Source organism: Pyrus communis, chromosome 16 (genome assembly GCF_041283825.1).
Source record: "Pyrus communis isolate YQ-2024b chromosome 16, ASM4128382v1, whole genome shotgun sequence".
NCBI lineage: Eukaryota > Viridiplantae > Streptophyta > Magnoliopsida > Rosales > Rosaceae > Pyrus > Pyrus communis.
Genome location: NC_142580.1, coordinates 6,782,339 through 6,924,655, shown reverse-complemented (window position 1 = coordinate 6,924,655; position 142,317 = coordinate 6,782,339). Strand labels below are relative to the sequence as shown.

Below are 142,317 nucleotides of genomic sequence, written 5' to 3'. Positions count from 1 at the left end.
TCATGCTTCATGGTGAATGTTTCATGCAATCATTACTGAAAAAATATTGAAATTGAAACCATGTTTTATAGATTACTTGGATTGCTTGATGAATATTGTGAACGACTTTGTAGTAAACAAGCATTCAATTCCTTAACTCAGTGTCAAGAGCGTGTTTAACAATGCGTTGTGGCCTAAATTTAACTGAAGGAGAGAGAGGGGTGGAGCTGCATAAAGACAAAGGCTTAGGAATTATTGTGATGATATTTATCCGTACCTTGTGCCTTTTTTAAGAAAAATAATGGGGTTACTTGCCCTACAAGTAATACAAAGTTGTGCCTTTTTTTTTTTGGTAATTAATTCTTGAATTGTTTCTCACTAACATTAGTAGTTGTTGAGACTATAAATACTCAAGTAATGATTTCTGTTGTGAAATTGGTGTGAATGCCCACATAAAGAAAACAACAACATATGGCTAAGGATGGAAAGTGGAAGAATAGAAGTTAAAATTATATTGCTTAAATAGTAGAAGTTTGGTTTTTATTGTTTTGGTGTATAAGCCTTTTACATGAATTAAAAGAGACGTATACTTATATCGTATGGGTAATACAAAAAGATGAAAAACAAAAAGTAATAATCATGTTTTCCTCATTTGTCCATCTCTACGTTCATTTCTCTTATCTGATACTAGTGAAGAAAATAAACAGAATAATATATGGCTCCCGTTTCACTTCAATCTTCAACAACTCTGATAATATATATAGGTACGCATCATCTAATAATAACATGTTTTTAAATGCTCAAGGTAATCATTATCTTGAATTGGTCAAAGCTCCAAAAGACTTCAAAATAAAACTGTCGAACACTCTAATGCTTTAGCACATTCAATCACATATATTAAACATTAGCCCGTTCTATCAACTATATTTTTCTTCAAGTAAGGCATATATATATTATATGGCCCCTTATAACCAAATATATCTCGGGATACTAAACCTAGTTAGAAACTAATTTTTTTTTGTTTTAGTTTTACATATATTAAAATAAACGGTTAAATTGGTACTCGTTTATAACCACGGGCAATACCCATAACCATAACCTTCAAATTTAAATGAACGGATAACCACGGTTACCCATAACCAATAGGTATTTGCCCATCCCTAATCCTTGTTCATGACTTCCATTTTCATAGCAATAAACATTCGTGAAAACCCTTCATCCGTTACAAGACCTTATATGATATGGAAAGAAAGTAGATCCACGTGTTGGGCTTTAATTTGGGTCGAAACGGTAGGCCCAATTGGTTTTTATATAATTAATGGGCCTTTTCTAACAAAAAAATTGGGGCTTAAAATCGGATATATCAAGAAAAAAAAAATTTTAAATTAAACTTTTTTGCTGGCTATGGGGTTCGAACCCATGCGCACTTATGTGCAGAAGATCTTAAGTCTTCCCCCTTAACCTCTCGGGCAAACCAGCCGATGGTTTGTTTTGTGCGCTTCTAAATATATCATTATCTTATTTTTGTGATTTTTGTTTTTCTACATGGTTGTGTAGTAGTTTTCATGCATTGAACGTGGAGAGTACCAACACTTTGAAGATCACATGTAATGTATGACCCACCAATACAACCCCATAAATACAAGTTAGTTCCATGTCTTATCTAATCTAATTCACACAACCAAATGATCAAAAGAAAAAAGAACAATACTAGGTCTTCGTTAGTGACATATATAGATAATATACGAAGTAATAGTGCAACATATATTCTCTTGTTTGTAAGCCTTAAGAAGAGTCATTTTACGTGTTTAGCAGATGAAAACTCGAGTTTTAAAAATGCTATAGCATTTGTTAAATTATTGTTGGTTCATGTCATTGAATCATAATATGAAATCCTAGACGGCTAAAACCAAGTAAATATGTTCTCCTAGAAGTACATGAAAGAGGATTTGGTGCATTTTATTTAGACCTTGATAAAATCTTGTAGGAAATTTCAACATAATCAAAGAGAAACGAGTGTCCCGCACTAATTACATATCAAAAGTATCTTCTAATAGAGGATCAACAATTATATCAGGTGTTTATTCAATCCAGACTAAATCTTCCTCAACTATTTATTGAATCAATTTTTGATGAAGTAGCTCGAAAGTACAGCATGGGAAGAAACAATATTATCCAACACCATGGACCAAATTAATTAAAGAAGCAATATTATCCAACACCATGGACCAAATTAATGAATGTGAGTATTCATTTCTTATGCATGCATGTTCAGAGTTCAAGCCCGAAGATAGTCACATTTTTTAATTAATTTGTACTAAAATAATTAATTGCAAAAATGGAAGTTCAAAACAAAAAGAAAGTGACCGAACGTGATCAACCCGAGACAGCCAAAAATATGGTTTTAGTTAGGACCACCACCAATGATGATGTACTACAGATATGCACCGTTGTGATGATTAATTATAATTCGGCTCTTCGTTATTGTAACCTGCATGTCATGCTTTTCAAGTGGCATTTGCCGACAGGCGACGTACATTTTCTCACTTTTAGTTTTGCCTTTTACCTCTCAGGTAAAACAACCTCATTTTTTTTCAAAGTTACACAAGTTGCTCGAAATGCTATTTCAACAATAGCAACAATTCTATCTCATTAGGTAGGGTTAGTCATATGAATTTTAAAAAGTTATTGTATTCGATTTTTAAGTTAATTTTTTCGTTAATTTTAAGTACTATGTGTATTTTCTTAAATTTGTTTCCAAGTCTTTATAGTTCTTCATTTACCCTTGTACTGAGCCTTTGTTTTTATTGTGTACCACTTCACAACAACAAGAAAAAAAAAACACTTAGGTATATTGTTTCAACGTTGGAAATTTTCTTCGAACTTCTTCAAATTGTTTTAAACATTGAAATTGTTTTGTTTCAATGATATTATAATCACATTTTTTTTCCGACCAAATTGGTGGCGAAGCCACGACAGTCCATTCTTTCGGGGCTAGAAGCTTAGAAAGACTCACAGAGACATTTCATTCTTCCATAACCATCATCATATAATTCTCCAGTGTCAAGAATTAATAAGGAATTCTCTATTCAACTTTTTAAGGGAAAAAATTTACACGTTTTTTTTCTTTATGAGCACCATTATTTATTTAAGTTTGTTAGTTTTTTTTTTTTTTTTTTTTTTTTTTTTTTTGTAAATTTGTTCAATGAAAATGATGTTCATCTGTTATTTTCCTTTCTTAAGTGTTGTTTGTTATCATTAGCAATGGTTTCAGGCTTCCAATTTCGGTCATAGCTCAGCAGTTTTTGGTCCCACAATTTGATCTTTCTAAATCTCCCCCATATCCTTTGGTCCAATTTGCCTCAGCCTTGTGCATGATTTGACTATTATTTCAATCATTCCTCGAGTATTTTACTCCATTTTTTGTTCTTTATATGATTTAATTATTACTACGGTATTAAGCACCCTACCAAAATACTCTACATTCTTGTTTGTTTGGTCACAAGTTTGATATTCTTGTTATTATTGGACAATTTTATAGTACCTTATGGTACGTTAAGTATGGGGTATCCATTTTCTATTTTAATAAAGATCACCAATAAGAAAATATCAACAAATGGCAAATAAATCCTAGCTTAATTGCTACATTGAATTTCTGTGGTATGACTGTCATGTTGTCAGTTATTTGTTTGTATTAAAACAAGACGGATATTTTATTATATTCTGTTAGTATTAGTTTACGTATATTATGATATGCGCAGACTCTGTCGCCAATGTTAATTTATATATGAAGGATGTAGGCTATAATAGTAGTAAATAATATGTGTGATGTTTAATAAGAGTGAATTGCGTGGCATGTACGTGATGGTCACGTTGAAAAACTATATATTTTTGGATAATCCCTATAAAAATGACTCCTTAAACCTCTTAAACATATATGGCGTGGCTATAATATGCCTCGTGATATCGTAAGTTCTGGATTTATAATCGTATAATCTATCTTTTTTTTTATAGCAATTAGAATGTTCAAACCTAACTGTTTATATTTTAGACAAAGCATGTATGTATGTGTATGATTATATAGCTTCATTAATTATTTAGTTGATCTTTTAAGTGAATACATGCAATTATACAAGAAATGTGAAAACAAAGGGTTTTGAGAACTCTAAAGTACTAGTCATGGCATGCTTATTTTATATATGTAACCGTGTATTTACTAATTAGCTAACTCAATAAAATCTTTTATTAGCTACTCCAAAAAAGCATTATCTAGTTTGGTAATCCAAATATGTGTTTCATCAATAATAATGTATAGGGGTCTCCCAGTTCATTGACTCTGACGTTGGATCTGCATTCAATTCGACAATAAAAGCATGCACATGCAATCGTTTCAAATCCAAACATGATAAAATTGTCTATAAATACATATTTAATATAAGCGAACACTAAAGAGATTCTATTAAAAGTGAGACTCTTTTTGAATTCTCTGTCACTTCACAGTTTCATAGCAATTCTCATGTCAACGTTATGTACTGTGAAGTCTACTTTTAAGTTATTTGGTTTTCTTTGTCAAAAGTTATAAATACTACCACACATGCTCTTAGATTGTCTCTAGTTTTTACAACTCAAGTATGGGTTCATCTTGTTGGATATTATGTCCGAAGGCTTTGGTTGAAGACAATTTGTCATCACAAAAGGTTGATCATTCATATACATTCCATGCATAAACATGAGTTCCTTCTGTCTAGTCTTGTTGTTTAGTCAGCAAGCCACTGTTGTCCAATTGTTTGGACATGCTTTTTAAGTCAGCCCATATGGGCTTTCTGATAGCTTTGTTCTAGGTTGAAATCTCAACCTTAGATTTGCTCAGATTGAGCTCTACATTGACAAATGTCTTTTGTCTTTGTTTGGACAGAAAATATGGCAGTTCGCATGTTAAAACCCTAGCTGCCTTCCTTGTCTCTTTGGCTAGAACATTTTACAATCTTCAAAAAGTGAGTTTGAGCTTTGTGCCTTCTCGTCTAGTTGCCCAGCCACAAAATTGTTCTTATGTATTTAACCTCAAGATCATTGTGCATCTAGGTTGCATTAGTTCTTTAGTTTTGTGTTGTGTTCTTGATCTAGTTTGTGAATTGATTCTCTCAATTAGATCAAGTTTAGATTATAGTCGATTCTTCCTTCAAATGTTGGATTGGAGAATCTGACTGGTTTTTAATCCGTCATTATCATATCATTTGCATTAATCGAGTTGGTTGTCGGTGCCACAAGGTGATGAGCTCAGGAGGAGCTACCACTTCATGAAGACTGAAGGAGTTCATCTCATGTAAGGTAAGGTTGCACAAAGGTAAAGCTACTCCATAGATAGGGATATAGGAGTTGAGCTTGTATGGTCTTTGTATGAACTTTTGTGTTACACTAGTGGATTGGACTCAGCAGTGAGTCCCTGGTTTTTTTTAACCCAGAGGTGATTTTTCTGGCCAAAAATATCTTGTGTTGATTATTGTGTTTTTGGGTATTATACTTCAATAATTGTATATGATATGCTATCACCATAACCTGCCCTTGCAACTAAGTTAATCAGCGTTTGAATATGTACTGTAGTAGATCAAAGTTAGCTGGGATCTTTGCAGTAATTCAAGTCCTTGAATTGATTGTTTCCGCTATTGTTAATCTAATCATTTCATCTTAGTTGACTGATGTTGCTGACTAGTCAGACCAGCACACATACATAATTTTGAAGTGCAGGTTAATCCACTTGGTATCAATTTCATGTACATTATGTAAAAAATGAGCCATGAAGATTTCTACTTTTGAAAGAGTTCTCTTAGCATTTTCGCTTAATATAAAGCCATAATTTTGGCTTTACACATTCAGGAATCATGCATGCATGGATGAAGCCACCTTGAGCCCCAAGGGGGCGGATGCCCCCACTCAAAAAAAATTCCCCATAGTAATCTTACGTGATAGAGCCTTTTTGGCTATGAATTTTTTAACTCTCAATTGAGAAATTAGGTTATAGATCAATAGATGCATAATAACATGGTTATTTTCATAGAGAGAAATATTTGATAGTATTGGTAATTAAGAAAATACGTTAAGTGATATTATAATGAAATAATTTATAAATATTTTGTTTAATAAATTCTTAAGCTTTTTAAATTTATAACTTTATTGTTTAAGGGCCCCTCCATTCATATTGATAGATTTTATCTCAAAAATCAAACCATGCGACCAGCATTGACATAAGCAGAATAGCAAGAATGTCTAGCAATTGTCGCTACGTGTAACTCGCATAAACCATTGAGATACACCTGTTAGTACTTCTTTAGACTTCGTCGGTCCTAATAAACAATCTCATCCAGTGTTGAAATTTCTCGAGGTTGTTTTACCAAAAAAAATAAACAGAAAAAAAAATTTCTCGAGGTGGTTGATATTTTCGTATGACTATCAAAAAAGCTAGAAAAAAAAAATATAAAAGTGAAGTTTAAACGTCATATTATACTGAAAAACGTTCTTAGAGCATCTTCAAAGGAGATGTCAAATTGTTCAAATTAACAATAACGATAACGAAAGACAGCATTAATGTTTTCTAACCAAGAAGCCAAATCTGATGTGGCATGACATGGATCGACATCTCTCCCCCTTGCTGCCAAATTTGACAGCACCTTCAGATTTTTTTTAATTAATTATTAAATACTTTTTATTAATTTTTATTAGTTTAAAACATTATCCTTTTGTTTCTTTTCATTTCCAATGCAAAGAAAGTACATGAATTATTATTTTATGTTTAAAATTTGACATATTGGTTGGAGAGCAAAAGTTTAAAAGATGTCAAAGTGCCATGTAAGCCTTCAAATTTAAAATTTAAGTTTAAAATTTGATATCTCATTTGGAGATGATCTTAAATTTCAATTAATATTAATAGATTTTATTTATATTTATGACTTATCAATTAAATATCTACAAAATACCATATTATATTCTATAAAGTTTATTTAATATTTTTACGTTTTGTCCAAATTTCCATCCTCTCCGTCCTAGAAAAAAAAAAAACATGACAGTAAATGTGTGCAATGCACGTGAATCATAGGATCAGAGTTAGGAAATACATTTGGACAAGAATCATCCACTTTCGATGTCTTTCCGTGCCCTCCTATTTATATGGTCACGGTTAAGCCACGTCAATATTTTATATTACTATTTATTTTTGTCTTATTATATTTATAAAAAATAATATAAAATATTAACGTGATTTAACCGTGATAACATAAAACAAAAAGGGCATGGAAAGGAGGGCAGACAATCATTGTCCAATACTTTTAACCTTTTTAATCATTTACTGGGGAATGACAACAGACCAATCCGTGAATTACGGATTTACCACAGGAGCAAACAGCGTGGAGGGACTGACAAAATTGGTGGTGAAGAGCACTACCACGTGGACATATGCTCAGCTCACATTTTAATAATAACACTTGGATTTGAGGATTTCTGTTCCCGGACTCCGGCTTGGAGAGACGAGACATCCGCTGCCAATGGAATCAGTTCGAATCTGACGAAACTACCCTTCCAAAACAAGAAAAGTATATTAATTAGCAGATTATTATATTTAGAAAATATTGTAACAATAATCTCACAACTTTAACACAATTAGAGCATTTGTCCTTCAACTAAAAATCCATGACAATTAGTCCCTTAACTCATAAAAACGTGTAGTTATGATCATTTTTATTAACTCTGTTAAAACTTTCATTAAAATGAGTCTCGTGCCACACATCCTAGGTCAGAATCAAGAGGCAAATATGGAAACTAAATGAAAAAAATTGAAAAATGGTCACTCAACTTTAACCCAATTGGAGCAATGATCCATCAACTTTAACCCAATTGTAGCAATGATTATTCTAATACGGCTCGTTTTGACGAAAGTTTTGATGGAGTTGAAGAAAATGACCATAGCCGCACGTTTTGAAGAGTTAAGAGACCATTGGTCATAGATTTTCAGTTGAGGGACAATTGCTCAAAATTTTGATTAAAGCTAAGGGACCTTTGTTACAATTTTCTCTTATATTTAAGGAGACATTTACTAACGCTTTAAAAATTTTATTTTGCACTCCTAGTGTACTCTTATTTCTAATTATAGAAAATTTTGAATGCAAATGAGATTTTTGATGGGTCAATAACAATTTTCTAAAAATGAAAATATAATATATAAATTTAAATCAAATACACGTTGAGTAAAAAGAATAAATATGTAATATAACACGAATTTCTAATTAGATTTCAATTTTCTTCAAGAATTAAAGTAAAACACCTATTTCATTGCTATAAAGTAAAAAGCATTCTCCAAACTCGAAGCCTCATTGACGAAAGAAATTAGAAGTTTGAATAATCCATCGCCTGAAGTATAGAAAGAAAAAATTAGCACTTGCATTTGACAACACAAAATTTCATTTTGAGCTCTTTATCTCAAAGCTGTGCCCGTTCTGTTTGTTTGCACTAGTTGATGCATGCGTCTTCGCTAAATCTTAATGTTATCCATGTCACCCGATGTATTATTGGTCTAAAAAAATTAGGTATTGCATGTGTAGGTATATATTTGGTTGAATTGAAGTATTGGATATGATTAAGCATTAGATTAGATTAGAGTATAAAGTGTAACTAACTTTGATTACGAATATATGCCTAATAATCTAGATTAACAAAGTGCAACTAACTTTGATTACGAATATATGCATAATAATCTCGAAACTGGAATGTCACAGAAATGCATTAGAGAAGTAGGAGCCAATAGTTCCAACTCGGCGTGGCATCAATGACTCAAGTCGCTCCGTTTTCTATTTGCCACCAATATTTTCAACTGACCAGGCAATTTGGTCATTCCCCGCACATTTATTTATGACAGATCCGCAAACCAACAAACAAGGAGGTCGGCCCTGTCGGCCGGTGAACCAGGGAGGCAATGCCGCAAATTGGTAACATTAAAAGCTTATATATTAATATAAAGTTCACACAAATATTTTAGGCTCGCTTGAAAGTACTTTTAAAATGATTAAAAATGTTTTTTAACGAAAATAATTTTGATTGTTAAAAGCACTTAAAGTATTTCGTGCAAAAAACATAAGTTATGTGTTTCTTGCCCGAAACACATTTTTTTGTTTTTCCAAAATTTCATTTGCTTTTTTACTAACAATTGATTCAATAAACAATTTCACAAAAAACACTTTCAACTATTTTAAAAGAACCTATAAACGAGATGTTAACCTCTTACGCATTTTCTTATTTCAAGCATAATTAAATTGAATAAACTAAATAGTTTATAACATCTTCCACTAGGTTGGACAATTTTTTGCAAGAACCACTAACCTGACACGAAATAACAACCCATTAACGAGTCAGTTTTTTTGCAAGAAACACTTACCTGACACAAAATAAAACTTATTAATGAGTTGATTTGTTATCGGATTACCATTAAGAACTTAGTAAAATATTTTTGCCAAATTTGGATATTAGAGACAATTTTTTGGACCCGTTAATGTGCTACGATATTACACAACCTGTTTACAAAATAAAATCGTTGTCGTGTCACCTATTAAAATTTCGATAAGATAAATTTTTGACATAACACAACACATTAAGATAAAATTTATGACACAAAAAAATATATGAACACAACAAACACGACTTGTTTACTATGCCGATCTCTCGCTCTGCAAATCTCCACTTATCTTACTTTTCCCCCTAATAAAACTCCAATTAATTTTTCAAGCAATTTCTAATTAATTCTTATTTTAAAGTAAATATCTAGTTTCTTATAGTATTGGGGAATACCATATTACCCCAGCTCAGAATAACCAAAAAAATCCAAGGAATTCGCTCCTCTATTTTTGAATCTTACAGACCTAATCTGTAATGAAATGGGAATGCACATATCGTCGACGAAACCCTAATTTCCCATTCGGTTGCTGCAATTTTCCCAAATGCTCGTTTATGAAACCTCCATAGTTCCTCTCCGCTTTGTTTTTCCGGTACTCAGCTCCCTCCCACAGACCCTAGCTGCTCGAAAAGATTTCCAATTTTTCGATTTTGTCAGCGGCATTGAGCTGTAAATTCCCAATTTGGTATCCTAAATCCCGCCTTTTGGGTGCTTCTGTTCCGCATCTGAATCGTAAGCAATTGGCGCGTTGTGGTTGTAAACTCTTCAAATTTAGTGCAGGAGCTTCTATAATTGCGGGGTTCTCCTCCATTTCTCATCTCTCTCTCTCTGCGCGCCCAAGTTTGGAGTATTGGGATTGGCCATGGTTGTTTCTGAGAAGGTCGTTCTTCGATTCATTTCTTTATTCGGGGTCTGAAAAGAAATGGAATTTTTGGAGAAATTGGTGAAATGTCCCAATAGAATTGTGTGTTTTTACTAATCCACGTTCTTTTCTGAGATTCTGTGTCTTTTTCCATTGGATGAAACGTCCAAATCAGTTCCTTTTTTCTTTTGTTTTTGTTCTTCAGAGGAAGATTTATTGTCTGAACCAACTGTGAATTTTTATTTGGCTATTTGATTCTTTTTTTTTTTTTTTTTGTTTTTTTTTTCCGGGGTGTGTTGATTTTCGAATGCTCTGTTTGGTTTCCGAGAAAATAAGTGTTTCGAATACGGGTTATGATTGGATTTTCTGTGGAATCATTGGAAACATGGATGTTATATTTATGTGCTTATTTTTGTTTATGCTTAATCCCCAGTTTACAAAGAAACCCAACAGTGCACAAACTATTTAGTCTATATGCATATTAGTTGTAGCGATTCAATATATTTCTGTTTTAAGGCTCTAGATGTTTAATTGTGAGGCTTCCTTTATGCCTTGGCTAATTCTGGTTTACCATCTTTTTTAACAATGCAGATGTTTAAAGTTGCACCATAGTTTTGCAAGTGAGTTTGAATCATGGATATTACTGAGGTTGAAGAAAGCTTATTTGCCGCCAGCGATGCCAAGGTATGAATGAAATATGGGCAGCAATCAATACAATTATGTTTGCTAACAAACTAGAATTGTATGTTTGCATATTATTTTTGAAGTTGTCTCTTTTTGGATAACTGCCACCATGGGTCCTCTGAATGTCACCTTTTGATTTTGTCTTATGGTCTATCATCGTAGATCATTGGTTGACTGTCTTTGTTTTCTTCTGCAGTTGCACGGAGAGTTGTGCAAGGCACTCTCTGCAATTTATTGCAAAATAATGTCAATATTTCCTTCTTTGGAAGCAGCGCGACCTAGGAGCAAGTCTGGTATCCAAGCTTTATGTTCATTGCATGTAGCACTTGAAAAATCTAAGAATGTTCTTCAGCATTGCGCAGAATGTAGTAAACTTTACTTGGTAGGTATTCCCTCAATTTTGTATTTGTAGTTTATGCAGTTATTGCCACTCGAACATGTCGACTAAACAATTATTTTCCCTCTTCTACTATAGAGGAATAGATTTCTCTTTTGGTGTTTAAATTTGTTTCATTTGTGGTGAGGTTGTGTGTAAATTGTGTTCTTTGTATAATGGCCAAATTGTTTTTATCATTCAGGCTATAACTGGGGATTCTGTGCTCTCAAAATTTGAAAGGGCAAGATGTGCTCTCATGGATAGTCTTAGACGTGTTGAAGACATTGTTCCACAATCTATTGGTTGTCAGGTAATTATCCTTTAAGGCCCTTTTGCAGTATCTTTTCCTGGTTGGTGGAAATTGCATTCCTTGGTCATGATGTTTTCTGTACATCACTTAGATGCGTTCTTAACACAGTTTATTGTTGAACTTGTTTCAGATTGAAGACATTGTTAGTGAACTTGAGGGTACTGTGTTCTCACTTGATCCCTTAGAGAAGCAAGTCGGTGATGAAATAATTGCGCTACTCCAGCAAGGGAAAAAGTTTGACAACTGTAATGACAATAATGAGCTGGAATCTTTTCATCAGGCTGCTACCAAACTTGGTATTACCTCTTCCAGGGCAGCTCTTACTGAGAGAAGAGCTTTAAAGAAAATCATCCAAAGAGCCCGTGCTGAGGAAGATAAGCGGAAAGAGTCAATTGTAGCTTATATATTACATCTTATGCGAAAATACTCTAAGCTGTTTAGAAGTGAAATCTCAGATGACAATGATTCACAAGGTTCTGCACCTTGTTCTCCCACTGTACAGGGTTCTATTGAGGATGCTGGGCCCGGTGGCAATGGTCAAGCATTTGATCGACAAATGTCAAATTTTAGTTCTTTTAACTTCAAAAGTTCTTTTAGTTCCAAGCCAAACAATCGGAAATCAGGTCAGATACCTCTTCCACCTGAAGAATTGAGGTGTCCGATATCGTTGCAACTTATGTATGATCCGGTCATCATCGCTTCTGGTCAGACATATGAAAGGATTTGCATTGAGAAATGGTTCAGTGATGGGCACAATACATGCCCAAAGACTCAACAGAAGCTGTCTCATCTTTCTTTAACCCCCAATTATTGTGTAAAAGGTCTCATTGCTAATTGGTGTGAACAGAATGCAATTTCTGTTCCAGATGGTCCCCCAGAGTCTCTGGACCTCAACTATTGGAGGCTTGCATTTGTGTGTGAGTCCACTGATTCAAAATGTATGGGTAGTATAGGCTCTTGCAAGTTGAAGGGTGTCAAGGTGGTTCCTTTAGAGGAGAGTCATACTATAAAGGAGGATGTTGGAAATGAAACAGAAGATGTGTCTCCATTAGAGGAAGAGTCTGAGCTTGATGTTTTCGAAAGTTATCAGGATCTTTTAACTGCCTTGAATGAAGAGGAAGACTTCAGGAAGAGGTGCAAGGTAGTGGAGCAAATAAGGCTCTTGCTGAAGAATGATGAGGAAGCCAGAATGTATATGGGTGCTAATGGATTTGTTGAAGCACTTCTACATTTTCTGAGCTCAGCTTTGCGTGAAGCAAGTTCTTTGGCTCAGGAAAGTGGAGCCATGGCTCTCTTCAATCTTGCTGTTAACAATAACAGGTATAGCTTAATGATTACAGATTTTAGAAGAATCAAATGTGATGACTGTTTTTTGATAATATTTTATCCATTTCAAAATGAAAACTTCAGAGGTCTATTAAGCAGCAATGTGTGGCGTCTTTAATAATAAAAACGTGCCTGGGAAAGGGTGAATTGTGTAATTGTATACAATGTGCTAATATTTCCTTGAGTCATAGGTGTAGAGAATGATGCATTGGCTTTGAACTCTTATTCCTTGGACTAGTATTCTTCATAACATCCTTCACCAGACACAATTAGTTTTCTTTCTTTCATATAATCTTCTGTTGGCTGAATATGGTTATAGATTCATATAGTAGCTGAATGCTTCTTTTATTGCGTTGAGCGTAGCAACTGGCTTGAAGGATTTAAATACAATCAGTTTAATGGGTAGTTTTTTATTTATTGGCAGTAGTGAGAAGATTTAAGTCAGGGTTATGCAGTGTCTGCGTAGATTTCTTCGTGGAAGAGCGGAAAATTGTAGATTTGTCCCTGCAGTAATGGGTGCTTGGACTTTTTATTGAGATCGGGGACATATTGGATGACTTAGATGTTGATTCTTCATTTATCACTTGGAATGTGTTGAATAGTCTGCGTCTTCTGTGCCACATTTCTGAGTAACATGTCACAATTTTTGGTTCTCTTTTAGGTTTGTCTAAACCTTGGAAACTTAAGAATAATTTCTATTTCGTTGATTTTTCTTTTCCAGAAACAAGGAAACGATGTTAGCATCAGGGGTAATTTCGTTGCTGGAGGAAATGATCTCCAATCCCAGTTCTCAAGGACCTGCGACAGCCCTCTATCTGAATCTCTCCTGCCTTGAAGAAGCCAAGCCTCTTATTGGAACAAGCCCGGCTGTCTCTTTCTTAACCCAGCTCCTTCGAGCAGATGTTGAAACCCAATGCAAACTTGATGCCCTCCACGCCCTGTACAATCTATCGGGTGTCCAGTCAAATATACCGAAACTTATTTCAGCTGGTATTATCAGTGGTCTCCAATCCCTTCTTGCGGACTCTGGTGACCAAATGTGGACAGAAAAATGTATAGCTGTTTTGATAAACTTGGGATCAAGTAGTTCTGCCAGAGATGAAATGATGTCGAATTCGAGTCTTATCAGTGCCCTAGCAACAATTTTGGAGGCTGAACAACCCATTGAGCAGGAGCAAGCTGTCTCATGTCTGTATATGTTGTGTAACGGGAGCGAGAAATGCAGTCAGATGGTCCTCAAGGAAGGGGTGATTCCGGCATTGGTGTCTATGTCCGTCAATGGCACATCAAGAGGAAAAGAGAAGGCTCAGAAGCTGTTAATGCTGTTCCGTGAGCAGAGACAAAGAGACCAAGCACCTCCTGAGCCGGAGGTGCATCTGTCGGTCGAAAATCGCGACAAGCCCATGTCTGTTCCGGAACCAAAGCCGCTATGCAAATCCTTCTCAAGAAGAAAGATGAGCAAACCATTTAGGTTTTTGTGGAAGAGCAAAAGCTATTCTGTTTACCAGTGTTGACTCCCACGGTGCTGTAAATTTCAGTGTTGTATCGTCGTTTTATTCTTTTTGTTTTATTACTTTTGAAAGAGCGGAATGTACAGGCCCCTTGTAATTTATGGATTTTGTTTCGAATTTACCTTTGAGGTAGGAAATATGTCTTATGAATATGATTAATTCAAGTGGCAAACTCCCGCATATTCTTGTTAATTTTTTGTCATTGATTTTTTTTAACTCATTCGATTCGACGGTTAGAGATTAAGAGTGTATGAGAGGGTGTGTGAATAACACCACTCTTTTTTATTGCACACTATAAAGCAAGATTGCTCGCTAATTGAACTCAGAATTTGGCCTTGCACCGGTTAAATAACAATTACAATAATGCTATTCTTATCATGTAATTATACCGTAATTATATATTAGGTGACATCTGATATGGTTGTCTACGTCATTTCAATTAATAAGAACTTTTATTCAATTAAAATCAGTTTAAAAAACCAATAATTAAAAAAAAAACTGCTTGAATTATGACTGGAGTTTACGAGGAGTTTGGTTCCACGACTCCTCTGGGTTTTACGAGGAGTCTCTTCACAACCACAATCGAAATCAACTTGGTTTTTTTAAAGGGGATTTTAACGAAAAGTTCACGGTACTGTTGATTTTAACGAAAAATCATATTTTTACACTAAAAAGTCAATCCTGATACTATTCACTTAATCTTTTATTTTATCCTTATCATTAAAACTTAAAATTTTCAAGCTCTTTTCGTTATTTTTTTTTTTTTTTTTTTTTTTTAATGATGGAAAATTTCATGTGTAATTTTCCAGCCGCCGGCACCTCTGAAATTCGGCAACAAAACTCTCAGAATTGGTCCGAAAGTTGTGACTTACTACAATCTCTAACATAACAAAATTCCACTTTGTTTCAAATTTTATATTACAACAAACCCAATTGTTCTTTGAATCTCGGGAACAATTTGACCGAATGTAAGCATCATATTTTAGAACTTGGGTAATGATTGCAGAAGCTAATTAAAGTAAAGTTATGGTCTTTAAAGTGAAAGATTCATGATTTTTGTGCACAAAACAATTTCAGTAGATGCACTGCAAATAACAAAATTCTCGCACATAGTAATCGAGGACGTAGAAATTAATTTGAAATAGCTTAATTCTTTCTAGCTAAATAACACCATGCAATTAAATGAACAAAAACATGTCACTTAAAAGGGTATCCAACATGTCATTTTACGATAAATAATATAGAGTAGCTTGGGAGGGTCAAGATTAATTGACTATAAGGGAAATAATATAATCTTTATAAATACATATAAAGTCAATTAATTTTTTAATATAAAAAAACACTTAACATTTTCACACACTAATTTACGTGATTGGAAACATATACTTATTTATTAAGTACTTTTAAACGATTGTAATTTCTTTTAGAAAAAAATATCTAAAAGAAAAATTAAAGTTTAATATCTGAAAGAAAAGTCAAAGTTTTACCCGATGTCGGACAAAACTCCACCGTCCGTATGACAAATAATTGTCTGTACCCCTCACAGGCCATCAAGTGGCAACTGGGCAAGTACAAAGACACAGCATCCACTTGTTCAATAATATATATGCAAATTGATCACCCTTGTCTCTTGGATCGGTCAGTTGGCACCTGTACATATCTCCATTTCACAAGAAAAGAAACGCAACTTGTACTATATTTCGATGTACAACAGGTACTGAAATAATAGAGCATTAATATATTTTCTTTATTTATTTTTAATCAGCTGTCTAATCTCTCATACCATGCGTCAGAATATAATAGAAAAACTCAAAATAAAATGTGTCCTCATATTCATTATCCTATTCCTAAAACGTGTCTACGTGACTGATACTGTCATTTTTTTTTTTTTGAACACCAGTTACCATATCATAAAAGGCCTACAGAGAGGCAAACATACATACAATAAACAGGCAGTGACAATGGGTAAACCACAAAGACCCCTCCACCAAGTAGAGGTGTCACCCCTAGCACCACCAAAACAAATTAATGAGGACAAGGTAGTCCGTCATTATTCAATACAAAGACCAACGAAGATGGGGGCCTAACGACCCAAACGACATCACTCATCTCCGTAAAACCACCCGATGCAATCTTGTGAGCCACGCCATTTGCAGAATGGGGCACCCAAGACCATCGGCAATCAAAGAACTTCCCCCCCAGTTGTTTAACCCGAGCCAGCACCGGGAATGCCTCCCAACTACCCCTAGACAGCGAACTAGATAAACAATTAATCGCTTCAAGGGAGTCCGACTCAAGAATTACATACCTTACTCCCAACTCGTCACCAAGTTGGCACCCGTACAGCAACGCATAAGCCTCCGCTGCAGCAGCAGAAGGAGCAGATATAGCATACCGCGCTGCAGCCACGAATTTTCTCTCCATGTCCCGCGCAATCACTCCAACAAATCCCATCTTTGAGGCCTTGGACCAACTAGCATCCACATTAATCTTCACAAAAGGAGAGGCCAGAGCACACCACCGCGCCACCTGGGTACCCCTCATCCCGTCACCCCCTCCCCTAACCCCAACCATTGCCTTAGCACCAAAAAACGAGCTCATAGCCGCAGAAACATCAGCCAAGACTTTTAAAGGGTTAACAGACATCCCTTTGAAAACAAAATCACAACGAGCTTTCCAAATACACCAACAGGTAAAAACAATATAAGATTGTCTCCACATTGTATTTCCAAAGTTGCATAAAGTCGGAGAGAATACCTTCTGAATCCAGTCCAGCCAAGACGGGAGAGAAAGACGATCCAATTTATACCCCAAAGCCCCACCAAACCAAATTGGCTCAACCCAAGAGCAAGCAAGGAAAATGTGCTCAATGGTTTCATCATGGCAGCAGCAAATAGGACAGGTAGAGTTCAGAGAGGACCGTCGTCGGTACAAGGCTTCCCGAGTAGGAAGACAATTATGCATCGTAAGCCACAAGAAATGTCGCAACTTGGGGGGCACCTCCAGCTTCCAAATCCCCTTCCAAAACGCCTTGGGAACCCCACGAACAGAAGGCCGACGCTTGTCCCTCCTAGCCAGTGATCTACCTTGCAGCCATCTATAACCCGACTTGACCGAATAAGTACCGTTCTTACTCAAATCCCAGATAAGCCTATCATTACGACTTAGATCCCCCAAAGGCGTCTCCTCAATAGCCTGCAAAGCCTCCCCCGATATGAAAGGCTGTAAAAAGCTAAGATTCCACCTCCCCGACTCCGGACAAATAAGCGCATTGACCCTTAAACTGGGAGTAACCGCAACCTGGCCAACCGGCACCGGATGTCCAAGGGGCAAGGATGGAAGCCACCTATCCTGCCACACCCTCACCTCCTGACCACCCAAAATCTGCCAATGGGAACCCTCCTTAATCACGTCCCTACCACAGATGAGGCTGCTCCATGCCCAAGAAGCCCGACCACCTTTCTTCGCATCCCATATCGAGCAATGGGGAAAATACCGGGCTTTCATCACCCTAGCCCACAGCGAGTCCGGTTCCGTGATTAAACGCCAACATTGTTTAGCAAGCAGAGCATCATTAAATTCCATAAAGTTTCTGAAGCCTAAACCACCCAAGTCTTTTGGCAAACCCAAAACCTCCTTTGAGACCCAATGAATCTTTTGGGCTCCCTCCTTGCAACCCCACCAAAATCCAGCCACTAACGCATCCAATTCCTGACAAACGACGGCGGGGAATTTGAAAATGCACATTGGGTACGCCGGAATAGCTTGGATAACAGCCTTAATTAAAACCTCTTTACCGGCACGGGATAGAGTACTTTGTTTCCACCCTTGAAGCTTTTCCATTACTCTTCCTTTCACATAAGCAAGACCACGCTTTTTCGACCGGCCCCAAATAGCAGGGACCCCCAAATAAGTCCTCGGATTGCTAACCACCGTCATACCAAGGGCATTCCCCATCTGATCCGCGTTCACTTTCGGAACATTTGCCCCAAAGAAAACACTGGATTTCTCCAAATTAACCTTCTGCCCAGATGCCACACAAAATTTGTCTAGCATGTGTTTCAATTTCCTGCAGTTTTTCACATCTGCCCGCAGAAACAGAAGGGTATCATCCGCAAAGAAGAGGTGAGAAATTACGGGTCCGGATCCACCAATCTTAACACCCTCCAACCTACCTTGGTCCACAGCACCCTGAATCAGTTTGGAAAGCACTTCCCCCACCAAAATAAATAAATAAGGAGAAAGAGGATCCCCCTGACGGAGACCCCGCGAGGGAGCAAAAGACTCTCCAACCGGACTATAGAGTCCCATCCTTGCACTTTACGCAAACACCCACGGGGAGAGAGAGAGAGAGAGAGAGAGAGAGAGAGAGAGAGAGAGAGAGAGATGGATTTCTATTGTATGGGACTATGTCTTCTCTTTTTCTTCTGGATATCAATCCAATCTTTCAATTCATTAGCAAAAAGAAGCAAATGCAATCGCAATTCCACAAGGCCTGTTCTTCCACCGGGGCCAAAGCCATTTCCCATCATTGGAAATCTCTTAGAGCTTGGAAACAAACCCCATCTCTCTCTCACTAAGCTCTCCCAAATCTATGGCCGCGTAATCACTTTGCAACTCGGCCAAGTAACAACCGTGGTCGTTTCTTCATCAACCGCGGCGAAAGAAGTTCTACGAACGCACGACCAATTCTTATGCAATCGAACGGTCCCCAGTGCTGTTCGAGCCTGCGACATGGGAGAGCACAACTTGGCCTGGATACCGGCTTCAGCCAAATGGAGAAGCCTCCGAAAAATATGCAACTCCCAATTGTTCGCAGTAAAAGTTCTCGACGCAAGCAAAGCCAACCGGCACAAAAAAGTCCAGGAGCTCATAGCTGATGTCAATGCAAGTAAGGTAAACGGCAAGGCAGTAGAGATTGGCAGGGCTGCTTTTAGTACGACACTGAATTTGTTATCGCGTACGATATTCTCTATGGATTTAGCAGATCCGAGGAGTGAGACAACTAAAGAGTTTAAGGAGACTGTGTGGGGTTTGTTGGAGGAGGCTGGGAAGCCAAACTTGGGGGACTACTTTCCTGTGCTTGGAAAACTTGACCCCCAAGGCATTCAGCGGCGGATGACTAATCACTTCCTCAAGATGGAACGACTCATCGACCAAATCATTGCGCAAAGGTTGGAATCGAGGAAAGCTCATGATTATGTCACAAGGGATGACATGTTGGATACCCTTTTAAGCATCAGTGAAGTGAATTGTGAGGAAATGGACAAGAACAAAATGGAACACCTGTTTCTGGTTAGTCCCCCTCCCAAGCTACTCTGTATTATTTACCGTAAAATGTTCTCTACTAGTGTAGTTTCTTTCATTTATTCAACATCACAACAATATTTTCGTTCATCAGAACCATCTAATCTCACAAAATAGCTAGCTAGCATGCGCTACTAAGTATTCCAAGCCAACCCTCACTGACTAACGAGTGTCACTAGACCAAATGGTTATTGACGTTCATTATGACTAGTGGCATGTAAATTACGCTAGTGACCATTTGTTTTTGGTTGTTCATTACAATGGTGTGTTGCTATAACTTGTGAAAATATAGGTTATATTTGCTGCGGGCACAGATACAACTTCATCTACACTGGAATGGGCAATGGCTGAGCTACTACGCAACCCGAAAAAACTATCGAAAGCTCAAGAAGAGCTGGATCAAGTCATTGGCAAAGGAAAACTAGTTGAAGAATCAGGCATTGCTGGACTCCCTTACTTACAAGCAATAATCAAAGAAACCTTCCGGTTGCACCCACCAGCGCCGTTACTACTTCCTCGGAAGGCCGAAGAAGACGTGGAGATCTGCGGGTACAGAGTACCAAAGGGTGCACAAGTGTTTGTCAATGCATGGGCCATAGGCAGAGACCCTAGCATTTGGGACAGTCCCAACTCATTTGAGCCGGAGAGGTTCTTGGGGTCGGAAATTGATGTTTTAGGCCGGAACCTCGAGCTTATTCCTTTTGGTGGCGGGAGGAGAATATGTCCCGGGCAGCCGTTGGCAATGCGGATGTTACACTTGATGCTGGGGTCACTTATTAACTCATTTGATTGGAAGCTTGAAGATGGAGTTGTACCTGAGACCATGGACATGGAGGAGAAGTTTGGGCTCACCTTACAGATGGCTCAACCTCTAAGAGTTGTTCCCAACTAAAAGATTAATATTGTTGAAACTTATGTATTACGAATGAGATGTTTTATATTTGTATTTAGATATAAGCCCTACGTCGGGTAAGAGTAAGAGTGGGGAGGTTTAAGTTATATAATTGAAACGTGTGGGATCCTACAAATAATTACCTGGATGGACTCAATGAGCGATCAAGAAGGCTCATGGCCTAGGTTAGTGACCTCCATTGCACACTAGGACCGATGCCTACATCATAATTGGTTCGTTGTTTTCTAATATATTATATTCAGTGAGATGGATGTGAAAGGTAAACTAAGTGTGTGGCTATCACTCCCATGTTTAAACCTAAATGATGTAAAACCAAGTTTTGAATGTCCTAATTATGTCAAACAGATTTGAGTGCTACACCAAATGTTTAACCTAACGAAAGATGTAAAACTGATCAAATGTCCTAATAACATAACGACATTGGATTGTAATGTGAGAAAATTGAGGCATTCTTAATTCTTCTCATCTCATTTGTTTCTAACATAGGTTTGTTAATAATGTGATTCGAACTCGCCTGGCGAAAATCAAATCTAAGATCTCTAACTTACAAGTGAAGAAGAATATCACTACACCGTAATACTAAGTAGCTTTAACATGTGTTCATTAAAGTCATAAAAATATGATTTCTTTGGACCTAAACCAAAAACATAGAAGTCTCTATTTTTGTTTTTTTGGGCTCCGGATAGCTCTATTTTCATAGTAAATAAAAAGTGAAAGAGGTTCAAGTACATATAAAGTCACTTGGTTTTTTTGATGTCGGAAAACACTTAACATTCTCACACACCAATTGACGTGACTGGAAATACATGCTCGTTTGACAAGTACTTTTAAACGATTGAAAGTAATTTTTGAGAAAATATCTGAAAGAAAAATCGAAGTTTAATAACTGGAAGACAAGTTGTTTTACCCTAAATATCAATAGAACGTGGCTTCTCTACCCTCCTACTTCTCATACACTCCCATCCCCTTATATTTGTGTGGTCACGGTTAAGTCACATCAATATTTTATATTACTATTGCTTTTTGTCTTATTATCTTTATAAAAAAATCAATATAAAATATTGACGTGGCTTAACAGTAATTGCACAAAATAAAAGAGAATGAGAGTGTATAAGAAGTGGAAGGGCATGGAAGCTGGGTCCATATAAATATCCCGGAGTCTGACAACACTCCACCAATAGTTGTATATACCCCTCGCGGGCCATCAAGTGTTCTCTTCATTACAGTTGGCGCCACCTGAGGCAATAACTCCCACGTTTCGAACACGGTAGAAGGTGAGTCCAAAGATTCAGCATCCACTTGCTCAATAATATATGCAAATTGATCACTGCAATTACGATAAAATGGGTGGCCCTTTGCCTCTTGGATTGGTCAGTTGGCACTTGTCCATATCTCCATTTCACAAGAAAGCGTCAAGATATTTTCTTTGAAACAATAGGGCGTCAAGATATTTTTTTTTAAATAAAAAAACGTCGAGATATTTTCTTTCTTTCTTTAATCAACTGTCTAAACTTTGATGCATACCATGCATCAGAATCTTTTATATTTCTCAGAATTTTTTTTTACAAAGCCGGTTGTAATGAGAGAGGGAAAAGTCTTTTCAAGGCAATGGCTGACTGATTATCACAAAAACAATTGAGGTGGACTTGGCAAGATTGCACTAACATCTTTCAATATAAGCCTTATCCAAGCCATATCTGCAGCAGCATGTGCAAGAGCTTCTGGAGATGGAAGTTTGCTTCTTGGATTGCCAGGAAATAGGGTTATCTCCTAGATACACTACATACCCTGTGATAGATCTCCTTGTAGTGACATCGGCAACCCAGTATGAGTCACTATAACCGCTGAGATGTAATCCAGAACCAGAAGTTATTGAAATTTGATGTATATTTACTTGATGTAAACAATTACAAGATGAAACATATATATAGGGAAGAAAAAGAACATAAGCCTAATTTTGCCTAACTTACCTAACTTGCTTGACTAACCTAACTTGCCTAACTTTGAACAAGAAAATTGACTAGCCTACCATTATTCCAACATGTTTATTTCAAGCATTTTAACACTCCCCCTCAAGTTGGAGTGTGAATGTCGATGACACCCAACTTGCTAATTAAGACCTCAAATTGTGCCGAGCTTAGTGGTTTGGTGAACAAGTCTGCAGGTTGATTCGAGGTCCGTATGTAAGCTGTTTGCACCATTCCCATTTGAATCTTCTCACGTATTAAGTGACAGTCTATCTCTATATGCTTCGTTCGTTCATGAAACACTGGGTTCGAAGCAATGTGCATGGCAGCTTGATTATCACAAAACATTGTGACTGGTTGTGCATGATTTACTTGCAAGTCCTTCAAAATGTTTCTTAGCCATATAACTTCACAACAAGTAGTAGCCATAGAACGGTATTCTGCCTCTGCACTGGAACGAGATATTGTGTTTTGTTTCTTCGTTTTCCAAGATATCGGTGCTTGTCCAAGGAAGATACAATAACCGGTTATTGACCTTCTAGTGTCTTTACATCGAGCCCAATCAGCATCACAAAAGGCTTGTAGTTGTAGTGAACCTGTAGAAGGCAAAAGAATTCCCTGTCCAGGAGATTGTTTGATGTACCTGAGAACCTTATGCACCGCTTCAAGGTGTGGTTGTCGTGGCTTGTCCATGAATTGGCTCAACATATTAACCACATAAGTCAGGTCAGGTCGCGTGATGGTTAAGTAAATCAGCCTCCCTACGAGTCGCCTGTATGAAGAATGATCATGTAGGAGCGTTCCATCAGTTTGTGTAAGGGACAGGTTTGGTTCCATTGGTAATCGTGAGGGCTTCGCACTAAGGAACCCAGCATCTTCTAGTATTTCCAACGCATATTTGCGTTGGCACAAGGCAATCCCTTGTTTAGATCTTGCAACTTCTATCCCCAAAAAGTATTTGAGTTTTCCCAAATCCTTTAGTTTAAAATGTTGGGAAAGGAAGAGTTTAGTCTCTTCAATTTCTCTCAAATTGTTACCTGCAAGTATCACGTCATCAACATACATAAGTAATGCCATGAAACTGCCTTGACGGTTTCGGACGAACAATGAGTAATCTGAGCATGATTGATGAAAGCCAGCAGTCTTGAGAGCACTAGACAGCTTGATAAACCATTGTCTCGAGGCCTGTTTTAAACCATAAATGGATTTGTGTAATTTGCATACTCGTGTCTCCCCCTTTCGTCCGAACCCAGGAGGCAGGGACATATAAACCTCCTCGTATAAGTCACCATGCAAGAATGCGTTGTTCACATCAAGTTGATGAAGATGCCAGCCTCGTATGGAGGCAATACTCAGGAGGACGCGGACGGTGGTGAGCTTGGCAAATGGAGCAAAAGTTTCCCGATAATCAAGCCCCTCAATTTGACTGTAGCCTTTAGCAACGAGACGAGCTTTGTAGCGTTCAACACTGCCGTCAGGTTTAAGCTTCACCTTATAGATCCATTTGCAACCGATGGGATGTTTGTGAGGTGGTAAGGGCACAAGAGTCCAAGTGCGATTGTCATGAAGGGCAACAATCTCTTTTTGCATGGCGTCACGCCATTTTGGATCCTGAACAGCCTGCGAAAAAATGGTGGGTTCTTTGATAATGGTGAGGGTGGTGAGAAAGGTTTTGTGAGTGGGGGATACATGGTCATAAGATAAATAATGAGATATGGGGTGAGATGTACCTGATGACTGGACCATGCTTGTGGAAGATGTGGGAGCAACACGGGAAGGGAGGGCCACCTCAACATGAAAGTCCTGCAAAAATGTGGAAGTTTTGGTCGGTCGAGTGCTACGACGGAGTGGAGGTGGTTGGTCTGGTGATGGAGTGGTTGGAGGTGGTGAAGAGTGTAGAGTATGTGTAGGGTATGTGGAGGTGGGGAAGAGTGGTGAAAGTGTTGATAAGGTATCTGGTGGTGGAGTTGTAGTAGGTAAAGGAGATGAGGGTGGTGTGATGTCGGTAAGTGTGGGAGAGGTGGTGTTTATGTCTTCGGGTGCAAGGCTTGAGTGCGACTCAATGGGAGAGGTCAAGTCAAACGTGATGGATGAGGGTGTAATGTTTGATGGAGACGGGGCAGCGGAAGTGGTATGATTTTGGAATGGAAAATGATTTTCAAAAAAAACAACATCCCTAGAAACAAAAGTCTTATTGTGTTTTATATCAAACAATTTATAACCCTTTTGACCATAAGGATACCCAAGAAAAATGCATTGGATTGCACGGGGGTCGAATTTAGAGGGCCTTTGGGCGTGTGTAGAAGCAAAACATAAACTACCAAAAACCTTTAAATGTGAATAGTTAGGTGCTTTGTGAAACAGTTTTTCGTAAGGTGTTTTACCTTGGAGAAGTGGAGTGGGTGTTCTATTGATGAGGTAAGCTGAGGTTAAGATTGCATCCCCCCAAAAACGTTTTGGCAAACAAGCTTGAAAGAGCAAAGCCCGAGCAACATTGAGCAAATGTCGGTGTTTACGTTCGGCAACACCATTTTGTTGTGGTGTGTTGACACAACTAGATTGATGTATGATGCCTTTGAGAGCATAAAATTGCTCAAGCTTAAACTCAGGGCCATTGTCACTTCGTATGATTTGAACTCTGGTATTGAATTGAGTCTCAATCATTTGAATGAATCCCACTAAAATGTCTTTTGTGTCAGATTTATGTTTCATCAAATAAACCCAAGTGCTTCTAGTGTAGTCATCTACGATGGTAAGGAAATACTTGGCACCTGAAATAGAAGCAACTTGATAACCACCCCAAATATCAATATGCAATAATTCAAAACATGATTTGGTAGAAATAGAGCTCAAAGGAAAGGGTGATCTTGTTTGTTTGGCCAATGGGCAAATTAAACATTTTTCCAAATCACAAGCCTTATTGTTAAATAAAGGTAATAACGAAGTGGCTTTATGAGATGGGTGTCCTAGGCGTTGGTGCCAAAGCTTTGGTGAGACGGTTTGAATATTGTTGCATGTTCCTTTCTTTGATGGGTCGAGGTAGTAAAGTCCATCCCTTTCAGTTCCTGTCCCAATCATCTTCCCCGAGCGAAGGTCCTGAATGACACAAAATTGGGTGAAGAAAATGGTGACATATAAGGAATCATAGGCTAGTTTACTGATAGATATTAAATTCAACCTAAAGAACGGCACACATAGGACATTTTCAAGGATAAGATTATGAGAGAAAACAACTTGTCCAATGTGAGTGACTTTGGTAATGGAACCATCTGGCAGTTCAACTGTATGATTTTCAACAGTTCGTGAGTGTGTAAGGAGACTAGGACTGCAAACTATGTGATCCGTGGCACCACTGTCCAGGATCCAAATACTTTTGGTTCCTTTACATGAAAAGAGAAGGCTTTACCTGAAATTTCTTCATGACTAGGAGGATTACTGACTTGATTGGCAAATGATGATTTGTTCTTGTTCAACATCTGAAGGATTTGCTTGCAGTCCTCCTGAGAGAACGGGAAATTAGGCACTGTCTCTTGCTTGTTACTTTGTGAAACTTGATTGCCCTTTGAAGAAAAGAGACGATTGGATTCGGTCTCTGTGGTTGCTTTCCGTTTTCGACAGAAATCGAAGGTGTGGCCTTTCCATCCGCAAAAAGTGCACTTGAGATGTGCACGACAATTTTTGGTGATGTGATTGGTTTTATTGCACTTTGCACATCGCATCTCCTTGTCTTCAGGTGTAGGTTCTCGCGACAGATTCTTCACTGCAAAGACAGCAGTTTCTAGTTGTGTGCTTTTCCCATTGGAAACCTCTGCCTGGCGTTCATGTCGAAGGACCAATGCATATGCCTTGTTCACCGTAGGCAGTGGTTCGAGAAGAAGAGTATTGCTTCGAACCGTAGCATACGATTCGTTCAGTCCCATAAGGAACTTCATGGTTTTCTGAGTTTCAACATATAAGTTCATCTCATTCTTTGTTCCACAACTGCATGCTAGAATGGAACACAAAGTATCACGTTCATCCCATAAACTTTTAAGTTTAGTGAAGTAAGAACTTACACTCATATTGCTTTGGACGCAATCATGGATCTCGTTCTCAACATGGAACAGCTGAACTATATTCACATGTGAGAACCTCTCCTGCAGATCGGTCCACATTTGTCGAGCATCCTTGTAGTTGATGACACTCCCTGAAATCTCCTTTGACATGGAGCCTAGTAGCCATGTCTTGACCAAGTTGTTGCCGCGATTCCATTGCTGCAGCTCCTCAAACTTATCCTCACTTGGTTTGTTGATCGTCCCATCAACAAAACCAAGTTTGTTCTTGACCGTTAAGGCCATACTCATGGATTGAACCCATGTGTTGTAGTTGTCTTCCACCAATGGTTGTGGTACGAGGATTGCACCAGGTTGATCCGAGTGGTGGAGATAGAGCGGGTGGTTAGGACTTTCCCATTTTGAATGAGAGGCCATGCCTAGAACGGTTGACCTCGTGGCTGCTTTCGAGCTGTAAGTGAGAGGTTTCAGATCACAGCTCTGATACCATATTGAAATTTGATGTATATTTACTTGATGTAAACAATTACAAGATGAAACATATATATAGGGAAGAAAAAGAACATAAGCCTAATTTTGCCTAACTTACCTAACTTGCTTGACTAACCTAACTTGCCTAACTTTGAACAAGAAAATTGACTAGCCTACCATTATTCCAACATGTTTATTTCAAGCATTTTAACAGAAGTAAAAGTTAAACCACACTTTATAGTACCCTGCAAAAATCTGAGGATCCTCTTTACCAAACCAAGATGAACATCAGTGGGTGTGTTCATGAATTGACAGACATTGTTGACAACAAAAACAATATTTGGACGTGTGAAAGTTAGGTATTGTAAGGCCCCAACAAGGCTCCTGTATAGAGTTGGTTCTGGTAACTCTCCTTCATCAACAAGAATAGAATGATGAGGTTTACAAGGAGTATTACAAGGTTTGCAATTATCCATGGCTGCTTTATGAAACAAATCTTTGACATACTTCTCTTGATTCACAAATATATCCCCATTAGACTTGTATTGAATTTGCAGACCCAAGAAGTATGTGAGTTGGCCCATGTACTTGAGATCAAACACTTCACCAATATTATTAATCACAGATTGAACAATGGTTGTACTAGATCCTGTGATGATAATATCATCTACATAAAGGAGTAAAATAATCACATCTTGATCCACTTCTTTCACAAAAAACTAGAATTGGAGAGAGAAGCCTTGAAACCAATAACTGACAGATAACTTATGAATTTGGCATTCCAAGCTCTTGGTACTTGCTTAAGGCCATATAGTGACTTAACAAGTTTACAAACATGTGTAGGTTAAGTGGAATCAATGAAGCCTTGAGGTTGTTTGATATAGACTTCCTCATGTAACTCACCATGTAAAAATGCATTTTTAACATCAAGTTGTCTAAGAGACCACTTGTGTGTTGCTGCCAAAGCCAAAATCATTCGAATAGTAGTGTGTCTAACTACATGACTAAATGTCTCCGTGTAATCCGTACCTTTTTCTTGACTAAACCCTTGGGCTACTAATCTAGCTTTATGTCTAGAAATAGTACCATTAGGGTTTCTTTTCAATTTATATACCCATTTACATCCTATGACATTTTTATTGGGAGGTGACTGTACAAGGATCCATGTACCTTGGGTTTGAAGAGCATCGTACTCTTCTTGCATAGCCTTCTGCCATTGAGGGAGTTCAGCATCTACTTTATATGTAGAAGGCTCTGAAGAATCCTTAATATCTGCAAGAAAAGTGAACCCTCCAGAGAATTGGTCACTATCATGGGTTATTAAAGATTGAACTTCAGGAAAAATGGCTGCAAGGGCCGCATAATCTTTCCTCGTAATAGCACCAATTCTCAGTCTGGTTTGAATACCATGTGGAACATCAGTGGACAAGAAATCATGAGATCGAGATGAATTAAGTGGAGGCAATACAACCTATAATTGTTGAGGGGATAGGACATGCAACACTGAAGAAGGGTGGGAAAGAGTAGCATTTGAACTGGAAGATGGAGCCGCTATAATATAATCCTGTACCAAATTATGTGAACTAGGAGAATGTGATGAACTGCTCTTGGATGAAGAAACTTGGGAAGCATGATTAAGCGGGTCATCATGAGACTGAATACCAGATTTAGATGAGACTATTTGGTGAAGAAGCTGTAGACAAATGAACCACAACTGGTCGTGTAGAATAACTAGGATATGAACCAACTTCTGAACATTGAGACCTAGAAGTAGACCTCAAAGCAGCAAAAGGAAAACAGTTTTCATCATGAATCACATGCCTAGACATTAGCAATCTTTCTGTGGCAATATTGTAACAAATAACACCTTTGTATCCAAAAGTAAACCCCAAAAACACACACTGGCTAGTTCTTGATTGAAGTTGGTGATCATTATAGGGCCTAAGATAGGGATATATGGCTGAACCAAATACTTTCAAAGAAGATATATCACGTTTCGTATGAAAAAGCCTCTCAAAAGGTGAATCCATCCTAAGAATCTTAGTAGGCATCCTATTGATTAAAAATACTGCATGTGCAACAACATGATACCAAAACTTATGTGGTAAAGAGGCAGCTGACAACATAGTTAATGCGGTCTCCGCAACATGTCTATGTTTCCTTTCCACTAATCCATTTTGCTGTGGTGTGTAAGGACAAGAAACATATGTACTATACCATTGGTTGCAAGATAATCCATAAATTTATTGTTCAAAAATTCACCACCACCATTAGACTGCAAAACTTTAATTTGTGTATTAAACTGATTGACAACATAGGCAGAAAACCTTACAAATGCAGCAAAAACTTCTGATTTATTCATTAAGGGGAAAATCCATACAAATCTGGTAGCTTCGTCAACAAAAGACATGTAGTATCTGAATCCTCAAGTGATACAACCGGTGAAGGACCCCAAACATCACTATGAATTTTGTGAAAGGGTACATCAACCCTGTCTATCTTTTCAGGAAATGAAAGTCTACTCATCTTCCCACTAAGACAATGTCTGCAAGTGTGAGTATTTACATCACTAGTACTAGGCATATTAGAATTTCTAAGCATAGCTGCTAAAATCTCATTAGATGGATGCCCCAATCTGAGATGCCACAATGAGGATTTAACAGCCTTTCCCAATAGAGCAGTGGTAGAAAAACACCTTGATTGAGCAACTTTGGAAACATGTGTATAGGTATTCTAAATAGCTCATCATTGTTACTCTTTCCTTGATAAAGAACCACCCCTGTTGCCTTCTCCTGCACAAATTGAAGATCATCACAGATGAACCAACTATTATTGTCCTTGCATAGTTGCTTCACAGAGAGTAGATTAACTTGTAACATCGGAACATGCAAAATATTTTTAAGATGCAGAGTATGAGAATTATTATGTAATGTGCCAATGCCAATATGTTTGAAAAGCAAACCTTCACCATTGCCAACCATAATCCTTTTATCTCCATCATAAGGCACCGTTGCATTCAAGATAGTGACATCGGGACTCGTATGATGTGAGGCTTATGTGTCAACTATCCATGAATGACCACCAGAAGAGGGTTGTGCAGCCAAAGCATTCATTGATGAGGACATAATGTTGCCTTGAAAACCAGAGAAATCATTAGAAGGTTGACCTTGATGAATAAAGGCTGCAGGAGATGGATAACCTGGAGGAGTACTTGGAGTATTGAATAGAGGACCTTGATAACCAAAACTTCCAGGTAAAGTAGCTTGTGATGGAGTAGAAGAAAATGGCAGTGGCATGGAAAAATCTTGAGAAGCATAATTGGCATGAAGTGATGGAGGAGGTGGAGCACCTTGATAGGCATAGTTACCCCTATGTCTGCAATCAAGAGCTATATGACCCCTCTTGCCACAAATTTGACATTCCTGAGATGCTTGATTGTTATCACTCCTGTATAAAAAAGTGACTGCAGTATGACCCTTCCTTGAACAAATTTGGCACTCTAAAATAACCTCTTGTCTAGTTGAAGTGTTACCAGACCAAACATTGGAAGATTTAGGACCATTAAACTTGGACTTATATCCACCATTACCTTTTCCTCTGTAGGTATTGTTCCCATATAATCTATTTCCTTGATTTCCCATATGATTCCTAGATGACTAAAAACCATTGAACTGATTAGGAGATGGCTGGTTAAAACCACCATTAGAATTGCCTAAAGCAGCGAATCCGTAACCAAAATTATGTGGAATAGGAGACGAAACAGAACTAGATGCATTGATTGTTATGTGGCTCTGATACCATATGAACACCAAAGAATCAAAATCAAACCTGAAGAGGAAGAAACTTCATGAAGACGAAAACCCAAGCTTTTATATTTCTCAGAAATTGTTTTTACAAAGTCGGTTGTAATGAGAGAGGGAAAAGTCTTTTATACTATACTCTGTTAAAATCAACCCTCACAATAAGCACTTGCTGATGTGGCAATTGCTTAGGTGTCTTACATATCCAATACTTTTAATACGACACTGAATTTGTTATCGCATACGATGTTCTCTAAGCGAAATCCGAGGAGTGAGACAGCTAAAGAATTTAAGGAGATTGTGTGGGGTTTGATGGAGGAGGCCGGGAAGCCAAATTTGGGGGACTACTTTCCTGTGCTTGCAAAACTTGACCCCCAAGGCATTCAACGGCGGATGATTAATCACCTCCTCAAGATGGAACAACTCTTCGACCAAATCATTGCACAAAGGTTGGAATCGAGGAAAGCTCATGATTATGTCGAAAGGGATGACATGTTGGCTACCCTTTTAAGCATCAGTGAAGTGAGTTGTGAGGAAATGGACAAGAACAAAATGGAACACCTGTTTCTGGTTAGTTTGTGTAGAAAAAAAGACCACAAACGTCCGTGTGGATGATTTCTAAAGTTTCTTTGCTTCTTGTTGAACCTTTCTTTCTACTACTTGTCATTTTTCCCTTAGCATAATCCACACAGAACTCAAAATCATTGAAAAATTATTGGAGGCAAAATATCATTTTTGACAAATAACTTCATCCATTGTTTTGACATATGACCTAGCCTTTGTAAAATATGTTGAAGCCAATATTATTTATAGTAAAATAAAAAACTCAACAAAACTAACTTTGAAACGGAATCAACTTCCTTCTCATGGAAGGCACATAGACAATATTTTTTAATTCTAAACAAAATCCAAATCCTAACTTTAGCCTAACACTTCTTAAAGCTTTGATTTCAACTCTTCTTCCATTGCAAACTGAAACTTTGACTTCATCCTTATTTGATGTTCTCCTTGTTATGAAGTTCTGCAATAAATTCGTAACATGAATAGAAAAGCTAGAGTCAAGCCACCATTTAATGCTAGGTATATCAATTAAATTAGACTCAAAACAAGCAAAAAAGTTTTTACCTTTCTTCATGTGGCAAGCCAAACCTTATACAAAAATAACGTTTGAGAATCGATGGCTTGTTAGGTTTGGTGTTTCTTTTAGGAGAGGGAACCCTTTTGGTAGAATTCTTTCTAGTAGCATCGGTGGTTAAGGGTGTATGTGCCTCGGTGGTACTTCGTACATAATTCAAAGACTCAATCTTCTCATTTTCAAACTTTTTCATCCTTTCCACTTCACTCACACATACTGAAATCAACTCATTCACATCCCACTTTTCACGCAATGCATTGTAGGACAATTTGAGATGTATATAACTATCAGGCAGGGAGCTCAATATCACATGTACCAAAGAAAGTTTCAGGGATTAGTACCTCGAGAGGTTTGAGTTTTCCAGCGATGTCAACCATTTTTAAAATGTACTCACACACACTCTCTATGCCATCATGTCTCATGGTTGTTAGTGAATTCATGAGATTACCTGTTTCAATTTTTGGTGAGTCCTGGTACTTTTCTTCAATGGACTTAAGGAAATCGTTTGCATTGGTAGCATCTGTCTCAGTTTTTGGTGACTCTTGGTTCTTCTGCTCAATGGACTTGAGAAAATCCTTTGCATTGGTAGCATCTGTGAAGGCTCCTCGAACCACATCAGTCATGCTCCTTTTGATAATCAATAAGGAAATTTTGTTTGATTTGTGCCACTTTTCATACTTAGACTTCTGACTTGAGGTGCTTCCATCTGTTGGTGTATGGGGCTCTTTAGTTCTAAGTGCTAAGTCCCAATCCATGACACCTAGCACAATCTCAAGATCTTGCTTCCATTTCTTATAGTTGACACCAGTGAGTGGTTCAACTGTATTAAGGTGCATGGAGCTAGGATTCATAACTGGCAAAGCACATAGTTCAAGTATTAATCCGTAAATCCCCAGACTATAAATCACCTTTTCAACATCTTTGGATTGATGAACATGTGAAGACTTTCTTTAATCATATCACCGTTATAACCAACATTCGAATTTCTGTAATCAAAATTATAAACCGTTGTGGTTTGATAATAGTAATTCGATTCAAACATTCGTATATAAAGTGATATACTGCTTAAATTCTAAGCATGAAAGAATGATCTTCTTTAGATGACCAGTGATCATGTCTTGAATTTAAACACCATCACTGGTTGTATATATGAATGAAAATATGTCTTTATGATCAAGGATAGCTTTAGCTATCACTTGATCGTGTTCATATATATTTCCCTAATGATACACTACCAGTTCTGTAACCTGCGAGACAAGGAAAAATTTCTTGATGCCTTCAACATAAGGTTAAATGATATGTGAAGGGCTCTGATACCAAATGTAAGTAAATTATGCAACGGAAAAACTTATTCACAATTATCAACTTAACCACTTACCTGTGGTGAGCAGCAAATTCGTCAGCATACAAGGCACGTGGAGGAAGGAGTTTCAAGTGGCAATGACCACCAACTGAAGCGTGACACTGAAATTGAGGTGTTGTTAGACAGTGAACCGCATGCAGGAAATCAGCAAAGACGTGTGGGTGAAGCAGCTGTGAATGGCAGTAACGACCGACTGGAGTCAACAATTTTGGCAGTCGGTAATGTTCCACTGTTTTGGGAAATCAAATAGCGTAAGAAAGTCAACATTCTCATCATATTTTGTGTATTTGGTAGAGACAGATTTTAATTTATCAGAGTTTAGTGATCTTGGGATTTTCAAACAAGTCATCTCGAGTCCAAAAATAGACAATTGGATTACAGCAGACATCAAGACAATGGTACCTAAAATTTTATCGAGAATGTATTTAACTTGAAACTTTAAGTAATACAACTCCTGATAAGTCTACCACAAGTGTCAATCCTAATCTCCTTATCATTCCAAATGTCTTTAATCAAACAACCAAAGTGTTTGCTCTAATATAGAACTTACAATGAAATGATGTCGAAGTCGAGTCTTATCAGTGTCCTAGCAACAATTTTGGAGGCTGAACAACCTATTGAGCAGGAGCAAGCTGTCTCATGTCCCTATATGTTGTGTAAGGGGAGTGAGAAATGCAGTCAGATGGTCCTCAAGGAAGGGGTGATTCCGGCATTGGTGTCTATTTCCGTCAATGGCACATCAAGAGGAAAAGAAAAGGCTCAAAAGCTGTTAAGGCTGTTCCGTGAGCAGAGACAAAGAGACCAAGCACCTCCTGAGCCGGAGGTGCATCTGTTGGTCGAAAGACAAGCCCATGTCTGTTCCGGAACCAAAGCCGTTATGCAAATCCTTCTTAAGAAGAAAGATGAGCAAACCTTTTAGGTTTTTGTGGAAGAGCAAAAGCTATTTTGTTTACCAGTGTTAACTCCCACGGTGTTGTAAATTTCAGTGTTGTATCGTCGTTTTATTCTTTTTGTTTTAGGGTAAGTTACAAAAAATTACCTCAACTATTGGTCTGACGACACTTTCATACCTCATCTTTTAAAAATGACAATGTCATCCCTCATCTTACGAATTTGTGCCAATGTCAAACCCCCGTTAGTTTTTCTGTTACTTTTTTTGTTAAATGCTGATGTAGCCAGAGACAGGACCCACTCACTAATCCAACTGGATTAAAAAATGATAAAATATATTTTTAATAATTAAATATTCAAAAATTAAAAAAAATTAAAAATTAAAAAAACTAAAAAATGGCCTAAGGGATATGGCCTTCCCTTCCACCCACACCAACCCTTTTTCTTCTTCTCTTCGACAACCACCAAACCCTTCCCCGTCCCCCCAACCTTCCTCTCTCTTTCTCTTCTCTTTCTCCTCTCTCTGGGATGCGGTCTCCCTCCTCCGTCCTTCTCCCCACTCGTACTCGTCCTTCCCTCACCACCATCTCCCAACCCGACCCATCCCTCCCTTAGTCCCCCTATACCTAACCTTCCTTCACCACCCCACCGCCGCCTCTCTTCCTCCATCTTCACCACCCCACTGAAGAAACCAAAAAAATCAAGCCCAACCTAGATCCCACACCCAAAAAAAAAAAAAAAAAAAAAAAACCAGAAAAACAAAAATACCAAACCCAGATCCCCTTCCCCTCCTACACACCCATCACCCTTCTACCTTCTTTCCACCCAGTCCCTCCTTTGACCTCTCTCATTCGTCTGATTCGCTGTCGACCCCACACCTCCTCTAACCTCTCGATTTCCTCTTCCCCTCGACTGTCAAAACCCTCATCTCCTTCCCACCTCTGCTCTCTTCGCCTTCAGACCTTTTTTCTCATCCCTTTCTCTGCTGCTCTCCTCCTCAGTGCCGGTGGTTTCAGAGAGAAGAGGGTGGGAAAGAGATGCAGGAGAAGATAAAAAGAAGAGAGAGAAGGGTTGGTCGGCGCCTGTGGTTGCAGAGAGAAGAAGGAGTTAGAGTGGGAGAGAGATGCGTGGGAAGATAAAAAGAATAGAGAAAGAAGGGTTGGTCGGCGCCGGTGGTTGCGGAGAGAAGAGGGAGTTAGAGTGGGAAAGAGATACGAGAGAAGATAAAGAGAAGAGAGAGAAGGGTTGGTCGGCGCCGGTGGTGCAGAGAGAAGAGGGAGTTAGAGTGGGAGAGAGATGCGAGAGAAGATAAAGAGAAGAGATAGAGAGAGAAGGGTTGGTCGGCGCCGGTGGATGCAGAGAGAAGAGGGAGTTAGAGTGCTAGAGAAGATAAAGAGAAGAGAAAGAGAATGGTTGGTAGGCGCCAGTGGTGCAGATAGAAGAGGGAGTTAAAGTGGGATAGAGATGCGGGAGAAGATAAAGAGAAGAGAGAGAGAGAGAGAAGGGTTGGTCGACGTCGATGGTTGCAGAGAGAAGAAGGAGTTAGAGTGGGAGAGAGATGCGGAAGAAGATAAGAAGAGAGAAAGAAGGGTTGGTCGGCGCTGGCGGTTGCAGAGAGAAGAGGGAGTTAGAGTGGGAGAGAGATGCAAGAGAAGATAAAGAGAAGAGAGAGAGAAGGGTTGGTTAGCGCTGGTGGTGCAGAGAGAAGAGGGAGTTAGAGTGGGAGAGAGATGTGGGAGAAGATAAAGAGAAGAGAGAGAGGGTTGGTGCGGGTGGAAGAAAGGAAAGCCGACATCCCTAGACATTTTTTATTTGTTTAGTTTTTTAATTTTTAATTTTTTCAATTTTTGAATATTTAATTATTTTTTAATCCAGTTGGATTAGTGAGTAGGTCCTGTGTCTGACCACGTTAGCATTTAACAGAAAAAGTAATAGAATAACTGACGGAGGTCTGACATTGGCACAAATTTGTAAGATGAGGTATGACACTGTCATTTTTAAAAGATCAGATATGAAAGTGTCGTCAGACCAATAGTTGAGGTAGTTTTTTGTCATTTACCCTTTGTTTTATTACTTTGAAAGAGCGAAATTTACATGCCCCCTGTAATTTATGGATTTTGGTTTCGAATTTACCCTTGAGGTAGGAAATAGATATAATCTTATGAATATGATTACTTCAAGTGGTTAACTCTTACATATCCTTGTTAATTTTTGTTCATTGATTTTTTTAAACTCATTCTAATAGATGGTTAGAGATTAAGAGAGTGTGGGAGAGGGTTTGTGAATAACACCACTCTTTTTTATTGAACGCTATAAAGCAAGATTGCTCGCTAATTGACTTGATAATTTGGCCTTGCACCAGTTAAATAACAATTAAGGAAGTTGAGGTTTCAATTCAAGATTAATTGGCTATAGGGGAAATAATATAATCTTTATAAGCACATATAAAGTTACTTAATTTTTTAATGTAAGAAAAAACTCAACATTTGCTCATGCCAATTGTCGTGATCGGAAACACATGCTCGTTTGATAAGTACTTTTAAATAATTGAAACTGCTTTTAAAAAAAACTATCTAGAAGAAAAGTTAAAGTTTAATATCTGAAAGAAAATTGAAAGTTTTACGTTTAATATATGCAGCAAATTGTTGTGGAGTCGGACTCCAAGGAGAACATTTCTTGTTTGTTGAATGATATTTCTTCTAGCAACTGGGAGGCGTTCCCTATGTTGACAAGGATTTTGAGGCTTACGGATGTCTTTCAGAGATGCCACTGGTCTTGGGTTTCGAGATTAGCCAATATGGCGGCGTACCGGTGGCGTCAAGGTCTAATACGGATATGTGCGGTTCCTCCTGGGTTATGATAACAACCCTAATATATGTAATACAGAGAAAACACTAGAGAAGAAACGTATCGAAGAGAGAGAACAAACTTAGAGAGAGAAAGAGGAGGGAAATTTTCTGTTTTTCATTACCTTCCAACTGTGACCGACCTCACTTATAAATACAGCACACATATAACTAACTCTGCAGTCCTCCAATACAATTGTTACACGTGTATATATATCCTAACATTCCCCCTCAAGCTTATGCGAGGAACAACCAAGCATAAGATTGTTACAATGAGAACTAAACAAAGGCAAACACAAGCCCTTGGTAAGTATATCAGCATGTTGGTCAGCAGATGCGACAAACTGCAGAACAATGGAACCTTGTTGAACACGTTCACGAACGAAGTGACAGTCGATTTCTATGTGCTTGGCTTTGGAATGAAAGACTGGATTTGTAGCTAATGCCATTGCAGATATGTTGTCACAGTGAAGCAGAGGAATATCAGGACAAGTAAGATGTAAATCAAAGAGCAATTGCTGCAACCATACAACTTCTGCAGTCGTAGTAGCCATAGCTCGGTATTCAGCTTCAGTGGAGGATCGACTAACAGTGTGCTGTTTCTTTGAACTCCAGGAGATGGGATTACATCCCAAAAACACTACAAAACCTGTGGTTGACCGTTTGTCATTGGGATCACCAGCCCAATCAGCATCGGTGTATGCGTTAATAGTCAAGGAACTCGGTCGAAAACATAACCCAAGATTCATGGTTCCTCTGAGATATCTCAAAATGCGTTTGACAGCAACAAAGTGACTTTCCAGAGGTGATTGCATGAACTGACAGACTTGATTCACGGAATAAGCAATATCCGGTCTCGTAAACGTCAAATATTGAAGAGCCCCAACAATACTCCGATACAAACTGGGGTCAGGAAACAAAGAACTGCCAGTGTTGAGTAATTTCTGATGGGGATGACAAGGAGTAGTACATGGCTTGCTATCCATCATATTGGTCTTAGTGAGGAGATCAGAAACATATTTGGACTGATGCACCAGGAGCCTGAAACTGTGAAGAATACATGGGCTGAGATAAAGCATTAGGACTGCCCCTATCAAAGCATGTTGCTGCAGTGTGACCAACCCAATTACAGATTTGACAACCACGTTGAAAACAATGGAGGGCAGAGTGACCCTTTTTGTCACAAATCTGACAAAGAAGCATAGGATTATAAGGCGGCACTGATGACATTGGAGTGTTGAAAGTCTGAAAATTAGGCTGAGACTGAGACTGAGAACCTTGAAAACCAGAATGAAACTTCTTCCCCTTGCCTTTATACTTGAAATTATTCCCCCTGAAATTATTGTATGTACCAGATCCTGTTTGAGAGACAAATGCATATGGTCCTGAAAAAGGTAACTGCTGAAACTGTGAGTACTGAGGTGGTGGACTCAGTTGTGGGGAAGAGAACATTGGAGCAAAGTTAGACATCTGAACCCCGGGCACCATTTGAGGCATTTGAGGACCTGGAGGAAACTGACATGAGGATGAACTACGAGGGAATGTATCAGAAGAAGAAGATTTGACACCAGATGATCCTTCTAATTCATACATAGAACCAGAACCATGAGCATACATGGCAGTCATCAGTGGCTGTTTAAAAACTTCCTCAAGGGTTGCTTCTTCAGCTTTTAACTGAGATCGTAGCTCTTTCAAAGAAACTAGATTTTCTCTTCCTCGAATAACCGCCTTAATAGTGTTATATTCAGGAGGTAAACCTCGAAGAGCAACAATCACAATGTCTTCATCGGAAATAACTACACCCACAACAGCGAGCTGATCCCTGCAATCTTTGATCCTTTGAAGATAAAGATCAACAGATTCTGCCCATTTCTTAATGTTCTGTAAATCAATTTTCATCTGCACAATGTTTGTTCTAGTCCTACTAGAGAATCTCTCCTTCAAATTATCCCACATCTCCTTGGAATTTTGACACCCAATCACACAAGATAACGCAGCAGTAGACAAGGTTGCAGTGATAAGCGTCATTAATGCTTTGTCATGAATTTTCCAAACTTTGAAAGCATCAGTGACAGAAGAAGTATCAACCACATTGCCATCAACAGTTTCAATGATATTGTGTTTTGCAGGACAAGGTATAGAATCATCAAGAAAGCCCATAATACCATTGCCCTCTAAAAGCAACTCAATTTGGAAGTTCCAAGTAACATAGTTAGCATCATCTAACTTGACAGTCACAGTATTACCAACACTAGGTATCAACGAAGATATAGGCGATTGAGTGAGAGCTAATTGAGCAGCAGTCACCATAGCGAAGAAATCAACAAATCGTAACAAACAATATCCTTCAACAATCCACAAGCAATCAACCGACACACCAACAACTCCACAAGAAATCAACAATCGACAAGGATCAACAACTGATCAACACTTCAAATCACAGCCAGATCTACGAAAAATACGAACAACAAGAAGCAAGAAAGCAGAAAACGAGACAAATACCGTTCACCACCACGACAAGTTGCCACTGGACCCAGAAATCCCCAAAATCTAGGGTTTGAGTAACCAACGATCGGCAACTAGAGAACTCCGACGACGACAACGAGCTCCAACCAGAGACCTCCGACGACGACCAAACAACAGAACTCCACCGATCACCGGAACAAAGGAAAGCGGAAGCAGCGGTCACCAAGATCGTCAGACGACGGCGTTAGCCATTGGCGGCGATGATACCATGATAACAACCCTAATATATGTAATACAGAGAAAACACTAGAGAAGAAACGTATCGAAGAGAGAGAACAAACTTAGAGAGAGAAAGAGGAGGGAAATTTTCTGTTTTTCATTACCTTCCAACTGTGACCGACCTCACTTATAAATATAGCACACATATAACTAACTCTGCAGTCCTCCAATACAATTGTTACACGTGTATATATATCCTAACAGGTTAACCATCCCCCATCTTCGTTAGTGCATGTCTTGAATAAGGATGATCTCTCTTGTTCTCCTTAATTTTGTTACGGTAGTGATGGGGTTGACACCCTTGCAGTGTCTCTTGCCTTTGTTCCCCCATCACTGCTCTGTGTTTGCTTTCCCTGGTTGTTGCCCGCCTCCTTGTCTCTTTGGCTTCGGCCTTGGTTCTAAAAAAAAAAAGAAAAAAAAGAAAACTCCACCGTCCGTATGACAAATAATTGTCTGTACCCCTCACGGGCCATCAAGTGCAATAACTCTCACATGTCGAACATGGTAGAAGGCAAGTACAAAGATACAGCATCCACTTGTTCAATAATATATGCAAATTGATCACCCTCGTCTCTTGGATCGGTCAGTTGGCACCTGTCCATATCTCCATTTCCCAAGAAAAGAAACGCAGCTTGTACTATACTTCGATATATGACATGTATTGTAACAATAGAGCATTAATATATTTTCTTTATTTTTTTAATCAACTGTCTAAATTCTCATACATACCATGCATCAGAATTTAATAAAAAAACTCAAAATAAAATGTGTCCTCATATTCATTATCCCATTCCTAAAATGTGTCTACGTGACTGATAATGTCATTGACATGTATAGCACCGCTCCAACAGGACTATATAGTCCCATCCTTGCACATTACGCAAACACCCACAGAGAGAGAGAGAGAGAGAGAGAGAGAGAAAAAGAGATGGATTTCTGTTTTATGGGACTATGTCTTCTCCTTTTCTTCTGGATCACAATCCAAGCTTTCAATTCATTAGCAAAAAGAAGCAAATCCAATCCCAATTCCACAAGGCCTGTTCTTCCACCGGGGCCAAAGCCATTTCCCATCATCGGAAATCTCTTAGAGCTTGGAAACAAACCCCATCTCTCTCTTACTAAGCTCTCCCAAATCTATGGCCCCGTAATCACTTTGCAACTCGGCCAAGTAACAACCGTGGTCATTTCTTCATCAACCGCGGCGAAAGAAGTTCTACGAACGCACGACGAATTCTTATGCAATCGAACGGTCCCCAGTGCAGTCCGAGCCTGCTACATGGGAGAGCACAGCTTGCCCTGGATACCGGCTTCAGCCAAATGGAGAAGCCTCCGAAAAATATGCAACTCCCAATTGTTCGCAGTAAACGTTCTCAACGCAAGGAAAGCCAACCGGCACAAAAAAGTCCAGGAGCTCATAGCTGATGTCAATGCAAGTAAGGTAAAGGGCAATGCAATAGAGATTGGCAGGGCTGCTTTTAGTACGACACTGAATTTGTTATCGCGTACGATGTTCTCTATGGATTTAGCCGATCCGAGGAGTGAGACAGCTAAAGAGTTTAAGAAGACTGTGTGGGGTTTGATGGAGGAGGCCGGGAAGCCAAATTTGGGGGACTACTTTCCTGTGCTTGCAAAACTTGACCCCCAAGGCATTCAGCGGCGGATGACTAATCACTTCTTCAAGATGGAACAACTCTTCGACCAAATCATTGCACAAAGGTTAGAATCGAGGAAAGCTCATGATTATGTCAAAAGGGATGACATGTTGGATACCCTTTTAAGCATCAGTGAAGTGAATTGTGAGGAAATGGACAAGACCAAAATGGAACACCTGTTTCTGGTTAGTCCCTCCTCCCTACCTACTCTATATTATTTACCGTAAAATGTTCTCTACTAGTGTAGTATCTTTCATTTATTCAACATCACAATAACATTTTCGTTCATGAAAATTTGAACTCAGAACCTCAGAACCCTCTAATCTCACAAAATAGCTAGCATGCACTACTAAGTATTCTAAGCCAACCCTCACTGACTAACGAATGTCACTAGACCAACTAGTTAATTGACAGCGTGTAGGAGAGTCCATTATGATTAGTGGCATGTAAACTACGCCAGTAACCATTTGTTTTTGGTTATTCATTACAATGGTGTGTTGCTACAACTTGTGAATATATAGGTTATATTTGCTGCGGGCACAGATACAACTTCATCTACACTGGAATGGGCAATGGCTGAGCTACTACACAACCCGAAAAAACTATCGAAAGCTCAAGAAGAGCTGGATCAAGTCATTGGCAAAGGAAAACCAGTTGAAGAATCAGACATAGCTGGACTCCCTTACTTACAAGCAATAATCAAAGAAACCTTCCGGTTGCACCCAGCAGTGCCGTTACTACTACCTCGAAAGGCCGAAAAAGATATAGAGATCTGCGGGTACATTGTACCAAAGGGTGCACAAGTGTTTGTCAATGCATGGGCCATAGGCAGAGACCCTAGCATTTGGGACAGTCCCAACTCATTTGAGCCGGAGAGGTTCTTGGGGTCGGAAATTGATGTTTTAGGCCGGAATCTCGAGCTTATTCCTTTTGGTGGTGGGAGGAGAATATGTCCTGGGCTGCCGTTGGCAATGCGGATGTTACACTTGATGTTGGGGTCACTTATTAACTCATTTGATTGGAAGCTTGAAGATGAAGTTGTACCAGAGACCATGAACATGGAGGAGAGGTTTGGGTTGACCTTACAGATGGCTCAGCCTCTAAGAGCTGTTCCCAACTAAGTGATTAGTATTGTTGAAACGTATAGATATAAGTCTCACATCGGGGAAGCGTTGGGGGAGGGGGTGGGGGACAGGTTTATGTAAGTTATATAATTGAAACGTGTGGGATCCTACAAATAATTACCTGGATGGGATCAATGAGCGATCAAGAAGGCTCATGACCTAGGTTAGTGACCTCCATTGCACACTAGGACGGGTGCTCACCTAAGGCCTGCCCCAGTGATCACCTGTAAAAATTTACAAATATTTATTCAGAAAATAAATAGCTTTAACAATCAAATTATGAGTTCATCATTCATAATTCATGAAACAAATAACATTATAAACTACAATTATTCATTACAAGTGACAATCGTTCACGGTGCAATTCATATTTAAAAATGTTGTATTATAACTTTATCATCAATACAAAAAAAAAAAAAAAAAAAAAATTGAAAATTTTAAGATCTAGGATTTTAAAGATTTGAGTTTTATATATGCCTAGACTAAAAGCTTAAGTTTTTCTATTTCAGTAGCCAAATCTTATTATTAAAAAAAATATATATATAAAATGACTTGGTTTTCTTGCGTGCAAAGCTGCGAATCGGCAACAAAAGAGTTGAACACAACATGTCCTACCCAAAGTTCATTGAGCATTTCATCAAGCAGTTGGAGGACAATGTTTCAATGGAAACTCTAAGCTTTAAAGTGGTAGCACTTAGGACTTCCACGGCGATTTGTCATAGTTAAGAGGGTCTAACCCACTCTGCCCCTTAGTGGATCCACCCTGATGGAGATCTTCTGAATATCTCTATGTGGTGATCATACTGTGTACAATGTCACGATTTTGATTTTGTTACATACAAATTAAGTGATCTTTAGGCTTGTCACTTGTCACATACTCGTTTTTCTTGTAGTGCTTCTTCAATAAGTATGTTGGACAAATGACTTTCCACTTCTCTTTAATCGTTCATTACAGGGCTTATTTACTGCCGGAACAGATACAACATCCTCCACATTGGAATGGGCAATGGCTGAGCTACTCCGCAACCTGGAAAAGCTGTCAAAAGCTCAAGCGGAGTTGAAGCAGGTCATCAGGAAAGGAAAACCGGTTGAGGAATCCGACGTTGCTCGACTTCCTTACTTACAAGCAATAATAAAAGAGACCTTCCGTTTGTACCCAGCAGCACCTTTACTACTTCCCCGAAAAGCCGAAACAGACGTTGAAATCGGCGGGTACGTTGTACCAAAGGGTGCACAAGTGTTTGTCAATGCATGGGCCATAGGAAGAGATCCTGGAATTTGGGACAACCCGGACTCATTCGTGCCAGAGAGGTTTCTAGGATTGGAAATTGATGTAACCGGCCAGAACTTTGAGCTTATCCCGTTTGGTGTGGGAGGAGAATGTGTCCTGGCTGGCCATTGGCAATGAGAATGGTGAACTTGATGTTGGGTTCGCTTATTAACTGCTTCGATAAATGGAAGCTTGAAGATGGAGTTACACCAGAGATCATGAACATGGATTAAAAGTTTGGCCTCAGTTTACAGAAAGCTCAACCTCTCAGTTGTTCCCATGTTATAGAAATATAGAAGAACCCAGCTTCATATCTACTTTCATGTTTCTACCATATAATTTTTGGGGTGAACTACCAATTTAATCCATAATTTATCACATGAGTGAAAATTAGGTCTCTAAACTAATTTTTCAGAAAAATTAGTCCTTGAATTATAAAAATCTGCCAACTACATCCCTCATATTAGATTCGAAGTTACTATATTCAAATTTCCGTCAATTTAAGTCCTGTTACTTGCATGTGATACACATTGAAGGTAGATTAGTAATTTTACATAAAGAAATAGTGTATGGAGTTAACTTTGGGAGGTAAATTAGATATTAGATTGGCAACCTATATGAAGTGTTAATGGCTTATAGGCGAGAAAATGATGGTATTACCCTTTAAAGTGTGTCAATAAGTGACTTAAATTGGCGAAAAAGTGGATAAATTAGCTTTGAATACAATATTAGGGATGAAATTAGCAATTTTGAATGAATTTAGGGACTTATTTTATCGAAAAAAATAATTCAGGGACCTAATTTTTACTAAGGTGATAGTTCAGGGACTAAATCGACACTTCACCCTAATTTTTACTCTTAATAAGAATCATGCTTGTAGAGACATGGATTTAGTTAAATTGGTTACATAAATTTAGAATAGAGATCTTGGTATTTTGTGATTCAACTGTTCATCTTTTAGGTATTTCTCAAAGATAATCTCTACAAAAAAAATCAGCAAAATCCAATAATTTGATCATTTAGATTAAATAATAGTCATATTACTGTTTCTTTGGAAAACTGTATTCATCTATTTTCTTCATTACAATTGGATGTTTTAATGGTTTTAGATTTGTCTAATTTTTTGCAAAGATGATCTGTGAATAATGTACTTAGACATAGACAGTTTGAATTGTTGAAAAAAATTCGTTTCTGATCCCTCAACGAAAAGGAAATATACATACATACATATATATATATTAGGGGTGCAACTTGGGTTGGGCCAACCCAAACCCGTCCATGTCCAACCCGACTTTAAACCCAAACAAGCGAGTTTTTTTTTAATTATAACCTACCCGAACCCAACCCAATTTCAACCTGTTCATTTATTGGGTTGAGTTGGGTTGATCATTTGCCCAGCCCAACCCAACTCAACCCAACCTAACCCGATTAACCAAACCCAATTGGGTTGAGCTGTGCAACATGCTTCTCAATGACCTTTGCACCTTCATGGAGGATTCATTAGTGACTTTTGATGGATTATGATAGAAAAGTGCATGAGTTGCAGAAAGCAATTGTTTTTCTGGCAGCCACACTTTGATTTTTGCTCGAAGGAGGCTTGTAATCTATGTCCAGTTGGGTACTAGCTTTGTTTTTCTGCAGGAGCTTCAAGGGACAAGACTTGAGTTGGGTACTAGCTTTGGACAATGAAGTCTTCTTCTTTTTTTTTTTTTTTTATTATTTTTTTTTTTTTTTTAGGGTACTAGCTTTGGTATTTCTTGTATTTTAATTCAAACTTTGCATGAACCCGAATAAAACTTGAAAAAGTTGGGCAACCCGAACCCAACCTAAGTAAACTCAAATCCAATTAAATCCGAGCCCAAATGAATCCGATTAAAACCCAACCCGAACCCAATCCCGAATTGTAAAAGTCGGGTTAGGATTGGACTGACCTTCCAACCCGCCTAACCCACCCGAGTTGCACCCCTAATATATATTGTAATTTTTTGTGGGATTATATAAAGAATATGGGGAGGAAGTGGGAGCAAATGCATGCTTGTGTGCTTCAACATTGATATTTTGTAATTGTTTTTGTATGTATGTGCTCAGACACCATACTTGTATACACCCTTGTTGTCTAGGACAAGGCGCACCGAATGCAGGCCCTCCATATTGAAGAATTACTCTAGCCATAGAATTCCAACCGGAGTTTAAAGCCTAGTGAACAAAAGCGATTCCTACAGGTAAGTTGACTGGTAGCTCAACAACTCCTTTAATTTGTTGACTGAAGCCTTACCTTCCCTTCTATTTCTAGTTTCTACTTAATGAGAGACTGGACATTCAGGTTTTCAACAAAAAAAGACAAAGTAAAAAGTTTGGTGATGGATGTTCACAGTAATTTAATTTAAAGGAAGGTTTAACAAAACACTTCGGGTACATTATTTTTAATAAAAAATCACATTTATACTTTTCTCTGATACTATTCACTATACCTTTTAAAAGTGTTTTTCATTAGAAGGGAAGTTTTTTTATGAACTTTACGTTAGTTTTCCTTAATTTAAATGATCTCTTTATAAAGAAAAACAAAAATTTATCTCTTTGTCCACATTTATGACTTTTAAATGTTTTTAAAATAATAAAGAGGTCAAATTTTCATATCACGTAATTTGCTTGATGTGGTTATGAAAGAACCACGTCTCACCAGTTTGTAAATCATGTGATATGTCACTAATAATAAAAAATAAATACATTAATTAACACTTAAATAATAATTAAATCATTAATAATCACATTATATATTGTTTATTAAATAATTTAAAGTGATGATCACCCTTACATTAACTGCATAATAATAGTTAACATGTTTGACTTCTTAAACTATATCTTGAAGGAAATGGAAGGGGATCATTTCCAGATTCCTTCCTCCTAATCCACCAAGTTTGACGATCCGGACTATTGAAATTTGATCCAATGGCTACAAACATGGGCATACTTTAAAAGTTATAATAACTTTAACCGTTGGATCAGATTTCAATGGTTCCGATCCTAGAACTTGATGAATTAGGAGGAAGAGATCTGGAGAGAATCCCGAAATATACCAAGCAGATTTTGCGTGGGACAATCACATGAGTGCATGTGTAACTAGCGCAAATCGGGGGGACACTGCTAGGTTTATATGCACACACATCTATATTTATTTCTATTTTTTTTTTTTGTCAATAATCGTAACAGATTAAGATCAAGGGTTAGGAGAAGAAAGAGAGAGTAAGATCAAATGGACTTTTTGAGTTGCATGGTATTGTTCCTCGTAGTCATCTGGATCTCGGTTCATGCCATCTATTACTCGTTTGCAGGAAGAAGATATAGTCCCACTAGGCTTCCACCAGGACCAAACCCACTTCCCTTCATTGGCAATCTTTTGGAGCTTGGTAGCAAACCCCACATCTCTCTCACTAACCTTTCACAACGCCATGGCCCCATTTTGTCTTTACGACTTGGACATGTTACGACGGTTGTAGTTTCTTCATCAATCGTAGCTAAAGAAGTCCTCCGGACCCGTGATCAGTTCTTTTGTAACCGAACCATCCCAGATGCCATCCAGGCCTGTGACCATGTTAAGTACGGCATGCCCTGGATACCGGTTTCAGCGGCATGGAGAAACCTTCGAAAAATATGCAACTCGCATTTGTTTGCCACCAAAGTTCTCGACGCCAACCAAGCCAACCGTCACCTAAAAGTTCAGGAGCTCATATCCGAGGTCAACGAAAGCGTTTTAAAAGGTGAAGCGGTTGATATAGGAAGTGCTGCTTTCAAAACTACGCTCAACTTGATGTCGCGTACCGTATTCTCTGTGGATTTGGCGGACCCGAATAGTGAGACGGCTAGAGAGTATAAGGAGTTGGTGTGGGGTATTATGGAAGAGATTGGGAAGCCAAACTTGGCTGACTATTTTCCTGTACTTAAGAAGATCGATCCCATGGGAATACGGCGTCGTCTGGCCAATCACTTCCAGAAGATGATCGCCCTCTTTGACCGCATGATCACTCAAAGGTTGGAGTCAAGAAAATCACGTGATTATGTCACAACTAAAGATATGTTGGATACACTTATAAACTTCTGTGAAGAGAAAAGCGAGGACTTGAACATGGCTGAAACTGAGCATTTGTTTCTGGTTAGTTCCTACAATATATTGTTCTTGATTTGATGAATTAAAAAGTAACTAGGTTTTCTTCGACCATTTAATTTTTGTTGTTGCTGGTCTTTTACTTGTTTGTTGATTATGAGTAGTGTCGCTATATGTACCTTCTAAACTGGTCATCATGTACATCACTTGAGGTGTACATAAACAATTGACGCTTCACGAAGGCTATCCATTATTGCCTACAATTCTTGAGGGGGTGAAGAACTATACTTGCGTTTTGTTGGGGCCTTTTGTATTCAAGGAAGAATTATTGAGAGCATTAAAATTTAGTGAATGAATTATACCTTATAATATTATAATAATTATATAACAAGTAGATTTTTATATAGGATAACACCGTTCTCGAGCGCGGAACTTTAATTTTTTCACAGTTGTGCCCTCGTTGACTTTTGCGTATCCAGATTTGTAAAGATCCATGTCAAAGATAATCTAATAAAAAGGAGGAAGGTGGGTTTTGGTGGGGTGGTGTGGGGGACGGTGGTGGATCATTATATTAGCTTCATTTAATTTTTTTTATGGAATATAATTATGATTAAAATTGCTTTCATGTCCCGTTTGTTTCAAGATTAGATCTTTATGAATACACCTACGGTAACCTTTGTGGGAATGAAGTCTTGACAAATGTAGTCCTTTTGCTGTAGCGTCTTATCAAATTTTTAAAATTTTCCTTTCTTTTAGTTAATAGAATAAGAATGATATTTCTTTGTAATGATATATTTATACTATGAGAAATGAGGAATAAATTAGTAATGAATTCGTTATTTCTGATATTTAAACTTAAGGCCTCTTACTTACAAGTGAAGAGAACGCCACTACTAATTAGTGGCGAATAAAAATAATAGTTTGTAATCAGTTTTTCTTCTATTCTCGTCATTTTGATATATTAAAATTTCAGACTACTTAACCATTTGGTCTTAAATAGGATCTGTTTAGTGCAGCCACGGACACAACTTCAGGCACATTGGAATGGGCAATGGCTGAGCTGCTCCGCAACCCGGAAAAACTATCACAAGTACAAGCAGAGCTGAAGCAAATCATCGGCAAAGGAAAGCCAGTTGAGGAGTCACACATTGCTCGACTCCCTTACTTACAAGCCATAATCAAAGAAACCTTCAGATTGCACCCAGTCGTTCCATTTTTACTTCCCCGAAAAGCCGAAGTAGATGTTGAAATCTGCGGGTATATTGTACCAAAAGGTGCACAGGTATTGATCAATGCATGGGCCATAGGGAGAGACCCCAACATTTGGGACGATCCAAACTCGTTTATGCCGGAGAGGTTTTTGGATTCGGAAATTGATGTTTTAGGAGGAAACTTTGAGCTTATTCCGTTTGGTGGTGGGAGGAGAATATGTCCTGGATTGCCATTGGCAATGAGAATGTTGAATTTGATGTTGGGCTCACTTATTAACTCGTTTGACGATTGGAAGCTTGAAGATGGAGTTGTACCAGAGACCTTGAACATGGAAGAGAAGTTTGGCATCACCTTAGCGAAAGCTCAGCCTCTCATAGCTGTGCCCGTGCTACACAAAAACCTAGCATGATTTCTACTTTTCTACAATATTGTTTTAGAAACATAAATTAAAATAAGGTGAAGTGTTGATTTAGTTTTTGAATTATCACCTCGGTGAAAATTAAGTCCATGAATTATTTTTTCGGTAAAATAAGTCCTTAAATTCATTAAGAATTGCTAATTTCATCCCTACTATTATATTCAAAGTTACACCGACATTTTCTTGCTATAAGTCCTTAACATTTCATATAGATTGTGAATCTAACGTCTAATATTTTAACGTTGGATTAATCATGACCCTTGATCCAAACTCGTATTGCTCAATGCATGGGCCATAGGGAGAGATCCCAACATTTGGGACGATCCAAACTCGTTCATGCCGGAGAGGTTTTTGGATTAGAAATTGATTTTTTAGGAGGAAACTTTGAGCTTATTCCGTTTGGTGGTGGGAGGAGAATATGTCCTGGATTACCATTGGCAATGAGAATGTTGAATTTGATGTTGGGCTCGCTTATTAACTCGTTTGACCATTGGAAGGTTGAAGATAGAGTAGTACCAGAGACCTTGAACATGGAAGAGAAGTTTGGCATCACCTTAGCGAAAGCTCAACCTCTTATACCTGTGCCCATGCTATACAAAAACCTAGCATGATTTCTACATTTATACAATATTGTTTTTGAAACATAAATTAATGGGTAAAGTACAAAAAACTATATTAACTATTGGTGTTACGAAACTTTCATACCTCATTTTTTAAAATTGACAATGTCATACCTCATCTTACAAATTTTTGCCAATGTCAGACCTCCGTCAGTTTTTCAGTTAATTTCTCTGTTAAATGCTGACGTGGCCCGACACGTGTCCCACTCACTAATCCAACTGGATTAAAAAATAATTAAATATTCAAAAATTAAAAAAAAAATATTAAATCTCTCTCTCCCACCCTTTCTTGCCTCTCTCTCTTCTTTGCATCCCATAAGACCCAAAACCCTTTCCCACCCAACCCCCCCCCCCGGGACCCCTTCCCACCCGTCTTCCACCACCCTTTCTCTCCCCTCTCTCTCGCCTCTCCCTTTCATCTCCATCGTAGTCTCCTTCCTCCCCAGTTTTCTCTCTCGCTGTGCCCAGAACCTCCCAAACCCACCTGGGTTTTTTCATCCGCCAAACTCTTGTCCATTGACCCGTCCCCCCAAACTCTTGCTCATTGACCTGTGTCCCCCCCTCCCCCACTACCCCATAGACTCGGACTTCGTCGCAAATCAGACCGGTTCCCAGTCCGAGTTCTGGTCGACACCATTGATTTGGGCGTCCAGGTGCTGATCAAGAGTGGCAGAGTGAGGGAGGCGGAGTAGTCGAGGAAGATGATGTCGTGGAACAGTGTCGTTGCGATCTCCAGATCGAGGGTGGCAGAGCGAGGGAGGTGGAGTAGTCGAGCAATATTGGGTTCTTCGTTTTGGGGTTTTCGAATTGCAGCAACAATTGCTGCAATGGGAAAGTGGGTTTTGTTCCTCTGGGGTCTGGGTCTTCTGGGATGTAGAGAAGAGAGAAAGGCGAGAAAGGGGGGAAAGAGAGAGAAAGGAGAGAGGGGGTCGTGGAGGACGGGTGGGAAGGGGTTTTGGGTTGTAGAGAACAGAGAGAGGCGAGAAAGGGGGAGAGAGAGGAGAGAGTGAGAGAGATTTAATATATATATATATATATTTTAATTCTTGAATATTTAATTATTAAAAATATTTTTTATTATTTTTTAATCCAATTGGATTAGTGAGTGGGACACGTGTCGAGCCACGTCAGCATTTAACAGAGAAATTAACAGAAAAACTGACGGAGGTCTGACATTGGCACAAATTCGTAAGATGAGGTATGACATTGTCAATTTTAAAATATGAGGTATAAAAGTGTCGTGACACCAATAGTTGATGTACTTTTTTGTACTTTACCCTAAATTAATATAGGGTGAAGTGTCGATTTAGTTTCTGAATTATCACTTCAATGAAAATTAGATCCATGAATTATTTTTTCCTATAAAATAAGTCCTTAAATTCATTAAAAATTGCTAATATCATCTATACTATTATATTCAAAGCTATTTTATCCAATTTTTCGACAACTTAAGTCACTTAACACACTTTATGACGTAATACCGTCATTTTCTTGCTATAAGCCCTTAACATTTCATATAGGTTGTGAATCTAACGTCTAATTTACTCTCCAAAGTTAACTCCATATACACTATTTCTTTTTGTAAAATTACCAATCTACCCTCCAATATGTATCACATTCAAGTAACATGACTTAAATTGACAGAAAATTGAATATCGTAGCATCGAAGTTAATATTAGGGATGTAAATGGCAAATTTTTATATTTCAATAACTGATTTTTCTGAAATAAAAGTCTAGGGACCTAAATTTCATTCAGGTAATAATTCTGGGACTAAATTAGCAGTTCATCCATTAATATATAGTCTTCACTCGGTTGGAGGAGAACTGTAAATCAAATCTCACTTGTGGTCAGGGGAGGCTGAAATGCCTCAATGAGTCTTTCCAGCCCCCGGAAAGAATGGATAACCGTAATTTGCCACCAGTTGTCCTCCTTTAAAAACAGAAAAATGAGTCTTTGATTTGTTGTACGAGAGTGGGCCTATAGGAGAACCATACGTAGATATGGCAAAAATGACTATGTTGTGAACTTTAATAAATTAAAGACCCTGAGTGTCTTAGTGATAGTGCTTGAAAGATCAAAACAAAAGATGCAAAAGAATTAAAAAAAAAAAAATTGTTGGACTCTTTTTTCCGTTTTACTAATGATATAATCTAGACTAAACAAACTAAAGGAAGAGTCATAGCATTAATATGCCCGAAATTATGCAGCAGTTGATTACTTAATTGATCATAAATAATTTATGTAAAGAGAGATGATCTCTCTAGCTGACGTCTTTTTTTCCATTCCAAGGAGTTACAAGAATCAACATGCATGTATGTATAATATATGGGAATTGTTATAATTAGCCCTCTAATTTGTATGTCTCAATTATTTTGAACAGTCCATCCCAAGAGCATTGCTCCAAGTACATCTACAGCAAACTTAAGCCACTCCTCGCAGTTAGAGAGACGATGAGAGAGCACACTCGGTGGATTTCGTAAATTCCACAAACGATCAATTTAACATTTCATTTACAGCCACTGCATTTCATTTATGTAAAGAAAGATGATCTCTCTAGCTGACGTCTTTTTTTCCATTCCAAGGAGTTACAAGAATCAACAGGCATGTATGTATAATATATTGCATGTCTCAATTCTTTTAAACAGTCACTCCCAAAACATTGCTCCAAGTACCTCAACAGCAAGCTTAAGCCACTCCTCGCAGTTAGAGAGCCGATTAGAGCTGTTTTCAATCGCAAAAATAAAACTCCAACCTTGCTAGTTATTGATATGTAACCCCTGTTAGTCGCATCTGACAAAATTTCTATCGTTTGAGAGTGAAGAGATGATAAGTGCTAATGAGAATGATGGAAGAGAAAAGTTTTGCTTTGCAAATTTTGAGAGCACACTCGGTGGGTTTTGTAAATTCCACAAACGATTAATGTAACATTTCATTTACAGACACTGCATTTCTTGATGATGCCAAAACTAAAGTACAGAACCAACTGATGCTCATTCCTCTATCATAACACAAAGAATCCTACTCACTCCCAAGGTTTACGGAATTGGACAGCCAAATAACACTTGCCATTTTTGTATCTATGTATATTTACAATTTCTAAAACATTAAAAATTACCTTAATGTTTCACATTAACAAAACTAGCAAAATATATAACCTTTTCTCAAGAATAGCATTCTTTTTGCACAATTTTTTGTTATTCGTGAAAATAATGGTTAAAACCGTGCTACTTTTGTCAAAAAATGAATGAAACCGTACGTGGCACGTTTTTTCCCATAGTTCTTCCGGACGATGTCATAAGCCACGCTGATTCGAACAATTCAAGGAGGTCATCTTTAGAGTTGGTTTTACTATCATCATCAGCAACACTACTCTCCACTTCTTCCTTGTTATTATAACCTTTAGGAGTTCCCAGGTGAAGTGAAAAGCTCAACGTACACATTGAACAAGGGATTATGATGCATAAACCTACCAAACGAGCTAGCAGAGGCAAGCAGCCACACTCATGTCTGTTAGAGTTTTGAGACTCGTAGTGTCCCACATCGGGGAACTTTTAGTTCCCATTGCCATTTATATAGGTCTAGTCCTTTGTTCTAGTAATTAGAACTTGAACCATTTGGAAATGGATCGAAGACTTGGGTCTTATGGTTGTGCGGATTAGATTTGTATAATATAGTCTAATACAATTAAAATTAATCAATCAATACAATTATATTTGATTAAAAACTAGAATTGTATGTTTGCACATTATTTTTGAAGTTGTCACTTTTGATAACTGCCACCATGGGTCCTCTGAATATCACCCTTTGATTTTATCTTATGGTTTATCATCGTAAATCATTGGTTGACTGTTTTTGTTTTCTTCTGCAGTTGCACAGAGAGTTGTGCAAGGCACTCTCTGCAATTTATTGCAAAATAATGTCAATATTTCCTTCTTTGGAAGCAGCGCGACCTAGGAGCAAGTCTGGTATCCAAGCTTTATGTTCATTACATGTAGCACCTGAAAAATCTAAGAATGTTCTTCAGCATTGCGTAGAATGTAGTAAACTTTACTTGGTAGGTATTCCCTCAATATTGCAATTGTAGTTTATGCAGTTATTGCCACTCCAACATGTCGACTAAACAACCCTTCAACTATAGATGAATAGATTTCTCTTTTGGTATTTAAATTTGTTTCATTCGTGGTGAGATTGTGTGTAACTTGTGTTCTTTGTATAATGGTCATATTGTTTTTATCATTCAGGCTATAACTGGGGATTCTGTGCCCTCAAAATTTGAAAAGGCAAGATGTGCTCTCATGGATAGTCTTAGACCTGGTTTGGTACTGAGGTGATTCTGAAAAAAGCTGCTATCAAAAAAAGCTGGGAGCTGTTTTTGTGTTTGGTAAACACTCAGCTTCAGCTTTTTTTCACAGTTTTGGATGAAAAAAAGCCAAAAACAAGAAGCTGCAAAACCTAGCTTTGAAAAACCGGCTTTTTTTCACATCTGTTTTACATAAAAGCTTACCAAACACTCTAATACTGCTTTTTTTTTTTTCAAAAGCACTTTTACAAAAAAGTTTACCAAACACTCTGCTGCTTTATTTCACAGCTGCTTATTCTCACAGCACAGCAGAAACAGCTTTTTTTTCAAAGCACAGCAATACCAAACCAGCCCGTGTTGAAGACATTGTTCCAAATCTATTGGTTGTCAGGTAATCATCCTTTAAGGCCCTTTTGCAGTATCTTTTCCTGGTTGGTGCAAATTGCATTCCTTGGTCATGATGTTTTGTGTACATCACTTAGGTGTGTTCTTTTCAGATTGAAGACATTGTTAGTGAACTTGAGTCATGGGTGTAGAGAATGATGCATTGGCTTTGAACTCTTATTCCTTGGACTGGTATTCTTCATAACATCCTTCACCAGACACAATTAGATTTCTTTCTTTCATATAATCTTCTGTTGGTTGAAGATAGTTATAGATTCATGTAGTAGCTTGAATGCTTCTTTTATTGCGTTGAGCGTAGCAACTGGCTTGAAGGATTTAAATACAATCTGTTTAATGGGTAGTTTTTTTATTTATTGGCAATAGTGGGAAGATTTAAGTCAGGGTTACGCAGTATCTGCTTAGATTTCTTCGTGGAAGAGCGGAAAATTGTAGATTTGTCCCTGCAGTAATGGGTGCTTGGACTTTTTATTGAGATCAGGGAGACATTGGATTACTTATAATGATCTGTGTTAGATGTTGATTCTTCATTTCTCACTTGGAATGTGTTGAATGGTCTGCGTCTTGTGTGCCACATTTCTGAGTAACATGTCACAATTTTTGGTTCTCTTTTATGCTTCTCTAAACCTTGGAAACTTAAGAATAATTTCTATTTCGTTGTTTTTTCTTTTCCAGAAACAAGAAAACGATGTTAGCATCAGGGGTAATTTCGTTGCTGGAGGAAATGATCTCCAATCCCAGTTCTCAAGGACCTGCGGCAGCCCTGTATCTGAATCTCTCCTGCCTTGAATAAGCCAAGCCTATTATTGGAACAACCCCGGCTGTTTCTTTCTTAACCCAGCTCCTTCGAGCCGGTGTTGAAACCCAATGCAAGCTTGATGCCCACCACGCCCTGTACAATCTGTCGGGTGTCGAGTCAAATATACCGAAACTTATTTCAGCTGGTATTATCAGTGGTCTCCAATCCCTTCTTGCGGACTCTGGTGACCAAATGTGGACAGAAAAATGTATAGCTGTTTTGATAAACTTGGGATCAAGTAGTTCTGCCAGAGATGAAATGATGTCGAATTCGAGTCTTATCACTGCCCTAGCAACAATTTTGGAGGCTGAACAACCCATTGAGCAGGAGCAAGCTGTCTCATGTCTGTATATGTTGTGTAACGGGAGCGAGAAATGCAGTCAGATGGTCCTCAAGGAAGGGGTGATTCCGGCGTATTAAGGATAGTTTATCTTGATTTTCTGTTGTAATTAGTCATTGGACAGTTAGTTTGTTATTGGATAGTTCTAGGTTAGATTTTGATGAGCTGTCAAAATATAGCTCTTTGTATAAATATCTCTGTACTCTAATTATTCAATGTAATGGAAATACTTTCCTAATACGGCATTGGTGTCTATTTCCGTCGATGGCACATCAAGAGGAAAAGAGAAGGCTCAGAAGCTGTTAATGCTGTTCCGTGAGGAGAGACAAAGAGACCAAGCACCTCCTGAGCCGGAGGTGCATCTGTCGGTCGAAAATAGCGACAAGCCCATGTCTGTTCCGGAACCAAAGCCACTGTGCAAATCCTTCTCAAGAAGAAAGATGAGCAAACCTTTTAGGTTTTTATGGAAGATCAAAAGCTATTATGTTTGTTGGATATATGTTAACAATCTGTGATAAAATTATATATGCTAATAAATAATAAATGCGAATAGGAAATTAAAAGAGTATGAACAACGAAATAATATTGAACATAAATATTGAAGATCGAAGCTTACGTACCGCAATGTCTTTGAAACAAAAATTTCATCCCTACTCAGTATAGTTCTACAGACGTCTGCTTCATCAAAATTCAACGATCAAGTCAGAATTCCAGCACCGAAAAAATTGACTTTTGGCGAATTTCTATGTGGTTTTCTCAGTAAGGATGTTTTGGATTATAGAAGAAGAATTGTTTTTCCTGTGTTCTAAATGCCATGCAAATGGATGTATGTATAATATGATTATGTCTGTTCTCAACAGGTATGAGAAAGAGATGCATCTGTTGGGAGACATCTTCTTAGAGGGGTGTTTTCTTTCTGCATTTTTTCACACTTCAAACTTTATCTGAAAAGATGAGTTTGTTGGTAAAAAAAATAATTAATTAATTAAATTCGAAATTAATTAAAAATAATTACTTAAATCCGAAAATAACTAATTAATTAATTAGTACATCCCAAAGCCCAACCCTAAGGGTGAGCCTAATTTTAGTCTCCAAAGCCTATCACTCCAATCACTTTCTATAAGAGACAAAGCCTTATAAAGTGAGAAAACATTTTCGGAATGACCAATGTGGGACAATGAAATTTCTACTCAAAATTTTCAACACTGTTTACCATTGTTAACTCCCACGGTGGTGTAAATTTCAGTTTTGTATCATCGTTTTATTCTTTTTGTTCTTTTACTTTTGAAAGAGCGGAATGTACGGCCCCCTTGTAATTTATGGATTTTGGTTTCGGATTTACCTTTGAGATAGGAAATACATACATACATACATACATACATATATAAATATATATATATATATATATATATGTCTTATGAATATGATTAATTCAAATGGTTAATTCCTACGTATCCTTGTTAATTTTTTTTAACTCGTTCGTTCTAATAGTAAAAGATTAAAAGAGTGTGTGAGAGAGTATGTGAATAATACTATTCGTTTTTATTGCACGCTATAAAGCAAGATTGCTCGCTAATTGACTGAGAATTTGGCCTTGCACCAGTTAAATAACAATTAAGAAAGTTAAGGTTTCAATTCAAGATTAATTAGTTATAAGGAAAACAATATAATCTTTATAAGCACGTATGAAATTACTTAGTTTTTTAATGTAACAGAACACTCTAACATTTTCACACGCCAATTGACGTGATGGGAAACACATACTTATTTGGTAAGTACTTTTAAACTATTGAAATTGCTTTTTGAAAAATATTTAAAAGAAAAGTCAAAGTTTAATATCTGAAAGAAAAGTCAAAGTTTTACACGATGTCGGACAAAACTCCACCGTCCGTATGACAAACGGGCCATCATTTCGAACATGGTAGAAGGCAAGTACAAAGATATAGCATCCACTTGTTCAATAACGTATGCAAATTGATCACCTTTGCTTCTTAGATCTGTCGGTTGGAACCTGTCCATATCTCCATTTTACAAGAAAGGAGACGCATCTTGTATTGTACTTTGATGTCTAATATGTACTGAAATAATAAAAAACATTAATATATATTTTTTATTTCTTTAATCAGATGTCTAAACTCTCATACATATCATGTGTCAGAATCTAATAGAAAACTCATAATAAAATGTGTCCTTAAAATGTGTCTACGTGACTGATAATCCTTGCACCACAACGAGAGAAAGAGATGGATTTCCATTGTATTGGAATGTTGGGGTCCTAATAATGACATTGAATTGTAATGTGAGCAAAATTGAGGTGTCCTTAATTCTTCTCATCTTATTTGTTTTCAACATGTGTTCTTTAAAGTTATAAAAATATGATTTCTTTTGGACCTAAACCAAAAACATTGAAGCCTTTATTTTCAAATTTTGGGCTCCAAATAGCTCTATTTTCATGGTAACTAAAAAGAGGTTGAAGTTCAAATTTTCTTTGTCTTTGTTAACACAAAAATATTTGCTAATTTTACTTGTTTTACTTATATAGTCTATGTATTAGCCTATTCTAACCTATTTTACTTGTATAGAGCCACCCAATTCTAATGAAACCTATAATTTAATATGTAATTAGTGCAAAATTCTTTAACAAAAATGAATTTGAATTACTTGTTATGTTATTTTATATCTTTTTGTTCTATTTGGATTATTATTTCAGATTGTAGAGTTTTATTTTCATATTATTTATTAAATAATTTTATGTAGGTATGTAAACATTACGTTACTTCATGGTAATTATTTTATAGTCCACCCATGAAAAAAAATCTTGGCTCCACCTTTGCTTGGGTAAGGGCAAAGGCAACGGCGTTTACTATCACAAATATATATTTTTAATTTTTTTTAATACTTGATAAATGTGTTTAAGTGTGAACTTTATAAGTTTGTTGTTTGAAAATAAAACTCAATATTGAACTCCAATAATGTAATTTCAAAAACAAAGCAAAGCATATATTACAACCTAGTATGATATCGAAAATAAAACTCAATATTTAACTCCAATAATGTAATTTCAAATACAAAGCAAAGCATATATAAGTTTGAAAATAAAACGTTGGTTGGGTAGTCCAACGGGCTTGGTAAAGCCCACAATCGACCCTAATGAGCTGCAAGAGCAACTTTCTAGAGTTTTGATCAATTTTTTTGCCACCACCGATTGCACCTCTCTTATCTGCAATTGCTGTTTCTAGACTATTGTGCCACATGATCTCCATGTCCTTTATCTTTTGTCTACAATTATTTACTGGAGAACAGTAAGAATTTAAACTATTTCGTTTATATGCGTCATTTTGTTAAATAGCTTCGTTTTCTAGATCGCACACAATTTATCTCTATATAAAGGAGAACGTAAATTTTAATAAATCTTTCATATGGTAAAAAATGCTTCTCACTTCTTCTAACTTTTAAAAAGAAAAAAAAATTAATTAAATAAGTGCAAAATAGTAAAATAATTTTCAAATAAAATTCAAAAGAAACAACCTCACCCATGTAAAGAAGTTAGTGGGCTTTTTTTTATGAATTTATTACAAATTAAAAATAGTAAATAAAAGTTTACTTGCAAATTAAAAAATACAAAATAAATAAAAATACAAAAAGTGGTCAGAATAATGAAGTCCACATGCGTCTTATCATCGTCTCTTTCAACAATTGCACCAGAGTTAAAGGTTTAGGAGAGCGAGGAGACAAAGCTCAGAGATGGACATCTTGAGTTGCATACTACTAGGTCTAATGGTTACATGGATCTCAATTTATACCCTCTATTATTCACTTGGAAGAAGATCATCAGTTACCACAAGGCTCCCACCGGGACCAAGCCCACTTCCCTTCATTGGCAATCTCTTAGAGCTTGGCAACAAACCCCATCTCTCTCTCACCAAGCTTTCACATCGCTACGGCCCCATAATGGCCTTGCAACTCGGCCAAATAACGACGGTGGTAATTTCTTCATCAACCGTCGCCAAAGAAGTCCTCCGAACCCACGACCAACTTTTCTGCAACCGAACCGTCCCAGATGCGCTCCGAGCTTGTCAACATTCCAAGTATGGCATGGCTTGGATACCGGTTTCACCTGCTTGGAGAAACCTTCGCAAAACATGTAACACGCAATTGTTCGCCACCAAAATTCTCGATGCCAACCAAGCCAACCGTCATCTAAAAGTGCAGGAGCTCATATCTGACGTCAATGAAAGCGCTGTAAACGGTGAGGTTGTTGATATCGGAAGGGCTGCGTTCAAAACTTCGCTCAATTTGCTATCGCGTACAGTCTTCTCTGTGGATTTAGCAGACCCACACAGTGCGACGGCGAGAGAGTTCAAGGAGTTGGTGTGGGGTATCTTTGAAGAGGCCGGGAAACCTAACTTGGCTGACTATTTTCCTGTGCTAAAAAAGATTGATCCCCTGGGTATTCGACGCCGTTTGACTGGTCACTTCAGAAAGATGCTTGACCTCTTTGACCGCTTGATGATGCAACGGTTTGAGTCAAGAAAAGTGCTTGATTATATCATGACTAATGATATGTTAGATACCCTGATAAACATTAGTGAGGAGAAAAATGAGGATATGGACATGGATGAAATTCAACATCTGCTCCTGGTTAGTTGTCTACTTTCTACCTTCATTGTTCTTGATCTTGATGAATTGATTCTTTGAATTTTATAATATGTTTATACTCAAAATTGCTTAGAGGTAATTGATAATTACTCGCGAGTTGTTACTAGGTAATTATTAGGGTTGTGCATTGTCTGAAATTGGTCATCTAGCGTATTAGATAGACTAACTTTTTAAATTAAATTTGCAAACAATATGATATGCCACCAATAGAAAATAAATATATTAACCAATACATAAGTAATAGTCCAATCCTCAATAATCACATTATATAGTTTATAAAATTTAATATAAAAAATTGATCTTCCTAACATTAACCTTTCTCTAATAGACACACGAATTTCATCAAAAAAGATATAGGTGAGCTGATATAAGTAGGGTTTCTTTTTTTTTTTTTTTTTTTATTTTTTTTTTTTAACTTGTCTATCGTCAACACTACTATTCATCACATCAATTTCAGCTGAACAGGGGCGGATTCAAGAAAAATTGTTTGGCGGGTCACCTGTAAAAATTTACAAATATTTCTTTGGAAAATAAATAGCTTTAACAATTAAATTATAAGTTCATTATTCATAATTAATGAAATAAATAACATTACAAACTACAATTATTCATTACAAGTGACAATCGTTCATGATACAATTCATATTTTAAAATGTTGTATTATAACTTTATCATCAATACAAAAAAAAAATTTAATTTTAAAGATCTAGGATTTTAAAGATTTGAGTTTTATATATGCCTAGACTAAAATGAATTGGTTTTCTTGCGTGCAAAGCTACGAATCAGCAACGAAAGAGTTGAACACAACATGTCCTACTCAAAGTTCATTGAGCATTTCATCAAGCAGTTGGAGGACAATGTCTTAATGGCAACTCTAAGCTTTATGTATGTGGGACAAATGACTTTCCACTTTTCTTTAATTGTTCATTACAGGAATTATTTGCTGCCGGAACAGATACAACATCATCGACGTTGGAATGGGCAATGGCTGAGCTACTCCGCAACCCAGAAAAACTGTCAAAAACTCAAGCGGAGCTGAAGCAGATCATCGGAAAAGGAAAACCGGTTGAGGAATCCGACGTTGCTCGACTTCCTTACTTACAAGCAATAATAAAAGAGACCTTCCGTCTGTACCCAGCAGCGCCTTTACTACTTCCCCGAAAAGCCGAAACAGACGTTGAAATCGGCGGGTACATTGTACCAAAGGGTGCACAAGTGTTTGTCAATGCATGGGCCATAGGAAGAGATCGTGGAATTTGGGACAACTCGGACTCATTTGTGCCAGAGAGGTTTCTCGGATCGGAAATTGATGTAACCGGCCAGAACTTTGAGCTTATCCCGTTTGGAAGTGGGAGGAGAATGTGTCCTGGCTGGCCATTGGCAATGAGAATGGTGAACTTGATGTTGGGTTCGCTTATTAACTGCTTCGATAAATGGAAGCTTGAAGATGGAGTTACACCAGAGACCATGAACATGGATCAAAAGTTTGGCCTCACTTTACAGAAAGCTCAACCTCTCAGAGTTGTTCCCATGTTATAGAAATATAGAAGAACCCAGCTTGATATCTACTTTCATGTTTCTACCATATAATTTTAGGAAAACTAATAAAAGGAGTTTGAAAACTTTGAGTTTTAACGAAGATGACAAAAATGTGTTGTAAGTGAATACTACCAGGATTGACTTTTTAGTGTAAAAATGTGGTTTTTCGTTAAAGTGAACAATATCGGGAGCTTTTCGTTAAAGTTCCCAATTTTAGGGATAAACTCCAATTCAGTCCCTAATTGATCACGTGAGTGAAAGTTAGGTTCCTAAACTATATTTTTTCAGAAAAATTAGCCCTTGAATTATAAAAATCCGCTAACTACATCCCTCATATTAGATTTGAAGCTACTATATTCAAGTTTCCGTTAATTTAAGTCATGTTACTTGCATGTGATATACATTGGAGGATAGATTGGTAATTTTTCATAAAGAAATAGTGTATGAAGTTAACTTTAAGGGGTAAATTAGACGTTAGATTCGCAACCTATATGAAATGTCAAGGGCTTATAGGCGAGAAAATGATAGTATTAACCTCTAAAGTGTGTTAATAAGTGACTTAAGTTGACGAAAAATTAGATAAAATGTCTTTGAATACAATATTAGGGATGAAATTAGCAAGTTTTAATGAATTTAGGGACTTATTTTACCGAAAAAAATAAGTCAAATACCTAATTTTCCCTAAAGTGATAGTTCAAATACTACATCCACACTTCACCCTAATTTTTACTCTTAATAAGAATCATGCTTGTAGAGACATGGATTTAGTTAAATTGGTTACATAAATTTAGAATACAAATCTTGATATTTTGCGATCAGCTGTTCATCTTTTAGGTATTTCTCAAAGATCATCTCTACCAAAAATCACCAAAATTCGATAATTTGACCGTTTAGATTAAATAATAGTCATATTAGTGTTTCTTTGAAAAACTGTATTCATCTATTTTCTTCACTATAATTGAATGTCTTAATCATTTTTTATTTGTCTAATTCTATGCAAAGATGATCTGTGAAAAGGAAACACACACACACACACACATATATATATAACCATGCTTGTGTTTTTTTTTTTTTTTGTATGCATGTGCTCAAACACCCTACTTGTATACACCCTTTGTTGTATAGGACAAGGCGCGCCGAATGCAGGCCCTCCATATTGAGGAATTACTGTAGCCCTAGGATTCCAACCGGAGTTTAAAGCCTAGTCCACAAAAGCGATTCCGACAGGTAAGTTGGCTGGCAGCTCAACAACTCCTTTAATTTGTTGACTGAAGCATTGCCCTCCCTTCTATTTCTAGTTTCTACTTAACGAGAGACTGGACATTCAGGTTTTCAACAAAAAAAAAAAGACAATGTAAAAGGTTTGGTGATGGATGTTCACAGTAATTTAAATGATCTCTTTATAAAGAAAAACAAAAATTCATCTCTTTGTCCACATTTATGACTTTTAAATGTTTTTAAAATAATGAGGAGGTCACATTTTCATATCACATAATTTGCTTGATGTGGTTATGAAAGAACGACGTCTCACTAGTTTGTAAATTATGTGATATGTCACTAATAATAGAAAGTAAACACATTAATTAATATTTAAATAATAATTAAATCATTAACAATCACGTTATATGTAATTTATTAAATATGATTTAAAGTACTATATCTTGAAGGAAATGTACCAAGCAGATTTTGCGTGGGACAATCACATGAGTGCATGTGTAACTAGCGTGAATCGGGGGGACACTGCTAGGTTTATATGCATATATATATATATATATATATATATATATATTTATTTATTTTGGTCAACAATCGTAACAAATTAAGATCAAGGGTTTGGAGAAGAAAGAGAGAGTAAGATCAAATGGACTTTTTGAGTTGCATGATATTGTTCCTCGTAATCATCTGGATCTCGGTTCATGCTATCTATTATTCGTTTGCGGGAAGAAGATCAAGTCCCACTAGGCTTCCACCAGGACCAAACCCACTTCCCTTCATTGGCAATCCTTTGAAGCTTGGTAGCATACCCCACATCTCTCTTACTAACCTTTCACAACGCCATGGCCCCAATTTGTCTTTACGACTTGGACATGTTACGACGGTTGTAGTTTCTTCATCAATCGTAGCTAAAGAAGTCCTCCGGACCCGTGATTAGTTCTTTTGCAACCGAACCATCCCAGATGCCATCCAGGCCTGTGACCATGCTAAGTACGGCATGCCCTGGATACTGGTTTCAGCGGCATGGAGAAACCTTCGAAAAATATGCAACTCGCAATTGTTTGCCACCAAAGTTCTCGACGCCAACCAAGCCAACCGTCGCCTAAAAGTTCAAAAGCTCATATATATCCGAGGTCAACGAAAGCGTTTTAAAAGGTGAAGCCGTTGATGTTAGAAGTGCTGATTTCAAAACTACGCTCAACTTGATGTCGCGTACCGTATTGTCTGTGGATTTGGCGGACCCGAATAGTGAGACGGCTAGGGAGTATAAGGAGTTGGTGTGGGGTATTATGGAAGAGATTGGGAAGCCAAACTTGGCTGACTATTTTCCTGTACTTAAGAAGATCGATCCCATGGGAATACGGCGTCGTCAAGCCAATCACTTCCAGAAGATGATCGGCCTCTTTGACCGCATGATCACTCAAAGGTTGGAGTCAAGAAAATCACGTGATTATGTCACAACTAAAGATATGTTGGATACACTTATAAACTTCAGTGAAGAGAAAAGCGAGGACATGAACATGGCTGAAACTGAGCATTTGTTTCTGGTTAGTTCCTACTATATATTGTTCTTGATTTGATGAATTAAAAAGTAACTAGGTTTTCTTCGATCATTTAATTTTTGTTGTTGCTGGTCTTTAACTTGTTTGTTAATTATGAGTAGTGTCTAAGGGCCCCAATAAATCATATGGTCACTTGAGTTAGTATAAGTAGTTTTTTTTCATTCGTTATATTAGCTTCATTTAATTTTTTATGGAATATAATAATGATTAAAATTGCTTTCATGTCCCGTTTGTTTCAAGATTAGACCTTTATGAATACACCTACGGTAACCTTTGTGGGAATGAAGTCTTGACAAAATGTAGTCCTTTTGCTATAGCGTCTTATCAAATTTTTTAAATTTTCCTTTCTTTTAGTTAATAGAATAAGAATGATATTTTTTATGTAATAATATATTTATACTATGAGAAATGAGGAATAAATTAGTAATGAATTCGCTATTTCTGATATTTAAACTTAAGACCTCTTATTTACAAGCGAAGAGAATGCCACTACTAATTAGTGGCGAATAAGAATAATAGTTTGTAATAAGTTTTTCTTCTATTCTTGTCATTTTGATAAATTAAAATTTCAGACTAATTAGCCATTTGGTCTTAAATAGGATCTGTTTAGTGCAGCCACGGATACAACTTCAGGCACATTGGAATGGGCGATGGCTGAGCTACTCCGCAACCCGGAAAATCTATCACAAGCACAAGCAGAGCTGAAGCAAATCATCGGCAAAGGAAAGCCAGTTGAGGAGTCACACATTGCTCGACTCCCTTACTTACAAGCCATAATCAAAGAAACCTTCAGATTGCACCCAGTCGCTCCATTTTTACTTCCCCGAAAAGCCGAAATAGATGTTGAAATATGCGGGTATATTGTACCAAAAGGTGCACAGGTATTGGTCAATGCATGGGCCATAGGGGGAGACCCCAACATTTGGGACGATCTAAACTCGTTTATGCCGGAGAGGTTTTTGGATTCAGAAATTGATGTTTTAGGAGGAAACTTTGAGCTTATTCCGTTTGGTGGTGGGAGGAGAATATGTCCTGGATTGCCATTGGCAATGAGAATGTTGAATTTGATGTTGGGCTCGCTTATTAACTCGTTTGACGATTGGAAGCTTGAAGATGGAGTTGTACCAGAGACCTTGAACATGGAAGAGAAGTTTGGCATCACCTTAGTGAAAGCTCAGCCTCTCATAGCTATGCCCGTGCTCCACAAATACCTAGCATGATTTCTACTTTTCTACAATATTGTTTTAGAAACATAAATTAAAATAAGGTGAAGTGTTGATTTAGTTTCTGAATTATCACCTCGATGAAAATTAAGTCTATGAATTATTTTTTCGGTAAAATAAGTCCTTAAATTCATTAAGAATTGCAAATTTCATCCCTACTATTATATTCAAAGCTACACCATCATTTTCTTGCTATAAGTTCTTAACATTTCATATAGGTTGTGAATCTAACGTCTAATTTTTTAACGTTGGATTAATCATGACCCTTGATCCAAACTCGTATTGGTCAATGCATGGGCCATAGGGACAGATCTCAACATTTGAGACAATCCAAACTCGTTCATGCCGGAGAGGCTTTTGGATCAGAAATTGATGTTTTAGGAGGAAACTTTGAGCTTATTCCGTTTGGTGGTGGGAGGAGAATATGTCCTGGATTGCCATTGGCAATAAGAATGTTGAATTTGATGTTGGGCTCGCTTATTAACTCGTTTGACCATTGGAAGCTTGAAGATAGAGTTGTACCAGAGACCTTGAACATGGAAGAGAAGTTTGGCATCACCTTAGCGAAGGCTCAGCCTCTCATAGTTGTGCCCATGCTATACAAAAACCTAGCATGATTTCTACATTTATACAATATTATTTTTGAAACATAAATTAATATAGGGTGAAGTGTCGATTTAGTTTCTGAATTATCACTTCAATGAAAATTAGATCCATGAATTATTTTTTGGGTTCTTTAGATATAGACCCTTGAAACTCCTATTTTCCAAATAAAAACCCATCTAAATTTAAACATTCAAATAAAACCCAAATTTCAAATAGCCTACCATGTAGACAAATATATGACCAACTATTACAATACAATTACAACTTATGCCATAGAATCCTAATTTGGTCAATAAATGTTATTACTCATCCTAATTATGATGAGCAATTAAATCCATATGGATATTTTACCTTTCTTGTATCATAAATATTAGCAACATATATAAATTAATTTACCAAATTTAAAAGAGAAAGACAATCTTGTACGGAAAAAATAATATTGTTTGAATTATGTAATTACCTACATACAAATTAATTTACCTACTTATAAAATATTATACTAATAAACCTGCATTTTGAATCATGTAATTACCTACATACAAATATTATACTAATTTACCAACATTTAAATTAATTTACCTACTTATAAAATATTATACTAATTTACCTACATTTAAATTAATTTACCTACTTATTAATATTATACTAATTTACCTACATTTAAATTAATTTACCTATTCCAAAAAAAAAAAAAATTAGTGATATTAGATAATGTTCGAATCTTGTGGGTTTGTGCTTGTAGGCAATTAAATAAACTTTTAATCTATTGCACATAAATCATGTAGGTAAATTAGACCATTTTGAAAGTAAACTAGACCCTTTAAATTTTGGTTTGATTTAATAGGTAAATTAGACTATTTTGTAGGTAAGAATTGTGTGGAACATATAGCTTTTGTTTTGTGTATTAGGGATTGAAATATTAGCCGAAGCTGTTTTAGGTTTATTGTTGTGTTGGTAGGTAAATTAACTTATATATGTAATGCACAAAATCATGAAATTAGTATTATTATTTTTCAATTGGCACGTTATAACAATTTGAAAGTTAATACATTGAATATACAATGAATGGCATGAATTATTTTGTAAAATATATAAAATTAATTAAATGGATATAACAAGTAACTGATCCAAAAACCCCATACAAGTATTAATAGGGGTAGTTTAGGCATTCAAAAAATACACAATTTGAAAAGTCAAACTTAATTAAAGAATTTGTTTAATTGGAGGGTAGTCAATGGGCTTTATTCAAGAAAACAAAAGGAGATGGGTTTTAGTAGAGGAAAATATAGTTTCAAGGGGTAATATCAAATTTTCAGTTATTTTTTTTCCTGTAAAATAAGTCCTTAAATTCATTTTAAATTGCTAATATCATCCATACTATTATATTCAAAGTTATTTTATCCAATTTTTCGGCAACTTAAATCACTTAACACACTTTATGATGTAATACCGTCATTTTCTCGCTATAAGCCCTTAACATTTCTGTTTGGATCCAAATTTACGCTATCGGCCCATACAATCAAGGCCGTTAGATGAGTAAAGTTCTAGACCGTTGGATGATAAAGTGGTTGAGATAATTTTCAATTATTATTAAGGAATAATATTGTGGTTTTAATCATAATATTATCTCTTAATATATATATTGGATTATCTAAGCCTAATATTGGCTATATCCAGCGGGTTGTTTAAAGATAAATGGAGAAGCAAATCATATTTCCAGCAGAAGTACATTTCAAACGGGTTTGAGATGTTTGGTACGACTCACGCGGCAATACTATGGATTAATCAATACCTGTATCAGATAAATGTGAAATAGCGCAATGATGGTGATCGTGATCAACAACGATTTGTGATAACGGCAGAGAAGGATTTGCAATTGATTTGCAAATGGTTTGCATGGATAAGACGACATGAAAAAGGGAAACATTTTGATGGTCTCCACGTGGAAGGCAACCCACGAGTCATGATCACCAAATGGCATGCACCTTTGGAATTTGAGGGATTTTCGGTGGTGCCTTTTTTATGGCCAAGTCCTGTTGGAATGAATGCCTAAGGGATAGGCTTGCATGCTACTTATCTGCATGCTTTGGTTCCAGTGCCGTGAAGCTTATCAAATTGGCTGATGCATGCTAATTGTTTGCTTGAAGTATGGAGATAATGATGACATCTAAAAGATAGGTTGTTGCTTACCTTGAGAAGTCTTTGACCTAGACTCTAGCTGATGAGTATGAATTAAAATCAAATTCTACACAAGTGAAGCCGCACCACACATTTGCTTCTATAAATACAAGGCTGCGAACACCATTCAGATGACCTTCAATTCAGCATATAATTGCCCTGCGCAAAGCCTCTCAAATACCTTGAGATTTTTTCCTTTTCTTTTTCTACCGACATACCTTCAGTTTGGATAAACAGCACTGTGGAGGCACCCGGCGAACACCTTCAGTTTGGATAAACAGCACTGTTGCCGCAGAATCAGCTGACCGAGAAGCACCTTCAATTTGGATAAACAGCACTGCGTCGAGGCCGACTGGTTACCTATCTAAGTCTCAGCCGAGAAGGGTTTTCGAACCCTTGTTGGTAGAGGTCACCTTGCTAGCCCTCTCGGCGTTGTAAGGTGTTATGAATTGCGTTATTCGGCAAACTGGACGCCGATTGATTTTATGATTGGATACTCACAAGTGAGTTTTAGAGTTCGGCATTTCGACGGCCGAACTACATTCACCATCAAGACATACATCACATTTGAGTACCTGTGTCCATATAGTTTGGTGTCGATTCGACGTGCCTATACTCTTTCGAATATAATCACAGTGACCGAATCGGGCGCCGACGATTTGTGAACTTCGCAAAATTAGTAGCCTTGTCTTCAGGCTCTAGAACCCAAGGACCAAGAGTGTTCCTTCCTCGGTCGCAGTCGCAAGATAAAGAAGTCAACAACGCGCTCAACGTGACATCAACGAATTTTACTCCTCGGCCGAGCTCGGCCGACGAGTTGGCACGCCCCGCATTCAACCGAAGAACGTAGTTAGCTTATTAGTTACTCGGCCTGCGCGCCACGTAGGTTTTGTAATTTTTAGGGTCAACAATTTCATATAGATTATGAATCTAACGTCTACTTTACTCTCGAAAGTTAACTCCATATACACTATTTCTTTTTGTAAAATTACCAATCTACCCTCCAATATGTATCATATTCAAGTAACGTGACTTAAATTGACATAAAATTGAATATCGTAGCATCGAAGTTAATATTAGGGATGTAAATGGCAAATTTTTATATTTCAATAACTGATTTTTCTGAAATAAAAGTCTAGGGACCTAAATTTCAATCAGGTAATAATTCCGGGATTAAATTAGCAGTTCATCCATTAACATATAGTCTTCACTCGGTTGGAGGAGAACTGTAAATCAAATCTCACTTGTGGTCAGGGGGTGGCTGAAATGCCTCAATGAGTCTTCCCAGCCCCCAGAAAGAATGGATAACCGTAATTTGCCACCAGTTGTCCCTCCTTTAAAAACAGAAAAACGAGTCTTTGATTTGTTGTATGAGAGTGGGCCTATAGGAGAACCATACGTAGATATGGCAAAAATGACTATGTTATGAACTTTAATAAATTAAAGACCCTGAGTGCCTTAGTGATAGTGTTTGAAAGATCAAAACAAAAGATGCAAAAGAATTAAAAAAAAAAAAAATTGTTGGACTCTTTTTTCCGTTTTACTAATGATATAATCTAGACTAAACAAACTAAAGGAAGAGTCAAGCAATATGTTTTAAGAAAATATTGCTTGACATGAGCCAGAGTTTTTTCATTTCGGGCATATTAATGCTATGAAATTATGCAGCAGTTGATTACTTAATTGATCATAAATAATTTATGTAAAGAGAGATGATCTCTCTAGCTGACGTGTTTTTTTCCATTCCAAGGAGTTACAAGAATCAACATGCATGTATGTATAATATATGGGAATTGTTATAATTAGCCCTCTAATTTGTATGTCTCAATTATTTTGAACAGTCCATCCCAAGAGCATTGCTCCAAGTACATCTACAGCAAACTTAAGCCACTCCTCGCAGTTAGAGAGCCGATGAGAGAGCACACTCGGTGGATTTCGTAAATTCCACAAACGATCAATTTAACATTTCATTTACAGCCACTGCATTTCATTTATGTAAAGAAAGATGATCTCTCTAGCTGACGTCTTTTTTTCCATTCCAAGGAGTTACAAGAATCAACATGCATGTATGTATAATATATTGCATGTCTCAATTCTTTTAAACAGTCACTCCCAAAACATTGCTCCAAGTACCTCAACAGCAAGCTTAAGCCACTCCTCGCAGTTAGAGAGCCGATTAGAGCTGTTTTCAATCGCAAAAATAAAACTTCAACCTTGCTAGTTATTGATATGTAACCCTTGTTAGTCACATCTGACAAAATTTCTATCGTTTGAGAGTGAAGAGACGATAAGTGCTAATGAGAATGATGGAAGAGAAAAGTTTTGCTTTGCAAATTTTGAGAGCACACTCGGTGGGTTTTGTAAATTCCACAAACTATTAATGTAACATTTCATTTACGGACACTGCATTTCTTGAGGATGCCAAAACTAAAGTACAGAACCAACTGATGCTCATTTCTCTATCATAACACAAAGAATCCTACTCACTCCCAAGGTTTACGGAATTGGACAGCCAAATAACACTTGCCATTTTTGTATCTATGTATATTTACCAATTTCTAAAACATAAAAATTACCTTAATGTTTCACGTTAACAAAACTAGCAAAATATATAACCTTTTCTCAAGAATAGCATTCTTTTTGCACAATTTTTTGTTATTCGTGAAAAGAGTGGTTAAAACCATGCTACTTCTGTCAAAAAATGAATGAAACCGAACGTGGCACATATTTTCCCATAGTTCTTCCGGATGATGTCATAAGCCACGCTGATTCGAACAATTCAAGGAGGTCATCTTTAGAGTTGGTTTCACTATCATCATCAGCAACACTACTCTCCACTTCTTCCTTGCTATTATAACCTTTAGGAGTTCCCAGGTGAAGTGAAAAGCTCAACGTACACATTGAAGAAGGGATTATGATGCATAAACCTACCAAACGAGCCAGCAGAGGCAAGCAGCCACACTCATGTCTGTTGGAGTTTTGAGACTCGTAGTGTCCCACATCGGGGAACTTTTAGTTCCCATTGCCATTTATATAGGTCTAGTCCTTTGTTCTAGTAATTAGAATTTGGACCATTTGGAAATGGATTGAAAACTTGAACCTTATGGTTGTGTGGATTAGGTTGCTATAATATAGGCTAATACAATTAATATTAATCAGTCAATACAATTATATTTAATAAAAAACTAGAATTGTATGTGTACACATTATTTTTGAAGTTGTCTTTTTTGATAACTGCCACCATGGGTCCTCTGAATATCACCTTTTGATTTTATCTTATGGTTTATCATCGTAGATCATTGGTTGACTGTTTTTGTTTTCTTCTGCAGTTGCACAGAGAGTTGTGCAAGGCACTCTCTGCAATTTATTGCAAAATAATGTCAATATTTCCTTCTTTGGAAGCAGCGCGACCTAGGAGCAAGTCTGGTATCCAAGCTTTATGTTCATTACATCTAGCACTTGAAAAATCTAAGAATGTTCTTCAGCATTGCGTAGAATGTAGTAAACTTTACTTGGTAGGTATTCCCTCAATATTGCATTTGTAGTTTATGCAGTTATTGACACTCCAACATGTCGACTAAACAACCCTTCTACTATAGATGAATAGATTTCTCTTTTGGTATTTAAATTTGTTTCATTCGTGGTGAGGTTGTGTGTAAATTGTGTTCTTTGTATAATGGTCATATTGTTTTTTTCATTCAGGCTATAACTGGGGATTCTGTGCCCTCAAAATTTGAAAAGGCAAGATGTGCTCTCATGGATAGTCTTAGGCGTGTTGAAGACATTGTTCCACAATCTATTGGTTGTCAGGTAATCATCCTTTAAGGCCCTTTTGCAGTATCTTTTCCTGGTTGGTGCAAATTGCATTCCTTGGTCATGATGTTTTGTGTACATCACTTAGGTGTGTTCTTTTCAGATTGAAGACATTGTTAGTGAACTTGAGTCATGGGTGTAGAGAATGATGCATTGGCTTTGAACTCTTATTCCTTGGACTAGTATTCTTCATAACATCCTTCACCAGACACAATTAGATTTCTTTCTTTCATATAATCTTCTGTTGGCTGAAGATAGTTATAGATTCATGTAGTAGCTTGAATGCTTCTTTTATTGCGTTGAGCGTAGCAACTGGCTTGAAGGATTTAAATACAATCTGTTTAATGGGTAGTTTTTTTATTTATTGGCAATAGTGGGAAGATTTAAGTCAGGGTTACGCAGTATCTGCTTAGATTTCTTCGTGGAAGAGCGGAAAATTGTAGATTTGTCCCTGCAGTAATGGGTGCTTGGACTTTTATTGAGATCAGGGAGACATTGGATTACTTATAATGATCTGTGTTAGATGTTGATTCTTCATTTCTCACTTGGAATGTGTTGAATGGTCTGCGTCTTGTGTGCCACATTTCTGAGTAACATGTCACAATTTTTGGTTCTCTTTTATGCTTCTCTAAACCTTGGAAACTTAAGAATAATTTCTATTTTGTTGATTTTTCTTTTCCAGAAACAAGGAAACGATGTTAGCATCAGGGGTAATTTCGTTGCTGGAGGAAATGATCTCCAATCCCAGTTCTCAAGGACCTGCGGCAGCCCTGTATCTGAATCTCTCCTGCCTTGAAGAAGCCAAGCCTATTATTGGAACAAGCCCGGCTGTCTCTTTCTTAACCCAGCTCCTTCGAGCCGATGTTGAAACCCAATGCAAGCTTGATGCCCTCCACACCCTGTACAATCTATCGCGTGTCCAGTCAAATATACCGAAACTTATTTCAGCTGGTATTATCAGTGGTCTCCAATCCCTTCTTGCGGACTCTGGTGACCAAATGTGGACAGAAAAATGTATAGCTGTTTTGATAAACTTGGGATCAAGTAGTTCTGCCAGAGATGAAATGATGTCGAATTTAAGTCTTATCAGTGCACTAGCAACAATTTTGGAGGCTGAACAACCCATTGAGCAGGAGCAAGCTGTCTCATGTCTCTATATGTTGTGTAACGGGAGCGAGAAATGCAGTCAGATGGTCCTCAAGGAAGGGGTGATTCCGGCATTGGTGTCTATTTCCGTCAATGGCACATCAAGAGGAAAAGAGAAGGCTCAGAAGCTGTTAATGCTGTTCCGTGAGCAGAGACAAAGAGACCAAGCACCTCCTGAGCCGGAGGTGCATCTTTCGGTCGAAAATAGCGACAAGCCCATGTCTGTTCCGGAACCAAAGCCGCTATGCAAATCCTTCTCAAGAAGAAAGATGAGCAAACGTTTTAGGTTTTTATGGAAGAGCAAAAACTATTCTGTTTACCAGTATTAACTCCCACGGTGGTGTAAATTTCAGTGTTGTATCATCGTTTTATTCTTTTTGTTCTTTTGCTTTTGAAGGAGCGGAATGTACAGGACCCTTGTAATTTATGGATTTTGGTTTCGGATTTACCTTTGAGGTAGGAAATACATACATACATACATACATACATACATACATATATATATATATATAGATATGTCTTATGAATATGATTAATTCAAGTGGTTAATTCCTACGTATTCTTGGTTTTTTTATTAATTTTTTTTAACTTACTCGTTCTGATCGTCAGAGATTAAGAGAGTGTTTGAAAAAGTGTGAATAACACCATTCTTTTTTCTTACACGCTATAAAGCAAGACTGCTCACTAATTGACCTGAGAATTTGGCCTCGTACCGGTTAAATAACAATTAAGAAAATTAAGATTTCAATTCAAGATTAATTGGTTATAAGGGAAACAATATAATCTTTATAAGCACATATAAAATCAAATCACTTAGTTTTTTAATGTAAGAAAACACTACATCTTCACACGCCAACTGACGTGATCGGAAACACATACTTATTTGGTACGTACTTTTAAACTATTTAAATTGTTTTTTGAAAAATATCTAAAAGAAAAGTTAAAGTTTAATATCCGAAAGAAAACTCAAAGTTTTACACGATGTCGGACAAAACTCCACCGTCCGTATGACAAATAATTGTCTGTACCCCACACGGGCCATCAAGTGCAATCACCATCACATTTCGAACATGGTAGAAGGCAAGGACAATTCAATAATGTATGCAAATTGATCACCTTTGCTTCTTAGATCTGTCGGTTGGCACCTGTCCATATCTCCATTTTACAATAAAAAACGCTAATATATATTTTTATTTCTTTAATCAAATGTCTAAACTCACATACATATCATGTATAGAATCTAATAGAAAACTCATAATAAAATATGTCCTTATATTCATTATCCTATTCCTAAAATGTGTGACTGATAATCCTTGCACTTTACGCAAACACCCACAACGAGAGAAAGAGATGGATTTCCATTGTATTGGAATGTTGGGGTCCTAATAATGACATTGAATTGTAATGTGAGCAAAATTGAGGTGTCCTTAATTCTTCTCATCTTATTTGTTTTCAACATGTGTTCTTTAAAGTTATAAAAATATGATTTCTTTTGGACCTAAACCAAAAACATTGAAGCCTTTATTTTCAAATTTTGGGCTCCAAATAGCTCTATTTTCATGGTAACTAAAAAGAGGTTGAAGTTCAAATTTTCTTTGTCTTTGTTAACACAAAAATATTTGCTAATTTTACTTGTTTTACTTATATAGTCTATGTATTAGCCTATTCTAACCTATTTTACTTGTATAGAGCCACCCAATTCTAATGAAAACTATAATTTAATATGTAATTAGTGCAAAATTCTTCAACAAAAATGAATTTGAAGTACTTGTTATGTTATTTTATATCTTTTTGTTTTGTTTGGATTATTATTTCAGATTGTAGAGTTTTATTTTCATGTTATTTATTAAATAATTTTATGTATGTATGTAAACATTACGTTACTTCATGCTACATCTCACATCGTCCTGGGGAGTGGATCCTGTAAGCCTTGTATGTATATTCCTATCTCTACCTAGCACGAGGCCTTTTGGGAGCTCACTGGCTTCGGGTTCCATAGGAACTTCAAAGTTAAGCGAGTAGCGTGCGAGAGCAATCCTATGATGGGTGACCCACTGGGAAGTTCTCGTGTGAGTTCCCAGAAACAAAAACCGTGAGGGTGTGGTAGGGGCCCAAAACGGACAATATCCTGCTACGGTGAAGTCGAACCCAAGTTGTGGGGGGGGCTCGGGCCGGGATGTGACAGTCCACTCATGAAAAAAAATCTTGGCTCCACCCTTGCTTGGGTAAGGGCCAAGGCAATGGCGTTTACTATCACAAATATATATTTTTAATTTTTTTTAATACTTGATAAATGTGTTTAAGTGTGAACTTTATAAGTTTGTTGCAAAACCAACAGTTCAAAGCATCAGACCGTCGAATTTTCCAACGGCTGAAGCACGAGGAAGAAAAAGTCAATGGGCTCTGACATCGCCCATCACCGGCAAGCATAGGCCTAAAAAACGTTGGCTGGGCAGCCTAACGAAGCCCATAAATCGACCCTCAAAAAATGAACCGCTAGAGCAACTTTCTGGAGTTTTGATCAATTTGTTAGCCACCACTGACTGCACCTCTCTTATTTGCAATTGCTGTTTCTAGACTATTGTGCCACATTATCTCCATGTTCTTTATCTTTTGTCTACAATTATTTACTGGGGAACAGTAAGTATTTAAACTATTTCGTTTATATGCGTTGTTAAATGGTTTCGTTTTCTAGATGACACACAATTTATCTCTATATAAAAGAGAATGTAAATTTTAATAAATCTTTCATACAGTAAAAAATGCTTCTCGTTTCTTATAACTTTTAAAAAGAAAAAAAATTAATTAAATAAGTGCAAAGTAGTAAAATAATTTTCAAATAAAATTCAAAAGAAACAACCTCACCTATGTAAAGAAGTTAGTGGGCTTTTTTTTATGAATTTATTACAAATTAAAAATAGTAAATAAAATTTTACTTGCGAATTAAAAAATAAAAAATAAATAAAAATACAAAAAGTGGTCAGAATAATGAAGTCCACATGCGTCCTATCACGGTATCACTTCTCAATTTGCATATATACGCGACATTCATCGTCTCTTTCAACAATTGCACCAGAGTTAGAGGTTTAGAAGAGCGAGGAGACAAAGCTCAGAGATGGACATCTTGAGTTGCATACTACTAGGTCTAATGGTTGCATGGATCTCAATTTATACCCTCTATTATTCAATTGGAAGAAGATCATCAGTTACCACAAGGCTCCCACCTGGACCAAACCCACTTCCCTTCTTTGGCAATCTCTTAGAGCTTGGCAACAAACCCCATCTCTCTCTCACCAAGCTTTCACACCGCTACGGCCCCATAATGGCCTTGCAACTCGGCCAAATAACGACGGTGGTAATTTCTTCATCAACCGTCGCCAAAGAAGTCCTCCGAACCCACGACCAATTCTTCTGCAACCGAACCGTCCCAGATGCGGTTCGAGCTTGTCAACATTCCAAGTATGGCATGGCTTGGATACCGGTTTCACCTGCTTGGAGAAACCTTCGCAAAACATGTAACACGCAATTATTCGCCACCAAAATTCTCGATGCCAACCAAGCCAACCGTCACCTAATAGTGCAGGAGCTCATATCTGACGTCAATGAAAGCGCTGTAAACGGTGAGGTGGTTGATATCGGAAGGGCTGCTTTCAAAACTTCGCTCAATTTGCTATCGCGTACAGTCTTCTCTGTGGATTTAGCAGACCCACACAGTGCGACGGCGAGAGAGTTCAAGGAGTTGGTGCGGGGTATCTTTGAAGAGGTCGGGAAACCTAACTTGGCTGACTATTTTCCTGTGCTAAAAAAGATTGATCCCCTGGGGATTCGACGCCGTTTGACTGGTCACTTCCGAAAGATGCTTGACCTCTTTGACCGCTTGATGATGCAACGGTTTGAGTCAAGAAAAGTGCTTGATTATATCATGACTAATGATATGTTAGATACCCTGATAAACAGTAGTGAGGAGAAAAATGAGGATATGGACATGGATGAAATTCAACATCTGCTCCTGGTTAGTTGTCTACTCTCTACCTTCATTGTTCTTGATCTTGATGAATTGATTCTTTGAATTTTATAATATGTTTATACTCAAAATTGCTTAGAGGTAATTGATAATTACTCGCGAGTTGTTACTAGGTAATTATTAGGGTTGTGCATAGTCTGAAATTGGTCGTCTAGCGTATTAGATAGACCAACTTTTTAAATTAAATTTGCAAATGGTATGATATGCCACCAATAGGAAATAAATGTATTAACCAACACATAAGTAATAGTTCAATCCTCAATAACCACATTATATGATTTATAAAATGTAATTTAAAAAATTGATCTTCCTAATATTAACCTTTCTCTAATAGACACACGAATTTCATTAAAAAAAAAAAAAAAGAAGAAGATATAGGTGAGCTGATATAAGTAGGGTGTTTTTTTTTTTTTTTCTTTTAACTTGTCTATCGTCAACACTACTATTCATCACATAAATTTCAGCTGAACAGGGGCGGATTCAAGAAAAATTGTTTGGCGGGTCACCTATAAAAATTTACAAATATTTCTTTGGAAAATAAATAGCTTTAACAATTAAATTATAAGTTCATTATTCATAATTAATGAAAAAAATACATTACAAACTACAATTATTCATTACCAGTGACAATCGTTCATGATGCGATTCATATTTTAAAATGTTGTATTATAACTTTATCATCAATACAAATTTTTTTTTTAATTTTAAAGATCTAGGATTTTAAAGATTTGAGTTTTATATATGCCTAGACTAAAATGACTTGATTTTCTTGTGTGCAAAGCTGCGAATCAGCAACAAAAGAGTTGAACACAACATGTCCTACCCAAAGTTCATTGAGCATTTCATCAAGCAGTTGGGGGACAATGTCTTAATGGCAACTCTAAGCTTTATGTATGCGGGACAAATGACTTTCCACTTCTCTTTAATTGTTCATTACAGGAATTATTTGCTGCCGGCACAGATACAACATCATCCACGTTGGAATGGGCAATGGCTGAGCTACTCCGCAACCCAGAAAAACTGTCAAAAACTCAAGCGGAGCTGAAGCAGATCATTGGAAAAGGAAAACTGGTTGAGGAATCCGACGTTGCTCGACTTCCTTACTTACAAGCAATAATAAAAGAGACCTTCCGTCTGTACCCAGTAGCGCCTTTACTACTTCCCCGAAAAGCCGAAACAGACGTTGAAATCGGCGGGTACATTGTACCAAAGGGTGCACAAGTGTTTGTCAATGCATGGGCCATAGGAAGAGATCCTGGAATTTGGGACAACCCGGACTCATTTGTGCCAGAGAGGTTTCTAGGATCGGAAATTGATGTAACCGGCCAGAACTTTGAGCTTATCCCGTTTGGAAGTGGGAGGAGAATGTGTCCTGGCTGGCCATTGGCAATGAGAATGGTGAACTTGATGTTGGGTTCGCTTATTAACTGCTTCGATAAATGGAAGCTTGAAGATGGAGTTACACCGGAGACCATGAACATGGATCAGAACTTTGGCCTCACTTTACAGAAAGCTCAACCTCTCAGAGTTGTTCCCATGTTATAGAAATATAGAAGAACCCAGCTTGATATCTACTTTCATGTTTCTACCGTATAATTTTAGGAAAACTAATAAAATGGGCTTTAAAACTTTGAGTTTTAACGAAGATGACAAAAATGTGTTGTAAGTGAATAGTACCAGGATTGACTTTTTAGAGTAAAAATGTGGTTTTTCGTTAAAGTGAACAATACCGGGAGTTTTTCGTTAAAGTTCCCAATTTTAGCGATGAACTCCAGTTCAGTCCCCAATTTATCACGTGAGTGAAAGTTAGGTTCCTAAACTATTTTTTCAGAAAAATTAGCCCTTGAATTATAAAAATATGCTAACTACATCCCTCATATTAGATTTGAAACTACTATATTCAAGTTTTTGTCAACTTAAGTCATGTTACTTGCACATGAGATACATTGGAGGACAGATTGGTAATTTTTCATAAAGAAATAGTGTATGGAGTTAACTTTAAGGGGTAAATTAGACGTTAGATTCGCAACCTATATGAAATGTCAAGGGCTTATAGGCGAGAAAATGACAGTATTAACCTCTAAAGTGTATCAATAAGTGACTTAAGTGACTTAAGTTGACGAAAAATTAGATAAAATATCTTTGAATACAATATTAGGGATGAAATTAGCAATTTTTAATGAATTTATGGACTTATTTTAACGGAAAAAAAAAATTCAAATACCTAATTTTCACCAAAATGATAGTTCAAATACTACATCCACACTTCACCCTAATTTTTACTCTTAATAAGAATCATGCTTGTAGAGACATGGATTTAGTTAAATTGGTTACATAAATTTAGAATACAAATCTTGATATTTTGCGATCAGCTGTTCATCTTTTAGGTATTTCTCAAAGATCATCTCTATCAAAAATCACCAAAATCTGATAATTAGACCGTTTAGATTAAATAATAGCCATATTTGTGTTTCTTTGAATCTATTTTCTTCACTACAATTGAATGTCTTAATGATTTTTTATTTATCTAATTCTATGCAAAGATGATCTGTGAAAAGGAAATACACACACACATATATATAACCATGCTTGTGTTTTTTTTTTGTATGTATGTGCTCAAACACCCTACGGGGGCGTTTGTTGCGTCGGACTATCTCGGACTGGATTAGCTTCAATGACTAAGCTGGACTGGCTTAGACTAGACTAAACTGGATTAACTTAGTGAAGCGTTTGGTGCAGTATTGGACTAAGAAGCTGGATAATAACAAATTCTAATATTATTTTATTTAATATATAAATTATTAATATTTTATTATGATCTTATCTTTTTCTCCATATTTTCCTACCATTTTCGTCCCACTCTTTTCCTCTTCTCTCATCGTCCCACCATCTCCCTCTTTTTTTCCTCTCAGACCTCTCAATTCATGTCTCTTTCTCATTCTTGGTCAAACTCCTTATTGATTCCAGTCTCTATTTCTCTGTCCTCCCTCCCTCTCTAGCTATGCGTTGTTCGAACGGAACCTCACGGCTCCAATTTTCCCGACGAGTTGCAAGTTTCCCGATGTGTTTTTTGGCCAACCCTTATTAAATTGGATGAAGTTAGCACCGTCAAAAAATTCATCACCATCCCTGGACCGAGATCTTAGCTTTGCATGCTCGAATTTGTCATGGATTTGAAGAAGCCCAAACAGGCCAAGACTTCCAGGCCATTTTCTAGCCACATTCGACCACATTTTGGCCTCGATTCAAGTACAATCGTAATCTTGTCACTCCCAGCTTCAATTTGGTATATTTTATATGAAAGTTGGTTGTGAAATGGATCTGAAAGAGAGTCGGGAAGTTAATGATTGATCTAGGTGACCGGCGATGATGAGGAGTCTGTCGGGAGTGGTCGTTGAGCATGACAAGGACGAGAAATAGAGGATAGTCTTAGCTAGTCCCATGGTTATTGGGGGGTCTCACTAAGACCTCTTAGTGAAGTGTTTTGTCCATGCTAGTCCCCTTTAGTCTCATTAATGTTAGTCCCAGCATGGAACAAACACAGTATTGGACTAATAGCTAGTCCAGTCCAGTCCAGTCCGAGTTAGTGAGGGCAAACAAACGCCCCCCTTGTATACACCCTTTGTTGTATAGGACAAGGCGCGCCGAATGCAGGCCCTCCATATTGAAGAATTACTGTAGCCCTAGGATTCCAACCGGAGTTTAAAGCCTAGTCCACAAAAGCGATTCCTACAGGTAAGTTGGCTGGCAGCTCAACAACTCCTTTAATTTTTTGACTGAAGCATTGCCCTTACACACACACACACACACACACACACACACATTTATATATATATATATATATATATATATATATATATATATAACCATACTTGTGCTCAAACACCCGACTTGTATACACCCTTTGTTGTATAGGACAAGGTGCGCCGTATGCAGGCCCTCCATATTGAAGAATTACTGTAGCCCTAGTATTCCAACTGGAGTTTAAAGCCTAGTCCACATAAGCGATTCCTACAGGTAAGTTGGCTGGCAGCTCAACAACTCCTTTAATTTGTTGGCTGAAGCATTGCCCTCCCTTCTATTTCTAGTTTCTACTTAACGAAAGACTGGACATTCAGGTTTTCAAAAAAAAAAAAAAAAAAAAAAAAAAGACAAAGTAAAAGGTTTGGTGATGGATGTTCACAGTAATTTAAATGAACTCTTTACAAAGAAAAACAAAAATTCATCTCTTTGTCCACATTTATGACTTTTAAATGTTTTTAAAATAATGAGGAGGTCACATTTTTATATCACATTATTTGCTTGATGTGGTTATGAAAGAACAACGTCTCATCATTTTGTAAATTATGTGATATGTTACTAATAATATAAAGTAAACACATTAATTAATATTTAAATAATAATTAAATCATTAACAATCACGTTATATATAATTTATTAAACATGATTTAAAGTGATGATTACCCTTACATTAACCGCATAATAATTAGTTAACATGTTTGACTTCTTAAATTACTATATCTTGAAGGAAATGTACCAAGCAGATTTTGCGTGGGACAATCACATGAGTGCATGTGTAACTAGCGTAAATCGGGGGGACACTGCTAGGTTTATATGCATATATATATATATATATACATACATACATACATACACACACACACATATATATATATATATATCTATATATCTATTTTTATTTTTATTTTTATTTTTTTGGTCAACAATCGTAACAAATTAAGATCAAGGGTTTGGAGAAGAAAGAGAGAGTAAGATCAAATGGACTTTTTGAGTTGCATGATATTGTTCCTCGTAATCATCTGGATCTCTGTTCATGCTATCTATTATTCGTTTGCGGGAAGAAGGTCAAGTCCCACTATGCTTCCACCAGGACCAAACCCACTTTCCTTCATTGGCAATCCTTTGGAGCTTGGTAGCATACCCCACATCTCTCTCACTAACCTTTCACAACGCCATGGCCCCAATTTGTCTTTACGACTTGGACATGTTACGACGGTTGTAGTTTCTTCATCAATCATAGCTAAAGAAGTCCTCCGGACCCGTGATTAGTTCTTTTGCAACCGAACCATCCCAGATATATGCCATCCAGGCCTGTGACCATGCTAGGTACGGCATGCCCTGGATACCGGTTTCAGCGGCATGGAGAAACCTTCGAAAAATATGCAACTCGCAATTGTTTGCCACCAAAGTTCTCGACGCCAACCAAGCCAACCGTCGCGTAAAAGTTCAAGAGCTCATATCCGAGGTCAACGAAAGCGTTTTAAAAGGTGAAGCCGTTGATGTTAGAAGTGCTGATTTCAAAACTACGCTCAACTTGATGTCGCGTACCGTATTCTCTGTGGATTTGGCGGACCCGAATAGTGATACGGCTAGAGAGTAAGGAGTTGGTGTGGGGTATTGTTGAAGAGATTGGGAAGCCAAACTTGGCTGACTATTTTCCTGTACTTAAGAAGATCGATCCCATGGGAATACGGCGTCGTCTGGCCAATCACTTCCAGAAGATGATCAGCCTCTTTGACCGCATGATCACACAAAGGTTGGTGTCAAGAAAATCACGTGATTATGTCACAACTAAAGATATGTTGGATACACTTACAAACTTCAGTGAAGAGAAAAGCAAGGACATGGACATGGCTGAAACTGAGCATTTGTTTTTGGTTAGTTCCTACCACATATTGTTCTTGATTTGATGAATTAAAAAGTAACTAGGTTTTCTTCGATCATTAATTTTTGTTGTTGCTGGTCATTTACTTTTTTGTTAATTATTAGTTGTGTCGCTATATGTACCTTCTAAACTGGCCATCATGTGCATCACTTGAGGTGTACATAAATAATTGACACTTCACGAGGGCTCTCTATTATTGCCTACAATTCTTGAGGGCTCTCTATTATTGCTTACTATTCTTGAGGGGGTGAAGGACTGTATACACGATTTGTTGGGAGCCTTTCGTATTTAAAGGAAGAATTATTAAGAGCACTAAAATTTAGTGAATGAATTATATCTCTCAATATTATAAGAGTTATATGACAAGTGAAATTTTTATCGGATAACCCTGTCCTCGGGATTTTAATTTTTTTTTCACAGTTGTGCCCTCGTTGACTTCGGCTTTAGCCAGATTTGTAATGATCCATGTCAAAGATAATCTAATAAAAAGGGGGAAGGTGGAGGGTGGGTGTTTAAGGGCCCCAATAATCATATGGTCACTTGAGTTAGTACAAGTAGTTTTTTTCATTCATTATATTAGCCTCATTTAATTTTTTAGAGTTTTAACGAAAAACCCGCAGTATTGTTCACTTTAACGAAAAATCATATTTTTACACTAAAAAGTCAAACCTAGTACTATTCACTTTACACTTTATTTTGTTCTTATCGTTAAAACTCAAAGTTTTCAAGTCCTTTTTTGTTGGAGTATGATTAAAATTGCTTTCATGTCCCGTTTGTTTCAAGATTAGATCTTTATGAATACACCTACTGCAACCTTGTAGGAATGAAGTCTTGACAAAAATGTAGTCTCTTTGCTACGTAGCGTCTTATCAAATTTTAAAAAAAATTCCTTTCTTTCAGTCAGTAGAATAAGAATATATTTTTATGCAATAATATATTTACACTATGAGAAAGGAGGAATAAATTGGTAATAAATTCGTTATTTTGGAGATTTAAATTTAAGATCTCAAACTTACAAATGAAGAAGAACTTCACTACTAGTTAGTGGCGAATAAGAATAATAGTTTGTAATCAGTTTTTCTTCTATTCTCCTCATTTTGATATATTAAAATTTCAGGCTAATTAGCCATTTGGTCAATTAGGATCTGTTTACTGCAGCCACAGATACAACTTCAGGCACATTGGAGTGGGCAATGGCTGAGCTACTCCGCAACCCAGAAAAACTATCACAAGCACAAGCAGAGCTGAAGCAAATCATCGGCAAAGGAAAGCCAGTTGAGGAGTCACACATTGCTCGACTCCCTTACTTACAAGCCATAATCAAAGAAACCTTCAGATTGCACCCAGTCGTTCCATTTCTACTTCCTCGAAAAGCCGAAATAGATGTTGAAATCTGCGGGTACATTGTACCAAAGGGTGCACAAGTATTGGTCAATGCATGGGCCATAGGGAGAGACCCCAACATTTGGGACGATCCAAACTCGTTTATGCCGGAGAGGTTTTTGGATTCGGAAATTGATGTTTTAGGAGGAAATTTTGAGCTTATTCCGTTTGGTGGTGGGAGGAGTATATGTCCTGGATTGCCATTGGCAATGAGAATGTTGAATTTGATGTTGGGCTCGCTTATTAACTCGTTTGACGATTGGAAGCTTGAAAATGGAGTTGTACCAGAGACCTTGAACATGGAAGAGAAGTTTGGCATCACCTTAGAGAAAGCTCAGCCTCTCATAGCTGTGGCCATGCTATATAAAAACCTAGCATGATTTTACGTTATACATTGTATGTATGGGAATGCACCTATAGAACCGTACGTAGTTATGGTTTCTACAAAAATGGCTATGTTGTGAACTTTAATCAATTGAAGACCCTGAGCGACTCTTTATCTTAAAGCAAGCATTTTAATTACAAAAAAATGCATGGGAAATTTAAAAAAAAAAATGTTTGACTCTTTTATCCTTTTTACTGATGATATAATCCAGACTAAACAAACGAAAGGGAGGAGTCACGCAATATTTTTTAAACAATGTTGCTTGACATAAGCCAGGGTTTTTTTCATTTCGGGCATATAAATAATTTATGTAAAAGAAAGATCATCTCTCAAGCTGTCGTCTTTTTTTACATTCCAAGGAGTGACAAGCAACATGCATGATCTTTTAAACAGTCACTCCCAAAAGCATTGCTCCAAGTACCTCAGCGGCACGCTTAAGCCACTCCTCGCAGTTAGAGAGCCGATTAGAGCCGTTTTCATTCGAAAAAATAAAACTCCAACCTTGCTAGTTGTTGATATGTAACCCCTGTTTGTCGCGTCTGAAAAAATTGATATCGTTTGAGACTTGAGAGTGAAGAAACGATAAGTACTAATGAGAATGATGCATAAGAGAGTTTTTCTTTGCAAATTTTGAGAGCACACTCGGTGGATTTTGTACATTCCACAAACCACAAACAATATAACATTTTATTTACAGCCATTGCATTTCTTGATGTGATGCCAAAACTAATAAAGTACAGAACCAACTGATGCTTAGTTCTCTATCATAACACAAAGAATCCTACTCAGCTCCCAAGGTTTATGGAACTGGACAGCCAAATAACACTGTCATTTTTGTATCTACATATATTTACCAAGTTCTAAAACATTAAAAATTACCTTAATGTTTCATATTAACAAAACTAGCTAAATATATAACCTTATCTCAAGAATAGCAGTCTTTTTGCACAATTTTTTGTTATTCGTGAAAGGAGTGGTTAAAACCATGCTACTTTTGTCAAAAAATGAATGAAACCGAACGTGGCGCGTATTTTCCCTTATTTTTTCCGGGCGATGTCATAAGCCACGCTGATTCGAACAATTCAAGGAGGTCATCTTTAGAGTTGGTTTCACTATCATCATCAGTGACACCACTCTCCACTTCTTCCTTGTTATTAACCTTATTCTCTTCTTTTTTTCCAATCCCTCCTTTATTTGTTCCCTTCTGCAGAAGCACTTCCTTGTAAGTAACACCTCTACGAGGAGAAGAAAAGGTATTACCCTTATTAATCTGATCACCACTTGCAGCAGCATTATTCTTATTACCATTTGGGGTAGACCAGTCAGCTTCATGAACCGAACCCGGTCCACCGTTTCGATCAATATTGCTGCTTGTATCAACCTTAATCTCCTTCTCCCTCCTACCGTTTGACAATCTCCAATAGTTCAATGTAGCCGCAACAAAATTCAGCAGCGAAATGGCACGCACCAACGTCCAATCCAAAAACGAAACGTGATGGAAATGTGCCAGGATTTTGCTAACGGCATTGTCAAATTTTCCAGGCAGGGATTCGGTGACTTGGACAAGGTCGTCAATCTTGTCGAACACAATGTGAGAAGGAGGGTAAAATCTCTCGATCATGTCTTCAAGGGCTAAAATTCGACAATCGATGAATGAGAGGATTGCCATTGTGAGCCATTGGTATTGCAAGGCATAAGCCAAGGTTCCGGCCAACGTGACTAGTCTGGCTGCAATTTTTATTATGAACCCTAGCGGTCCATTGAGACCTTGGGCTATGGTGAAGGCTCTATGAGCTACCAGTAAAATTGAAACCGCACAAGTGTGAAATGGGCGTTTTCTGGGACTGATCATGTTGATTTGCGGCGTTGATTCCTGAGAAATTCCAAATTTAATCAGACATGCACATTAAGTATGGTACTCCATATAAAAATGTGAAAGCAAATGTGACACATATGAAAATAATAGTTCAGTTCTAGAACAAACTATCGACATGTTATTGATAATGTGTCAATGTCATTTATTGCCATAAAACAGCGGCCATGTTACCAGTATATTTTCAACAATGTTGATACAATAACGATGCATGTTCCTTTTTTAATAAAGAACATATGCTTTTTGAAGAGAATGTAAATGAAAATGAACATAAAATTAGATTCCGACTTAAATCATCGAGGTTTGAGATTGGAGAGAGATGTTGTTACCTGGGACGCCAAGGATGCCCGGGAATCCATATCATGAAAGTGGTTAAGGATTTTGGTCTTATATTTATTCCAAAGAGAAGTCTTCTACCCTAAATTTGAAAGCACCTGTAAATAGTAAAAAAAAAAAAAAAAAAAAAAAAAACCAAAATCTATTGTTTGGAAGGGCGAAGTTTCATTTTTGGCGCCCTGCAGTTGGATACGAGCGGGTCCTATTGATTTTAGCGGGGGAGTTCTATGTGTTATTGACACGTGTTACATGCATGAATACACCTTACGTCGTCGATTGAGTGAGCTTGGAAAAGGGCGCACGTAACGGATCCTAGCCGTTGGTCGTTGGTTGAAACTTGAGACTTTGAAAAGCAAAATTAAAAGCATCGAATTCGATTCTTTGAAAGCAAAAGGCTGTGAAATGTGGAGGAGCTGTCGTCTCATCAGTCGATGTCGAGCTCATTCAACGGCTGAGACTCAATTGCAGTTTTGCACATCGAAATCAAGAAGCAAAAAGATGAAGATTCATCATTCATATAAGTTGGCATTTTTACTGATTTTTTTGTTTGTGTTGTCAACTGCTTAATCTGAATTCAACCGATGCCGAAACGGGAAAATTTTCTCGGTAACAAAAGTTTCATTTGTTAACTTTGTTTTTTGTTACGAAAGTTTTGATTTTTTTCCTTCTTATTTAGAATGGAAGTTTTTTATTTTCTTGAATGCATGTTAATTTGTTATTCCTAACTTCAGTAATTAGACGAATTGCTTGTGCTTTTCGTATAAGTGCTTTTCTTCATATGTCTGGTGTGGTTTTCGTATATAAGTGCTTTTCTTCATGTATCTGGTGTTATAATAGATTCGTTTCTTGAATCCATGCACTTTGTCTGCCATTTGGTTACTAAAATTTCCTCCCAATTTGTACTCCTTAATTTGGGAATTTTGGTAAATTGTTATGGATCAAGGTATTGGTTTTTTTTTTTTTTTTTTTTTTTCGCTTTATTTTATTTTTACAATTTATTTTCATGTTTTAAATACTCAATGCAAATGTGTTTTGTGATGATCAACTGTTAATTTATGTGTGTTTCGTACAGGCATACGTGGAGACGGAAGATGTTTGTTCCGGTCTGTGGTTCACGGCGCTTCTCTAAGGGCAGGGAAACCATCTCCAAGTGACAGCCTTCAGAGAGAACTTGCCGACGAGCTCAGATCAAAGGTACACGATGAACTCAAATTTACTGAATTCAGAAGGATACTGATGCTATTTGTCCTTCGATTTCCTACGTAAAATGGTGATATAATTTGGACAGGTGGTCGATGAATTCATCAGACGGAGGTCAGACACCGAATGGTAAATTTCGTAAAGATCTCACCAACCTGGATCTCGATAACTTCTGCCTCGATGCAGATTTAAACTGCTTTGAAAATCATTGTCAATCGCTTGTCGAAATTTGTTTTGAATTCATTTGCAGGTTTCTTGAAGATGATTTTGAAACGTACGTTGTACAGATGCGACAGCCCCACATTTGGGGAGGAGAACCTGAGTTGCTTATGTCCTCACATGTCCTACGGTAAGTCCTACCTATATACTCCTATGCTAAGAAAGTTTCTATATATTTCAGAAGGTACATAGGTTCGTCGATCTCACAGTTAATGATACAATTTCATTCCTAGGATGCCGATTACAGTTTATATGCGGGACAAGGATTCCGGCGACCTCAAGATCATAGCCGAATATGGTCAAGAGTACGGTAAGGACAACCCTATCCGCGTACTTTATCATGGTTATGGACACTACGACACACTGCCTGCTGCAACTACTGGTACACAGTCCAAGTTGTAAGATTTCTTCATTTCCTACTCATCTGTTTCCTGGAAAAACCATATGCACCAGAAGGCGCAATAGGCTCTAGTTGTTTGCTTGGTTTCCTTCTCGGGTTTTGGCTTATATTTTTCATAATTTTGTCTCTGCCGCTCAAATCAGCCAGTGGCTCATGAATTTTCGTTGTGGGTGTTTGCAGGTGCAAACAAAGATAGCCAGAGATGCGTGGTACTGTAGCCTGTAGTCATTCAAAATCTTGAACTGTATTCCTGCTGTTATGTTTATAAGTATTTGATTCGAGAAATGGGTACTTTCTCATACAACATCCTCGAAATTTCAGTTCAAATGAATCGTTCAACAGTTCAACATTTGCATAACTCAATTCCATAGACAAGTATCGGCTAACGCCTGCCTGCTCCCATAGTTCAAGTCCATAGACAACGAGACAAGGAAACCAAGATTGAGGTTGGGTATATGTATAAACTTATTCTACATGATATCATTATTCAAAAAAATAACAGGCTTCCATGAAAGCTTAGATTACAGCCGCTAACTGGATAACCACTGCTGTGGAACAAACTGCCTCAATATTCATATGGTTGTAACGTTGTATAAATACTCATCTATGTACAAGCGAGAAGTAAAGGGAGCCCCCAAATTGAACAACTGCCCCGGGTACATCAGATACATACATGAAAGGGAAGATCAGTCGCTATCCTTCCAAACTTCACGGAGGAGTTGATACCTGACAGCATTCCGACCACCCTTCCACTTCGGTGTTGAGTTGGCTGCCAATGGACTGGGAGAAAACGGGGAATTGTCTATGATGATTGATGTCATCGGTGAATCCAACTCATCGAGCTCATCATCACTTGTATACGATTTCTTAAGCACTGATGACCCACTCCTCGAGAGAGTTAGACTTCCTACCTCTCCTATAATGCTTAATAGTGAAGCAGCTGGAGGTGGTGAATAGATTGTAGGATTTGCGTTGCATGGGAAACTTGCAGCAGAGTCAGTTTTATCTTCTGAATTCTCCTAAATAAATAACAAGCAAAATGGATAACAAATCAGTCCTACACCATTCGAACAGGAATGAAGTTCAGTATATAAGCTGAATCGTTACGTGTCGAGATATTCGAGGGCCTCTTAGGTACCTCATAATCAAGAGCCTCAAAAACTGCCGTGGGAATTGGGTCTGGGCAAAACTCATCTGGAACAAAATTGTATATAACCCTCTTGATCAATGATGCACCAAATGTAGGGCATACCTTCAAAAATCAATGAAACAGTGATTATTACAAAATGGCAGGGAGTTATTATAAACTTGTTGTTCTTTTATTAACTGTGGGGCGTGGACACAAACCCAGTCTTTACCTCTTGCCGGGTGGATTTATCTGCCAGCATATCAAATGGAAGCATCATGAGGTCACTCAAAGCATTAAGAAGACGGAAAGCTTTAAAGGATGTTGGGCACTCTTGTCCCTTGTGATCACTGAGTTTAGTATTATCATCAGGGGCATCAGTATCATCAATGCCAAATAGATCAGTAAGCCATCTAGACCAGCTTCCAATCTGCGGTCATGAAAACAAGCACAATCCTTCCATCAACGAAATGCAAGACTAGTATTTTTTTTTTTTTCAAAAATAAAAATTGTGACTTTTCACCGGCAACCGAAAAAACAATGTGACTAATAACCTCACAAGATGAGGTCCACACTCACCGCATTTTTTAGCTGTGCACCAGCCCCAAAGCTCGACTTTCCAGCTGGAATAGGGAGAACCTTAGAATCACTTATGGGGTCGGACACAGGATCTGTGGGCATCTCTTCAGCATTTTCACGAAGAATAGCATTGAACATAGCCACATCCAATCTATCCACTAATTGCTCCATTACCTGAAAAACCATAGATTAGCATTCTGTAAGTCTGCATAAATTTTGAGGAAAGTAGAAAAACCATGTGACGGATCTTTAAATGACTTTTGGAAACACACCGCAATAGTAAAAGCTCACTATAACGAGGTCCTGGAATTCTATTGAGAGTTTGATACATAAATAAAACATTAGATATATTTTCATTTAAACATTGGTGGTGTAGCTCTGGCTACCTATAGCATTTGCACGAAGTTTTCAACTATATTCGTGCACAGTGTTCTATGATAACCTTTAGGAGTTCCCAGGTGAAGTGAAAAGCTCAACGTACACATTGAGGAAGGGACTATGATGCATAAACCTACCAAACGAGCCAGCAGAGGCAAGCAGCCACACTCATGTCCACCAGCTCTTGCAGGACAGAGCCTTTCACAGGCATCTTTGAAGGCCTTCTTCCACAGCTCCATAGAAAAGTTACCTTGCTCATGACCACCCAAACCATGCTTCCTTCCATTGGCTTTCCTTGAGCTTGAGCCCTTCGCAGCCGCTGACTGCATATATGGAGTCATATTCTGGAGAGGGAAAACAAGATACGTATCCGTCATGAATAGCAACGGCTTTCAGATCTAGGCTAAATTCTTGTAGGGAGAGCTCAATAGTGAAATAATGAAAAGAGGTGATGATGCCAATAATGAAGAAAACTGAAAATAATATGGGTTTTACCTGCCACCATACAGACTCAACAATTCGGGAGAAGATCCAACCTTCAAACTTTTCCAAAGCAGCCATAAATATCTGCGGATCCTCCCAATCATCAAAACTTTCAAGAGTGCAATTGTTCTCTTCCTTGTGAGGAAGAAACCCATTCTTTGCTTTTAAAACCCCCTCAGCGCCAACTTTACTGCAGGGCAAGGACTGGCTGATAATAGCTCTCAACACAATTGAATTCGACAACCAGAATGTCAACCTGTTCATTGGCAACAAAACATACAGTGAAGCGTCAAACTAAAAGATAATTATCTTCGCATTCTGGAAGATGTTTAGAACTCAAAGCATCAAATGATTAGGATCGTCAAGAGAAAAAAGAAAAGATAACAAAAATGCATATGAATTCATCTTGGACATCATTTCTTTTACTGATAAGGCATTGCCAGTAAATTAAAATGGTGAGTTCAGTTTCCATTTATTTAGCTCTAATACCTAGCAACATCATTTCCGCATGCTTTAGAAACCAAGATTAGTCCAGTGATAGCAGCTCTTGCTGCATTTGCCTTCTTAGCTCCAGAGCTTGTTTTGCAAGCATGAAAATAGAATCTAGAAAGTCGACGAGCAGGAGCATGAATCCTATTTGTGTGGCTCCCATGCTCAGCGGCAACAGAGTAAAGGCCAATCTCAACAGCAGCAGCTTCTCTCAGTTCTTCCTTAAGCAATTCAATTGTAGACTCCAAGTCAACTTTTCCATCGGAAAAGCTGACTGTTTTTTCTTCTCTTTCACTTGTCGCGCTAATTCTACCATGAACATAAGCATCTTTAGGAATTTCAGCTTCCTTTGATTTTTCGAGAAGCTCATTATTGCTTGACTGTCTATTGTTCTGAGCTGATACTAAAGGTAACTGCACAGACTTTACATGTTTTAGTTCATTACTTTTAACGTTACCTCCCTGCACTCCAACAACTCTCCTGCCGGGTGTAAAAGTTTCACTCTTTAACCTGACTTGTTTTCTGGTAGCATCTTGTGAAAATCGAGAAGCTAATTTGTCATCAAAAGTATAATGATTTGCCTTTAAGAGATGACCATCCTCTCGAAAGGCTTGTGAATCTGCATTGCTTGCAAATGTGGAGTTTGTGTCCTCCTGAATAGACGTGCTTGAGGATGAACCTTCAGCAGCATGGTTACGGACAATATTGTCCCTGATAAGATCTTGAGCATTTTCATGCATTCTGGCACTTCTGTTAGAACGAGTTATGTGAATTCTGTTGTCCTTAAAATTATGGTAACCAGATTCCTGATGGCTGTCTTGATAGCCAAAGGGTGAAGACACTGAATGAACAGAGTGGGTGATTGATTTTTTCAGGATTGGCATTGAAACACTCTGCTTTGAACTGTTAGGCAAAGAAGCACGATCATTTGCAGAATTCAGCAGAATGGAGGAAGAGCCTATTGACGACAGTGGAGATGAACTTCCATTTTGGTGCTCTAATGCTTTAGCCACTGAAGTCACCCCTGTGCTTGCAGGTGCTGCTATTGACTGTACAGCAGGCTCCCCATAAGTCCTCCTAGTGCCATTGGCTGTTGATTCTAATACATTCTGAAATTAATTATATATGGAGGTTAAACAATCTGAAAATACACAAATGAATTGAATCAGATAAAGAGAAGCAACCATCGGGATGAACACTGTCAGGGAAGTTATTGTCCAATATTTGATTGGTGCAGAAGTAACGGACAAACAAAAGTAAATTGGACTTCTTTGGACATACACATGAGAATGATTATGAAAAGGATGGTTGTGCTGGTACTTAAAGTCATACTATTTGGGTTCTCAGAATTTGTATTTGAAGACCTTAATATCAGCGATGAGGTTATTCATTTTACAACCATGGATCTGAAACTAAATTAAATTCCATAAACCTAATTCTACATATAGTTTTGATGCAACTGGAGATATCATATTTTTAAATTATAAGAGCAGCTAAGCAAAGAAACTGATCTAAAAGGGAGAACTTTTAAAAATGACTTCAAATACCTTTTCACCACTAGGTGATGAACTGACCGTTGTCTCAACAGCCGAGGAGTTTACAGTGTGTGATGGATGCGAGGAAACATCATCATCAAACTCATCATCGGTAAAAGAGGCAATCTCGTCAGTGCCATCATTCACAGACCCTGGAACAGATTCAGTTCCCTCATTTTCCAGAGACTCTTCTCTGGACAAGCTGCTCTTTGGTGTCAAGCTGGAGCTCGGTTTACCACACGGCTGAATACTAACAGAAAGAACCGTTTCCGCTGAACTCTTAAAACTCTTCTTCCAGTTCAGCGGAGTGCTCACATTTCGGGTTTCCACAATGATCCCATAGTCTGCAAGATTGATCTCAGCCGACCCCAAGAGTTGACCTTTCACTCCCTTGTCCTTTCGAGGTTCATACAAGTAAAACTCCAAGTTGTTCTTCTGGTAAGTGTCGCGAACTGCGTTTTTTCTTGATTTCTCCTTGTATAAAGTGACTGGAAGCGTGAAAGACTCGCCAAATTCAATCTTCGCATCACCAACATTGCAAATACACGATCCAGAAACCTGATCACCGTTTTCCCACTGAAGCATAACAGACTGAACAGATCTCAAAGCCTGAGACGAGGGCCATGGCTTGAGTTCCTGCACATGGATGAGGTAATCAACCTCAACGGCCGCGCTCTTCCTGCTCTTTGATCTTATCCCAAGAACCATTGTCACGAAAAGCACCGGGACAGCTCCTGATGGGTAGAACCAGTTACAAACTTACAATGCTTCTACATCCATCAAACCTCCTTACATATAAAAATACATCACAAAATCAGATACAAACAAATGGGATGTAAAGTATATCCAAGCTCTCGACTTTTGAATGTAATATAATACCAACAAAAGATGCAATTCAACCCTCATGAATTTCAGTAGAAAAAAATAATGGGCAGTTCAAGATTTGACCATCAAAGACAAAACAAATACAAACGCGGAGAGGGGTTTAAATTGAATAAATTTTGGGTATCATCCAGCTTAATTTTAATATTTTTATATTAAAAATGGTGACAAAATCTCTGACCTCCCTCCGCGTTACATAAAAATGCGAATGAAATTAGCAAAAATTGAAACAGGCAAACAGGGGTGATGAGAATAGCAGCAGTGAATCAATTAACAGCAAACAAAACAAAAAATTGACTTTTAATCTGAGCATTGATGCGTAGAAAAATGCAACTTCGTACTACCAGATCGGAATAACAGTAAAATTGTGAGGCAATCGGACGTAAAGTTGGGAATTGCAGAGAGTTTGATGGAGATGGGAGCTTTGAACAAATGAAGGAGATGTGAGTGAACTTACAATGCAGAAGAGAGTGAAGAAAAGCGAGCTGCTTCTCTGTTTTCTCTCTTCTTCTCTTCTTTCTGTGAGTGCGTGGGTATATATTTACAGAATGTGGAAGAATGAATTGGAAGGGGAAAGGTGGGTACGGAAGAGGAAGGAGAAGGTCGTTGGAGAAAAAGGAACCAGAGGAAGATGGTAAGTTGACAACCGCGATGTGCGGGAAGGAAGGAAGCAACTGTCTCTCCCCTCTCGCTCTCTGGCTCTCGCCTGATCCGATCGATCTGGGCTCATACGATCAGTTCACTGGGCTCTCTATCCTCTCAAACAAAAAGTTGGACCATTACCTACCTTTCTTGACATATTTAGTCCTCTCATATACCATCTCCAAATAAATGAGTTAAACATAGGCAATCAATATTTTGTCGATTTTAAGTTTATATTTTAAATTTATTGGTTAATTTAATTAAACTACAATCGAAAAACAATTGCATTAAAAAATGCTTATGATAAACAGAATTTTGTAAAAAGAGAGTAAGACTGTTAAATTCACCTCCCAAAATAAAATGGTTGTGAGACAACTAACTCACTTCCATTTGTTGGTGGAATTCGTTGATTTGATGGGAGTCCAGCAATGCTGTCCTTTGGTCGTGATACAAAGCTAATAATTAATAATTATTGGATGGCTTTATGCGATGTTAGCCGACGACAGAGGTTGAAGCATCCACGTCAAGTTTTTCTTTCTTTATCAAACGGTGGGAAACCATCCCCTTCAGCTTTATTGAAATGGAAGTTGGTATAGCTGCCAGAGATTCTTGCCAATGGAGATTAGGTGCTTTAAGGATTCAATTAAAGCATAATTAAGGGATTTGATCTAGGGTTTATTTGGTTTTTCAACTTAGTTTGATTTGTTTGATAACGCTTTCATATGTTAACATGTGTCACACTCAATAATTTACCTGGCTTTGATGAGTCACATATCATGTATGCAATTTGGCGAGTCTCATGGTGTGTACCACATAAGCCATTGCCATACCAAGTACCAAGGGATCAAGGCTACATTAGTAACAAATGCACTCCGATCCATTATATAGATGGATTTAAAATGACTAGAACGCGCTAACAGGGATTTGTAAACAACGGCTTGAAAATTCTTTGTTAGTGCCTCTGTAATGCTCATGAAGTGCATTTTTTACCCCTCGGTCGAATATTTCGTAGTGCATTTCTTACCAATGCGGCATAGATCCCTTTAAGTTTGGGAACTTGGTAATCTCTTAGTTTTGAGATTTAAAGTTGAATTCGTGAAGGATATCTATCAAAGCAGGGAAGCGAAAAACGAAAATTTATTAACAAAATTCCGACTGTGTAAGGGAAAACAAGATCTGGAAACACAACATAAATATGCTGCCCAGACGCATCCACAATGAATCAGATTGTCTCTGGGACAGTGAGGTCATATAGTCGAGATACAGTTTAAAAACAAACAATAGCAGCTGGACCACCAGCTGCCTTCCGATTCACCTATCCTCCCGAAATCCGGGGCACGTACTTCATTTTATTCCATGATTTCCACTAATACAGGCTTAACCTACACAGCAGAAGAACCCTTTATTAGACCGAGCGACAACTTTTTTAGCCCATAGATGTCTAGATTCAGCCAACCGGACCAGGCCACCAGTTGCGTGGCCTTACAACAAGACAACAACAACCACATGCCAATGTACCCAAGTTGAAGTTACTAGTACTGTTTTTCTCCTTTATTTACTTCTTTTTAGAAGATGAATCAAGAAATGAATGCAGAATAGATACAAGAAGCAACCTGAGAGAAGCACTTAAGCAGCTGCCTCCAGCAATTCCCTCTCTGCACGCTCCCTGATCCTCCTCTCAAGCTCTGGCCTGAAATGCCTTATTAGACCTTGCACAGGCCAAGCAGCAGCATCACCCAACGCACAGATTGTGTGCCCCTCAATCTGCTTGGTCACCTCCTGAAGCATGTCAATCTCTTCCAGCTTTGCATTCCCAACTTTCATTCTTTCCATGATCATCCAAAGCCATCCTGTCCCCTCCCTACACGGTGTGCACTGCCCACAACTCTCATGCTTGTAGAAGTAAGAAAGCCTTGCAATTGCATCAACAATGTCAGTTGATTTATCCATCACAATAACAGCTGCAGTTCCCAATCCTGACTGGACAGCCTTCAGTGCATCAAAATCCATTAATACATCATTGCATATATCCTTGGTAAGCAATGGAACAGATGAACCACCTGGAATTACTGCAAGTAAGTTGTCCCATCCACCCCTCACACCTCCACAGTGCCTCTCTAGTAACTCTTTCAAGGGTATGCTCATTTCCTCTTCAACAGTGCAAGGCTTGTTCACATGTCCCGAGATACAAAACAATTTTGTCCCTGAATTGTTCTTTCTCCCAAAACTGGCAAACCACTCTGGTCCACGCCTTAAAATGGTGGGAGAAACAGCCACCGTTTCCACATTTGTAACAGTGGTGGGGCAGCCATATAATCCTGCATTAGCAGGGAAAGGAGGCTTCAATCTTGGCTTCCCCTGTTTCCCTTCAAGGCTCTCCAGAAGCGCTGTTTCTTCACCACAAATATAGGCACCAGCACCAAAGTGGATATGAACATCAAAATCATAACCAGATCCACAAGCATTTTTCCCCAGTAATCCAGCTGCATAAGCTTCATTTCTAGCTTTTACAAGGTTCAACCGTTCATTCACATATTCACCTCTTATATAGATGTACGCAGCACTGGCCCTCATCCCAACACCAGCAATCAAGCAACCCTCTAAAAGTTTGTGCGGGTCATGGCGCATAATTTCCCTGTCCTTACAGGTTCCAGGTTCACTTTCATCAGCATTGACGACAAGATAGGAAGGACGGCCATCAGATACTTTTGGCATAAAAGACCATTTGAGACCAGATGGGAAACCAGCACCACCACGTCCACGTAGGCCAGACTTCTTCATTTCATTGACAATCCAATCAGCACCTTTAATAACTAGATCTTTGGTTCGGTACCAGTCACCTCGTTTCATGGCACCTTTGAGAAATGGGTCGTGCAACCCATATAAGTTGGTGAAAATCCGGTCTTCATCTTTCAAACCACCAAAATGAGTTTTCTCGGGAGGTGGTGGAGGTGGAGGTGGAGGTTGAGCAGTAGTAGAGGGTGCTGCTCCCTGAGTGCTGAATGATCTAAACGCTAGGCCCCACTTCGCACCATGATGACAAGCTAAAGCTGCTCTCTGCAGAGAAAGTATACCCTTGAGGGGTGCCTACAAATTAACAAGAAGTCAGACTTAGTTTATTTCTCCAAAGTGACCTATGCCTATAACATCTACTCTTCAGAGCTAACAAGAAAAACAAAATACAGTTGACATGAACCAACTTCAAAGAAACATGCATGAAAAATCCAACATCAAATTACACAACCGGAACCACGGTGTAACACTGGTACTATAACAAAGCTGTGGCATATCCGCAACATTCATTTCTTAAAGATTCTACATTTCATGAAGAAGGCTATACGAGTGCACGTGCTATAAGATTGAAATGCAGCTTGTACAACCTCAATTCTTCATTCCTAGAACATCTTAACCATATATGTGTTCCCTTTTAATTTGCCTACACCAAGCTACACGTGTTTGACCTGCAGGATAGTCTCACACAAAATTGAACCTAGACCTACATTGAATTAACCCAATAAGCCTAAGAGGACTCCCCGCTATATCCCCATGTGGTTTTATCCGAACAAAAACGTTAACGATGGAGGTGATAAATAATGTAGACCGAATGACTCGCAATCCATTTGAAGCCTAAAGTCGGAACCTTTCTCCAATCAAGCCTACGAAAAGACGGGCTCAGCTAATGAGAGCTCCAATACGTATCAAAGCTAGCTCTTCGTATCATTGGCATTGGGCAGGTGAACCTGGCTTCTGTCTGAGGGCATCCGGAATTGTCTGTTTCGGTGAAAACCTAACTAGCTATTCAAAATTCGATTTTCTATCCCTTTCCAGCTATTTTCCTCAATTTTCCCACCAAACAAACAGAAAAAGCAGAAAACCCCATATCAGATCTACTAAAAACAAACATTTCAGAGAAAATTAACATACAAAACGATCACGGACTGACACAACATGAAAGCGAAGCTGAATCAGAGTTAAAGCTGGGGAGGTAAATAATAAGCCTGAAAAAAAATTCATCAAAAAATGTGGACGAATTGAGATGTCGGTTGCGTACCATGGTGGAGCTGCGGCGGACGAAACGCGATGCGTCGCCGAATCAGGTAATCGACGAGAACGAGACTGGGGGAAAAGAAGCGAGAATGCTCAGGTGGGAAATGAAGGAGAGCTCCAGTTCGCGGACCTCATATGCGGAGAGGGGTAAAATGGACCATCCAAATAAGAATGACCAAGATGATTTAATGAGGTTGGTGATGAACGGTTGAGATTGAGCGAGTGTTTGTGTTGGATCTTATATCACGCATATGCTATGCAGTTTCTATTTGGTCCATGGATCAACGCTTGTGATGTGGACCTTTTTGGTTTAATTGGGTTGGGCTTTTAATTTTATATGAATCATGGTTTTATTGGTGGGCTTTGGGTTGAACGGTTGGGGTTTTATAAAGAATGTTATTCTGTCCACTCGCTTGCTTAATTTTCCAGCTCGGTTTAATTTTTTGACTTGAGATTCACATTCTCAAGTTTCAACACGTTTTTCACATGTGACATCATTTAGCTTAATATGTGAATAACACATATTAAGTGACGTGAAACTACATGTAGTTGAGCTCAAGACTCAGGTTTAATCTCTCATATCAAAAAATAAGTTGAGGTTCCAAAGCAAATTTACATCCTTAACCTTTATCAAGTATTCCAATATACCCCTGAACGTTGTGATATTTACCACTGCGTTTTACTACATTTTATTACATGATGCCCTTTTGTTTGGCACTTTCCAAATCACAAGGAATTATTTGAGCTCCCTTTCCCAGCCACCTCTCCAGCTTTATCCCATATCGATTAACAGAATTTCAGCATTAAGATGTTGACTGGTTCCTTTTGTTTGTTATTTTGTTATTTTCTATTTTGAATGTATAATTCCCTTGTGATAGGTGAAAACTGTTGTCTTGCTAGTGCTATCATATTAATGCTTTTTTATTCCTTGTCGAAAAGATTAGATCACTTCTAATATTTTTGGGAAATTATATAATTAAACTAATCATGTGTTTAGTGTTTCCAGTACTAATAAACATTTTTTCTTGCAGTACTTTCAGTATACTCGTGTTATAGTAGGTGGTGGTTCGTTTATTAAGACTACCATAAGTTTGCAACACATTGGGATTGACTATATCATCCATAGTATTCTAATTAAATTAGTGGTAATCTATAGTATTCTAGTTCAATTTCAGAAATAATGTGTGTTATTTTGCTAAAATTTCATAAATAGTATGGATTATTTTGGTTCAGTTTCAGAAATAGTGTGAGTTAATTTGATGTAGTTCCAGAAATAATGTAGGTTATTTTGGTTAAGTTTCATAAATAGTGGAGGTTATTAGCTGTAGTTTCAGAAATATGGTGGGTTATTTTGCTGTAATTTCAGAAATAGTTAGGGTTATTTTGGTTCACTTTCATAAATAGTGTGATTATTTTGCTATAGTTTTAGAAATTGTATAGGTTATTTTGTTGTAGTTCCAGAAATAGTATGGGTTATTTGGTTCAGTTCCAAAAATAATGTGAGTTATTTTGTTGTAGTTCTAGAAATAATGTGGATTATTTTGGTTAAGTTTCAGAAATAGTGTGAGTTATTTTGCTGTAGTTTTAAAAATAGTGTGAGTTATTTTGCTGTAGTTCCAGAAATAATGTGTATTATTTTGGTTCAGTTTCAGAAATAGTTAAGTTATTTTTCTGTAGTTTCAAAACTAGTGTGGCTTATTTTGCTGTAGTTTCAGAAATAATGTGTATTGTTTTGGTTCAGTTTCAGAAATAGTTGGGTTATTTTGCCGTGTGGGATAGCTTGGGTTATTTTGGTTTAGTATCATAAATATTGTGGGTTATATTGGTTTAATTTTATAACAGAAGCCACTGTTCAGGTTCATAATTTCCATTTCCTCAATTGTGTTTGGTTACCGAGAAAATGTATGCGATGTATATTATGTAAGCCACTGTTCAAACACAAAAATCATTTATTTTATTTGATTAGAAATGATTTGGTTGGGCCATAGTTACTAGATACGGAGTATAGTTCAAGGTCGCAGTTCGGTTCAGTTACGGGATTCGCTAGTAACTTATAGTATCATTCGCAATAGAGGAGACATAAATAGTACAATATTTGATTCGTTCTATATTTGATTTGTATATAAAAATTTTTAAAATTATACATTTAATGCTGTTTTAACATTTTTAAAAATGAAGTGTTATTGGCATTTCAAAAATCTCATTCTACACTCCTCACAAGTATATTTTTCTTTCCAAATATAGAAAGTTTGGAGTGTAGAATAAGATTTTTGGAGTGCCAATAACAATTCCCTTTTAAAATTTATTTAATGTTTAGTTTTTTCAATTTTGCTGGTTTAGCTTTTTAATCATTATATCTACTAATTAATTTAAAAAAAATGGCAATAATGTAATTTCACAGGTCCAAATTGTACCGTGAAGCATTACCTACCGATAATGTTAAAATATTTCTAATATTTAAAATTTAAAAATAAAAAATAAACAACCAAAAACAAAAACCTCCCAATCCCTCCCACCACACGTTCTCTCTCTCTCTCCCTCTTATTTTCTAAAAAAATATGTTCATATACACAAAATGTGTAGGTAAATATTAATTTTATTTAATATTCTTATTAATAAAATAATTAATTCACTTATGGACATTTTATTTCCCTCGGTAAATGCATTTCCTGTTCTCTTTTTTCTCCATCATCTCTCTCTCTTTCTCCCCTTTCTCACCTTCCCCAACCTCTCCTTTCCTCTCCTTCACCGACAACCACAAGGATGAATTGGAACCTGCCCAGTATGAAGCTCTTTCCAAAGTGACGAGCAAGTCACCTCTGCTCTTGCAGAGATAATCGTACTTGTAAGTCTCTCTGTAATTTGGTTGATGAGAAAATCTCCCCAACAACCACAAGGACGACATCGACGAATTTTATAGTGACCCATGTGTGTTTTTCATTTCTTTCTTCAACTTTTGTGTAATCTGAATAGAGATGCACCTAACTCACCACCGAATCGCCAAATTTCGTGAAATCCTTGATTTTCCAAAATTTATTGCATTGCAAGAGTGAGGATTCACGAAGAAATGGGGGAAACAGAGGGGAAGAGAGAAGGAAGAAAGGAACTAAGATTCTCTCTTCTTCTCTTTCCATCATTTCTTCTCATATTCGCTTATTTTATCTTTTTTTTGTTATAAAAAATTAATATAATCTTACTTTTAAAGAAAGATATTAAATGAAAAAGGCTGGGGCAAAATTGAAAAATCAATGTTTGGATCATTTTAATTGGATTTATTTAATGTTAGATTTTGTCTTATCCATTAAATAGAGATAGAACATAATTTTTTTATTAACATTCAAAATTTTCAAATCTTTTTAATTAGTTTTTCTTACTATAAACTGTTTACATAATTGTTGAATTTGTACATCAATTAACATGGAACAAGACGATTCCACATATTGAGGTTGCAACGGTTCATGTGTTTTCACGTTTAAACGTGGTCCACCATTTGTCCTAATTTTTATTTAATGAACAAGAAAATAATCTACTTATTTGAATAAGGTAAAATGTTAGCCTGATATACATTTTTATGTATTGATTTTCAGTTTTTTATTTTTTTTAAGCTAAAATCTTTTTTGCCGTTTTTCAAAAAAAAAAAAAATTCTTTTTTGCCAATTTAAAAAAAAAAATTGAAAACCAAACCAAACAAAATTTCAATTTTCAGGTTTTTATAAACTAAACGAAATAATTATCAAACAACCTCTTAAAGAAAAGGAGAAACTTTGGGCTCCCATTGGAGTTGAGTTTTGTGATCTAAAACAGTCCACCATTTGTTTGAATCTTTCGTAAGTTTAAAAAGTTTATTGAGTTGGCAAGGCTCAAGAATATTCTTATGAGTTGTTTGATAACCATTTCATTTTCAGTTTTTAGTTCAATTTTTTTTTTTAAATTGAAATCTTATTTGGTAAGTATTTTTAATTTTCATTTAAAAACTGAAAAATTGAAAGTAATTACTAAATAAGATTTGAAGTATAAAAACTAAAAATTGAAAACGAAATAGTTATCAGACATCCTCTTAAAATTTTTATTAGAGGGAGGGTAAAATGATGATATAAATATGGGGAAAAGTGTAGTATTTTTCTTTAAGATAGCTACTAGACCCACCCCACAACCCTATTTTCCCACCCAACCTTATTTTCCCACCCCACTCAAAAGGTAAAAATGAAAAACACTATTTTCACACCCACTGATATTCCTAAACTATCCCTTACAAAGAAAATTAGTCACCGCCACACATCCACCCACTCGACGGCAAGCAACCCCCTTCTCACCGTCAGCCAACTCTGTCTCTAATTTAATCAAGACTATGAGGATGAGCAACATCCTCAGTCAACCTTGTAGTCACTCTCTACAATTACAACTCAAGTAGAGGACTAATCGTAGAAGAGGGGTATCAAAACGACATCAAATGGGTATGAGAGAATCCAATTATCAAGGTTTCTTAAGGTAATTGTAATGGGTCTATGGTGTTTGATGAAGATTTCGAATGGATGGGAAGGAATTGACATAAGAGATGAGGAAAACAATGGATTCAACTTGGTTGTTGTTGTGTGCGGTGGTTTCAACTTGCTGACCTCATGTTTTTGTTCCTTCTATTTTCATAATTTAATACAAAAACAAAATAATAAAATAGTTAAAGGTGGTCTTATAAGTCATTTTGCAAAAGGTTAGAGTTGTCATTAAAAATATCATTGAAAAGTGGGTGGAGAAATAATGTTGATGGGTGGGTATATCATCTGCCTTCTTTAATAAGACACAAGGACGGTGTGAGAGGATTAGAGTTATGATTTTTGATGATTTTTTTATACAACAATATTTCTATATTTAATGAGAGGGGGGATAATCGACAGTAGCACAAATATTCAATAAATAATACACTTACACAAATATTAAAAACAAAATTACACACTTGACCGAATAAATATAGCAGCTCTTATATAGAGATCCAAAATATTAAAATTACACACCATAGAATAAATATGGGCTTATCTGAAAGCACAATTAAAATGACTAGAAGTTCTTTTAGCGAAAATGTTTTTGAATTCTAAAAGCACTTAACGTGTTTCCTGGAAGAAACACTTAACTGGGTGCTTCTTGCAGGAAGCACTTTAATACTTTTCTAAGATTCACTTGCATTTTTACTAAGGATTTGTTCACAAAAATATTTTCACCAGAAGCTCTTTTAGTTATTTTCAAAGTACTTCCAAACGAGTTCTATAACAAGTCTTACATGAAGAGATCCAAAATATTCTAAAATTACACACCACTGAATATATAACAAGCATGGAGAGATCCAAATATTAAAAACGTAGCTAGTAGGAAAAAACGACTATTACATTCAAAAGAAGAGGAATGCACCGGGCATTTTGCTTATAATTAGCTATCTCTCCATCTTTCTTCTGATCTGAAAATAACATTGGAAATAATTAAAAAAAATATATATAAGTAAGATACTCATACAAAAACGAAAGAAAGAAGTAACATAACAAACATTGTTTAGCTGTAGCTTGTCTAATTTTTTGTTGCCAATTAAAGCATTTGTAATTTTTCAGTGTATTTTGTATTTGAGCGACATCAACAACTCATATGTTATATATACGTAAATCATAGTTTGACATCAACAACTAGTATATTATATATACGAAAATCATAGTTTGTAAAATATGAAACACGTGTGGTGTACAAGTATTATTCGAGAGTATTTTAAAAAAAAAAAAATTGTTCACATGTCAATATGTATACGTATTTTAGGTTAAAACTTAAATTTTAGGTTTAAAACTAACCCAATCATTTTCCAATGACTGGGTCTAAAATAAGGTCTAGGTTAAAACCTAAAATTTGGATAATTTTAAACACATTAAATCCAACAGCTGAGATAGAATATGATCAATCTAACGGTTAAAAAAAATCTAATAGCCCACAATTAAATCTAACAGCTAAAATATTTAAAAAAATATTTAAATCCAAATTAACCCAAAACTATATAATACATGTTTCATAGGGTCCGTTTAGTGAATTTTTAACTTTTCTTGGAATTTAAATATTTTTAGGTTAAAATGTTTATAAAAATAAATTATGATAATCTACATAAAGTGTATTTTGAAAAAAAGTTACTGAATAAAAAGTAGCATAAATTCATCCTTTAATAATCTCGGTTTAAAATTTTTACTCAAAATCATTACAGCAAAAAAACTGTTTATGGGTCAAAATTTAAATTTTCTGGGTTAAAAATTTTAAATTTTAACCTAAAAATTGAAGATGGTCTTAGAATAATTTTTCATAAAAAGGTTAACACGTCCCACACACATAAATCAAGAAACGGTAATTTCGAAAAAAAAAAATTATCAAGAAAAAAGCAAAAAAGTATGAACAGACTTTAAATACCCAAATATTAGAAGTTTCCTGTGACATAGTTCCAAAACAGAACACAGATGTTAGCTATGACGTGGATTGCACGGTCCCATTTGTCAGATATGACAAGGTTCACGTAGTCCCAGTTGTCAGATAGGACATGCATCGCTCGGTCTGAGACAGTTCGAAATCTTAGGTTAAGCAACAATAGGACTGCCAGAACAGGATTGAAGGAATAGAGCATAGGATTATAAAACTGGGGTGCAAGGTTGCTACTCACCAAGAGCCAGTAGATAGCCCACACTAAGCCAAGCCCTACCCAGATAACAAAGCGGTATTGAAATCGGGCGGAGAGGACAAAAAGTCCAAACCAAACAACAGAAAGCGCTGCCGTGGCAACGACAGAGAAAATGTAGAAGGGAGGAAGGCATGGGCAGTTATTCAATTTGCAGTCGCAACTAGCTGCATCGGTGGAGGAAGTTTTGACAAAGTCAAACTGGCTCACCACGACGACAAACAGAATGGTACCTAAGGCCAAGAGGATGGTCAGAGTCTCGGTTTGATATGGTTGCGGATTTGGATGAGGGTTTTGATTTTCAGCGTCCGCCATAGTGGTGGTCAAAAGAGGCAGCTGGACCAGAAGGAGAGAATTAGAAATGAGAGTTGAGGTGGCGGTGACGGTGGCGGTGAGGAGGGGTTGATTGGTGTAGGGGATGGGGGATGTTTTATGCTACTGGGTAGAAGGTGTTTGCAAGTGTTTGTAGTATGGTCTGTTTTATACCACTGGGTAGTGGGGTTGTTTTATTTATTTTATTATTGGGTCAGATGCAAGGTGGGTTGGGGTGATGTAATCATCCTGAGAGTTGAAATTTGATATTACTACTTTACTAATATATATCACTTACCATGTGATAAAAAGAAAAAAAGAAAAGAAAAAAAAAACAACAAGAACCCTTAACATTAAGAGTAAGTTTAACATATATCAAATCTAAAATTAATACTTTATTAATATATCACTTATGGGGACTAAAATTTTAAACAAAATTTACATATTAAATAATATGTTGTCAATAAGAAATAAATACGTTAATTAATAATTAAGTAATAATTTAATCATTAACAACCACATAATTAGTTTACAAAAATTAATTTAAAATTTTAATCCCTAACATTAAACATTCTCTTTTAAACTAAAAGAAAGAAAGTCTACCTTGATTTTTTTTTCTTTCATGTGCTGCATATTTAAAAGAAAAAGTCTACCTTGATGTTTTTCTTTCAGACGAGTGTGCTGCATGCCAAACTGCAACCCAATCATGTCCTCCCTAGGTTGTTTTTTGGCCCTTGAGGGTGGGTGTCGACGTTGGTGCCTTTTCTGAGTTATAGTTGCCGTTTCCTTTCGGCTTTCTGTTTTTCCTAGTTAATGTATCCAGTTTTTCAAAAAAAAAAAACTTCAACCCAAAAGCAGGAATTCAGAATTGTTGTATTATTGACTGATAAGTGCAACTTCCTGATGTGATGACATTGCGTTGTTGTATTATTGACTGATAAGTTCAACTTCCTGATGTGATGACATTGCCCCCCACTGATTTTAATATTTTATTATATAATCACTTAACATGTAATAAATAAAACCTTAACATTAAACCCTCCAGAATAGTTATAGAATTCAGAATTGATGTATGAAACTGCAACACAGTAGCAGGAATCCAGAATAGTTTTAGTATTGACCAGTAAGACAACTTCCATATATGATTACATCACCAAAAACTAATTTCACATGAAAGTATGATTAGTATTGACCAGTAAGACAACTGCCATATATGATTACATCACCCCCCCCCCCCCCCCCCCCCCCCCCTCTTCTTCGCCACGAATTTCACATGAAAGTACGAATATCACATACATGTGATTGAAAACCACGTGAAAGTATGAATCTGCAATGCAGTAGCAGGAATCCAGAATAGTTATGGTATTGACCAGTAAGACAACTTCCGTATATCATTACATCAAAACCCCCCTCCAACAAACACCCCCCCCCCCCACGAATTTCACATGAAAGTATGAATATCACATACCATGTCATTGAAAACCACGCGAAAGTATGAATCTGCAATGCAGTAGCAGGAATCCAGAATAGTTATGGTATTGACCAGTAAGACAACTTCCGTATATCATTACATCAAAACCCCCCTCCAAACACCCCCCCCCCCCCCCCCCAAAACAAAAAAAACACTAGTTGTAAAAAAAGTTAACAAAAAGTCCTAAAATTTTTTTTAGTTTTAACGAAAATGACAAAATAAAGGTGTAAGTGAATAATACCAAAAGTGATTTTTTTAAGGTAAAAATATTATTTTCGTTAAAAAGTAAACAGTACCGGAAGTGTTTCATTCAGATTCCCTAATTTTAATAGTTCATTAGAAAAAAAAAATCTACCTTGATCGTTCTCTTTTACGGTGCAATTGCAACCCAGAAGCAAGACTCCAAATCTACAAAAGCTACTCTTCGTTTCATTTTCTGAAACTTCATATATATATAGACACACACACACACACTAGCCTCTCCGCACGCGTTTACGCGTATGCAAGAGGCATTTTTGCATTACGAGTGCTACGCGCCCCAAAAATGGGTTGATTTAGATATTCTTATATTCTTTAAGTGATTACTAAAAATAAATAGGATCTCGTTGCCAAATGAGATGGCCTCGTCCAACTATTTAGGCAAAAACTTAAAAGGTAGTCAAATTTGGGAAACTCTTTCAAAAGAGGGATTAAATTCTTCCCTCTAAATCCCAAATGAAGTGCATGCAGAGACTCTCATTGTTTTCTGCCCCAGCCTGTATTGCTCTTTTTTTTTTTTTTTTTTTTTTGTCAAATGATAGATTTTGCTAAATGTTAGATGAGCCACCGATGGAGTTCGAACCCACGCAGTCATGGAAAGGCTTAACACCTTTCCACTACTGTGGTAAAAGGCCACTTGCAAGACTGTATTGTACATTGCCAAAAACATATTTGTATATACATCATTGTTATTGAACATACGGTGTAACAGAAAAAAAAAATTAAGAGAAAGCAATCAATAGTGAGAGCCATAACTAAAATTTAATAGATTCACAAGTTGCCTCATAGACGATCAAACTTCTCTAATCACTATTTCGATTCTCCGCAAAGTAAATATAATCCTGAATCTTGAGAAAACTAAATTCAATTAAACAACGGTTTTAATCAAATAATTAACTTGATAAACAACCAAGTCATCTCCTTTTTGCCTTACAAACATAAGCTGATGAAGCTAGCAAGTGGGGACGATTTGGTTAAGCATAATAGCCTTTATGTGCATAAATATCTTTTTCCAAAACACCTAAATATATTTTAAAAAATGAATAAATCCAATGCTTATGCCACAGGAAGCTTGTAGAAGAAAGTTAACATGAAAAATGAATAAAATGACAGGCATATCTATAAATAGCAGGAAAATATGAAATGAGCGCTAAATTCCTCTTGACTAAACTATCTCGGGAGTTATTGTACTGAAATGATGTCAACCTTATGACAGAGAAACAAATAAAAACGTGTAAATTCATAAATCAAAGTTTTAACTCAAATCAAATATTATTCCAATGAAAGTTGTAAACTGCAAATAAAGCCATTTAACAACCATTTGACTACCTGCAATGTAGACAAAGAAATCTGATACTCATAGTACACAACTGCTCTATTTATCTCTGCAAATGACAAATAATAAAATGAAAAACTAAAGTATACCGTGGCTAGTTATTATTTTGGGTCGCCATCTCCACTTGCTCTAAATAAAAAGGAGGAAGTGTGTGAAGGCTAAATTGGAGGCTTGTCTTGAGTTCTTGAGTTCTTGAGTTGGCACTGGCGGCCGTCGACCACACCTCCTAACCTGTGACGTGCTAAAGCTATCGATTCAACAGAGAGTGTTTAACTAAATCTTATCTCACTGCCGACGACACATTATAATGTCAAGCACATATTTTGTGTTTATAGATAATACAATTTTACACTATGAAGTAGTTATTTTTCATTTTCAGAACAAAATTAGGAATCGAACATAAATATGAACATCAACACATTACACAGAAGTCCGTAATGACAATTAATTAGTCATGCAAACCTTTTTAAAGCAATGGCGATTCTCATCTCCATTTGAATACAACACCATTGACCTCAGGTTCTCAATTTTCTTAGCTTGCTGTTGCACCATCTTCTCTCTCTCAGCTTGGGCTTTTTTTTTCCTCCAACTCCAAAGCCATACGCTCCCTCTCTAACTCAGTATGCACAGAAAGTACGCATATTCCAGACACTTGCATTCAACTAATTACAATAAACATAAAGTGTATATTCCAAACCTGCATTAACGTGTTTTGCAGATTGAGGATTTCCTCTGGCTAATGTTCTGAATGAGATACCTAAAACATGCGGAATATTTAAATTCCTTTAATTTATGTACACAGTCTATATTTATAATTATTATTATACATGGACGTCGACAATTAATACAAAAATTAGCCTGCAATTTGGCTCCAAGCTCCTCAATTTCTTTCTTTTGACGCTTGAGAAGAGCAGCATATGTTAGACTCTCCCAGGAAGGACTTACATTGAAATAATAACAATTAAGAAAGGAGAGAACTGATGGGGAGAGAGGGCCAATGAGAAAGAAGAGAAAGGAGGGGAAAGGAGAGGAAAAAAAAAAAAGGGAAAGGAAAACGGATCCTCTTGAGGAACCGTGACCTGACTCGGTTCTATCTCCTAACTCCGGCCATCATGGATGGCGAGGTTGGTGTCAAAATGATCTTTACTTCGTGGCCAATCGATACCTCTATCAATTCCACCCAAAAAGTTAGATAATTTGGCTTTGATATTACAAATCCACATCAGAGGGTGCGACGGGTTTATCTTCGAATCACCAAAACCTAAAATAATTTCCTTCAACCACCACCACCAATAGGCTCCCCTCAATCTCAGGAACAAAACCCATGCATTGGTTGGGGCATCATAGATGTTTTGGAGTCGAATAAAAAACCCCCAAAATCAAGGGTTTCCGACGGTTCGAGTGTGATTTGAGCTGTTTCCCAGTTAAACTAGACTTGGCTGCAGGTATGAAACTTGCTCCACTCGTTGAGATCTACATTCTTGTAAAATTTAGTAATTTTTGGAAATAGTTGAAATTTTCCGTTGAGTTGGGGTGGCCAACTGCCATCCTCAGCAACGCATGGCCAGTGAGCCAATGTCGTCTTTTTATGCTAATCTCGATGTGGTGAATACATATTTAATAGGGTAAAGTACAAAAAACTACCTCAACTATTGGTGTCACGACACTTTCATACCTCATCTTTTAAAATTGATAATGTCATACCTCATCTTACGAATTTGTGTCAATGTCAGACCTCCGTCAGTTTTTTTGTTAAATGCTGACGTGGCTTAAGATGGGCTGCACTCCTTAGTCCAACTGGATTAAAAAATAATTAAATATATTTTTAATAATTAAATATTAAAAAATTAAAAATAAAATTATTTTTTTATATTAAATTGTGGGATCTACCTCTCTTTCTCGCCTCTCTCTCTTCTCTCTTTTTGGGCAACCCTTCCCTCACATCCCCCAACCTTCCCCCTTTCGTCTTCCCCAAGCCCAAACACCCCAAACCCAGATCCTATATTGCTCTCGTCTTCTCTGCGCTAATCACTACATCCACTCTCCATTTGACCTCCCCCGCCGCTTCAATCTCCCTCGCCACTCTCCCTTCGACCTATCCCCAAAATCCCAAAAACCCTTCCTCCACCACCCTCTTTCTTTCATCTCTTTCTCCTCTCTCTCACTCTCGTCTCTCTCTCTCTCTCTTCTCTCTATCGGGGCAACCATTCCCACCCACCCCCCCAACCTTCCCCCTCTCGTCTTCCCTAACCCAAACACCCCAAACCCAGATCCGATAAGGAAGATCGATGCCTTCAAGCGCGAGCTTCCTCTCTGCATGTTCCTATTGAATGATGGTTCGTTTTTGTTTCCCCTGGAAAAAACAAAAAAAATTCAACCTTTGATTTCAAGTACATATTTTCTTGGCTTTTCACAGCTTTTTGAAATATTTCGGGATATGGGATTTGGATTTCTGATGATTTCGATTGATGGGTATTCATAAATTATTTAATTTAATTCGATTTCAAAAATGGGTTTTTGGTGTCAATTGGTTTTGGATGACGGGTTTTGAGTGGTGGTAGTGATCGGCGTAGAGAAGACGGGAGAGACGGGGGAGGTTGAAGCGGCTGATCAGTGGTAGAAAAGTCAAAAAGGGGAAGAGAGGTCGTGGGGGACGGCGATGGGGGACGACGATGGTGTAGAATGGAGATGAGAAAGAAAACAGAGAAGTGTCTGGAGATGGAGAAGACGCCTCTGGTTGTTTTGTTTGGGGATGTGACCACCGCCTCTGGTTGTTCTGTTTAAGGATGTCGCAGCGGCTACGAGTGAGGTAAGGGTTATGACACTGAAGGCGTCACGCTGGAAGCGGCAGTGGAAGAGTTGGGTGGGGGTTTTGTTAAGCGCCATGGCGTCGATGTGGTGTAACTGTACAGAGAGAGTTTGGGGTTATGGCGATGGCGGAAAAAGGAGGATTGTGGGGTTGTTTGGTTACAGATTTAAATTTGGTGAGGGTGATGAATTTGTAGGGGATAAAAATATTAAATAGAAATATTATTTAATTATTTAATATTTTATTAATTTTTTAATCTAGTTGGACTAAGGAGTGGAGCCCATCTTAACCCACGTCAGCATTTAACAGAAAAACTAACGGAGGTGTGACATTGGCACAAATTCGTAAGATGAGGTATGACATTGTCAATTTTAAAAGATAAGGTATGAAAGTGTCGTGACACCAATAGTTGAGGTAGTTTTTTGTACTTTACCCTATTTAATATATATTTGGTGTGATAAACTGAAAATATAATCGTACGTGTTGGTAAGAGAATTGTGGTTATAGATCATGTGTGGGATTAAGGAAATTTAATTAAAGAATCGCGAATAATGGTAGTTTAATAAACAAGAGTTTAGTTTGGGCCTATCACCAATATTATTTTCCGAAATAAATATTTCGGGGCCGGGGCATTACAATTTGGGCCAAGGATTTTGGACTGGGTTTGGGCTTAAGGCCCTTTTTTTTAATTTTTTTTCCTTCTACGGTCGAGTCAACCCGGTCCCTGTCGCGGGTCTGATCGCTGGAAATTGTGTAGCAAATTCCCAAGCTCCAAACGAGCTCAAAACTCAACCATTTTTCACGAAATCAAAGTCAAAATGAAGCTTGTGAAGTAGGGGTTCAAAATATACTAATGGGAGATGGAGCCATAGCCGAAATTAGTCGGAAATGGGCTACAAAACTCGGATGGCTCGTTGGAAAACTGGGGAGTATTTCCTCAAGGTATTTCCGCACCAAAACACATTTATTTTTCCAAGGTTCTAAAAAAACGGTAGGCGCTAGTCGGGTGGCAGGTTGGTGCCTAGCACCTAGGCAGATTTAAGTAATTTTATTATACATCATATAAATTAATTCAATTTACTACATAATATGTGAATAAACATTGAATAATATGTTATTTTTTTAGACCTTTTGTATTATTTTCTAAGCCTATAAATTTTTTGGGGCCTTTTTCATTAACAAAATGTAAGGTTGGGCCTTGTATTCCTTGTTTCACCTTCGAATAGAATTGTCCAGTCCATTATAGATGGGCGCAATGAACCCTAACCAAAAACCCAAAGCCATCTAATCCATTTGTTATCCTATATTTCCTACAGTCTCCTGATTCCCAATTAGTGCATTCACCGACTCACCTTTTTCACAATAAAACCTTAAGCTGCTCACTACAAAAAACATTGTCGCCGTCAGCCATATCACCACATCTGCAATTGCAGATCCATACTTTCTCGTCTTGTAAACCATCGTCACACCGAGAGAGAGACGGTGAGACGACGGCGAAGTGCAGAGCACCCAGATTGGCCAGCGTCTGCATGCTTCTTACTAGACCAATGTTATTTTTCCAGGCCACCCAGACCGTCGAGCTTCTTTCTGGCTCGCCCATCGTCGTTTAGGCCGCCCAGGCATCCACCTTACGCAGCCTAATAACTTTCCCGATTTAGTAAATGATTTTAGGTTCATCGGGGCGGAGCACCGCCGTTTAGCGCCTAGGCGCCCCTAGAGCGTTTTTTAGAACACTGTATTTTTCACATGGTAACTCGGAAACCAAGCTATCTCATCAAGAGGAAGGGAAATGACGGACCGCGAATCTTACCTAGGCCGTGAATGGCGAAATATCGCCGGAGAAGTTTTGCTCGAAACGGTCCTCTCCTCGGTCCGTACATGCCCAGAAAGTTTAGATCTTTAGTGAGGGAGAGTGAGAGTCCAAGTGTTGGTTTGGTGGGTTTCGTCGGAGATGACGACGATGTGGTGGAAGCTGGCCCCGGCGCCGGTGATTACAGAGGGAAGAGAGTCCTAGAGTGAGAGAGACGGGAAAGAATAGAGAGGAAAAAGAGAGGGTTAGAGGAAAATGGGATGTTGTGGCAGCACAAGAGAGGTGAGTGAAGAGAGGGAACCCCGGAAATGTGTGGAGGAAAGGGACATATGGCAACAAGAGAGTGGTCCAAAAGTTTGAAAAATAAAAAGACGGTGTTAGGAAGAGAAAAGGGACACGGGATAGGCAAGAGTAGGGTGTGGGCCCACATGGCTTACAAAACAACCCACAAAATATCTCTATACATATACCAAATCGCCCTCCACGTTGTAAATTTGTAAAATTTTCATCGCAATTCCAATTTCTCTTGTGCCCCCGTGTTCGTATAGTTGCATACTACGCTAGTACGCTAAAATAATAAGCCACACATAACTCTAAATGATGGCCAACAGAAGTCAAAATCCTTACCTCTAGGGGCATTTTCATCAAATCATTCTTTTAAAATTTATAAAATCATAAAATTAAGGACGAGTTGTCACACGACGTATGAAATTTTTTTAATTATAAAGACATTTTTATAATTATAGCTCACTACGCGTGTACAATGTTTAATGTTAATTTTTACATTTATATTTGTCAAAAGACATTTATTTTAATGTTTTTAGTTAACAAATAGTATGAACTTTTGCACCGTTAATGATTTATTACAAGATGCCCAACGTACAATGTTTATTGTTTTTACATTTGTACTTGACCAAGTATATTTCCAAGCAAACTCAAATAAGGGAGCATTTTTGCTTACCCATGTGTCATTTCATCTAACTGTGATTAAGTAAGCAAACCCCACTTGAAATTCAAAAGAAATAGATACATTAGTAAGTCCAATAACCATCCAATACAATCTCGAAATTAAAAGGGATGGCATTGCAAATTTGCAATGGATTGGGCAAGCACGGCATACCGTCCAATTAGGGGTCTTGTGAAGACAGATGTGTTATAATCATTGGCTATCATATAATCACTGCCACGTCAGTCAAAGTTGTTAGAATATTTGTTTGGCTGTTAAGAATTTGTTAGTTGATTAATTAGTTACAAGTGCAACTCACAAATGTAATTTGGCCAGTCATATTTACTGAAATATAAAGCATTATTTCTCTCTAAACTTCTCTCTGTTTGTTCATCTTTCTCAATTCTTCCTTGTTCTTTAATTTTCCCCAATGTGGTTAACATCTTGCTTAATCTTCTTGAAAGAAGCATGAATGCAATAAGCAACATCTCTGCATCAAACAAAACACCCCAAATGTAAAACTCACATCTTTGGTTCAAAGTTGAACCACCCATTGGATAAAAGAACGAATCTGAAAAATTTGAAAATTTAGAAACGGACTTCTGAGATGTCTCTCTTTGGGCGGGCACTCGACAGTCGACGTGGTTGGTGGCTTTGACTATTGCAACATCCAAATCCTATTCTTAGAAAACAAACTTAAATCCAAAAATCAAAATCCAATTCCTTCGGATTACCAAAATCTAATCTTTATTGTTTTCCTCTAATTAGTTAAATCAACGGAGATTAAACAAAAGGGAAAGGAATTGGTACCGCGTAAATCGCTGTTGACGTGGGCAAGGCCGACTTTTGGAGTCTTTGAGAGCACCGTAACCATTCCACGTCTGAAGCGTCCCCATTTTTCTCTGCTTCTTCTTCTACTGTACCACCCCAATTCCTCCACCGCTTAAATTGCTCTCTCTCTCACTACCATTTTCTCTCTCTACAAGAAGAGAGTGACCTGGCTGGTAGATCAACCTTGAAAATTTATTATGCAATAATTAATTAAGCAAAGGTTTAGAAGAATTTATTATTGGACCTCCAAAAGCTTTGGCGCATTTGACAACCTTGAGGATGATGGTGATGGGCTTTCCTCCTTCTTCATCTCACCTTCGTCTCCCTTCTTCTTCTCACCCCCGTCGTTGCTGGCAGCGTTGTCGCCTCCATTGTTGTTGCTGCCGCAGTTCTTCTGCATTAATCTAAGAACAAACACAAACTCATTAATCCAAACACCACAAAACCCAAAAGTACAGAGAGAGGGAGTGATTTAGAAATTAAGAAATTAAAATGGGGTTTGAATTCGAATAGGATATGGGGAACTGTTGTACAGTTTCCAATTGGCAACGTGGAAACCTGGGAGGATGAGTGAGGTGTTATCAGATTACGACATTAGGCATATTGAAAGCCGAATTTGATATTTAACTTCACAAAACTAGCTGCCTTGTCTTTAAACTCTAGAACCCGAAGGCCAAGACATATTCTTTCCTGGCCATAGTCACAAGATTTACAAGTCATTAGTGTGCCCAACGCCCCATCAACATTCATTCACTTTCCAGTTGAGCTCGGCCAACTAGTTGGCATGCCCCATATTCAACCGAATGACATAATTAACTTATTAGCTATTCAACATGTGCACCACGTAGGCTAAATAGTTTTTAGAATCAACTACAAAAGGAAAACACTTTGATATCACCAATTGTTGTTAGGAAGCTCTAGCAAACATTTTCGAGTGAATTTAAAATAATTTTTTGGGGACACTATCCTTGAAAAATAATCTGAACTCTCGTTTTTTTATTATAATTGTGTTTGTTTCTCGGGAAATGAGGGAAAATGGATGTGAAATTGCATCAACATTCTTGTTGAAACTGATGCTGATAGTCCAGGTTGTTATTATTTTAATTATTAATATTGTTAGTTGTTTGAAATCATAGTATGCTGTAATTGACAAGAAATTGAGCAAAATCGACATTTACGAGCATTTCGATGTTATGCAACAACAGCAGCAAGGGAGGGACACTTGGAGATATGGATAATGCTAGAGAGATTAAATTTGTAGATTAAATTTTAACAATTAAAGGACATAGAAATTGATAATTGGTTTATTACTTAAACGTTGATAAACGTGTTCATTCATATTAATGACACATCATTTGGATCACAAATTTAGTCTACAAATTTAATCTCACTGGCATTACTCTGGATATTAATGACACATCATTTGGATTGCAAATTTAGTCTACAAATTTAATCTCACTGGCATTACTCTGGATATTAATGACACATCATTTGGATTGCAAATTTAGTCTACAAATTTAATCTCACTGGTATTACTTTGGAGATATTGATGTGCTCATCAATGGGGGCGCGTCTCAGCAGGCATGTGAGGAGGCTTTGTTGGAGGCAAGCTACTTGGGCAGGGCTAGGTCTTCCGAGATGCTCATGGGATCCGACATGATCTGCCCTCAGGCTGTTGTGCAGCTCTTGCTTCCACTTCCTGCAGAGGCATTGTTGATTAGTTGACACTCTCATCAAGGTAACTTTTAATCAATGATTAATCGAAAAATCCTTAAAGGGTATACGTGTCAATTAGGGCTCGTCCTTACGTAGGGAATAACCTCTGTTCATAAGCACTTTTAAGTTGTTATGCTTTTAACTGAGTCTACATTGCCTAAAACATGATTCTGGACAGCAAAAATAATAGGTATGAAGTACAATCAAGGTTACCATAACCAAAATCTCCATGTGTTTTAATTGCTTGAACATATAACTTTTGTCTGGTGACAGTGATGCTATTGATTAGTGCCGGGTGCAATATCAACTCTCAGACAGAATCTGGAGAAACTGCACTAAAGATCTGTGCTAGATATAAACACCAGGAATGCATTAAAATCATGGCTTGAGACGGTGCCGATTTTGGCCTGGTGAATGCTACTGGTCATAGTGCAAGCTTAATTGCAGACTGAGCAAGATGGGCTCTGAACTTCCGACAAGCAGTTGTAGACGTGATTCGATCTGGTGAAACTGTTCAATCAAGCGATACTTCAATATTTTCTCCTCGAATGCTTGTGACTCAAGCAAACGATGTTGATGCTTTGAAGAAACTGATTAAGGGAGCATACGTTAATCTCAATGAGCAAGATGAAAAGGGACGCTCAGTTGCCATGATTGCTGCAAACGGTGGTTACCTGGAAACTTTCAAATTGCTTACCGACGCTGGGGCTGAAATGAACCTGCTGAATAAACATGGTCAGATTGTTATGGAACTCTTCGATACAAATCAATATGGCGAAGAATTTGAAAGATTATTGTTTAAGAATGCTGCAGCACAAAAGGGACTCGATGGTCATGTTGAGTTTTATGGTACGCACATCATGCAGCACAACACTGGAAAGTTGATTTAGTCTACATTGATAAACAATGGTTCTGATGTCAATGCTCTTGATGTTGATGGATACAGTCCGTGAGGAGGCCACGCTACGCTTTGCGAGCTTTTGATTTCTATACACTACTAATGCAAGACAAGAGACAGCTCTCTCGCTTACTAGGAAACGTAGGTAGCCCACACTAAGCCAAGCCCTACCCAGATAACAAAGCGGTATTGAAGTCGGGCGGAGAGGACGAAAAGTTCGAACCAAACAACAGACAGCGCTACGTGGCAACGACAAAGAAAATGTAGAAGGAAGGAAAGCATGGACAGTTATTCGGTTTGCAGTCGCAAGCCGTATCCGTGGAGGGAGGTTTAACAAAGTAGCTCGGATTCACTCCGAGGGCAAACAGAATGGCGGCTAAAACCAAGAGGATAGTCAGAGTCTCGTTTAGATGTGGAGGAGGATTTTTTTTATTTTCATACTCTGCCATAGTGGTTGTCAAAAGAGGCAGCTGGGAGCAGGAGAGAATGAGAAATGAGAGTTGAGGTGTCGGTGGCGGTGAGGAGGGGGTGGGGGTTGTTTTATACTACTGAGAGTTGAGGTGTAGTGTGGACTCGTGGAATGTATGTGACAAAGCACATTTCAGGAAGTTCCAGTCTTTGTATCGGAGACTGGGAGACCGGAAACACAAATTATTTTACTTTCCAAATTTTAAATCTTAAGCATGATTTCATCACCACCCACGTGTCCAAGAATTTAAGATAACACAATCCACTTGTTGTTCCTTATAGATCCTTATAGAAACACAACCCTCGCAGCCCATTTTTATAACAATTTGGCATATGGAATCATGCTAAAAAAATTCTGCGTAAAATGACAGCTTCAAAAGGTGTATTCTTCTCAGATGAAATCCCAATTAGATTAAAGTTATTTTTAGCTAGGCCTGAAATTTGATTTTAATCTCATTTTGGTTTTTGTAATGCATAAATCGTCACTTTACTTTCTAAAGTTCAAAGTTTGCTCTTCTTTGCTCCTCCATAACTCGATTTTGATCTCATTTTGCCCGTTGAAACTTGAAGGTTATCTCTATAAAACTCAAAATTCGCTCTACATTGCCTTAGATCTGTTAATTTCTTGTTGTAGGCTTGATATGGGTGCGGCAAACTAATCAATTTCTTTTTTTATTTTTTTCATCTCTTCAATATTTTGTAAACTTAATATTATTTGATTGTTGAATGTTAACGCATAGTGGAGATTTATAATCAAATATATTGCACATGTGGCATAGCTTTATTGGATGTTGTGTCCACATATATTTGAGGAGACAAACTATAAGTTTCAAGGAGAAGATAGAGTCCACAAGTCAAAGTAGAACGAATTTTGAGTTTCAGGGAGTAAAGTGGTGACTTTTAAGTTACAAAGGGCAAAATGGGATAAAAAAATAGAGTCTCAGGGAGCATAGCTAAAAATAAGTGTTAGGTTAATATTGAAATTAGAAATCAACCTTATTATTTATCTGTAATATAAACACATAAAATTTAAGAAATAATTCATTAAATTCAAGGGAATTGTTATTAACACTCCAAAAATCTCATTCTACACTCCAAACTTTCTATATTAGGAAAGAAAAATACACTTATGAGGAGTGTAGAATGAGATTTTTGGAGTGCCAATAACACTTCCCAAATTCAATATCAAATTAAAAAAGCCACTTAGTATTACGGTCTAATGATATTCCTCATCACTTGTAAGTGTAAGATTTTAAATTCGATTTTCGCCAAAGCTGAATTTTAACCACATTATTGCTAGTTTATTATGAGGCTTAACCACTCCACCACTCTCTTAGTATAGATAATATCATTTGGTAAAAAAATCAAAACAAATTTAATGCATACTCATAATTGTATACAATTTTTTATTTATTTTAAATTTACTACTATGAGTTCGAAACTATTACAATAATTCATGAGATTCGAACCTGAGATGCATGGGTACAAATCCAACACATCCACTAAGATATTTGACCACATGCAAATAATTGTATACAATGATAATGCACTTGAAATATGAGTCCGAAAAACCTAAATGAGCTCCTAACAATAATTTAGAGAGGATTTAAAAAAACGTCAACTCTAATCATGCTCCATATCCGCCTCCTAGGATAGTAATTCATCTAGGAGCTCTTGCTCTTCATATATAATGCTAATTGATTTAATATTATTTTAAATAATTAATTAATTCTTATTAGCTAATTATTAAGTCATAGCCATTTTAAGTCACTAAAGTAAGGAGTATGTTTGTAGTACAACTTTTTTGAAGATCACCCTAAATCATCTCTAAAAGAGGTGTCAAATTTTATACATAAAATTTCATTCGACAATTTATGTGACATTTTGACATTTTTAAAGTTTTACTCTTCATCCAATATGTCAAATTAAATTATTAATTTATCATATTATTTTCATAATTTCTGTTTTATATTTTAATTTTTACCTATAATATGTCAACTTAAACTATTATTTTATTACATTTATTTTTTCATAATTTATGTTTAAATTTCACATATAAAAATAATTTATAATAAAAAATTATATTAATTAACAATGGCGTACAAATACAAATAATTCAGCAAAAGAAAACTTATCAATCGAAAATAGAATAAATAAGTACGGTGGGATGTCGGTCCGCAAAGTAATTTAGGATCTGTTGAAGCACAAAGGGATAACTGTTCAAAAGGTAATGACAAAACAAGCATCGCAGATGTCCCTTGAGTTGAAGCAGCACAAAGTTATTCGTTTGACAAAAAAAATAAAGCACTGTAGGATGTCCGATGAAGCACAATTGTTGCAAAGTAATTCGTCAAACCGTCGCATCAAAACCCATCAATAATACATCATTGCATATATCCTTGGTAAGCGATGGAACAGATGAACCACCTGGAATTACTGCAAGTAAGTTGTCCCATCCGCCCCTCACACCTCCACAGTGCCTATCCAGTAACTCTTTCAAGGGTATGCTCATTTCCTCTTCAACAGTGCAAGGCTTGTCGACATGTCCCGAAATACAAAATAATTTTGTCCCTGAATTGTTCTTTTTCCCAAAACTGGCAAACCACTCTGGTGCACGCCTTAAAATGGTGGGAGAAACAGCCTCCGTTTCCACATTTGTAACAGTGGTGGCTGTTGGGGTAAATATGTTCTTATTTAAATATTTTAATTGCTATGTTTTTGTCCGTTGTGGTTTTTATATTTAGATTTATTACAATCATTAAATATATAAATATATATAGTCTAAATTGTCTTTAATCTTACTTTTTGATGAGGAGTAATCTTCTCCACTACTTTTGAAACGTGAGAAAACTTTCTCACATTAATTGATGAGATCCCTTCTCTGAACAGAGAAGAAGATTAGGTTAGATTATATCTTTATACATTTTTTTTGTTTCGTTTGAATATTTATGGTTTTGATTTGACCGTTTTGGTTTTCTTCAATTTTGATTCTTTCAGTTTTGATTCTTTAAGATTTTCAAGCCCTTGAATCTTAAAAATTTGCAACGTATATTTTATTGTCTTGCATATATATATGTTCCCTGTTTCGAAGAAAATGGTGGAAGAAAAAGAAACAACAACTTATTATTTTTTTTAAATTGAGTTCTGAAAGCAACATATAGAAAAGGTGTGAGTTCAAAGGTTCTTTCATTGTGCAAGGAAGAACATATCAAAAGAAGAAGGTTCTGGGCTATTTTATCTTGGGGACGACGTGGTGTTTGTAAACTGCTTGCGCACTTTGGGTAGAGCCGTGAAACGTCTTAAAGAGAGCGACTTAGTCCGCAACTCATCCCAAGAATCATTCACCACTCAAAGCTTTTAAATTTTTTCGGGTAACTTCATTCATTTCTATTTTAGTTTTTAACAATTTAAAGACGGATTCAATCTGCCATGCATTATAAGGAAAACTCTGCTTCTCAGAAAAATCTTGTTGAAGAGCAACCGATTGCAATGATATCAGAAATCAACGTAGTTGATGGATCCGAGGGATGGTGGGTGGACACTGGCGCTTATCGCCATGTTTGCTACAATCGTTCCCTTTTCAAGACCTATTTTGTGGCTAAGGGAAGGAAGGTCTTGTTGGGTGATTCGCACTCAACTAATATTGCTGGTACTGGAGAGGTGGAGTTAACGTTCACATCTGGAAAAACCATGATACTGAAAGATGTGATGCACGCTTTAGCGATAAGGAATAATCTTGTCTTGGGCTTTCTTCTCAACAAGGCTGGATTCACTCAAACGTTTGGATCAGATACGTATACTCTTACTAAAAATGGGGTTTTTGTGGGAAAGGGATATGCTACTGATGGAATGTTTAAATTGAATATTGATAAAATGACTACTTCTGCTTACATGTTGTCTTCTTTTAATACTTGGCATGCTAGACTTTGTCATGTTAACAAACGCTTGGTTAAGAACATGAGTAACTTAGGCTTTTTACCTAACTTATCATTGAATGATTTTGAAAAATGTGAATATTGTAGTCAAGCTAAAATCACTAGAACTTCACATAAATCTGGCAATAGAGAATCTGAACCACTTGACTTAATTCATTCTGATATATGTGAATTTGATAGAGTGTTAACTAGAAATGGAAAACGTTATTTTATTACCTTTATTGATGATTGTTCAAATTACTGTTTCGTCTATCTTATGAAAAAATAAAAGTGAAGCTATTGACATGTTCAAAACTTTCCTGACTGAAGTTGAAAATCAATTTAATCGTAAGATTAAAAGATTTCGTAGTGATAGAGGACAAGAATATGAATCCATTGAATTTGTTAATTTGTTTAAGTCTCATGGAATTATTCATGAAACGACTGCTCCTTATTCTCCTGAAATGAATGGTAAAGCGGAAAGAAAAAATCGAACTCTTTGTGAATTGACTGTTGCTACTTTACTTAGTTCTGGAGCTACTTCTTATTGGTGGGGTGAAATTGTGTTGACTGTATGTTATGTGTTAAATAGAATCCCTAATTCAAAAACGAATTTTTCTCCTTATGAAATTTGAAAAAATAAGAAACCAAATGTGTTGTATTTCAGAACTTGGGGTTGTTTACCTTATGTTTGTAAACCTGATCCAAGAAGATCGAAATTGGCTAGTAAAGTATATGAATGTGTTTTTATTGGTTATGCATGTAATAGCAAAGCATATAGATTTTATGATTTGAAAAACCATGTCATAATTGAGTCACTTGATGCTGATTTTTATGAGAATAAATTTCCTTTTAATCTTCGAAATAGTGGGGTTTCTAATTCTTCTAAAATTTATGAACCTACTAGTGTAGAACATAGTCAATCTGCATTAGAACCTAGGAAAAGTAAAATAGCTTGAATAGCTAAAGATTTTGGGCCTGATTTTCATGTATATAACTTACAAGAAGATCATAATACAATTCAAGAAGCTTTAACTTCTTTAGATGCATATTTGTGGCAAGAAGCTATAAATGATGAAATGGAGTCCCTATAGTCAAATCAAACTTGGCACTTGGTGGATCTTCCACCTGGTTGCAAAACAATAGGTAACAAATGGATTCTTAAAAGAAAATTAAAACCTGATGGATCAGTTGAAAATTTTAAAGCCAGGCTATAGACAAAGAGAAAATATTGATTTCTTTGATACTTATTCACCTGTTACTAGAATAACATCTATTTGTGTATTGTTTGCTTTAGCTTCTATTCATGATCTTGTTGTGCACCAAATGGATGTTGAAACAGCTTTCTTAAATGGTGAATTAGAGGAAGAAATATATATGGATCAACCAGAGGGTTTTATCATTCCAGGACAAGAAAATAAAGTTTGCAAGTTAGATAAGTCACTTTATGGATTGAAACAGACTCCTAAACAATGGCATACAAAATTTGATAGTTTGGTTACTTCGAATGGTTTTAAAATAAATGAAAGCGACAAATGCATCTATTATAAGTTTGAAAATAATATTTGCACGATAATATGCCTATATGTGGATGATCTGCTTATTTTTTGTTTGAATATTCATTTTGTGAATAATGTCAAAACTTTATTATGTGCTAATTTTGATATGAAAGACTTGGGTGAAGCTAGTGTAATACTTGGTTTGAAAATAATTAGGTCCGAAAATGGGTTTTCTTTAGATCAATCCCACTACATAGAAATTTTTTTTAAGAAAGTATAATTATTTTGATTGTAAATCAGCATGTACTCCTTATGATCCTAGTGTAAAATTGTTTAAGAACACTGGTGATAATGTTAAACAATATGAGTATGCGAGCATTATTGGTAGTCTTCGTTATGCTACTGACTGCACTAAGCTTGATATATCTTATGCCGTAGGAGTTTTATGCAAGTTCACTAACAAACCTAGTTTGGAGCATTGGGATGCTATAGAGAGGCTTATGAGATACCTTAAAAGGACGATGAATTTCATATTACACTATGAGAAGTTCCTCGCTGTCCTAAAAGGTTACAGTGATGCTGATTGGAATACCCTGTTAGATGACTCTAAAGCCACTAGTGGATATATTTTTAGTATTGGTGGTGGGGCTGTGTTATGGAAGTCGAAGAAACAGATTATCTTGGCTCAGTCTACTATGGAGTCAGAATTAATAGTGCTAGCTACGACAAGCGAAAAAGCAGGATGGTTAAGAAACCTACTGTTAGATACCCCTTTATGGGATAAACCGATTCCAGCAGCTTTGATCCACTGTGATAGCACAATGGCAATAACTAAAGTGCAAAACCGTTATTATAATGGGAAAATGCGACAAATATGTCGTAAGCACATCACTATAAGAGATTATCTCTTTAATGAAGCTGTAAGAGTGGATCATATACGGTCTTAAGAAAACTTGGTTGATCCTTTGACGAAAGGGCTAACACGAGAAAAGGTTTGGAAAACCTCGAAAGGGATGAGACTAAAGCCCGTAGAAAATTGAGTCATTTGTGATAGCAACCCAACCTATAGACTGGAGATCCCAAGAAATAAGTTCAAATGGTAATAACAAGTCACAAGTGATATGAATGAAGTCTTGCTAATTTTAATTTGGAATATTATTCCATGTCCATCCCTAAGAAGCATGACATCCTGAAGCGTTTTTAGGTTGAGATTTTTTTTCTTAATAAGGTCTATACCTATGTTGAGTGGGATATCTAGCTACAGGTATATCCTTGATAGTCTTACCTATGTGAATATGGAGGTGAGGCCGTTTCCTATGAAATCTTGGGCAAGTTTCTAGAGCATTCACTATACTGGGATACAAGCACATGGTCGTAATGTGTTGGCTTTTTGAACTTCACCTTAATAAAGTTATGTGTGTGGTGTTGTCAGAGATAGAGTTCAAAACTATAAGTTACTCTAGTATAGTCTGGATCACTAACACTATGTACAGGTTCAAGTTGAGAAACATATTTACTTATGCATAGCTTTATAATATGTTGCTTGATTTACAGTTTTTAAACAAAAACAAGTGGGGGATTGTTGGAGTAAATATGTTTTTATTTAAATATTTTAATTGCTCTGTTTTTGTCCGTTGTGGTTTTTATATTTGGGTTTATTACAATCATTAAATATATATATATATATATATAACCTAAATTTTCTTTAATCTTACTTTTTGATGAGAAGTAATCTCCTCCACTACTTTTGAAACGTGAGAAAGCTTTCTCACATTAATTGATGGGATCCCTTCTCTAAACAGAGAAGAAGATTAGGTTAGATTATGTCCTTATGCATTTTTTTGTTTCATTTGAATGGTTTTGATTTGACTGTTTTGGTTTTCTTCAGTTTTGATTCTTTAAGATTTTCAAGCCCTTGAATCTCAAAAATTTGCAACGTATATTCTATTGTCTTGCATATATATATATATATGTTCCCTATTTCGAAGAAAAAGGTGAGAAGAAAAAGAAACAACAGTTTTTTTTTTTTTTTTAAATTGAGTTCTGAAAGCAACATATAGAAAAGGTGTGAGTTCGAAGGTTCTTTCATTGTGCAAGGAAGAACCTATCAAAAAAAGAAGGATGGGCTGTTTTATCTTGGGGACGACGTGGTGTTTGTGAACTGCTTGCACACATTGGGCAGAGCCGCAAAACATCTTAAAGAGAGCGACTTAGTCCGCGACTTATCCCAAAAATCATTTACCACCCAAGGCTTTTAAATTTTTTCGGGTAACTTCGTTCCTTTCTATTTCAGTTTTTAAATTTTGAACAACCTGATTTCTGCAATTTTCTTCTTTGGTTCTACAAAGATATGAAAAGATTAAAATCAACTTATTCCTTTTATCTATTGCATAATTTGCGTTACCAACATTCACAGGGAAAAATTCATGAAGGAAAACTACAATTTTGAAGTTAAATTAGGTTTTAATGAATAAATTTAGACTACGTATGTCCACAAACACATTGATCTGACATCAAATGATATGAATTACAAAGAACAGGAATAAAATGAGTTCTATCACAGTAATGAACAATAGATAAGGTAATAATTGTGCAAATGGTTCTCTACATGTGCAGGCTGTCCAGGCCATGAGATTTAGTTGTGTGCGTTCACAGCAACACCAATGGTTCTTCCTTGCTTGAAAATATAGAGGATTACTTCCAAACAGAAATACATTGGCATCAAATACGTGTGAAATCAAAGCCATGCCTTCCACCCATTTGTTTGCACTTGATGCTTTAGATTTTCATGGTTAATCTGCAAGCAATGATGATAAAATAAGAAGTCTAACTATAATGCACAATCCCAAATATAAAGGTTGTAAGCAATTTGACCTAAATACCTTTAACTTTGACAATTTTCTCATGGCAATACTTTTACTCCAGTTGCTTTTAGAATACTCAAAGATAAATAATTTGTCAAGTTTGAGGTAACAAATTGTATTACAAAATTAAATAGTAAGAAATGTTACCTTAATCTTGTACTTCAACCTTTGTACTTTGAAACGGGTGTGATGCTTGTAAAACTAACAAAAAATGCAATTTTACTTCTATTTGAAAATTGAATGCAATTTGAATTTATAGTATGCTTTCGTATGAAAATAAGAAAAGACTTACTGTATGCGAATTGAATGCAATTTTACTTCCAGTTGGTGGATATCAGTGGTACCAGGGAGGACAGCCCCAGCAGGGAGAGATTCCTTCTAGTAGTGCAGGATCTTCAAGGCAGTCTGGTCAGCCTAGTCAGGGGCGTAATGTGCAGAGTCGAGGTGGTCAGACTAGTAGAGGTCGTGGTGGACGACAGTAGACCTAAGAGCGTATCCACAATATCTCTCAGCAGGATGCTTAGAATAATCCTGACTTGATCATGGGTACGTTAAATATCCTTGGTTATTTTGCTAGAGTATTGATTGATTGTGGTGCGACACATTCTGTTATTTTTCATACATTTGCTCAAGTGACACAACCTCACCCTACACTTCTAGGGTATGATTTAGAGTTTGTTATGCCTATAGGGGAGAGATGTTATGTCGATTATGTGTATCCAAGATGTTCAGTGATGGTGGAGGATGTAGTTATGCTAACTAATCTTATCTCGTTAGATATTGTTGATTTTGATGTGATTTTGGGCATATATTGGTCGTATTTTAATCATGCCAATATAGATTGCTACGGGAAAGCAGTTACATTCCATCGTCCTGGATTACATGTGGTTACTTTTATGGGTGAGCAGAGTGGGGTAAGACATGGCGTTATTTCTGCTGTGTTATCAAAAGGTTGCCAGGGATATTTAGCTCATGTGGTGTTGAATGATGTTGCTCCTAGAAGTGTGGAGGACGTAAGGGTAGTCAGGCATTTTCCTGATGTATTCCCTGATGATTTACCTGGATTGCCGCCAAACCGAGATATGGAGTTTACTATTGATTTGCTTCAAGGTACAAATCCTATATCCTTGACTCCTTATCGAATAGCTCATGTTGAGTTGAGGGAATTGAAAATCCAATTGTAGGAACTAGTGGATAAAGGTTTTATTCAGCCTAGTACTTCACCCTGGGGAGCTCCGGTGTTATTTGTGAGGAAGAAAGACGAGACTTTGAGGCTATGCATTGATTACCTGCAATTGAATCATGTAACAATTAAAAACCATTATCCATTGCCGCATATAGATGATTTGTTTGATTAGCTTTAAGGCGCCTACGTATTTTCTAAGATTGATTTGAGGTCTGGTTATTATCAGTTGAAGATCAGTAATGAGGATGTCTCTAAGATCGCTTTTAGGACTCGCTATGGTCATTACGAGTTTCTTGTGATGCCATTTGGAATAACGAATGCACCAGCAGCTTTTATGGATTTGATGAATCGAGTATTCCAACCATATTTGGACAAGTTTGTCATTGTCTTTATTGACGATATCCTGGTATACTCTAAGTCTAAATCTGAACATGTTCAACATCTTACTTTGGTATTGAAAAGATTGAGGGAACACCAATTGTATGCTAAGTTTAGCAATTGCCAATTTTGGTTAGATCAAGTGGCATTTTGGGACATGTCATATATGCTCAAGGTATTTTGGTGGATCCTCAAAAGGTAGCAGCCATTGAGAATTGGGTGCAACCACGAACCGTCAATGAGGTATGGAGTTTTCTAGGCTTAGCAGGGTATTACAGACGGTTTGTAAAGGATTTTTCTGTGATTGCTTTACCATTAACGAGGTTAACTAGGAAGGAAGTTAAATTTGAGTGGGATGATAATTGTGAGTAGAGTTTCCAGCAATTGAAGTATTGTCTCACTTATGCACCTGTTTTGGCACTCCCAGATGATAGTGGTAATTTCGAAATCTACAGTGATGCTTCCTTGAATGGTCTGGGTTGTGTGCTGATGCAACATGGTAGGGTGATTGCTTATGCTTCACGACAATTAAAGCCTCATGAGATGAATTACCCTATGCATGATTTGGAGTTAGCAGCCATTATCTTTGCCTTGAAGTTATGGAGACATTATCTTTATGGAGAAAAATGTAAGATTTTTACGGATCATAAGAGTCTTCAATATATCTTCACTCAGAGGGATCTTAATCTTCAACAGCAGAGATGGTTGGAACTGCTTAGTGATTATGATTGCACGATTGATTATCATCCTGGTCGTGCGAATGTGGTAGCTGATGCACTTAGCCGAAAATCTCAAGGCCGTATTAACGCGTTATACGCTAGTCATGTTCCTCTTCTGATAGACTTGAGATCAACTAGAGTGAGGTTAGGGGTAGAAGATTGAGAGGAAGCCTTACTTGCTAATTTTAAAGTTAGGCCAATTTTAATTGATCGTGTACTTGAAGCCCAGATGGTAGATGAAGAGACCCAGGAAATAATTCAAGTAAGGAATCAGGGGAAAAAGAAAGACTTCAAAATTCGAGAATCTGATGGCATGCTTATGCATGATAGTAGAATGTATGTGCCAAATAATTTGGAATTAAAGAAAGCGATTCTTGATGAAGCACATATCTCAGCTTATGCAATGCATCCAGGAGGTACTAAAATGTATCATACCATTCGACCATTTTATTATTGGCCGGGTATGAAAAGAGAGATAACTGAGTATGTGAGTTGGTGTGCCATTTGTCAACAGGTTAAAGCTAAAAGGAAGAAGCCGTTTGGGTTGTTGCAACCACTTCCCGTTCCACATTGGAAATGGGAAAATATTACTATGGATGTTGTGTATAAGTTTCCTCGTACACATAATGGTTATGATGGCATTTGGGTGATAGTTGATCGGCTTACTAAGTCAGCGCATTTTATTCCAGTGGGGGAGAAGTATTCATTAAGCCGATTAGCTGAATTATTCATATCAAAGATTGTGAAGTACTATAGAGTCCCGGTGAGTATTGTCTCGAATCGTGACCCTAGGTTTACTTCTAAATTTTGGGTGGCTTTTCAGGAAGCTTTAGGTTCGAGATTACTTTATAGTACGGCATATCATCCGCAGACAAACGGATAATCAGAGAGGACCATTCAGACGTTGGAGGATATGTTGAGATCTTCGGTATTGCAGTTTGGTGACGCTTGGTACAAGCGGTTAGATTTAATGGAATTTGCCTACAACAACAGTTTTCATTCAAGTATAAGCATGTCACTATTTGAGGCACTGTATGGTAAATCTTGTCGTACACCCTTGTGTTGGTCAAAGGTCAGAGAAAGAGGTTTGGTAGGTCCCGAGATTGTAGATGAGACTACTCAAAATGTTCAGGTAATTAGGTCTAACTTGAAAGTGGCCCAGGATCGACAAAAGAGCTTAGCGGACAGGTATGCCACTGATAGGGTGTATAAAGTTAATGATTGGGTTTTCTGAAGCTTTCACCGTGGAGAGGTGTAATACGGTTCGGAAAGAAATGCAAGCTAAGTCCTAGGTATATTGGACCATATATGATCACTGAGCGAGTTGGTGAAGTTGCTTACAGGCTTGAGTTGCCTTCTAAACTGGCTAAAGTGCATAATGTTTTTCATGTGTCCATGCTTCGTCATTACGTTGCGGATCCGTCGCATATGATACCTCCTCAACCATTGAAAATAAATTCAAATTTAACATATGACGAGGAACCAGTAACGATTTTGGATTGGAAATAGAAGGTTCTGAGGAACAAGACTGTGAGATTAGTGAAAGTTTTGTGGAGGAATCACTCGATGAAAGAAACTACTTGGGAGACGGAAGACCGGATGAGAGATTTGTATCCACACTTATTCTATGGTTACTAGTGGTTTGTTTTTGTTGTGTAATTTTGGGGATGAAATTTTCTTAAGGGGGTAGGTTATGACAATCCGTCCCGAATTTCTTTATCGAGGGAGTGAAAAGACCAGTTTGCCCTTGGACATTAGTTGGTGTAGTGGATGATTTATTTTTTGTTAGTGACTCAATTTGGACCACACACACACACCAAAACCAACCCGTGGACCCTCCCTCTCTCTCTCTTTTCTCTCTCAGACTTTCTTCCATTTCCGTCAAAGTGTACGGTCAACTTTGAAACTAACCTCTCCACTCACGGATCGAGATTATTGTTGGTGTTTTTGGACTCCTTTCAAGCTCAAGAGTCGATTGGTGGTGGTGGTTAGACGTGAGACCTTCGAAAACCTCGAGAACCTTAACCACATATTTTATGCACTGTTCATGCACTAATTATTGTGAGGTTTTTAGGAGTTTTTAAGGTCATAGGAAGCTTTAGAACCTTCCCACGAAGCTCAGAGAGCATGTTTGAATGATTTTGGACGTCGGGATAGCAAGTTCTAAAGTTGGCCGGATTTTGTGAGATTTCTCCGGCGAGATTCTAACATTTTTTATGCTTCAAAGTGGTATAAACTTCTTTCCCTTATCCTAAGCTTCATTTTGAAATAAAATTCGTGAATTTTGGTTGAGAAACGAGTTAGATATGATGAATGGAAGTTTTTCCCAGTTTTCGACGACGGCGACGAAGTCCGGCGATTAGCTGGAGAAGAAAAGGGAATATTCCGTTAATCTTAACAGAGTATTCATAACGGCAGTTAATGGCTTCAGGTTAGTTTTAACGGAATATGCTTGCTTTTGGATAGAATATTCCTAATGGCGTTAACTACTGTCGTCAGTGTGCCAGGCACATGTCTGCGCCTAGGCGGCGCGTCTGGCCATGCCTTGGCCGGAGCGTGGGTGGTCAGAAAATTATTTTTAAAATATGGGGATGTTCGTGAGGTTGAGTAGATCACGTTAGTATATTTAAACACCCTATTTGAGTATTGTATGAGAAGTTATTACCTAGTTTTGGTTATGTGCTTTAAATTGACGTTTTTATAGTTGTGTCACATATAGGTGAGACCTATCCTGAGGACGAACGCAGTCACTCAAGGCTCGGGGGTTACGACCCTTGCACATACTAGTGAGTGGGCTTTTGATTTTCCGTATATACCTATATACTTGTGAATTTTCCCAAAAAATGAAATTGAATGTTTATACGTTTTAAATGTTGTGCATAGTGTTTGCCTATTTATTTATGCATTAGTAGTTGCATATATGTATGTTTGGTGTTGCGGACGCATATGTTAATGCTAGGTAAGTTTATAAGTTATGGTTGTGAATTAGTGGTTATGTGAGATGCATTGAGAACTCATAAACCTGCACCCCCGTGTTAGTGTTCCCGCCCAGAGTAGGGCACAGTCCTTCACGTGATGTTCACCTCCCGCATCATATGCTCACCTTGGATCCAAGTTAGGTGCATAGTCCTGTCGTACAGACCACGTTAGGTGGTTCCAACTCGTAGGTGACCCGCGATTATTCGCATAGTCTTCACGTGATCGTAACACTTGAGCGTATTTATTTACACCCAGTCCTGTCGTACATACCACTTTAGGTGGTTCTGACTCATGTACAAGTATAGTTATTGAGATATGGATTTGAGCTTTAGATTTAGCCGTACAGGTCACGTTAGATGACTCTGGCTAACATATCATTTGCATTGATTGACATTACCTGGGTTACTTACATCTTATGTTGAGATATTCGATATGGCATAGTTGTGAATGTTGCTATTCTATACATGGTTGTGATATATATATATATATATATATTCTATTTTCTGGAAAATTATACAGGTTTTACGGAGAGAGGTTAGAACTTTTGAGAATGAAATGATTTTGAAAAGCTTTGTTTTTGCCTACTCACACTTTCTGTTTTACGCCCCTCCAAGTTCTAGTTTGAAGTGCTTTTCGGTGGCTTACGAGGAATTCACGGCATCCCTGACATATTATCACCAATGTAGGATCACCTTTGGGTGTTGTATAATTAGTATTCGTTCTTCAGGACATCACTTAGGCTTTTTGTGCTCTGATTATGTTTATCACACTTAGTCTTACACTAGCGTATTACTTTAACCAGTTTATCTAGTAGTTTGGTTTTTATTTATTCGTAATTGTTTTATTATTATTGCTTCCGCACTGTGCACATGGCTACGTCACCCTCACGTGACGGCCAGCACTCCTTGATTTCCGTCGGGGTGTGTCACACCAAGATTTCACATAAGATGGATATGAATGGTTGGCAAAAGCCTTTTGAGTCAAGATTCTCACCAAATTAATTCAAATAGCATTGCATGTGAAGAAGGCAGAGAAAAAAAATGGGAAGTATAAGATTCGGCCACATAATCGAAGGAGATAGGGAGTACATATAATAATATTGTAGCCCAAACGGAAAAAATGGGAATGTACGTGGAAACTGGGAAGTTACTGCTTGGTAGTGGGAGAACTTCACCGTAATTTAAAAACTGACGTCAACCTTTACCATTTTTCTCCCACGTTGTTTCTTTTTCTTTATTTTGAATGTGACATTCAGCACGTTCCATATAGATATCTATATCTATCTATCTATATATATAAAGGGAGAAGGCCAGTTTGGTGAAGCTTTCCAGAATGCTAAAAATGCCCATTTGTTTCTTTCACATCAAAACCCAAAAAATTCAAAAAATGAGGACAAACTGGTAAAAAATCATAACTAAAAAAAAAGCTGTATTGGAAATCAAAATAAATAAATAAAAAAGAAAACGGAATTTAAAACCAATACTGGTCAAAAGTCCACGTAGTGAGTAACTGATCAATGCAATATTGCAAATTGATCTTTATTTGCCACTCAGTACTACGATCTGATGGTATTCCTCTTCACTTGGAAGTGAGAGGTTTTAGGTTTGAATCTCGTGGATGGCGAATTCAATACCAAATTAGGCTGCCCATTATATGGCTTAGTTGAACTCTTCATCCCCGTAGTCTAAAAATGTCGATGTACTAAAAAAAAAAAAGTATGGATCTTCATTTGAAAAAAGAATTTAAAAAAAAAATAGATAAATAGATGCAGCAAAAAAACTAATCCAAAAAAAACGAAAAATGAAAAAAATGTTGGAAGGAAACATGGGACTTTGTGAGATATTGCAGTTTTCAAACTGCTTTCAGTAATTGAATAAAATATAAAAAATAAAAAGAAACCTAATACGTTTACAGTTAGAACTGCTATTCTACAGTTGAAGGCTTGAACCGTGCAATGGGATTATGGGAGCGGTTTTGTGGAACGCGAACGTGCATTGAAATAAAAGCGAATGTGGGATATGATCATATGAAGCAGTTTTGCGGGAAGAGCTAAATAAAACACAAAATAAAAGAGAGAATCTGAAGAGAATAAATTGAAATTGTTTTGCTGGAGAAGATGAAATTGGAAAAAAAAACCAACAAGAACTGGTCCTTTGAGAAAGTCGGTAATAAAATTTCTTTTGTGGTTAATCTTTTGTGTTTTGTTCTCTGCTCCTTATTCCTTAATGTTAATCTTCTCATGCATTTTCACAGGATTATTGAATCGAAGTTCTTCTACCATCAATCAATTGCTGGAATTTTCATAATAGTGGAACAAACAATGAACAAGGTTTGAAATTTGTTTTCTTTGTAATCAATATTGCCATTCTGTTTTTGCCTTGGGGAGGCTTTGGAAATGGTTAATTTTTTGTTTTTGTTTTTATCTTTTATTACAAATTATTCATTGTTTTATATAGTAGTTTTTATATTTCCAGTACTAAAGTAATTTTCATTCATCATTTTACCGTCATATGTCAGACTTAATGCAAAAGACAATAAAGTATGAATGTGGCATTAGATTTCAAACTGCTATGAGCAGTTGCCATTTGATTTCACCTTTAATTGATCGTCAGTCTCTAATCCTCAGTGTCGGAGGTATTTGCTTCCACCCTTTTCTTCCTTTTTGTCTTCTTTGGCTTTTAACTTCTATCTCTCTTTTTATTCTGCATTTTAATTTCATATTCTGGGATAGTTTCTATTAATCCATTATCCCCAGTTTTTCCCAGTCTTTTTCCTGCTTTTTCCCGTACAAAGTGCATTGCAAGAAGGCGGAGAGCATCATATGGCCATTTTTAAAGGTAATTCCCCGGAATCTATTGCTTAATTTATATTTTTCTTATGGGCTGTGATGGGATTTGAAAAACGAAACTCAAAAGTTTCTCTTTATTGTTATTACGGTACCTTAATAATTTGCCCATTTTCTTTGACATGTTTGTTAGTCTTTATCTGACATTGGACATATTAGTTATACATGCCATGCAATTTAAATTGATTGCAAGCTTATTTGCTTTCTCTAATGTACTTTAAATTCCTCCCTCGGCTTTGTTTGCAATCTTTTTTGGATTAATTCTTCATTTTCTCCCAAGTTTGTATCTGTTTGACGTAGGAATTGTACTTTTATGTCTATCATATGTCTTAATTGTTATTATTTCAATGTAAGTCCTTCCTAGGAGAGTCTAACATATGCTGCTCTTCTCAAGCGTCAAAAGAAAGAAATTGAGGAGCTTGGAGCCAAATTGCAGGCTAATTTTTGTATTAATTGTCGACATCCATGTATGATAATAATTATAAATATAGACTGTGTACATAAATTAAGGGAATTTAAATATTCCGCATGTTTTAGGTATCTCATTCAGAACATTGGCCAGAGGAAATCCTCAATCTGCAAAACACGTTAATGCAGGTTTGGAATATACACTTTATGTTTATTGTAATTAGTTGAATGCAAGTGTCTGGAATATGCGTGCTTTCTGTGCAGACTGAGTTAGAGAGGGAGCGTATGGCTTTGGAGTTGGAGGGAAAAAAAAGCCCAAGCTGAGAGAGAAGATGGTGCAACATCAAGCTAAGAAATTTGAGAACCTGAGGTCAATGGTGTTGTATTCAAATGGAGATGAGAATCGCGATTGCTTTAAAAAGGTTTGCATGACTAATTAATTGTCATTACGGAATTCTGTATAATGTGTTGATGTTCATATCTATGTTCGATTCCTAATTTTGTTCTGAAAATGAAAAATAACTACTTCATAGTGTAAAATCCTATTATCTATAAACACAAAATATGTGCTTGACATTATAATGCGTCGTCGGCAGTGAGATAAGATTTAGTTAAACACTCTCTGTTGAATCGATAGCTTTAGCACGTCACAGGTTAGGAGGTGTGGTCGACGGCCGCCAGTGCCAACTCAAGAACTCAAGAACTCAAGACAAGCCTCCAATTTAGCCTTCACACACTTCCTCCTTTTTATTTAGAGCAAGTGGAGATGGCGACCCAAAATAATAACTAGCCACGGTATACTTCAGTTTTTCATTTTATTATTTGTCATTTGCAGAGATAAATAGAGCAGTTATGTACTATGAGTAGCAGATTTCTTTGTCTACATTGCAGGTAGTCAAATGGTTGTTAAATGGCTTTATTTGCAGTTTACAACTTTCATTGGAATAATATTTGATTTGAGTTAAAACTTTGATTTATGAATTTATACGTTTTTATTTGTTTCTCTGTCATAGGGTTGACATCATTTCAGTACAATAACTCTCGAGATAGTTTAGTCAAGAGGAATTTAGCGCTCATTGCATATTTTCCTGCTATTTATAGATATGCCTGTCATTTTATTCATTTTTCATGTTAACTTTCTTCTACAAGCTTCCTGTGGCCTAAGCATTGGATTTATTCATTTTTTAAAATATATTTAGGTGTTTTGGAAAAGATATTTATGCACATAAAGGCTATTATGCTTAACCAAATCGTCCCCACTTGCTAGCTTCATCAGCTTATGTTTGTGAGGCAAAAAGGAGATGACTTGGTTGTTTATCAAGTTAATTATTTGATTAAAACTTCAATTCGTTGTGGCTACTGATCAACCGTTGTTTAATTGAATTTAGTTTTCTCAAGATTCAGGATTATATTTACTTCGCGGGGAATCGAAATAGTAATTAGAGAAGTTTGATCGTCTATGAGGCAACTTGTGAATCTATTAAATTTTAGTTATGGCTCTCACTATTGATTGCTTTCTCTTAATTTTATTTTATTTTTGAATAAAAACATTGTTAATTGTCTTCATATGTTCAAATTGATTTTTTTTTTTTTTTTCTGTTACACCATATGTTCAATAACAATGATGTATATACAAATATGTTTTTGGCAATGTACAATACAGTCCTGCAAGTGGCTCTTTACCACAGTAGTGGAAAGGTGCTAAGCCTTTGCATGACTACGTGGGTTTGAACTCCGTCTGTGGCTCATCTAACATTTAACAAAATCTATCATTTGACAAAAAAAAAAAAAGAAAAAAAAGAGCAATACAGTCTGGGGCAGAAAACAATGAGAGTCTCCGCATGCACTTCATTTGTGATTTAGAGGGAAGAATTTAATCCCTCTTTTGAGAGAGTTTCCCGAATTTGACTACATTTTAAGTTTTTGCTTAAATAGTTGGACGAGGCCATCTCATTTGGCAACGAGATCCTATTTATTTTTAGTAATCACTTAAAAAAATATAAGAATATCTAAATCAACCCATTTTTGGCGCGCATAGCACCCGTAATGCAAAAATGCCTCTTGAATGCGCGTAAGCTCGTGCGAAGAGGCTAGTAGATGATGAAATCGAAAACCCCATCTCTCAACTGTGAGGGGTTCAGCACGTTCCCTGTTTTTTTGTTTTTTAGTTTTTAGTTTTTTTGTTTTTTTCATTTTTCAATAAATTTTTTTTTAAGTTTCGGCTTTTTTTTAACAATATTGCTATGAGATATAGGGCTGGTTTGGTATTGCTGTGCTTTGAAAAAAAGCTGCTTCTGCTGTGCTGTGAGAATAAGCAGCTGTGAAATAAAGCAGCAGAGTGTTTGGTAAACTTTTTTGTAAAAGTGCTTTTGAAAAAAAAAAAAACAGTGTTAGAGTGTTTGGTAAACTTTTATGTAAAACAGATGTGAAAAAAAGCCGGTTTTTCAAAGCTAGGTTTTGCAGCTTCTTGTTTTTGGCTTTTTTTCATCCAAAACTGTGAAAAAAAGCTGAAGCTGAGTGTTTACCAAACACAAAAACAGCTCCCAGCTTTTTTTGATAGCAGCTTTTTTCAGAATCACCTCAGTACCAAACCAGGTCATAAGTCCATCTCTCTCCCCGAAAGTGGAGGAGGAGTGAAGTTGGTCACGTCCCCTTTTTTAGCAATCACTTACCCACTACGTGGACTCTTAATCAGTATTGGCTTTAAATTCCGTTTTCTTTTTTCTTTTTCTTTTTTTATTTATTTTATTTTCCAATAAGGTTTTTTTGTTGAGAAATGGTTTTTAACCTGTTTGTCCTCATTTTTTTCTTTTTTTGGATTTCAATTGTGAAAAAAATAAAAGAGCTTTCTTGACATTTCGGAATGCTTCACCATTATGCTTCTCACTTTATATATTAAGAAGATAAAATAATTAATTCACTTAATGGACATTTTATTTCCCTCGGTAAATGCATTCCCTGTTCTCTCTTGCTCCCTCATCTCTCTGTCTTTCTCCCCCCCCCCCCCCCCTTCTCACTTTCCCCAACCTCTCCTTTCCTCTCCTTCACCGACAGCCACTCCCCCCCCCCCCCCCTTCTCACTTTCCCCAACCTCTCCTTTCCTCTCCTTCACCGACAGCCACAAGGATGAATTGGAACCTGCTCAGTATGAAGCTCTTCTCAAAGTGAGCGAGTAAGTCTCAGCTCTTGCAGAGATGATCGTACTTGTAAGTCTCTCTGTAATTTGGTTGATGAGAAAGTCTCCCCAACAACCACAAGGACGACATCGACGAATTTTATAGTGACCCATGTGTGTTTTTCATTTCTTTCTTCAACTTATGTGTAATCTGATTAGAGATGCACCTAACTCACCACCGAATCGCCAGATTTCGTGAAATCCTTGATTTTCTAAATTTATTGCATCGTAAGAGTGAGGATTCACGAAGAAATGGGGGAGACGGAGTGGAAGAGAGAAGGAAGAAAGATATTAAATGGAAAAGGCAGTGGCAAAATTGAAAAATCAGTGTTTGAATCATTTTAATTCGATTGGTTTAGTATTGGGTTTTCTCGTAACCATCAAATAAAGTTACTAACTAATTTTTGGTTAACGTTCAAACTTTTCAAATCATTTTCATTAAATTTTTTACTGTAAATTGTTTACATAATTATTGAATTTGTACATCAATTAACATGGAACAAGACGATTCCACATATTGAGGTTGCAATTGGTTCGTGTGTTTTCACATTTAAATGTGGTCCACCATTTATCCTAATTTTTATTTAATGAACAAGAAAATAATCTACTTATTTGAATAAGGTAAAATGTTAGCCTCATATAAATTTTTATCAGTTTTTAGTATTGGTTTTCAGTTTTTTTTTTTTTTTTTTTTATTAATTTTTTTAAGCTAAAATCTTTTTTTTTTGCCAGTTTTCATAAAAATGAAAATTGAAAACCAAAAAAATGAAAATTCAATGCCATATTTTAAAAGCTCAAAAATGGTTGAGTTTTGGTTTCAGTTTTATTTTTATTAAAAAAGAAAACTAAAGGTAGTTACCAAATAAGATTTCAATTTTTTAGGTTTTCACAAAATAAACAAAATAATTATCAAACGACCCCTTAAGGAAAAGGAGAAACTTTGGGCTTCCATTGGAGTTGAGTTTTGCGAGCTAAAGCAGTCCACCATTGTTTGAATCTTTTGTAAGTCTAAAAAGTTTATTGAGTTGGCAAGGGCAAGAATATTCTTATGAGTCGTTAGATAATCATTTCATTTTCAATTTTTAGCTCAATTTTAAAAATAAAATAAAAAACTGAAATCTTATTTAGTAAGTATTTTCAATTTTCATTTAAAAACAAAAAATTGAAAGTAATTACCAAATAAGATTTGAAGTATAAAAACTAAAAATTGAAAACGAAATTGTTATCAGACATCCTCTTAAATTTTTATGAAAGGGAGGGTAAAATGATGATATAAATACGGAGTAAGTGTAGCATTATTCTTTAATAAGACAGAAGGATGTTTAAGAGAGTTACGATTTTTGATGATTTTTTTAGACAACAATATTTCTATATTTCATGAGAGGGGGGATAATCTACAGTAATTGTGAAATCTCATTCCTGGATTTCACTATTTAAATTTACGTATTACGTATTTTGTATTCTTAGTTTCGACGCTTTTATATTTACGTCATATTTGATTCCTACGTATTTTTCCACTTGTCTTTATATAATTGGATAGTACTCATCATATGAACGCATGGGCGCAAATGGAAAGCGATTCGGAATTATAACGAAGATTTTATGAGATTTTGAACGTTTAAGATATTTTGGTAAATTGATAATTAATTGGACATGTGATATTTTTGTCTAACCATTGGGTGAGTGCCACGTGGGCACCCAAACAATTCTAAAACTCTCTTCTCTCCTCCCTTTTCTCTCTCATTCTCTCTTCTCTCGAGAGTTCTCTCACTCTGTCTCGGCTCTCCCTTTCTTCCCGTGAAACAAACCACCACCACCACCACCAAATTTTTGGCTTGTTGAACACCAAAACCACATTTATCTGCATGTCCTCACCACCATAAACTCCATTGTGACTTTTGTTTCATTGAAAACAAACCCGAAACACCATTCTAATGTTTTAATGTAGTTTTATAGTTGATCGGCTAATTGATCGCTACTTGAATTTGTGATTGGCGGAGATCCGACCGTTGGATCGCTATGAGTTTTTAGTTTGTTGTTCTATGAGTGTAATGTGGACCTTAGGAGGTTACAAATCTGAAATGAGATATGCTGATCTCTCAAATTGAATTACTAGGGTTGTGGACCCGTCGGTTAACCTTTGACCAACGGTTAACTTTTGGTCAATTGGTCCCAAATCATTTTACAACGTTCTTGGGGATGTGCTTTATGTAAGTTATGTGGTTTATCACTTGGGTTCTGAGACGAGATTTGGTATATGTTTTAGGCGACGATCGGACGTGGACGCCTCGATATTCGAGCTATGGATTCGTAGTGCGGGCTCCAGGTGAGTGACTTTAATATATGTGATATTGGTGATTACCATGTTTTCGTAATTGTTATCCTGTGTGGATATGACTTGGTTTTATAAATATGTTTTCTATTGAATTGTTATTTTTAATACTTAGCCATAATTCATGTTTATGAAATGAGATTTGACGTATATATTTGAAATATGGTTGATTTGTATGATTGGCTTGTTGTGATGAAATATGAGGGCTAGTAGTGGACCGTTAACCCATTGTGATGTGGATTTGTTGCTTCGATATTGTTTCATTTCCCGCTTCGTTGATTCGTTCTAAATTTAGTACCTGTGCTTTGTTTCACTTCGTTAAGCCTTTGTAAATTGAGTAACTTGTGCCTTGTCCCATTTCTACGAGCCGTTGTCCATTATGGTTGTTGGCCTTCCGCTCTGTGTCGTTGAGTGATCCGGAACTGGTTTTCGCTGGGGTTCCGTTGAGGGTGCGATTCCCTACTCCGTCTAGATTCTATTGAGTGGTCTGGAATCCCTCGTGATTAGTGATTTCGTTGACTGGTCCGAAATCGTATCTAGTTTGGATTTCATTGACTGGTCCGATATCTATTGTACTCCACAATTCCGTTGAGAGGTCTGAAATCGTATCCACTCGGATTCCGTTAAGAGGTTTGGAATCCCTTCTACTCCGTGA

General features: G+C 37.1%; 13 protein-coding genes, 1 non-coding gene and 4 pseudogenes across 23 annotated transcripts; 12 read left to right on the top strand and 6 right to left on the bottom strand.

Moving 5' to 3' along the window:
• Positions 1–1,375: 1,375 nt before the first annotated feature.
• On the bottom strand, positions 1,376–1,458 carry TRNAL-UAA (transfer RNA leucine (anticodon UAA)). The gene has a single exon. It is a non-coding gene; the product is annotated as a tRNA-Leu (tRNA).
• Positions 1,459–9,685: 8,227 nt separating this feature from the next.
• On the top strand, positions 9,686–14,673 carry LOC137732578 (U-box domain-containing protein 6). The gene is made up of 6 exons (XM_068471896.2): positions 9,686–10,292; positions 10,866–10,958; positions 11,155–11,340; positions 11,537–11,644; positions 11,775–12,964; positions 13,692–14,673. The coding sequence occupies exons 2-6, from the start codon at positions 10,908–10,910 to the stop codon at positions 14,482–14,484; spliced, it is 2,328 nt and encodes a 775-aa protein (XP_068327997.2). The 5' UTR covers positions 9,686–10,292; positions 10,866–10,907; the 3' UTR covers positions 14,485–14,673.
• A 3,801-nt stretch (positions 14,674–18,474) lies between these two features.
• Positions 18,475–20,965, top strand: LOC137732204 (geraniol 8-hydroxylase). Its single transcript, XM_068471503.2, has 2 exons — positions 18,475–19,776; positions 20,081–20,965. The coding sequence occupies exons 1-2, from the start codon at positions 18,868–18,870 to the stop codon at positions 20,678–20,680; spliced, it is 1,509 nt and encodes a 502-aa protein (XP_068327604.2). The 5' UTR covers positions 18,475–18,867; the 3' UTR covers positions 20,681–20,965.
• A 4,494-nt stretch (positions 20,966–25,459) lies between these two features.
• On the bottom strand, positions 25,460–27,216 carry LOC148689892 (uncharacterized). Its single transcript, XM_088687915.1, has 2 exons — positions 26,075–27,216; positions 25,460–25,764 (listed from the first exon to the last, which is right to left on the bottom strand). Exons 1-2 carry the CDS (start codon positions 27,135–27,137, stop codon positions 25,727–25,729), a joined length of 1,101 nt encoding a protein of 366 aa, XP_088544041.1. The 5' UTR covers positions 27,138–27,216; the 3' UTR covers positions 25,460–25,726.
• A 4,507-nt stretch (positions 27,217–31,723) lies between these two features.
• LOC148689891 (uncharacterized) lies at positions 31,724–34,736 on the bottom strand (annotated as a pseudogene). The gene is made up of 3 exons (XR_015957646.1): positions 34,040–34,736; positions 33,505–33,718; positions 31,724–32,979 (listed from the first exon to the last, which is right to left on the bottom strand). The product of XR_015957646.1 is annotated as an uncharacterized LOC148689891 (transcript).
• Positions 34,737–40,839: 6,103 nt separating this feature from the next.
• Positions 40,840–43,024, top strand: LOC137732236 (geraniol 8-hydroxylase-like). The gene is made up of 2 exons (XM_088688036.1): positions 40,840–41,808; positions 42,145–43,024. The coding sequence occupies exons 1-2, from the start codon at positions 40,900–40,902 to the stop codon at positions 42,742–42,744; spliced, it is 1,509 nt and encodes a 502-aa protein (XP_088544162.1). The 5' UTR covers positions 40,840–40,899; the 3' UTR covers positions 42,745–43,024.
• Positions 43,025–43,124: 100 nt separating this feature from the next.
• Positions 43,125–44,407, top strand: LOC137732593 (geraniol 8-hydroxylase pseudogene; annotated as a pseudogene).
• Positions 44,408–47,154: 2,747 nt separating this feature from the next.
• On the top strand, positions 47,155–49,876 carry LOC137730469 (geraniol 8-hydroxylase-like). The gene is made up of 2 exons (XM_068469460.2): positions 47,155–48,167; positions 49,120–49,876. The coding sequence occupies exons 1-2, from the start codon at positions 47,271–47,273 to the stop codon at positions 49,738–49,740; spliced, it is 1,518 nt and encodes a 505-aa protein (XP_068325561.2). The 5' UTR covers positions 47,155–47,270; the 3' UTR covers positions 49,741–49,876.
• A 5,849-nt stretch (positions 49,877–55,725) lies between these two features.
• LOC148689890 (U-box domain-containing protein 45 pseudogene) lies at positions 55,726–56,366 on the top strand (annotated as a pseudogene).
• Positions 56,367–59,870: 3,504 nt separating this feature from the next.
• LOC148689889 (geraniol 8-hydroxylase-like) lies at positions 59,871–62,510 on the top strand. Its single transcript, XM_088687916.1, has 2 exons — positions 59,871–60,853; positions 61,805–62,510. Exons 1-2 carry the CDS (start codon positions 59,957–59,959, stop codon positions 62,408–62,410), a joined length of 1,503 nt encoding a protein of 500 aa, XP_088544042.1. The 5' UTR covers positions 59,871–59,956; the 3' UTR covers positions 62,411–62,510.
• Positions 62,511–64,227: 1,717 nt separating this feature from the next.
• LOC137732264 (geraniol 8-hydroxylase-like) lies at positions 64,228–66,470 on the top strand. Its single transcript, XM_088688008.1, has 2 exons — positions 64,228–65,172; positions 65,787–66,470. Exons 1-2 carry the CDS (start codon positions 64,831–64,833, stop codon positions 66,405–66,407), a joined length of 963 nt encoding a protein of 320 aa, XP_088544134.1. The 5' UTR covers positions 64,228–64,830; the 3' UTR covers positions 66,408–66,470.
• Positions 66,471–72,428: 5,958 nt separating this feature from the next.
• LOC148689888 (U-box domain-containing protein 6 pseudogene) lies at positions 72,429–74,601 on the top strand (annotated as a pseudogene). 2 transcript variants are annotated; one of them, XR_015957867.1, is made up of 4 exons: positions 72,429–72,709; positions 72,897–73,004; positions 73,111–73,569; positions 73,690–74,601. The product of XR_015957867.1 is annotated as a U-box domain-containing protein 6 pseudogene, transcript variant X2 (transcript). The 2 variants fall into 2 exon arrangements; XR_015957866.1 differs by lacking the exon at positions 73,111–73,569 and having other exon boundaries at positions 72,432–72,709.
• A 2,601-nt stretch (positions 74,602–77,202) lies between these two features.
• Positions 77,203–79,822, top strand: LOC137731010 (geraniol 8-hydroxylase). Its single transcript, XM_068470048.2, has 2 exons — positions 77,203–78,165; positions 79,117–79,822. The coding sequence occupies exons 1-2, from the start codon at positions 77,269–77,271 to the stop codon at positions 79,720–79,722; spliced, it is 1,503 nt and encodes a 500-aa protein (XP_068326149.2). The 5' UTR covers positions 77,203–77,268; the 3' UTR covers positions 79,723–79,822.
• A 3,072-nt stretch (positions 79,823–82,894) lies between these two features.
• Positions 82,895–85,752, top strand: LOC137732263 (geraniol 8-hydroxylase-like). The gene is made up of 2 exons (XM_068471571.2): positions 82,895–83,855; positions 85,006–85,752. The coding sequence occupies exons 1-2, from the start codon at positions 83,661–83,663 to the stop codon at positions 85,624–85,626; spliced, it is 816 nt and encodes a 271-aa protein (XP_068327672.2). The 5' UTR covers positions 82,895–83,660; the 3' UTR covers positions 85,627–85,752.
• Positions 85,753–86,230: 478 nt separating this feature from the next.
• On the bottom strand, positions 86,231–87,863 carry LOC137732591 (uncharacterized). The gene is made up of 2 exons (XM_068471906.2): positions 87,834–87,863; positions 86,231–87,504 (listed from the first exon to the last, which is right to left on the bottom strand). Exons 1-2 carry the CDS (start codon positions 87,861–87,863, stop codon positions 86,629–86,631), a joined length of 906 nt encoding a protein of 301 aa, XP_068328007.2. The 3' UTR covers positions 86,231–86,628.
• Positions 87,864–87,987: 124 nt separating this feature from the next.
• On the top strand, positions 87,988–90,006 carry LOC137732581 (OVARIAN TUMOR DOMAIN-containing deubiquitinating enzyme 4). Of its 4 annotated transcripts, none has more exons than XM_068471897.2 (6): positions 87,988–88,446; positions 88,913–89,034; positions 89,129–89,169; positions 89,291–89,389; positions 89,493–89,657; positions 89,840–90,006. In XM_068471897.2, the coding sequence occupies exons 1-6, from the start codon at positions 88,422–88,424 to the stop codon at positions 89,853–89,855; spliced, it is 468 nt and encodes a 155-aa protein (XP_068327998.2). In that variant the 5' UTR covers positions 87,988–88,421; the 3' UTR covers positions 89,856–90,006. The 4 variants fall into 4 exon arrangements, with proteins under 4 accessions (XP_068327998.2, XP_088544503.1, XP_088544502.1 ...); XM_088688377.1 differs by having other exon boundaries at positions 88,287–88,446; positions 89,507–89,569; XM_088688376.1 differs by having other exon boundaries at positions 88,287–88,446; positions 89,493–89,569.
• Positions 90,007–90,115: 109 nt separating this feature from the next.
• LOC137732577 (uncharacterized) lies at positions 90,116–96,150 on the bottom strand. Of its 4 annotated transcripts, none has more exons than XM_088688375.1 (9): positions 96,121–96,150; positions 94,262–95,037; positions 92,715–93,823; positions 92,238–92,481; positions 91,880–92,086; positions 91,365–91,538; positions 91,018–91,215; positions 90,798–90,911; positions 90,116–90,678 (listed from the first exon to the last, which is right to left on the bottom strand). In XM_088688375.1, exons 2-9 carry the CDS (start codon positions 94,955–94,957, stop codon positions 90,346–90,348), a joined length of 3,075 nt encoding a protein of 1,024 aa, XP_088544501.1. In that variant the 5' UTR covers positions 94,958–95,037; positions 96,121–96,150; the 3' UTR covers positions 90,116–90,345. The 4 variants fall into 4 exon arrangements, with proteins under 4 accessions (XP_088544501.1, XP_068327994.2, XP_068327995.2 ...); XM_068471893.2 differs by lacking the exon at positions 96,121–96,150 and adding an exon at positions 95,589–95,979; XM_068471894.2 differs by lacking the exon at positions 96,121–96,150 and adding an exon at positions 95,476–95,945.
• Positions 96,151–96,892: 742 nt separating this feature from the next.
• Positions 96,893–100,016, bottom strand: LOC137730821 (NADH dehydrogenase [ubiquinone] flavoprotein 1, mitochondrial). The gene is made up of 3 exons (XM_068469804.2): positions 99,825–100,016; positions 97,387–98,860; positions 96,893–97,155 (listed from the first exon to the last, which is right to left on the bottom strand). Exons 1-2 carry the CDS (start codon positions 99,825–99,827, stop codon positions 97,400–97,402), a joined length of 1,464 nt encoding a protein of 487 aa, XP_068325905.1. The 5' UTR covers positions 99,828–100,016; the 3' UTR covers positions 96,893–97,155; positions 97,387–97,399.
• Between the last annotated feature and the right edge of the window lie 42,301 nt (positions 100,017–142,317).

Coding starts and splice junctions, on each gene's coding strand:
- LOC137732591 (XM_068471906.2), bottom strand. CDS start 87,863: ATGGATTCCCGGGCATCCTTGGCGTCCCAG. Junction 87,505..87,833: donor GGGCATCCTTGGCGTCCCAG/GTAACAACATCT, acceptor GGAATTTCTCAG/GAATCAACGCCGCAAATCAA.
- LOC137732264 (XM_088688008.1), top strand. CDS start 64,831: ATGTCGCGTACCGTATTGTCTGTGGATTTGGCGGACCCGAATAGTGAG. Junction 65,173..65,786: donor AAACTGAGCATTTGTTTCTG/GTTAGTTCCTAC, acceptor GGTCTTAAATAG/GATCTGTTTAGTGCAGCCAC.
- LOC137732578 (XM_068471896.2), top strand. CDS start 10,908: ATGGATATTACTGAGGTTGAAGAAAGCTTATTTGCCGCCAGCGATGCC. Junction 10,959..11,154: donor TTGCCGCCAGCGATGCCAAG/GTATGAATGAAA, acceptor TTTCTTCTGCAG/TTGCACGGAGAGTTGTGCAA. Junction 11,645..11,774: donor CACAATCTATTGGTTGTCAG/GTAATTATCCTT, acceptor AACTTGTTTCAG/ATTGAAGACATTGTTAGTGA.
- LOC137732204 (XM_068471503.2), top strand. CDS start 18,868: ATGGATTTCTATTGTATGGGACTATGTCTTCTCTTTTTCTTCTGGATA. Junction 19,777..20,080: donor AAATGGAACACCTGTTTCTG/GTTAGTCCCCCT, acceptor GTGAAAATATAG/GTTATATTTGCTGCGGGCAC.
- LOC137732263 (XM_068471571.2), top strand. CDS start 83,661: ATGGGAATACGGCGTCGTCTGGCCAATCACTTCCAGAAGATGATCAGC. Junction 83,856..85,005: donor AAACTGAGCATTTGTTTTTG/GTTAGTTCCTAC, acceptor TTGGTCAATTAG/GATCTGTTTACTGCAGCCAC.
- LOC137732236 (XM_088688036.1), top strand. CDS start 40,900: ATGGATTTCTGTTTTATGGGACTATGTCTTCTCCTTTTCTTCTGGATC. Junction 41,809..42,144: donor AAATGGAACACCTGTTTCTG/GTTAGTCCCTCC, acceptor GTGAATATATAG/GTTATATTTGCTGCGGGCAC.
- LOC137731010 (XM_068470048.2), top strand. CDS start 77,269: ATGGACATCTTGAGTTGCATACTACTAGGTCTAATGGTTGCATGGATC. Junction 78,166..79,116: donor AAATTCAACATCTGCTCCTG/GTTAGTTGTCTA, acceptor TGTTCATTACAG/GAATTATTTGCTGCCGGCAC.
- LOC137732581 (XM_068471897.2), top strand. CDS start 88,422: ATGCCGAAACGGGAAAATTTTCTCG. Junction 89,035..89,128: donor CCGACGAGCTCAGATCAAAG/GTACACGATGAA, acceptor TAATTTGGACAG/GTGGTCGATGAATTCATCAG. Junction 89,390..89,492: donor ATGTCCTCACATGTCCTACG/GTAAGTCCTACC, acceptor TTTCATTCCTAG/GATGCCGATTACAGTTTATA.
- LOC148689892 (XM_088687915.1), bottom strand. CDS start 27,137: ATGGCCTCTCATTCAAAATGGGAAAGTCCTAACCACCCGCTCTATCTC. Junction 25,765..26,074: donor TAGTCATGAAGAAATTTCAG/GTAAAGCCTTCT, acceptor TGTGTCATTCAG/GACCTTCGCTCGGGGAAGAT.
- LOC137732577 (XM_088688375.1), bottom strand. CDS start 94,957: ATGGTTCTTGGGATAAGATCAAAGAGCAGGAAGAGCGCGGCCGTTGAG. Junction 92,482..92,714: donor TGCGGAAATGATGTTGCTAG/GTATTAGAGCTA, acceptor GCCAATGAACAG/GTTGACATTCTGGTTGTCGA. Junction 90,679..90,797: donor TTGAGGCTCTTGATTATGAG/GTACCTAAGAGG, acceptor TTATTTATTTAG/GAGAATTCAGAAGATAAAAC.
- LOC137730469 (XM_068469460.2), top strand. CDS start 47,271: ATGGACTTTTTGAGTTGCATGGTATTGTTCCTCGTAGTCATCTGGATC. Junction 48,168..49,119: donor AAACTGAGCATTTGTTTCTG/GTTAGTTCCTAC, acceptor GGTCTTAAATAG/GATCTGTTTAGTGCAGCCAC.
- LOC148689889 (XM_088687916.1), top strand. CDS start 59,957: ATGGACATCTTGAGTTGCATACTACTAGGTCTAATGGTTACATGGATC. Junction 60,854..61,804: donor AAATTCAACATCTGCTCCTG/GTTAGTTGTCTA, acceptor TGTTCATTACAG/GAATTATTTGCTGCCGGAAC.